The sequence below is a fragment of the Eucyclogobius newberryi genome, unplaced genomic scaffold (genome assembly GCF_026437365.1).
Source record: "Eucyclogobius newberryi isolate DKJ021-1_F unplaced genomic scaffold, fEucNew1.0.hap1 SCAF_1, whole genome shotgun sequence".
NCBI classification, from domain to species: Eukaryota; Metazoa; Chordata; class Actinopteri; order Gobiiformes; family Gobiidae; genus Eucyclogobius; species Eucyclogobius newberryi.
In genome coordinates, this window is record NW_027315723.1 from 15,121,169 (window position 1) to 15,265,347 (window position 144,179).

The window sequence follows — 144,179 nt, forward strand, 5'->3', positions numbered from 1 at the left end:
ACTTCACTCTACTCGCAAAAGAAAACTCATTATAATTTTTGAGAGTCTTGAAACAAAACTCCTCATTTTCAAATCAGCAGAATTGACTCTTCGATTGCTGGGCTGTCGTGTTCCTTTCGATCGATAGCCCCCAATCTCTGTCTGTGCAAGCTTCTCACTCCGCTAACCCTGCACGCTGCAAGCTAAGCAAAAAACACCCTTTTCTGAGTAGGTGGAAGTAGCCAAAAACTACTCAAGTAAATCCAAATTACTTAAGTAAGAGTGACATCTCATTTGAATCAAATATCTAATAATGCACAAAATCTGGCATTTTCAAAAGATACACAAACATGAAAATCAGAATTATATCTGAAGGACTGATGTAAGAAACCCAATGGTCCAATCATTATATTGTCAACATAAAGATGTTATTACCTGTAGACTTACAGTGGGAAGAGGAAGTAGGAAAACTGTTATACTGCCAAATATATTACTCATGTCGGAGTAAAAGTAAAATGTCTAGACTACTCTGAGAAGTACAATTTTAATGTAAAGTTGGTTGAGTAATTATATCTTTGCTTAAAACATAACAAAAATATGGTTATAACCATGTTTTTTTCCCCAGGATGATTTCTGCTCCTGAACACCTCCCTCTCTTCTAACAACTCAATCCATCGATCCTGTGCCCAAAGAGCTAAACAAATTAGCTTTTGACTCAAACCCGAAGTGACAGAGAGAGAATTGAAATCTTTAAGTGATCTGCAGTGACCGTGCTGAGCTGACGACTCCATAAGGCCGCATTTGGAAATAAACAGCTTTTCACACAAAAAAACAATGTGTATCTGGAATAGGATTCACATTTATAATTATAATTTTCCTCAATTGCAACAAATCTTGCAGCTCTGTTGCTGCATTATGTAACTTTTCCTTAGGAGGTTTTAGCAATACACGTGTAAATTGATTAAATATAAACTATATTATTGCCATACTCTTGAATATTACAGAACAAAGCAATAGCATCTTTGGACACAAGCAGGTAGTGGACCCTCTAACAGAAGTTACATGTCCCTGAAAAAACAAAACAACACAACACAAGAAATACAAAATGCCTTGAAAGATCTTGTGCATTAATTACAACTAGCCAAAAAAATGAATATCGTGAGTGTGAAGAAGCTAGGATGGGGATAAATTCCAAGCCAAGTTTTTGAGGAGAAAGGTGGAGACCTATTCAGGTGGGTGGAGTCCTTACCCCAAGTGGAGGAGCGTGAGATTGGCAGGCAGTTCGGTGGGGCATCTGCAGCGGCGCGATCACTTTATTTGACTGTTGTGGTTGTGTTGAGTCGAAAGGCAAAGCTCTCTTATCTACCGGTCAATCTACGTTTCTACTCTCAGCTGGTCCCTGGTTTAGTTTTGGATCCATCCTAATTAAGTACTAGTTTAGATTTGCGCCTTTCACCTAACTCCTCCCTCCTTTCAGTCATGGCCCAGGACATGCTGGAGGGACTATGTCTCCCCAAAGAGCAGCTGGAGGAAGTCTGTGAGAGTCTGTGAGTCCCTGCTAAGACTGCTGTCCCTGCTAAGACTGCTGTCCCTGCTAAGACTGCTGTGCCTGCTAAGACTGCTGTCCCCAAGGGGCTCTTTACACGGCCATGAGTTGTCATGGAATCAGAAAATGTCCTTGGGAGGAGACATACACCGATGCTATTCCGTAACACATAGAGAACACAATTCAACTTAGAATATGAAACGACACAGAAATATCAGACATTTGTATGGCAAGCTTGGGAGAAAACGCTGGGCTGTGTCAGCCAGGCCGTTGTAAGGAGCCTGGCTGACCCTCCTGCGTCTCACCTCGTTTTTTCCCATGCTGGTTGGTTTTATTAGATATTCTGGAATAGGCGGGTCACATTTCTCATTGGTCAGCTTCACATCAAGGCACTTGGTATTTTTCCGTAGAGATCAAGCCTTGGGTAAACATTACCCAAACTCCTCTGGGCTGTCACCCCCCTCGGGTAAACATCCTTTGGCCCATCATTACGACCCATTCACAAATGCAGTTTGTCACATACCCGTTCTTCTCTTAGACTAATGATGCAGATAAAATATCACTATCATGCAGATAAAATACATCACAGAAATATAATCATATATTCACATTTTATCACATGAGTTCACATAAATCCGCAGTGTTTTGAAATCAGATTGACCGCACTTTTACACAACAACAAGCTATAATTATGTTCATTGAATCAGTGAATTGCTGGAAGAGGTAGTTTCTCTGGGGACGGGAGGCGATTCTGAGCTCATAAATACTGGACACACCAGTTTTCTTATGGACAGAGGGTGCAGCCCTGATCTGTGCATTAATTGGTTGTCTACAGGCAATATGCAGACATAATCTCCAAGCTGTCAACAGGAGGTACAATTACTTCTGCTGTGTGGTGTACTGCATCAGTAAGGAGCACAGCGCTGCTTGCTGGACTAACGCATGTACTGCAGATTTTCACATAAATCGTTTCTCTACACACCTTATCGTTTATGCCTGAATGTAGATAGAATTAGGCATGAACGGTACATTTTCCACAGTTGTTATATAATCAGGGCCTAAGAATACCAAATCACTCATCACTCATTTCCTGTGTCCCAAATGTCCTGCAGAGGTGTTTGTCCTCCGTTTGGTTAGCATGTGGCTAATTTACATTAGCGTATCCTTCGCTGTCTTGCACTGATGAAATTACTCATAATGCGCCATGATAATTTTAGAAGAAAAATAAGAGCATGCATCTGTATTGCTTTCAAATCAAACTTCAAAATGTAAAAGTCCTTGCCTCATGTGGAGGAGTTCAAGTGTCTCGGGGTCTTGTTCACGAGTGAGGGAAGGATGGAGCGTGAGATCGACAGTTGTGGTAAAGAGGGAGCTGAGTCAAAAGACAAAGTTCTCGATTCACCGGTCATTCTACGTTCCTGCCCTCACCTATGGTCATGAGCTTTGGGTAATGACCGAAAGGACGAAATGAATTTCCTCCGTTCAGTAACACAGAAAGGAGCTCAGAGTAGAGCCGCTGCTCCTCCATGTCGAGAGGAGCCAGCTGAGGTGGCTCGGGCATCTGTTCCGGATGCCTCCTGGGGGAACTCTGGGAGTCCATGCTTAGATTGCTGCCCCCTTGACCTGGCCCTGGATATGCGGAATGGACGTGTAAAATATATTATTGTTTTAATAAAAATATATGCCTCCCCACCCCTAAAAAATAAGGCCGTGGCTGGAGAGCCGCGGCGCGGTCAAATGGCCGCGCAGTTTCAGGGACCGCGGCATTTCCCTTATAGCCCGTTATAGCCTAATGGCTAATTCTAACCCTAACCTTAACCTTAACCTTAACCCTAACCTTAACCCGGCGCGGTCCAAAACGACACTAAAACGCGGTGAAATAGTGGCGCAGTTTCAGGAGCCACGGCGCGGCCGGCACAAAAATAACATGGCAGTTTCGGCCGCGCGCCGCGGCTCTGCAGACACTATCAAAAAATAATTAACACAAATACATTTAATTAAATTAATTTAAATAATTTAACAATGATGGGGCCCTCAGAACATAGGTTTGTGCGTAAGTAACCCCCCAGTTACATGTGTATGTGACCCTCGTTTCAATTGTGTTTACACAATTTTTGTGTAAATCTGTGTAAATACTGAGACGAGTTTATTTTTTTACCTTATTTTATTAATACATTCTTGAAGCCATATTTGACTCTATAAACGTTGCTATTATTATTATTTTATCATTCATTGTTTTATTTAGTTGCAACTTAACGACGCTCCTATGATTGCGAACTGTGTTCAATGACAATAGCAACAAACCTTCGAAAGCCTGTTCCATTAGCCATCTTCTTGGCTGAGGCAGGACATTTGCCTTGGAAAGAACTGACTTTGGAGGAACGGGAACTCTCTTCAGAGGTAAGGCTCACTTCTTTTGAGAAACAGTCATTGGCTGTGACCCAGCATAGCAAGGATCCGCTGATCTGTGAATAGATTTATGAAACAAAGATTGGAGCTGAGAGAAAAAGCCTCCCTCAGACTGAGCACATGAATGAGGTTAAACACAGTACATCTGTCGTTATGCAACGCGCGCTTAGATCGTCTCAATTGATCCAACCTGACCAGGTCCAGAGCACTGTCAGAGCTGACTCAGAATATTCCCTTCATCATGTTGTAACACAGCGCTTTCTCTTCTCTGCCTGGGAGTAGGCGTGCTGAACGGGGGCAAAGGTTAGAAAGGGTCGATTGTAAGGGTCGAAGGCTGACCAGAGCCAAGAAAGTTCTGAACAATGTTCTGCAAATGAACCAATGGCAATAATAATTTTATTTTCAGAGTAATCACTACATCATATGGGGCATTTGTATGTTATATTTCCTTAGTTCATGTGGAACGCAGCGCATGTCAGAGAGACACAGGTTAAACAGACGGATCATTTGTAATCACTGTCAGCACCTCCAGAGCTACCCATCAGTCTTTATTTTTTACAAAAAACAATCTCATATTCACAGACAAATAATAACTAGAAAATCTGCAATGGCTGAAGCCATTGCTGGAGTGTCTGCGTCTCTCCCTCTCCCTCCCTCTCTCTCCCTCCCCCCCTCTCCCTCTCCCTCTCCCTCTCTCTCTCGCTCGACTGGCTCCGTCTCAAAAGCCTGAAGAATAAAGGCTAAAGAATTCCGCTGACACTCATAATGCCCAAATTCATTTAAATGGGCAAAAAGTACTAATACTTTTGAAGATTCTGCAAAAAGTACAAGTTGTTCAAATGTCAAAAGTAATAGCACAAGTACTACTGCAAAAGCGATCGTAATGAGGTATAACATGTTGAAATCGGTTAAAGCTTTAATGGTCCCATAACATGCAAAATCGACTTTTCAGAGCTTTGAACCTTCTTACATTTCTATTTGTGCTTCATATATGTACCCAGAGTGTTTTTTTTGATTGATTCCCGCAGTTTTTAGCTATATTACAGACTATCTCCTTTCCGCGAATCTCCAAACTGATGGGGGGTGTTCACAGGCACGCGTCATCATCCCCCCTCTCCACCCGCCTCCCCCTCCCGCCCCCTTCCCCCCGGCTCAGCGCTGCTGTCTCCTCATACAAGCCCCGGAGTTTTTCTGCTTCGATTTACGAGGAAACACGGCTCAAAGAGGCTCATTAATGATATCGCACTCTTTACTATTATCACAATGGTGAAGGTTTATGTGGCAGTTGATGCTGCAACCGGGAAAATAAACGGAGAGAAGTTCTATCCGATACCGAAAAACCCGGAAATAAGAGCGCGATGGACATAAGACTGTTATATATATATAGATATATAAATATATCTGTTCTGCGCACGCTGTAGAATAAACACCAGATTTATTTAGGCTCAAAGTAGTTCTATTGTTTCTCACTCAGTCGCGCGGCAGGAGCGGCGCAGCGCGGAGCAGACAGCTGTGGGGCTACGTCACGGGTGGGCGGGGCACACACACGCGCTCTGAGACTACGTCACGGGTGGGCGGGGCACACACGCGCTCTCTGAGACTACGTCACGGGTGGGCGGGGCACACACACGCTCTCTGAGACTACGTCACGGGTGGGCGGGGCACACACACGCTCTCTGAGACTACGTCACGGGTGGGCGGGGCACACACACGCTCTCTGAGACTACGTCACGGGTGGGCGGGGCACACACACGCTCTCTGAGACTACGTCACGGGTGGGCGGGGCACACACACGCTCTCTGAGACTACGTCACGGGTGGGCGGGGCACACACACGCTCTCTGAGACTACGTCACGGGTGGGCGGGGCACACACACGCTCTCTGAGACTACGTCACGGGTTGGGCGGGGGAGCCAGATCACTCTTCACAAGGGTGGGGGCGAATATCAAACCAAGCCGTCTGCATTTCCGGGTTGGTGAGGGGGTCCAAGGTCTGGGTGATATTTCTTAACTATTATGTTAAGGGTGTTGCACAACCCTTATTATTATCAATTATACACTTAGGATAGACTACGAAACGTGAAAAAAAGCATGTTATGGCACCTTTAAGGAGCTGAAACTGGCTAAATGGAGTACTAATACTTTTGCTAATTCTGTAAAAAGTACACGTTGTTCAAATGTCAAAAGTAATAGCACACGTACTACTTCAGAAGTGTTCAGAAGTGTTCAGACGTGTTCAGAAGTGGTCAGAAGTGGTCAGAAGTGTTCAAAAGTCTTCAGAAGTGTTCAGATGTGTTCAGATGTGTTCAGAAGTGTTCAGATGTGTTCAGAAGTGTTCAGAAGTGTTCAGAAGTGGTCAGAGGTGTTCAGAAGTGGTCAGAAGTGGTCAGACGTGTTCAGAAGTGGTCAGAAGTGTTCAGAAGTGTTCAGAAGTGTTCAGAAGTGGTCAGAGGTGTTCAGAAGTGGTCAGAAGTGTTCAGACGTGTTCAGAAGTGGTCAGAAGTGTTCAGAAGTGTTCAGAAGTGTTCAGAAGTGGTCAGAAGTGGTCAGAAGTGGTCAGAAGGGGCCACCCGTTTGTTAACAACATTAAAAGTTAGTTGATGGGCTAGCTGAATTTTTGTGATCCACTTAAGGAGTTTAAGAACTATGGAAGCACGTTTAAAATGCTTTCTGGAACCTATATTTGGAGCCCTTTGCGGTCAATAGTTTGTTAACCAGTTCAACCTAGTGTTTTTTTAAAAACTGTACATAAGTCAGAATTTGTTGCGAGAGTAAATGCAAAGCAGCGACAGTTCTTGAACCATGCACAACACGGCTGAATAAATGCTCCTATAAATGCTGTTTTGATGCTCTGTTGTTGTGATCATGAATAAAGCACTTTTAATTGAAGAGTCATGTTGTAAAGTCGATAACGTTCACAGTTCACCTTCGCTTGTGCAGAAAAAAAGATAGTTAGTTTTCCAGCTGACACAAAAAGCAATACAAAAGGCTGTTTTCATCACTTACGAGGAATCTGTGTTAAATAAACCATGTGTGATTAAGATTTAGTCCATAAATACTGCAGTGTCATGCAGTTTTGCTCAGCTTTTATGAAATAAATATGAGATAAATGTTTTGGAGTTTCAGATAACTTTTTTCACTCAAGAGTGAGACGTCTCAATCATATGAGCCATTTGTTAGTGCAAATGTGTAATTTTAAGTAGAAAGCAAGGCAAAATGAAACATGCTAGTTAACCGGGCAAAGTGTCTTCAAGCACTTAGTGACGGTTAATCATGAACATCCCTAATATAAGACCACTAAGAAGACTAATAATGGGATTCATTTTCAAAGCGGAGCAGTTTGTGTTTGCTAAGTTGTCCTAAACCACTCACACTAGCGAATCTAAACAAGGTTAATGCTGATAGCGGTGATGACTGGTGAGTGAGAGAGTGCAGTGTAATAACTGTGTAATGAGTGTTTACTGTGTTATTACATCTATGTGCAGTGGTTACAAAGATGAACCTAATGAGCAACAACATAAAAAACAACACATTGCAGTTGTGTGTTCAGTTGTTGACTGTGCTCGTTCTGACTCGGTGTTTGTGCTCCTGTGACTCATGTGGTTGTATCGATGTGGTGGAGACAAACTGCGGCCTACCTCCAGTGCCCCTCAGCAGGGTTGGGGGGCATTTTCAGGGGGGCCCAGTAAACCTGGCGGCACCTGGAAACTCAAGCGTTTGTCCTCCAGGTGCAGATCCACGTATCGCTCACCCTCGTATCTTTCGCTCTTTCTGGGAGTGCATTTGTGTCTCTCATGACACCCTCTTTTGACCATTCAGACCACAGGCCAATTAGGGCTGGTCTATAGCCCTCCATCAAATCCATGTGGCAGTGTGACACCTTCCGGATGCACATGGTCAATCAGAAAGCTTGTGGCTGTTGCCATGCCGTGGATGTGCTCCGACAGGTTGGTTTAAGGTTGGTTTACAGCATGCTCACAACAGCGACAAACCTGCCTTCCTGAGCCCTGTTCGCCCTGTGTCGCCAATGCTCTACAGGAAGTTATCAAAGCAAGCGTGTAAATAGGAACACAGTTAGAGCCTCAGCCAATTCCCTGCACGTGTCTGTCAAAAGGTGTTCACTGAGAAGCTGTCAGTTCTGCAATATTCTTTGAATTTGTATACATTTAGCTTAAGTTTAACTCTTTTGTGCTCTTTTTGCCTTGATTGTACAACTTTCTTTGTGACTTCCTCTAATCTCTTCCCTCTGCGAGCCCACTTCGCTCCGTGAGCCCGTCGCTGTTCAACTACTCCATCAAATCTACACGGACTTCCCCAATGCACACGGTGGTCAATTGCAAAGCTTGTGGCACGTTCATGGTGAGAGCTGAAAGCTTTGTAATTGGCTATCGTGTGTGTGGGGGATGTTTGTGTGGGTTGATGGAGAACTCTAAACCAGCCTTCACGTTCAAATGTACATGCTGCAAGCTCGCTTATTGGGCTCCCTGCATCTGGGTGGTCCGTGTAAACCAGCCTTAAACCAACCTGAAATATCATCTGTCAAGCTGGAGTCGGTCATATGCTCATGTCCTGACACAGATCTGAACCATTCGATCTTCTGTGGCGCAAATCAGGCTCCAGGTGCATTGTGTGGAGTCCTAAGCTGTATTTAAACATATATATATATATATATATATATATATATATATATATATATATATATATATATATATATATATATATATACACACCTTAGGTGTGCAGAGTCCAGATCTATATAAGGCAGGGGTGTCCAAACTTGGCCCTCAGGCTTCCTGCTATGCGATGTTATACCAACCTAATATTAGTGTTAATATTTAATGTTATCAAAGGTGTGGAGGTGCATCGAAACTATGTCAAATGCAAAATGACGATAGGCTCACTTCATTATCGGGTTGTCTGTGGCGCTCAGTTCTGTATAAGTTTCGAAATGCGGCCCTCAGTGAAAAAGGTTTGGACCCCCTGATATAAGGCAAAGATTGTGTGGTCACGAGCTCACGTGGAATACGCTTCTTGTGGCCAGTAGGAGTACACACTTGTTCAGCAAAATCGTACGCACAACTTTATAAATGAGGCCCTTGATCTATAAGCTGTCAAAAAAAACAACACACACACATATTTCTTCTTTTTTAGAAAATACTGTGATATTTTTTTTTTATTAAAAATGTTGCAGAAAAAGTTTTTACATGTGTCCAGCCAGAAATATCTTGTCTTACTTAAGGCAAAACCCGCAACAAATATATAAGACAAACTTCAGGACTTTAAATTTAAAATCCCTTTTTTGTAGCTTCGACTGGCTTCGGCCCAATGGCAAGAATAGATCTTTTTATTATAATTTACAAATGTATCTTAAAATGTTTTTCAGTCTAATTTTTCTTTTAGAATTGGATGCAAAATGGTTAATCTATATTTGATAATAATAAATTTATTATAATATTATTTACACTCATTCACACTTGCTTTTGAAACCCAAATTACCACAAGCCTGGCACGTCACTATACATATTGCTAGCATATGACAATTTTCAAATATTTAACAAAGAGGTTCTTTTTTTTTTTAACAACTTATATCTTTCCATCAAAATATAAAAAATTCCACTGCCTTAATATTTAAATAATACTGATAATATAGTTGCTGGTCATGTGGTAGCCGAGGCAGTGTTGAAATTGCAAGACAGGAAATAGCTCTTTCAAAAAAATAAAATAAAAAAAAGCATACACAAAGCAAGATGAATGTTTTAAAATTAAATCCAGTTTTCTTATTAGGTTTTGGTAAAGCTGGACATGCAAAGTCTAAAGACAGTGGAGGCTAGTAGCAGTGCCAAAATTCCCCAAAATGGTCAACAAAAATTAAAAAATAAAACTATATTAAGGAACAAAATGGTTTGTATATTTACAATGATTTGAAATATATCAAAGTCTTTAATATATCTTTGTATATAATTTTTCACACATATTTTTGTACAAAGTTTGGTAACGCTTCATCATATGGTGCACTAATGAGCTAACTTTATAAGCAAATGATCTATTATATTAACTTTATTAATATAATGTCGTTTTATATTTGATTACATTGTTAGATTATTTGTCAAGTTTATCCAATATCACCACTTCTTTTTGACAAAATGTCCTATCTGTATTAATAAATACATGTATTAAATTAAAAAAGATATAGATTGAATTCATATAAATATGTGTATTTTTTGAAACATGCAAATACAGAAGCAGAAATACGGATTTCAGTTACAATTTTTTGGTTTAATTTTTGGATGGCTAATGCATTTTTCTCTCAAGTAAAATTATGCAAGAGAATTATAATTCAATATGTAAATTAATTCTATTGAATAAAATGTTATCTTATTTAGTAGTTTTCTAATTGTTATTTTTGGGCTGCATATGAAAATATATTACATAAATCAAACATGAAAAGTAATTGTTCAGAAATGCCTTAAATAAATTTAAATGAGATCAAAGTCATAACAATTCATATACAATTTATCTAAAAAACAGGAAATCCAATATCCCAATTTTAGACATTTCATATTTAAACATTGTGCAATAACCTTTTGCAAATGAAGTAGTTCATTAGCACACCTTGTTCTGAAACTTTACATCTTTAATCTTTATAAATACATTTCAGGCTGGCGTGAAGAGTCGTGTGCTCAGTCTATTATGACGTTGCATGGAAACAAGTTCAAGAAATTGTTGCTTTCGTTTTCCCTTATACAATAGTTTATATTTATTTATTGATGTCAAAAAGCTTTAAAAAATAGTCAACGTCCTTCTTCGTCTTGACGGCCATTTTGATTTCCATTCATAGTAACATTCAAAAAGAAGGCATTGTCTTTTCAGAAGTCTTTAGCCTTTTTTTTTAAAAACAAATTTGAACTTTTTCAGAGCTATACCCGTGTAGTGGAGTGGCCGTGTGGTAAGTTGGTACTGTTTTGGCTTCCTCCGAATGTATTGAAATTGTGCAGAGGTTGGATGCTAGCTAGCGAGTTTGGAATCATGGTTATCGTGCTAGGCGTCATTAGCGGTATATCATCTGGCGAGCGGCGCAGAGTTAGCGTGTAATCCGGAGGGCACGTTAGCCTTAGCGTATCGTGGCTCTGTATGGATTCGCACTCGTGATGGTGTTCAAGCTCCAGCTGCTGCTGCTTCATCTGTAGCGACATTAGCTCTTCACTTTGCAGGTGTGCTACATCGTTAGCCGTCGTAGCTACTTGCGTGGCATTGCCAGCTTGGTTAGCGGAGTTGCATTGCGGAGTGGGGGCGCGCCGGTTGGTTTCGTGGCGTTGTTTGTCCTTTTTGTAGTATAAAGCTGCAAATGCCAAAATGTTTAAGAACAATAGAGACGCTCCGACCGCCACAGTGACGCTGAGTTCAGTCGAATAGTCGCTTTTTCGTACAATATACATGTCCGATTCCTCGCCGGTGTCCAAGTTGTCCCCGTTGCTTTTCCGCTGGTCCGTGGATTGTTTTGTGTTCGCAGACGGCACTCCAGGATGTCTCGTTGTTGAAGGCCAAGGATTTTTACCTGAAAATCTCTTTGTGTAAGAATAAGGAGTAGTTTCTTGCGGTGGTATTTTTGTTGTGGTTGAAACATATTGAAAGAATTCGTTGATGTTGTGTAAATGTGGGACAAGTTCGAGCCAGAATGCGACCTTGGTGGCCCGGTAGTGATCCCGGACTCGTGGTTTTAGTCCAATGTGCAGGTACAGCTGGTCTTTGGGGTTGTACTTTGTCCAGGCCACCTCCTCAAAGCGATTTGGTTTAGTGTGGATGAACTTGGTGTCCTGGGGCACTGGCTGGTTTGGATCTCTGCAACAAGAAAAAGAACAGAAGATACAAAAAATAAGTTTGACAATTGATTCTATATGAAGGTGCTATTATTAATCTGAAGGTTGTAGAGCAAGACACTTCATACCCACTGCACCTGTCCAAGTACACATTTTAATGACTTTGCTCATTGATTTCCACGGATATTTTAAAGTATATCTATGTTAAATCGTAGTTGCATGTAAATAGAACGTATTATGTTTATGTATGTAAAATGCAGCTTTAATTTAAAGAGGCAAGTTTATTTATAGAGCACTTACACGTTGAACATTGTAAGAGTAGAGGCCTGTCTCACATCTTTTTCTGATTTTAGCTCCATAAAACTGAAACGCAGATTCCCAATGCTTAGTCCTGACTCAGGAGGCCAGACTAACATGTAAGAGATGTACTTTGGTGCTTAGCAATGGAGGTGGTATTGCCACATATATATATATTATTTTGTATTTTTTAGTTGCATCCTCAAACTCAACTTTGCAACCTGATTTCTGAAAAATCACTGAATATATTAAACATTTGCAAAGTGGAATAAAACCAGTTTGAAATAATCAATGCCTTTTCTTACTATTTGAACAATACAAACAGCACAGCTGGACTACAACATCCAACTGTGAAAATAATCTTCAAAATAAAGACAACACAGTTTATTCCAAAGAAGAAAATACCAAATTACACCAATTAGCCCCACCTTAAGTTCTTACCTATTTTTTCTTTGAATCACACCTTATGCTTGAATTGAAAGGGATTATTTTGATTCTAAATCTGAATCGTGGCCCTCCTCTGGTGCCGCGGAAAGGAAACAGCACAAAGATGCAGCTCTAACTTAGACTAGACTGGATCATAGATAGAATACTGAACAGAACTGTTTTAATCTTGCTTGGACCAGTGGTTTCCAAACTGGGGGTCATTTTAAAATGATGATACTGTATAACATCTACTTTTTTTTTAACTGAAAAGGGGATGTAAAATACTGTATATATAAAAATAGACCTAATTTTAAAGGATTTACAACTAGAAATTATTAAAGGTACTAAGTCCTATATTTGGGCATAGTTGATAATAATAAGCGTTCTGCAACACCCATAACATAACAACTATAAAATATCACCCAGATCTTGGACACTACTTGCCTACGCGAAAATGCAGACGGCTTAGTTTGAGATTCGCCCCCACCCTCTGCCTCGCCCGCTCAACCCGTGACGTAGTCTCAGCGTGTGCGTGCGTTCCCAGCTCACCCTGTGACGTAGTCTAGAGTGGAGACGGTGAGGGTGTAAACAGGCGTGTACGCCGGTACACAGCGGTACATTGGAATAAACATTTTATACATCGCGGCGGTGTGTCGTACTGAGCCCTATGTCCTGGATGGTCCAGAGTCAGACCTAGAGTTTGAAGTGGCACTAGTGCTAGTAACTTGACAAATTCAGCAGGATGTTGCCATTTGGTAAATAATAAATTGTATAGCAATTTGATAAGTTGCATAGCAAAACACAAATATGACTAACAATCAATATTTTCCATTGATGTAACAAGCGCAGGTGGCTCCGTGCGCTCTCTCGTTTTCAGACGCGGCGATCAGCGGGACCTACTAAAGTCAACACAGCATCCTACATTGTGTCTTGGCGTTATTGACGATCGATTGACGAGTGATCAGTGCTTTTTTAGGCGCTTTGGTTATAGAATTGAACACAAATCGCAAAAGCTGCGATACAACAACACTTTTTTCTGACGAATGTATCGCATTTGAGAGAAATTTCGTCGCATTTTGCGATGCGATACCGCTTATTCTGAGCCCTGAAGCTAAGCGTGGCTAAAGCCGCGGGTCATCTCGAGTGTGGTCGGTTAGTGCTACGTCATCTTAGTTGCTTCAGTGTCATGTTATTGAGTAGTGAGGGGAAGGATAGAGACTGTTCTTTAGCTAAAACTGCAGGAATCAATCAAAAAAACACACACTGGAAACATATACAAGGTTTTACTCTGGAGGTTCAGACGTGGTTGTATGATTATTTTGGGGGTCCCGGCCTGAAAACGTTTGGGAACCCCTGGTTTGGACTAAGCAAATTTGGTCTTGTCCAAGATGACTCCAGGTTAAGTCTCAGGTCTAAAGACTAGCTGGAGACCTGGTTTAGTTATTGGTAGATCTACTTAAGTTGACCTTTGTTCGTTTGTCCTGGCAAGTCTTGGTAAGTCCTGGCTTCGTACTTGTATTGTCCTCGTTTGGTTTTTGCTTGTTCCTGGCTTTAAAATGTATTAACGTTACAGTAAGTAAGACGATTACTCCTGGTGTACTCCCTGATCTAGTCCTAGTTTTATTTCATAGTCTAGTAGCCTTTGGGTTGGACGTACCAGCTTTGTCCTGGTTTAGCATTTGTCTTCATGGTTTAGCAGAGTTTGGCCTTGGAATGTAGCTGTAGTTTAGTCCTGATCTAGTCCTGGTTTAATCCTAGTTCATCCCTGGTTTAGTCATAGTTTGGATCCGCTTTAGCCTTGGTTTATTTCTAGGTTTGGTTCTGATCCTGTGCTGGTTAAGACCTGTTTTAGCCCTGGTTTATTTCTAGTTTATCCTTGCTCGTTTCGTCCTAGTTTAGATCTGTTTTAGCTCTGATTTAGTCCTGGTTTAGTCTTGATTTGATGTGGTTATTAGTATGTCTTGGTACGTATAGATGCATTAAATACTGTACAGTCAAACTGTTTTTTCATTGCCTGCACAGAAAAACCTGCATCTTTTTCTGACCAGTGTTGTACCTGAACGCGTTCATTGAACTAAAGTTCATGAGCGCTTTCATAATTTTGGTGAACGTGAACTGAACGAACGGTATTACTGCTGACAAACAAAACCGTGAACGCGTTCTTTCTGGTGTCTGTGAACGGCAAAATTTGTTCTTTTTATTTTCGTTCAATAAAGTGTCAGATTTCTAGAGACTTCCAGGCGAAAAACACTGTTAAGTTTCCCAAAAAGAGCCTGTGTCTGGCAAGTGTGAGAGCTCCAGTTGTAGAGGCGATAGATCGCGTGTCGCACCGCACTGCGCATGCGCATCAAAACAAAAGCAGCACGGACGCGACCGCAACGTGAAGTCAACAGAACAGCAGGAGTCGCCCTGCTACGACCATTTACGTCAGTTTTATGATTAGGTCGGTGAGGATGGGAACAATCCAACATTTCTGTGCAAACTTTGCCCAGCAAGTTTTCCCTCATGTTTTTGAGAATGTATACTGTGGGGCTGAAAGCTGCAACTGCTGCTAGTGTGGTGCTGAATGGACAGCAACAAATGGGGAAGTCTGTCCCTTCAATGTGAATGTAAATCCTGGGTGAGGATTCAAAATTGGATATGAAGATGAAATTTGACACATATTTTCAGCAATAAACTAATAAAATAATTGCTGCCTGTGGTTGTATTTGGGCTGAGGAATAATTTAGAACAATTATTGCATAATATTGAAAAAAAGAACTGAACTAGTTCATTTTTTGGAGCTGTGAACTTAGTTAAAATTTTTGAATTATGAACTATGAACTGAACTAGTTCATTTTAGAATGTATGAACTATGAACTGAACTAGTTCATGTAGAAAGCGAACTTTTCCAACACTGGTTCTGACCACTCCAGGTTTAAGTCATGAGATTAATACATATGATTCAATACAAGCCACAGGTTCAAACTTGGCCAAAGTGAGCACAAAATATAAATATTAGGAGTATAATATATTCTTAATTTTTATTTATTGACCTTTATCTAACTAGGAAAGTGTTTCTGAGCGTCATTTTGTCTCCTCTCTCCTCTTCTCTGTCCACTTCAGTCCCTTTCTAAGTCCATCCATCATGAGGACAGAGGACATTTTTCACCCTGATGTCTGAAAAGGCCCTTCTGCTGAAGCAGTTTAAGATGGATGTGTTCACAGTGTAACAGAGGAGACGAGGATAAAGTGAAGTTTGAAACTATATCCAAACCTGCTGCACCTGCTTAGATTCCACTAACTTTGCCTTGTGAAAAATACAGTATAGAATACTTTATGTTCTCTTAAGTTAAAACTAGATAATAACATGTGTTAAATCAAATCAAAGGTTCACTATGTAACTATTTAGATGGTTTGCCTGGAATGCTGCACTGGGTCAGGGGCAACAGTGGTTAGTTAAAGCCTTCAGGTTAGAGGTGTCTTGTGCACCTGAGGATATATGTTTGACATACTGTGCAGGTAATGCAGGGACATCTCTATACAGAATGACCTTCCACAAGACAAGTTACATATTGCAACTTTAAATTGTACACATCATTGTAGAGTGATACAAATTAGCAATATACAATTTACAATAGTTAGGAAATTATTTTGTGTGGGACAGAAGCGTTTGTGCTTTACTATATTTACTGCAGCCCTCCTCAGAACGTTACATAATGTGATATGTCTTGCTGACATGGTTTTGTCAGACTGATAAGCTGCTACTGTCTGATGCCTTCTCCACGACTACATCCCATGTGTGATAAGATGAAGCCTCCCTCATCACGGTCTATGCTCCTTGACCTCGCTTGCAGATCTTGATGGCCTCTCTGACCCAGGGGTTGTATTTGCTTACACAATGTCCATGATGTCGTTTTGTCTCTTGCTGGTTCATTTCATTGCTCTGCAGCTGCTTCTACTGCTCGTATTTGTCTATTGGCCTTTTCACATTCTTTTTAATGTTTTTTTTATCTGTGTTTCAAAAGCGAGGTCAAAAGAGCAGGTGTTTCCCCAGGTTCACTGGTTTGGCCTCGTACGTACACCATATAACAATATAGGTTTATAGTTGTTAGTAATATTTTTAGGCCCGAGCCCCAGCAGGGCGGAGGGCCTATTGCTCCCGCAACGCTGCCCCGTCGCCCCTGGCAAGTACAGTGAATTAGTCCATGCCGAAGGCATGGATCATGCATACTTACTCCTGCTATGACAGAAATAGTCAACAATGAGTGAATGGGCGTAGCCCATTCACTCATTGTTGACAACAGCAGCGCGAAGCGCTGCATTCCTCCAAAAACCCTCCTGGCATCGTCCTGTACGCGAGAATCCATGCCGCAGGCATGGGCCATGCTTGTATCTGCTCAAATCAATGGAAGTCAATGGGGAGTGGGCAGGGCATCCCAACGGAATAGGGAGTGACGAGCGTGTAAGCGCTCGTAATGATGATTCCACCCCATGACGGCATGGGGAAGGCTTAGAGCTTTCAAACAATGTATAATTTGTTGTTATAGTGGAAACGGCTATATTGTTTTTGCTAAAAATATCATTATTAGGCCCGAGCGCCACAAGCTGGCGAAAGGCCTATTAATCTCGTAAGGCCGTGTGAAGCACGGCTGCCAAAGTGCGCACGTAGTGCGCACGAAATCGAGCGCGAAGCGCTCGCCCACTTCCAAACACTCACTAACACACTCCTTCACTCACGCACGCCCCGTGCATACTAATTAGTAGTAGGAAAATGGAACATTACCGTTGTAAACGGGCGAAGCCCGTCCAAAAGTGTGCACTAAACGAGCACTTTACATCGGTCGTCATCCCCTTATAAAGCACTCATTAGCGCTAAGTACCTCACGAATACGTTCCCCATCTCTTGCATGTTCCGTGCATATAAACATGTAATGCAAAAATTGAACATTATTACTGTATAGAGGGCCAAAAACACAAAGTGGGCGGAGCCCACTCAAAATCAACGAAAGTACCCGTCAGTGACCAGGGACCCACACCATGAGGTAGGAAAGCGCAAAATGTATAGTTTATGATATTTGAAAAATGGGAAACATTGTTTTCGCTTCTTCTTCTTCTTCTTCTTCTTCTTCTTCTTCTTCTTCTTCTTCTTCTTCTTCTTCTTCTTCTTCTTCTTCTTCTTCTTCTTCTTCTTCTCGGGACCAACCCCCCTATTTTTCACCCAGTGAACATTGACGAAAAGTCACAAAAATGTGCACACCTCTAAAAATCGTGCCTCTCTACATTCTGGCTATTTCCCTTTTCTAAAATAAAAAAAAATTGGCGCGTCAGCGCCCCCTACAGATTTTATATGGAGGTTAAATGTTTAGTTTTGCGAAATTATATGAAATTTGACACACAACTCAATTTTAGAATCCCCATCAAAAAAGTCAATGAGACCCATGTCATAATTGTTATGGCGTTGCCGTAACGATGACCGAAACCTTCCATGTTATTCCAATGGGGAAATCGCCAGAACATGTTTACACTTTAGACTTTCACAAACTCCTCTTAGGGCGTCAGCCCTATTAACCTGAAATTTGGTGAGACTCATCTTCAGGGGTGGACCATCAAAAGTTATCCACATTTTTATTCAAAGAGTCACGGTGTCGTGGGGCCGATCATTGCCGCTTGCGGCTATATTTAGGCCCGAGCCCCAGCAGGGCGGAGGGCCTTCGGCAGCGTTGCAACTGTCTGACCAAACATGCGGGCGCAGCCCGCATGTTTGCTACCCCGTCACCCCTGGCAAGTACAGTGAACTAGCCCATGCCGAAGGCATGGATCATGCATACTTACTCCTGCTATGACAGAAATAGTCAACAATGAGTGAATGGGCGTAGCCCATTCACTCATTGTTGACAACAGCAGCCCGAAGCGCTGCATTCCTCCAAAAACACTCCTGGCATCGTCCCGTACGCGAGAATCCATGCCGCAGGCATGGGCCATGCATGGTGGAGGGGTTTGAGCGCCCGAATGATCCCGGCAGCTATGTTGTCGAGGGCTTCAAGCCCCTGGTAGGGTCTCCCAAGGCAAACAGGTCCTAGGTGACGGGTCAGACAAAGATCGGTTCAGAAGCCTCTTATGATGACAACAAAAACAAGGCCGTTTACGTCGCCCGGATAGGCGTCACCGGGGCCCCATCCTGGAGCCAGGCCTGGGATGGGTGCTCGATGGCGAGCGCCTGGTGGCCGGGTCTTACCCCACGGGGCCCGGCCGGGTACAGCCCGAAGGAGCAACGTGGGGCCGCCCTCCCGTGGGCCCACCACCCGCAGGAGGATCCATAAGGGGCCGGTACGGAGAGATCTGGGCGGCAGTCGACAGCAGGGGCCTCGGCGACCAGATCTCCAGACACAGAGACTAACTCTGGGGACATGGAATGTCACCTCGCTGGGGGGGAAAGAGCCTGAGCTTGTGCGGGAGGTTGAGCGATACCGACTAGATATAGTCGGCCTCACCTCCACGCACAGTTTGGGCTCTGGAACCCATCTCCTCGAGAGGGGCTGGACGCTCCACTTCTCTGGTGTTGCCCGCGGGGAGAGGTGGCAGGCTGGTGTGGGCTTGCTTATAGCCCCACAGCTCAGCCGCCACGTGTTGGAGTTTACCCCAGTGAATGAGAGGGTCGCGTCCCTCCGTCTTCGGGTGGGGGACAGGTCTCTCACTGTTGTGGCGGCCTACGGGCCGAACAGCAGTGCAGAGTACCCGGCCTTCTTGGAGTCCTTGGGGGGGGGTACTGGACAGTGCACCGACCGAGGACTCCGTAGTTCTACTGGGGGACTTCAACGCCCACGTGGGCAATGACAGTGACACCTGGGGAGGGGTGATCGGGAAGAACGGCTTCCCCGATCTGAACCCGAGCGGTGTTCGGTTATTGGACTTCTGTGCTAGCCACGGATTGTCCATAACGAACACCATGTTCAAGCACAAGGGTGTTCATCAGTGCACATGGCACCAGGACACCCTAGGCCGGAGGTCAATGATTGACTTTGTTGTTGTGTCATCTGACCTCCGGCCGCGTGTCTTGGATACTCGGGTGAAGAGAGGGGCAGAGTTGGGGCGGATCACCCAAGCTGAAGTCACTGAGGTTGTTCGCAAACTCCTCGGTGGCAGGGCTCCGGGGTTGGATAATCCGCCCTGAGTACCTAAAGTATCTGGATGTTGTAGGACTGTCTTGGTTGACACGTCTCTGCAACATCGCATGGCGGTCGGGGACCGTGCCTCTGGACTGGCAGACCGGGGTGGTGGTCCCTCTGTTCAAGAAGGGGGACCGGAGGGTGTGTTCCAACTACAGAGGGATCACACTCCTCAGCCTCCCGGGTAAGGTCTATTCCAAGGTACTGGAGAGGAGAATCCGACCGATAGTCGAACCTCGGATTCAGGTCGTGGAACACTGGACAAGCTCTATACCCTCCATCGGGTGCTCGAGGGTTCATGGGAGTTTGCCCAACCAGTCCACATGTGCTTTGTGGATCTGGAGAAGGCTTTCGACCGTGTCCCTCAGGGTGTCCTTTGGGGGGTGCTCCGGGAGTACGGGGTCCGGGGCCCTTTGCTCAGGGCTGTCCGGTCCCTGTATGACCGGAGCAGGAGCTGTGTTCGCATTACCGGCAGTAAGTCAGACCTGTTCCCAGTGCATGTGCACTCCGCCAGGGCTGCCCTTTGTCACCGGTTCTGTTCATAATTTTTATGGACAGAATTTCTAGGCGCAGTCAGGGGTCGGAGGGTGTCCGGTTTGGGGACAACAGGATTTCATCTCTGCTGTTTGCAGACGATGTTGTCCTGATGGCTCCATCAAACCCGGACCCGCAACATGCACTGGGACGGTTTGCAGCCGAGTGTGAAGCGGCTGGGATGAGAATCAGCACCTCCAAATCCGAGGCCATGGTTCTCGACTGGAAAAAGGTGGCTTGCCCTCTTCAGGTGGGTGGGGTGTCCTTGCCCCAAGTGGAGGAGTTCAAGTATCTCGGGGTCTTGTTTCACGAGTGAGGGAAGGATGGAGCGTGAGATCGACAGGTGGATCGGTGCAGCGGCTGCAGTGATGCAGTCGCTGCATCGGACCGTTGTGGTAAAGAGGGAGCTGAGTCGAAAGGCAAAGCTCTCTATTTACTGGTCGGTCTACGTTCCTACCCTCACCTATGGTCATGAGCTTTGGGTAGTGACCGAAAGAACTAGATCGCGGATACAAGCGGTCGAAATGAGTTTCCTCCGCCGGGTGGCTGGGCGCTCCCTTAGAGATAAGGTGAGGAGCTCGGCCACACGGGGGGAGCTCGGAGTAGAGCCGCTGCTCCTCCACGTGGAGAGGAGCCAGCTGAGGTGGCTCGGGCATCTGTTCCGGAAGCCTCCTGGGCGCCTCCCTCGGGAGGTGTTTCAGGCATGTCCCACCGGGAAGAGGCCCCGGGGAAGACCCAGGACACGCTGGAGAGACTATGTCTCTCGGCTGGCCTGGGAACGCCTCGGGATCCCCCCGGAGGAGTTAGAGGAAGTGTCTGGGGAGAAGGAAGTCTGGGAGTCCCTGCTCAGACTGCTGCCCCCGCGACCTGGCCCCGGATAAGCGGCAGAAAATGGATGGATGGATGTATTAAAAAGCCCTATAAACATATGTTAGGGGTCTGCACATTTGTAAATACTTACAGTATTTCATATTTCATTCATATTTCATTTTATATTCAAGCCTTTTCTGCACTACTTATCTTCATATACACTGATGCAATAAAATGCATCAGCCACTTATGTTCTCATGTCAGAGCCACCGATCATTGAGTGGAAGTCATGGACTGGAGCAGGTGAAGCATCAGAGAAAATGAGGGCTGGATTTCTATGAAAACAGTAATTTCTTATGGAGTTGCAGATCAGATTTAGAGAAGACACTTGTTTTGGCGATCGGTCATTAGCGCTGCCTAATTTGATTGACAGTGCCCTCCACCATGTTAATCAGCATAAATTATGCTTATTGCATAATTAATACATTTATTGCATAAATCATTAAGCATAAATTGGGACAAAAGAGCCCACATCTTATCGCACACATGAAATGAAGTCCTGGAGATGCTGCTGTCAGACTGTAGGGGGCGTAAGCTTCCAGTATTTTCTGACAAAACCATGTAAGCAGCTAACTACCATCCCGTGATGATGGTTTCAGCTGAAGTAGCTAAAACATGTAAAGCAAGTGAACAAAAAAACTGATTCTACAACAGTTTAGAAAATGAAAGACAGAATTAACTTTACCACAGAACATATTGTATTGTTTGAACGGTCCCATGGAAGGGCATCTGGCACCCAGGGATATATAGGAAGATGGAGGGCATCTGAGGCATCGGATGAAACAAATTAATAATAAATGATTGAACACCAAATGAGCAGCTTTCTGTCCCCTTCTCCAGTTATCTACAGCTCTGTAATATATCTGCTAATATTATGACAAGATGCACTCAACCCACAGGAATTAGCCACGTAATTATAGTCATTTAAAACTGAACTCGCGAAACCAGACGCCTGGATTGTGAATGTGGCCAGAACATGCAATATAAAAAGCAAGTCCATTAAGCTAATCGAAGCATTTACGAATAGAATTATTTTAAAAGATGTTTAAAATGTTATTATCCTAATTTTGAAGGATTTCTTTCATGTTAATTGAGGTGTGAACTCATTTCACACTCATTTTAAGCGTCTATCTGTCCAGATTGAGATGGTTTGGAAATATATGGACGGAGAAGGAACGGTTAATTGACTAATTGACTAAATGACTAAATGACTACAGCCCTGCGAGCTGTTTGCCCTTTAACCCTTAACCCTTTCCATGCAATAATAAATAACAGCCCAGTACAAATAGAGGAACACAAAGTATTGCAGTAAACAGTGAGTGAATAGAGACTACAGTATTGAACAATTCAATACTAAATAGAGTTTAGTTGCATCATCAGCAGTAACAGTCCGCTAGCTTGTCTATGTGGGACGCCCCATATGGAAACACCAGCTGGAGGAGCATGTCCCACTGGAAACATGCTCAACCTGTCAGAAATATTACAACTCCATCCATGAAAGTCACCGCACAGAACTCGGGTGTTCATCATTATACAAGGGTGAGCTTTGAACCTGGGTCTCCTGTGTGAAGGGTGAACACCTATCCAACATCACACAAATTAGCGTTCTATGTTGTTAAATGACTGCCTGTATTTAAAACTAACGTCCAATCATTTGAAATATGAACAGAGCCTGAGCTACAAACACAGACTTGTCTCTAAAAGATAGTTTTTAAGTCCGTTAGTTGTTCACTTCTCCTCTGCACATGCTCAGTTCGGGCAAAACCTGCAAACATCCTTGATTCTCACACAGGTTTATTCAGCGTGGTTTGAGATCAGATCCATGGGTTTGAGGCTGTGTGGTCCTCAGAGCATGTGCAGAGCTCTAAAAGAAGCTGCTGTCTGCTCTGGTTCTGAAAGCTCATGTTGGAGAGCGGAGCATGAACAAGCCTCTGAACACGGCCACAGACTAAGACTCATGCTTCCCGCGCAGTAATGCTCAGCGGCCTCTAGAGGCCACTAAAAGACTGGGAAAGGGAAAAGGGGCTTATGGACATAATTATTTTAAAATAATTTAAATATTGTTGTGACACACAGTACTTTTAGATTCTATTGGCCAATCACTGATTGCCTTGATTGACCTGACCACACGCCACTGCTTTTAGGACAGAATTAGTTTATCCATAAATCATCCAATATTTTCGAGGCAGGAGTTAAAAGGTAAATAATGTTTTTGCATGTTCTCCCTGTGTCTGGTGCACTATGTGACTTTTCTAGTGGAGGGTCTGCCATCTGCTTGTCTCTGAGGAGATGTTATTGCTTCTTATTTAACAATGTTTCAGAAACAAACAGTGTCCAGATGACTCCAACTGAAGCTTTTTATACTATGTTTTGTCTAAGTTAAAAGAGGTGAGAAAAATAAGTATAATTTCCACTTTGGCCCAGATCTCAGTGTTTTTTAAACTTAAATATAGGTTAATAATAAAAAAAAATAAATAAATAAATAAAAAAAACACTTTTAGCCACTAATCTGGGAACTCTGTGCTGGTTTTGTTTCGGCATCTCTGAAATAAATTCAAACTAACTGGTATATTCCAGAATAATGTTCCACTATATTCCACTATGGCAACAAACTAATCTACCTTTCAGTTGTTAATTTACATTTGTTTTTTATTGTTAATCCATCGAAAACCTCAATCTGGGTTTTTCTTGGCTAACTGGTATAACAAACGGTTGTAGTGTTGGTCAATTTATATACGTAAAATCCACAGATCTGACCTGTACCTTGGCCTGGTGGTGTCCCCTGCTTGTCTCCATAGATCAGTTTTATACCACTCTGTTGAATATTCCAGGCAAAGCTATAACATCTCCATGGAGACAAGCAGGTGGCGGACACTTGCAAAACTAAAGCTAAAGTCAGAACAATACAAGGGCTGAGCTGAATTTTAACAGGACAGATATCCAAATGGACAAGTTACTGAAATAAAACTGAAACAAATAAACTCAAACTCCATTATGCTGTACAGACAGGACTTCTGGGTGAAATATTTCAGAAATGCCAGCCGTCTCCTTGTGTTTGTTTGATGTTAAATGGTCAGAAGACTCGTCTCTCTGAAAGGTAAAGTTTGTTTTTGTTCAGCGCGCTCAGACCAAAGGAATGTGTGGACTATATTTAGGATTAAATGTGGAACGGGTGTGGTCGACTGAGCAGAGGGAGACAGTGTGAGAGGGAGAGGCAGGCACACAAAATCAGCCCCTCGTGACAAATAATCTAATATTAGTCGATCTCAAACCTGGAATAAAGAGCCTGATATTTGACATGAGAGCCTGTTCCATTCAGTTTCACTTCACAAAGCTGTTCAAAATATTAACAATGTACCAAAGGGTTTGTGAGAGAGGAAGTGAGAGCAGCTGAAATGACCTTTACTTTATTTATTTACCTCCCTCCTTTCACGGTTTGAAAATCAAGTACCTTAACGTCACGATTCAACTACCGTATATTGTTGGCTAATTTATATAATCTGCCAAAAACTTAAGACATTTTTTTCAATTTGGTGAAAGTAATGCCAGTAGTAGTTGTCACAGTAGTTGTCACTGTTGACACAGTAAGATTTCAATTATTAGTAGTAGTAGTAATAGTAGTTGCAGATGTAGTACTTACAGCTGCAGTGTCAGTAGTAGGAAGAATCACAACAGTAGACTGGCAGAAGAGGCAGTATTAGTTGTAGTACTTCTTAATAGTACAGTATTTAAAAGTAAATAAAGGAATATCTTATCTTAGTATTTGCATTAGAGTAGTTGTAGTTGTAGTGGTAGTAGTGGTAGTGGTAGCAAAAGATGGAATATTGATGTCATCAGTATTTCTCCCTCTCAGTATTAGTAGTAGCAGTTGTAATAGAAGGATAGCAGTAGTTAAAGTTTGAACATCTTCATCTTTTAAATACTTCACACACTTGTCTTTGTCCCTGGTTTAAAACGTCACATTTCGGTCTGACCTCAGGACATTCTGACACAAACTTTGTCTCTCTCTCATCAAATATTTAATGCGTGAATTCACAACACTCAGAAATGTCAAGGAGGCCATTTAGAACAGACAGAGAATGCAACGTTTAATGAGTCCACAACTGGAATGATCGGGAACTTTGAGCATGGTTAAAATAAGATTATGATTATCAATTATGACTATATATTGTTGAAGGATTCTCTCTTCAACAAAACCAGTAGTAGGAGGGCATCTGAAACTAGGGCTGCGACTAAATATTATTTTAGTAATGGACATGCCCACAAGTATTGTTTTGCTTGGTTGTCTAGTCATATGATCATTTTTCTTTTATATTTTCAACCAAATGAAGGTCAAAATATAGTAACTGAAGGCTTCTACAAACGAAAGGAATTATTGAGGATTTTTTGTCACAGTTTGTATTATGAACACGGTCTTTTGGCATGTGCTTTAGAGTCTACAATTACAATTGTTTTAATAATCAAAAGCCGAACCTCTTTGGTCAGTCCTCATTCTCCTACAGAGCAATAACCCTCTGGAACTCCCTCCCACGTGAATCATATCATGTACAAATTATGAAATGTTTACCCGTCTGATAAAACAATGGCTTCTAACTAAACAAATATGTACACACTGAAGCAGCAGCATGACTAGTAAATATGTAAAAATTGTATGGATGCGTGTAAGATAGTGTTTTGGAGTGGGACTGGATTTATTAATGACTGGATGAGTGATTGTATGAATATACTTGAAATGCATACATTTAATGCATTTAATGCATTTCAATGGCATGAACGCCACAGGTGGAGATGCAAAGCTAATAGGTAATAACCTGCCACAAGCATCTTTCCTGTAGGTCAATGTTTTATGAGCATTGTCCCTGATAAATACATTTCATTTACAAACTAACCTAAGCTAACCTGAATGAATTGCTTTTGATCAACATAAGATAATGACATAGCAAAAGGTAATAATACATATACAATACAATATATAACATAAACTCAATATTTCATTTTTAGTTACTCTGGAGTGACCAGGGGTCCACAACCTTTTTAGGGCTGAGGACACTTAATGAGCATGGACTTGGTGGTGGACAACCTTTTCAATTCAAGTTGTAACCAAATGACATAACAATTAAACTGTGAGTAAATGTTTGATATACTGTGAGTGTATGTGTGGCATTTATGCACATTTATGATGCATTTTTTTCATTCAAAAACCCAATCTGAATTCACATTTTAAACCAATGAGTGATATTAACAAAATAAAGTTGAAAATAATATCAGAAAATCAGATAACTGTATTAAATCTAGCACTAACTCATTCAACGAGTGAATTAATGTAATTGTCAAAATACAAGTAAAGATGCAAAGCAAATATAAGAAAAATATAGTCTTCATTGGAATTTGAGGATTTAACCTTTCCAACTGTTCCTCCTCCTGTGGCTGTTTCAGACCTGGTTTAGTCCCGTGTTAGTCCTGGTTTAAACGTTAGCCCTGCACGAGTTAGACCTGGTTTAGTCCCGTGTGAGTCCTGGTTTAAACGTTAGCCCTGCACGAGTTAGACCTGGTTTAGTCCCGTGTGAGTCCTGGTTTAAACGTTAGGCCTGCACGAGTTAGACCTGGTTTAGTCCCGTGTTAGTCCTGGTTTAAACGTTAGCCCTGCACGAGTTAGACCTGGTTTAGTCCCGTGTGAGTCCTGGTTTAAACGTTAGCCCTGCACGAGTTAGACCTGGTTTAGTCCCGTGTGAGTCCTGGTTTAAACGTTAGCCCTGCACGAGTTAGACCTGGTTTAGTCCCGTGTGAGTCCTGGTTTAAACGTTAGCCCTGCACGAGTTAGACCTGGTTTAGTCCCGTGTGAGTCCTGGTTTAAACGTTAGGCCTGCACGAGTTAGACCTGGTTTAGTCCCGTGTGAGTCCTGGTTTAAACGTTAGCCCTGCACGAGTTAGACCTGGTTTAGTCCCGTGTTAGTCCTGGTTTAAACGTTAGCCCTGCACGAGTTAGACCTGGTTTAGTCCCGTGTGAGTCCTGGTTTAAACGTTAGGCCTGCACGAGTTAGACCTGGTTTAGTCCCGTGTGAGTCCTGGTTTAAACGTTAGCCCTGCACGAGTTAGACCTGGTTTAGTCCCGTGTGAGTCCTGGTTTAAACGTTAGCCCTGCACGAGTTAGACCTGGTTTAGTCCCGTGTGAGTCCTGGTTTAAACGTTAGCCCTGCACGAGTTAGACCTGGTTTAGTCCCGTGTTAGTCCTGGTTTAAACGTTAGCCCTGCACGAGTTAGACCTGGTTTAGTCCCGTGTGAGTCCTGGTTTAAACGTTAGCCCTGCACGAGTTAGACCTGGTTTAGTCCCGTGTGAGTCCTGGTTTAAACGTTAGCCCTGCACGAGTTAGACCTGGTTTAGTCCCGTGTGAGTCCTGGTTTAAACGTTAGCCCTGCACGAGTTAGACCTGGTTTAGTCCCGTGTTAGTCCTGGTTTAAACGTTAGCCCTGCACGAGTTAGACCTGGTTTAGTCCCGTGTTAGTCCTGGTTTAAACGTAAGCCCTGCACGAGTTAGACCTGGTTTAGTCCCGTGTTAGTCCTGGTTTAAACGTTAGCCCTGCACGAGTTAGACCTGGTTTAGTCCCGTGTTAGTCCTGGTTTAAACGTTAGCCCTGCACGAGTTAGACCTGGTTTAGTCCCGTGTTAGTCCTGGTTTAAACGTAAGCCCTGCACGAGTTAGACCTGGTTTAGTCCCGTGTTAGTCCTGGTTTAAACGTTAGCCCTGCACGAGTTAGACCTGGTTTAGTCCCGTGTTAGTCCTGGTTTAAACGTTAGCCCTGCACGAGTTAGACCTGGTTTAGTCTCGTGTTAGTCCTGGTTTAAACGTAAGCCCTGCACGAGTTAGACCTGGTTTAGTCCCGTGTTAGTCCTGGTTTAAACGTTAGCCCTGCACGAGTTAGACCTGGTTTAGTCCCGTGTTAGTCCTGGTTTAAACGTTAGCCCTGCACGAGTTAGACCTGGTTTAGTCCCGTGTTAGTCCTGGTTTAAACGTTAGCCCTGCATGTTAGGCCTGTCCTGCGCTGACAGCTCCACCTCTGCTTTCTGTAACAGCCGACTCCTGACATTGTCAAAGAAAATTAGCATTATTTGTCTCTTTTTTGCTTGTTTTTAAATTTAAATATTGCTGATGCGATTTAAACCCAGCCCCCTTTTTCACCGCAGATCTGCTGTCTACGTGCACATGGAGGATGCATCACTTTCAGTTTGGCGTCTTTAGTGGCTTGTAACTACATGATTACAGGGTGTATTTAAAAAGTGACATGGAGCTGGTTATCTCGTGTCCAGCTCTCATATAAACAGGCTGTTATAATTTAGAACAGGCGACAGAGAGAGGTTGGTGGCCCTTGGACTAGTCTATATGTTATGATCAAAGCCTAATCAAACAAAGGTGCATTATATACGTTTTCTGATAAAGGGGTTTACCAATGTATTTTTGAGTGATAAAGATACATCAATGGCATAGTGGAACATTCCAGGCAAAGCAATGAAGCAAGGGGAGAGCTTCAACTGAAAACGTTATTGTGCACCTTTAATTCAAGCCATGGTTGTTTCTTTTGCGTGGAACTTAAACACTCACCCAGTTTTGGCAAAGTTGGTCCAGTAGGTCATGACGACGGCACTGAGCATCACATCATTCTTGGAGAAGTTACAGTTGAACAGATCTGTGGGTCCAATCATGGGAATCCCGAAAACATACGGCACTTCGTCTCCGTGCGCCGCGTCCGCCCAGCTCGGCTTCATGTCGCTCTGACAGTGATGGTAAAAGGCGTAAAAGTATGTCGGAGATCCGTACTGAGCGTGTAAATCTGCCGTAGCAACCGCTGGTGCTACCCATTGGTGATCGGTGAACAACGCAACCAAAGTCTTTCTCCGTGTCTCTGGGTTTTCCTTGTCTGCCCAATCCGTGTACATGAATTTGATGGTTTCTCTGAGTGTATCTTTGCCCTCGGGATAACCATAAAGATGATCCACAAAATCGGACACCGCAAAATCAAAATCGTTTGCAGAGACGCCGTCTTCGCTGTCAACAATCCCATCCACAAACTTAAACCCTTCGCCCTGGTTGACTCCGAGCATGATATCGTAGTTCAAAAACTCTCCCTGCTCCATCAGGATTTGCGGATCGTCTGGAATCACGTCCCCGTCGATCACAGGTCCAAAGGCGATGTGGTACTTGGCGGGCGTCACGTACTGTTCAATGAGTTCTTTGTAGTTCTTGTTCTGCAGACACTCCACCAGGTCGATGGAGTCCAGCATGTTGCAGCCCACCTTCTCGGCCAGAGCGCGGGTGTACTTCGCTGGCTGGTAGTTCACCGCCCAACTGGACAACGCAGTGCCGCTCTGAATGATCGCCTTCTGAAACATATCTGCAAAGAGAGAAAATATAATTAAGTTTTTACAATTTAATGTATTATGTATTTCACACAAATTCACACAGATTGTGGATTTGATTGACAAGTTGCTGTATGTAACTTTTCTGGGGGTTTGGGGGTTTGCCACCTTATTGTTTTGCCTGAAATGTTCTATCTACATAGCAATGGTGGCTGCTCAATAGCACCGCACCCTCTATATGACCCAGATAAAAGTCATGGAAAGACATGGAATCATAATTTTGTGTTTAGGCTATGTTTCATATTTTGTTTTAATAACATTATTTTGTTCATTCATTGTCCCTTGCCCACAACTGCCACTTTGCATTTGTGGCTATGTTAGCAAATTTACATTTTTTAGAATATCTTTTTTCACATTCAAGTTAAGGTTAGGATTCGATTTATGAACACTTAATCTGGTAAAGTTTAGGGATTTGAGACTGGTTTGCTAACTGGGTTGCCGCAGAAAAAGACTGCTATGGGACAGCCTGAAGTTTTGAGAAAATGTAGCATCTGGTGCTTCTTCACATTAGTTTACATTGTGCGCAGGCACTTAACCAATGCCTCCGCTCTCATTATGCACATAACCCACAGTGTGTAGGGCATTAGGTGCGCCGAGGGGCACCACCAGCCTGACCAGGCAGTTTGGACTAAATGAAAGATCAGGCTATTTGTTCAGCAGCTGCACTGTTCCTTTTCAATTAAATATGGAGCATATATGGAAAGCCTACTTTAGTTGTTTATCATTAGAAACTAACTCTGGGACTCGGGTGATGTCGCATCTCTCCAAAGCGAGTTGGAGCAGCTCCACTGTACAAGCCACAGTTTAAACAGAAACAGACAGATCAGGAAAACAGCTTGGAGCAGTTTAAACTCCACATTCGCATTATTTATTCAACAAGGAGTAAAACGGTGTTTAGATTATGAAAATCGGTCTCATATTCAACTAGAAACAGTGAAAAAGAACAAATAAAACAAGACGTATGAAGCGTAGAGCTGGTGCGGCTCCGCCGAGCTGACACCGCAGCGTGCGCAAAGACAAAGTGTTCAACTTCTTACTAATGTCTAAATCATGTTTTCATAAATGAAACAGAAAGCATCAATAGTTTGCAGCCTCTAGTGTTTATAGAGCCTCGAGCTGATCTGCAGAAGAGCAGAAGGGCTTCGGGTGACGTTGGGGCAGGGGGGAGATACAGTAGTACAAACTATTTTACTTTTCGGACTTTAAGCCGCTACTTTTTTCCCACTATTTGAACCCTGCTGTCATTACAACGGTGCGTCTGATTTATAGATTTTACTGGCTAACGGCAACCAGGGGGCATTCTAGCAGGAAGAGCAAGCGTTTGACACACTGTAGAACAGCCTAGGGGTGTCAAACATGCGAACATCGATAGCTATATAGGTTTTTTTTAACGCTAGCACTACATGTCCCACAAGTAGCCTCTGCCCCTCCCCTGCACTGCTGTGGGCTCTGCCAGTGCAAGTGCTGAGGCCTGAGAAGAGCCAACGTGCGTTGTGCACTTTACAGACTTGAGCAGAGGTTTGAGCTGGGAAAGAGAGGTGTGGTTTGGGGAAACAAGTTAGAAGGAAAGGAGACGGTTTTGTAAATGTGAGAGCTGTGCTAACAGTGGTGCTAATGTGGAGCTAACAACAAGAAAAAAATCTGTGATGCTCTGTGAGGAAAACATCCAAACCAGTGCAAACCTGGACGGATCAGGAGCCACAGGTAAAACACAGCTCAGAGTGTAATAAAGTATGAACATGACAGAGTGAAGCTCATTTGATTCACTACGTGAATAATTTGTCATTAAAATAAGCTTAAACAATAAAAAAAAAAGTGAGCCCATATTGAGTTTGTGCAGCAACATGTCTGTGATGTTAACATTTCATATCAGAAATCATATCACAAGTCCATGTTCCTGTTCCTGCTGTGGCTAAATGAAAATGGACTCAGTGCTTTTCAACAGTGTCCTCAAATAACTAGTACTAGGTTATATAATGCTATTTATTTCTTATAGTTTTTATGGTTTCATTTTTCAGGTTATGTCCACGACCCAGCCTGAGCGTCGAAATTTGACCAGGGAGTTTGACACCCCTGATGTAGGAGAAGACGACAGTGGTCACTGTCCAGGGGACACATTGTGCTGTCTATATTTTAAGCTTCAAAACGCTGTGTATTTTATTACAATCCAACTCATCTTCACTGAGAAATTAGTCTAATTAGTCACACGGCGCAGCGGACCGCAGGTGCACCGCGAGACCCCGGTTCAAAAGACAACCAGCAATATATTTATGTGGAAATATCTCATGTTACGTGTAACGTGGTTATATGCGTTTTTTGACAAGCATATGTACAATTTCTATTTTGTTTTAAATTCCGTGTGCGCGGCTTTTGTTCAGGAGCGCTGTACAGCCCAAAACACACTGTAATGGCAAAAGCTATAGACTAAATATTGACAACCACCCAAAGTCTGTTTGTCCATCCACAAAGGTCACAGCATGCAACTGATATTATGTACCACCAGCCGCCACTGTTACATGAGGAACCTTTGAAAATATAATTTGATTAGATCATTTGATTGCAAAATGTAGACTTAGAATTAACAAACAAATTACACCCCATAAGCATTTGAAACCCACATTTTCTTCACCTTTTGCTACAACTCTGGCTTAGTCCCGATTTATTTCTGGTTTAGTCTTTGCTCTAGTTCTGTTTACTCCTTTACTCCTTGTTCTGGTCTAGTTTTATTCTTGGCTTAATTCTGATTTACTCCTTGTTCTAGTTATCATTGGCTTTAGTCCAGTGTCTTATTAACTTTGTTGGTTAATTGTCCTTTGTAAACATTAAGTTCCGTTCATTCATTGTTGACTAATGCAGTCGGCTGATCCAGTGGTGCGTTAAAAAAAAACAAAAAACACTTTTTTTCCTCAAACACAAGACAAAATGAGTACTTTACAAAGTATTTTCAATTATTCAGATATGTTTCCTGTGAAGCTTTTCTTAACTACACAAAGGGAGTAGTTAGTTTCTTTCTTCAGTCATTTTAGAGCGTCTCGACTTTCTGAAAACGAGTCGCCATGTTTGAAGTCTGTCTTTGTGACATGAAACCCTCTGATCCAATATTGAACAGAAAAATACAGAGAAGGAGCAGCAGAGGAGAGAGAGAGAGAGAGAGAGAGAGAGAGAGAGAGAGAGAGACTGGAAACCTGAGGCAATCTCCACATAAGTAACTCCATAGTGTCCTCAGCCAATCAGAAACCAGGACACTGCCCTCAGGGACACGCCTTACTTGATTATTTTATTTTTTATTTCAGCGCCAAAGACGAGATGAAAAGACTAGGACTAGTATAAGTTTAGGCTGTTTTCACACGTGACAACACGCTGTACATTGACTTTACTTCAGTTATGTCGGTCCTTGTTTACATACACCTTTCCCCAAATGCTGCACCAGGAGCTGACCAAAGAACTTATCTCCAAGACAACAGACTTCATATGAACAGAGACATTAATACGCAGACTCCGAAACACGTTGGACGTGTAATAGTACGTACCATCAGTTGGACTGATTTAAAAAGGAGTTGGACTCCGAAAACACGTTACCCTTTGTGGCTAGGTGTTTTTGTTTATTTATTTATTTTTTATTCAGTTAATTTTATCGTATTTCTGTTTCTGTAATTTCTTTGTGATTTGAATGCATTTTTCCTGCTGTGAAGCACTTTGAATTGCCTTGTGTATGAAATGTGCTCTACAAATAAACTTGCCTTGCCTTGCCTTGCCACTCACTTCCCTGTTGCTATGCAGTGGTCTTTTCTGTTACCGGTGGTAACTTAATATACTGCCCGGGTGATGTGTTGGTGAAGGACAAGTTCTGAAGTGTTCTGGCACACAGACAGTCCAAGTCGTTACTGTCAGAGGCAGAAGGGTCCTGCTTATATAAAGTTGATATAATTTGCCTTGTCAGACACAAACTCAATACTTTTCTGATCCAATGCCAAGCGCTTTTATGTTCATCGCAGACGCATCACAGGTGAAAGTGGGTCTTTCACACCACACACGTCACACTCCAGAGAACGAGAGCAGCGGCTCTAGCCAGACTGTCACACTGGCCCAAACACACCTTTGATCTTTTACGTCCACATAACAAGTGGCAGTGTGAAGTTTGAATCATGCACTAACAGTATACTATTACGGTGTTGTCAAGACACTTTATACCATTTGGAAGCAGGGTAAAAGATTAGCCCAAACATTCAGTCCTCACCTTCAGAGTAGTGGGACAGGGTGAGCAGACTGACACAGGAGGCACCTGCTCCAGACCCAAAGATGGTGACTCGTTTTGGGTCCCCGTTGAAGGCTTGGATGTTCTCCTTGATCCAGCGCAGGGCCTGGATCTGGTCCAACAGGCCATAGTTCCCCTTCGCTGCCTGGTCCCCAGTGCTCAGGAACCCTAAAGAGCCATAAAAGAAAGATGTTAAAAACAGTGTCATTTGTGCCTAAAAGAGTAAATAACTAATGTATGTTTACAAAACCAGGCCCAGTTCAAAGATCACATTTTAAAGCCAACAAGGAGCATAAACATTTGAGAGAAGACTGAAATCTGAACTGGAAAATCCATGCATTCCAGGACATGTTTGCAGAGGTCTAAACTACAGGGTTAGCGGCGTTTACACAGAATAACACCTCTTGGAGGCACAGGGAGGTTTTGTTCTCAAAGAGAATATTGGATAAACAAAAGAATGTACGTGCATATGTTCAACCCAATCCTAAACCACGTCTTAAGCAGTTCTGATAAGATTCTGATGATTGCAGACTGGGAAACACAAGAGCTACACTAAACCAGAAGTAAACCATGACTAAAACCAGGACTACCAGGGCCGCTGCTAACCATGTGGGCGCGCTAAGCAGAAATGCTCAGTGGTGCCCCCGTGCCCCCAACCCATTTTGAATGTGTACAAATAAATACAATTATATAAATAGTGCATAAATCAGGAGCCTAAATATTCTTCTGCATTTAAGATGGGCCCCCAACAGTCCCTAAGTGTCCTTGCTCCACCCCTTCTCCTGCTCTTCTACAGAACAGATCGAGCCTCTAGAAAACACGACGGGCTGAAATGTATTGATGCTTTCTGTTGAACCCTTTTGGTTTGGCACATGCCGCGGTGTCAGGTCGGCAGTTCGTCGCGCCAGCAGGAAGCATCACACGTCTTGTTTCATTCTCTCTTTTTTTTCACGGTTTCTACTGTGTCTTGTGTAGCTGCTCCTGTGCGTCCTGTGCTGTGGAGAGAGAGAGGCCACACTCAAGTCCTAGTTAGCTTTGAATTGATAAAGACCCTTGCAAACGGCAACAGTGCAGCTGCTGCACAAATAGCCTATTATGTCATACAATCCAAACAGCTTGGTCCGGTTGGTGCCCCTCGGATTACTTGATGCACTGTGCACTGTGTGTTATGTGAGCACTGGGAGCGGTGGAACTGAGGATTATACTAGCCCCCCCCAGGACCAAACCCGGACTAAACCAGATACATTGATCTAACTGAAGAAGAAAACCAGATCAAGCCAAATAAACAAGATTGTGTTGTTCTTATAGTAAATTTATATAGAGTTTTTCCTCCTTCAAGGCACTCAAAGCGCTTTACTAGGCAATGCGGGAGAAGTATCTTGCCTAAGAACACAACAGCATTTCCTCTAGCCCCCCACTGTGGCCCCTGGTGTCTCCATCATAGTCCAGGCCCTGTCCTGCTTAGCTTTCAAATGCTGACTTTGGAAAGCATTTATTGCCAATAGCTGCTTTCCAAAGTATTTAACCCAAGATCTAAACTAGGTCTAAACAAGGACTATACCAGGTCTTACAAATGCCTGAACCTGGACTAAACCAAGTAGGACTAAATGTATCGAAAACATTTTTGAAGAGTCATTTTGTATTAACTCTTCAATCATTAATCATTAACATTAACCATTTAAACAAAGCAATACAACATCACAACTTCTATCAAACCACTTCCACCACGTCACAAATGTATTCAGACATTCATATCAAATACAATCACACTGGGCTAAAAGGTGACGATGGAGCGTTTTGGTTGGTTTCCTGGATAGATCAGATTTAAATGCTAAACAGCTTAAAAACAAAAGTCTCTGGAGAAGACCGCTGGGCATTTTGAGTCCCGCTGAGTCGATCAAGCCCTCTCCTGTGCAATAACTGCCTCCGGAAAGATGTCAATAATTAAAAGTGAAAGAAAAAAAACATTCAAAACTGAAGAATCTGTTCATTAAAATGCTTGACAGGCCCCAGAACAAAAGCAGCGTCTGAGGGGGTTTAAATAAAGGATGAGTTTGGATCAAAGTGAGAGAAAAGCTCTAGGGGGCGCTACACTGAATCAGACAGGGGATTAAATGAACAACAGTAAATAAAACAAGTACAATAACATATACAAATGTAGGTGATGTGTGTGCGTGCGTGCGTGCGTGCGTGTGTGTGTGTGTGCTAATTCAAACTGTCCTAATCAAAAAACACTGTATGGTCCATTGAAGTACAAAAATGCTGACTTTGCTGACCGAATGCAAACATATTTTCTGTTTTACCGCCTGAAAAACAAAACTTCATTAGAAATCTCAACATTCTCCCACCTCTTTGTCTCTCCATTATCATTATATTTACTCAAATGTTTATCAAACATATCCAGGTGTAAATGTGTGTTTAGGTGAATTAGTGACAAGACTAAAGTTTTGGTTACTCTACAAGTGACAAAAGCTTTTTATCAACAATATTAAATGATTTGCACATTTGTGTTTCTTGCACCGTCAGATATGAGCTTCCTCATTGTTGTCTTTCCTTTGAACATACCAGATTTTATACATTATTTAATGTATAATCCCATTAACTTCAAATATAAATCCTTTGTTATGTCCAGGCAGTTACTTTTACTTGAGTAATTTTAAATGTCGTGTTTGTTTACACTCTGACACAGTCTCCATGGCGACAGAGTTACAAAACCATTTCTCCAAAGACACTTTCTTTAACCCAACTCCTGCGACACTGTGCTGCTAACACGTTTCATTTACAGACAGGACTTTCAAGAACCCTACCTTCTCCTGTCCTATCTCCGTGTTCTCTTCTCCTCCTTTAGTACGTCCTTTGGTTTCCTAGTGTCTATTCATAACCTCTCATGTTCTCGTACAGGATCGTTCACTGGTTTTCATCTCTCCTCGTCTACACATTATTCTCTCAGGGCTGGGTACGTATTGTAATCTGATCCTTGTGACTATCTGCTATATCATCTTATTAAGTCTCATTCCCTAAAGCCCGGTGTCCTCTGCTGAGATGTTTTAATGTCACACTACAAGATTTTAACTCCTAACTCAGCACACATGCTCACTGTGCTATGCTTCACACCATTAATCATGGCTACGGACCAAGTTTGTCAGAGTAAATATCAGGCTCCGCCCCGTGTGGTCAAGTCAAGTGCCGGTTAAATGTTTTTGCATTTGTGAAAGAGGAAATGGAGAGCTGGGTCCTGGTCAGGTCTGGGTCGTATCACTGCCCCAAAACACAAGAGAGAGACTACACGCTTCTCACATTAAAACTAACGCAACATCTAAAAGGTTTTCAACGTGATGCTGAGTGAAAGCACAGCCCTCATCAGCGCTGAACACACTTGACTTGAACACTACCCGGGTCGGACTGTGAGGATCGTCCAATAATCCAGGAGAGAAAATAGCTGTATTCATCTTGTATCATATCGCCCACCGCTGTAGCCCCTTTTCACATTCTCAGGTCACTTTTAATTCTCTTGGCCTCCACTCGTCCTCTCTCTCTCTCCCAGTGTCCTCTCAGATTCGGGACACGGGCCGTTGGATTTTAGGGGCAGAGGTGGGACACTGGGACGACAAGAGCAAGAACCAAAGAAAGTCAAACCATTTACGGAGAAAGGAGGGGAAAGACACAGCAGCGTAATTACATCAACATGTCAAGAAAAGAATAAACTATTATTGACTATTGATTTTTCCATCAACAATATGCATTCATTATTGACACAATCTTCATCTACAATCAGTCATCATATTAAATCTTTTTTGTGTTTTAAAAGTCTCTTCAATGTGCAATGGAAAGAAATAGAATAGAACAAATAATCACTGACTAGTCGACTACTAAATCATTAGTTAAAGCCCGATCCCACTTAATTATCAACTTGACAATATTGAGAAGAAACAAAAAGGGAAATTCAACAGGAATTTAAAACTGCAAAAAACAAATACAGAGATGATTCACATTTATTTTCTCGAAAGCCAAAAGGGCTCGAACAAACAAAGTTAGTCTTTTCTTGGGGTCAGTTATTGTTATGTGAAGCCTCATTCAGAGCCCCCAAAAATCTAAATACTCACTAAATAAGTTTGATGTGGTATTATTAGTAAGGAGATTGTTTTATATTTCAATAGAAATGGTCACAGTCCATTCTGTGGTTGTTGTTACTTGAATTAATGAATTATTGTGTCTATGTGTTATTATTAATGTAATTATTCTTTAAAACACATAAAAAGGTAAATTCTATGATATAAATATATTAATGTATTGGGAACAACAGCATTTTTACTTATGCATGATGAAACATTCTATAAATAAACAAAATAAACTGAACTGGATAGACATTAAACTTAACAAGACAAATTGCGTCAAAATGATGGTTTATTCAAAGTCTGAAGATTCTGCCTTGAAACATTTTGGTTTGAGTTGAAAGGCTGAGCAGATGTGGTCCGTTCTAATCACGGACGCAGGTAAACAAAAACATCTGCCACCACAAATGTAGAATCTCCTCCGCCGAAGTTTGAGACGAAAAACAACAAAGGTGAATACTACAAAAGGCAATGATGAGGTCAAATAACCATGTATATTCCAATATAAAGCTGAAATAAAGTTAGCAGAGCCTCTTTTGCCAAACTTAAACTTGACCTGAACTTCCTTGTTAGCCACAGCACAAACCACTACCTTGAGTCGCTGACTTTTACATGTTAAAATATGTAGTAGGTGGTTTGTGTCCTCCATTTTGGGTCAGAGCTGGTTCATCTTGTTAACATTTCTTTCCAGAATTGCTGTTTCTGTGCAAGACTTCAGATTGGCACAGATTTCTCCCATTTCACCGGCCTCTGTCTCCGAGTGACGAGCAATGACACGTCAACGGTGCATGAAAAATGGGGTGTCAAACCAAAACGTCTATCTGTCCCCAAACAGATTCAGAGGGCAAGGAAAGTTAGACATGGATTTTTAAAAAGGGAAAAATGTCTGACGTATGATAGGAACAACGAAGAGTTTTTTTTTTTTTAGATTTGCAAGAAGTTCAATTGTGAAGAAGTGAAGTTTAATTAACAATAACCACCAAAAAAAGTCAAAATTTTCCCTTAAACCTCTGGTCTTCCTCAACATCTAACATATCCACTGTCCCTCCTCTGCACATGTCCAAACCTTCTGAGGTCTTGAAATGTATTTTGCATGTCGTTCATATTTTATTTAGCTGAGTGGAATGTGAATGTCCTCCCTGTGTTACTGTGGCAGAGTGGTTACTGTCCCCTCCTCTCAGTAAGATCGAAGTGGGTTAAATATATAAACAGACGTGGGATTCAATACTAATGCTTGTGATCAATTTCCCTCAAGCAAGGAAGTTTTTAGAATTCTGCAGCCATTCCCCAGTATTTTTTCCTTTAGCCGTTTAAATTAGCTTGTAAAAATAGCTAATTATAAATGACGACAAGGGTTTCGGCTAGAGGTGGGAGATGTATCATATTAAAAAATATATATTATATTATACCGTATTTTCCGGATTATAAGTCACACTTTTTTACATAGTTTTGGCCGGGGTGCGATTTATATGTGATATTCGTTATTTTCACACTGGCAAACGCATTTCACATGACAAAGGCTCTAAGCGACGCAGAAGAAGAATCAGCACTTCCTCTCCCTCCAGAGTTTGGGGAGTTGTTTAGAAGTGACACTGAGGTTGTGATTAATTGTGCAGAGTAACACGTGCAGTAACGTATGTACAAGTCAGATAGTGAAATCAGAACTAGTCAAAACTACTCAAACAACGTTGAGGCTTTTGCAAACACTGCATCAAAATTGGGACTAAACCGAGACTAATCCTGGAACTAAACCTGGACTGGAGCAGGACTAAACCAGGACTAGAACAGGGTCCGGTGTGGGTAATGTGCCTCTGTTAACGCCTGTCTGTGCGTCATGTAGCTGAAGGTGTTACGTTAGCATACGCTCAGCTATTCACCATGTTGTTCGTTCTCTAATCTGTTGCTATTTTAAATTGCATTTCAAGATGTTCTTGGTCTTGGATTTTATCAAATACATTTCCCCCAAAATGCGACTTGACACTGGTTCACTTTTTGTGTGATACTTGAACCAAGACATTAAGGGGCACATTTTAGCACATTTCTGATATTCTCTCAATATTGTTATTAAGATATTCATTTTGTCAATCTTTCCCAGTCCTTTTGGCTGGTCCCAACCCACATGTAGGTGAGTAGCTAAGGCTAAGTGGCTGACTAAAGTATCCGAAGTATCGACACTGAAATAAATCAAATAAACAGGACATAATTGTTCCTGTTGTGGACAGCTTTAAAATGATCTTGTGCTTTATCAGAACGAGTAAGACCACATGGTAACAGAGAAAGCGCTATTAATTTGCGTTAAACATTCTCTAAACAGTCCATTGTCTATTGTCTTAAAAAGGGCATTTACTATCATCATGGTAACAAAATGGAGTATTGTAAGGGGATTGGCTTCACTTCATTTGTATGTGACAGAACATTAGATTAGACGTATCTTGTAGCATGGGCTAGCTAGGTATCAGCAACAGGAAATACAGAGAATTAATATGAATATCTATGAGTTGGACTCCTGATCTGTGAGTGGAGTGGAAATGTCCTGCCTGTGTTACCGTGGCAGAGTGGTTATCCTGCCCTCTGCTGAAGGGAGGAAAAGGGAGACTGGGTATTTTTGTAAAGAAAAGATTATAATTTTGTATTGGACAAAATGTATGAGTTTGATTCCATTCATTCACAATGGAGCAGTATAAACACTCTGTGGCAGTAACACAAGGAGGAGACGCACACTCTACTCACAGTTTGATTACATAAATAAAACATTTTGCACATGAAAAATACATTTCTTGAATAGCAAACCTTTGAGTCCGTGGGCGCCAGGGAAAATTAACTATACACTTCTTATATAACCAATTTTAAGAAGGATCTGGGACAGGCTTGGTATTTTTTTATGCAATTTTATGTAATAAAATCAATTATGTAGCTGCTGGTGGTGCAAGCCGCCTGCTTGTCTCCATGGAGCTGTTATATACGAGCAATTGCTGTTGTTGGTCTCTTCAGGTATTTTCACCACGGCCACTGGTGGGAAAAAAGGGAGTACAACACCTCAGCTCGAGTGTTGTGGATTTTACATTCGATTGGTCCAGTGATAATTAATGTCACAGACACTTTGTCACTGTAATTGTGCCACAAAAAAGACACAACGAAAAACCCTAAATAAATAGATAAACAGGCCACCTATGACTCGCAGCTCCACATGACTCTCCCTCCAGAGCAGAGCCACAGAAGTCATTATTGTTAGTGCACCCACAATTTAACGCTTTAACGCGTGGGCCCCGGAACTATGAGGAAAGTACAAAGCTCATCGGCATCGGATCAATATCGAGATACTTGACATAATATTACTTTGGTATTGGATCGAAACACAATTAAATCACTGCATTACCGATTATTACAGGTCAGATCTGCACCCCCACTCCCCCACAGAAACACAACAGTCATAGCAGCAGTTGAATAAATACATCATAGTTAATGCCAGATACGATTACCTGTCAAGAAGAGCTATCTGTTTATATGAAGTGTATTGTCTGGTGCACTGTAGTGACTGTGGATACATGCGCTGCTGACTACTTTGTTATACATGGAGGTCCACACAAGCTCGAGTAAACCACGAGCTACAGTCGGCGCATATACACTTGTATTTTTTTGCCCCTTCCCAATGAGTTTAGACGCAGCAGCGGAACCACACCGCTATCGCCCTGCTGGAGCGTGGCAGCTGCAGCATGAGCCGACAGCCCGAGCTGCAGAACTCGTGTGCTCGATAGAGGAGAGCAGAGTCAGGGTGAGGCGCAGGAGGAGGCGCAGGAGGAGGCAGGTAGCGCTATAGCCTAATCCTACCTGTTCTCGTCTTTCACAAAGCTGTTTGTTGTTGATGTGAGCCAAAGGAAAGCTGACTTTCTCAAAGTCTCAAGCACCTCCCCTGAGCGTTACCATGGAAATGGCCTTATATAATATATAAAAGAGCCCCAAGTGAGGTGCTGATAAGCATAAACCTCTTTTAGGCGACTTAATTGTTATAATAAACACATTTTCTTCTCACAGGTATAATTGCTTTCCTTTCTTTTTGCAGATATCTTCTTCTTCTTTGGTGTTTTATGGAGGTTGGTATCCATAAAGTGTTACATTACTGTAGCCTATTGTAGTTGTACGTCTTCAAACTATGTGTTTTATATATATATTGTAAAGAGAGAAAGAGAGAGAGAGAAAGATTTTTGGGGATACAATCGTGAATAACCATAAAATTACAATATTCTTTCACAATAATTGTTACTCTAAAATGTTATATTGTGACTTTTCATTACGTGTAATTGTCCATATAATCAAATGTAAGGTTGTGATGTGAACAGTTGTACGTGGCCAGACCAGCGTGCAGTAACAGAGCAGTGAATGCTTTGGACACAGAGGGGCTTAGATCTGGGTCAGTCCTCAAATCCTCTTGTTCAAGCGCACACACCTCTGGACCATCTGCACGGCCAACTGTCCATCTATACAGCGAGCGGGGGCAGGGAGTGCACGAGGAGGGAGTGGACACGTGAGGCCCCCCACCACCAGGTTCCACAAGTTAAGTAATAAGTGTGTAACAAATCTCACAGTACATCATTATTTATAAGAGGAAAGTTAAAGTTTCTGTGCTTTGACGAGACTTTGGCATAATCTTATCCAAAGAATGAAGTGCTCGATAACATTTGTTTCACTTGTTATCTGCACAGAATCTTGGTTTATGTAGTTGCTTCTGTTGCTACAAGTAAACACTGCATTTACGCAAAGAAGCTCATCATTTAATTTATTGTGACGTTATATGTTTCCCATAGACATATATTATGCTGCTCTGTGGGGCTTTTAAACTCATGACAGACTTTTTCGTATAGTCCATGCGGAAAATGAATTACCATATTTTCCGCACTATAAAGCGCACGTAAAAGTATGGTACTATGGAACACGTAAAAGTCTTTAACGTCCTCAAAAGCCGTCCGTGCGCTTAATAGTCTGGTGCGCATAATATATGGTTTATTTCTGGTTGTGCTTACTGACAGCGAAGATATTTTGTGTGGTACATGGTGTATAAAGAAGATTTGGGACACGAGACGCCGATGCGCGACTATATTTACAGTACTCCGGAACCGGAAGTCCCAACATGTTTGCAAAGCATTCTGGGAACAGTAGTCTACCTACACGAGGCACACGTGACACTTTGTCAAAACGTAAACAACATTTTCAGTCAGGCACAACGCAGACACCTACCGGTGATGGCCCAAGATTGCTGCTGCCAAGAGACTATTGGAACTCTTATATTATGCGCTTACGGGCTAAACTATCAGTCAACTGTGGGAAAGGCAGGAATCATCACTGAACTGCCGCGTGGGTCCGAGATGCGGGATCACATGACCAAAGAGATTTTAGCACGGAGCACTATCGTTGCTTTGGCTGCTTTTACCATTATGCGCCCCAGCAGACATTAAACCGGGACACGGACGTAAACAATCGGGGCTGTCCCAGGTAAATCGGGACGTCTGGTCATAGCTGTGCGGGATGTACTTCGGCGCATTTGAAGGATTTGATGACGAGGAATGAACTGAAAAAGTGAGTGTATTGTGTTGTATTTTACGTGTTTACAAGTGATCTTGACTGAGAATTGATTTGGATATGCTAACGTGTCTGTTAGCGATAGCAGAGTGTGTTTTGATGTTGAACAATGTTGATCTGAATGAGTTGAACGCGTTTCATAAAGCTCAACTGACTCTGACTTATCGTCTGTTTTGTTTATCTTATGCGCTTTATCATCCGGTGCGCTTTATGTATGGACCAGTACACATGGTACACAAATAGCTGATGGTGTGCTTAATAATCCTGTGCGCTTTTTCATGTGCAAAATACGGTACATTTCTGGAACCTCTGTGATCTTTGAAGTGGAAGTGAAGCTTGTTTGTTTGTTTGTTTGATTAAAAAAAAGGGAAAAAAAGAAATGCAAACAAATTGTTTTGTTTCTTTTTGGTAAATATATTAATGAATAAATAAACACACAAATAAATCATTATATTTTCTTACAGTTTGAATTGCTTCAAAAACATTGCTGAAACATGTGGCAGATAACAGTTTAATCAATTGTTGAAACAGCTTGCTTCATCTTGAAATCTTTTCATGATTTGCAGTCTCCAACAGAAATGCACTTTCTAAATCATCTTACTCTGAATATTTATGTTTTTTCTTGGCAATAATTCTCTCCTTTTATCTCCGCTCCTCTCCAGCCTGACCATGTTTGGAGAGAGGGCCCTATCGCTCGCACCGTGCCCATAAAAGCCTCTTGTTTTGGGCTTGGAGAGCGGATGCGCCTGGGTGTGTGGAGGAGGTTGCAGGTCCTCAGTCTACAGCTGTGTTTTTATGAGTCTGGGGGATTTAATCAGACGAAAAGAGATTGTAAACTTCAACAAGGACTCTAAGATCAAACCAGGACTAAATCAGGAGGAACTGGGGTTGAAACTTGAGTTATGGACATTCTCGTTTGAGCCCAGTTTTGTCTTGATGTTGACTTGGTTTGGTCCTGGATTCATGTTTAGTCAAGCAGTTAAGTCTCAGTTTTGATGTGTGTGCGCAAGTGTGTGTGTGCAAGTGTGTGTGCAAGTGTGTGTGTGCAAGTGTGTGTGCAAGTGTGTGTGTGTGTAAGTGTGTGTGCAAGTGTGTGTGTGCAAGTGTGTGTGTGCAAGTGTGTGTGTGTAAGTGTGTGTGCAAGTGTGTGCGCAAGTGTGTGTGTGCAAGTGTGTGTGCAAGTGTGTGTGTGCAAGTGTGTGTGCAAGTGTGTGTGTGTGTAAGTGTGTGTGCAAGTGTGTGTGTGCAAGTGTGTGTGTGCAAGTGTGTGTGTGTAAGTGTGTGTGCAAGTGTGTGTGCAAGTGTGTGCACAAGTGTGTGTGCAAGTGTGTGTGCAAGTGTGTGCACAAGTGTGTGTGCAAGTGTGTGTGTGCAAGTGTGTGTGCAAGTGTGTGTGTGCAAGTGTGTGTGCAAGTGTGTGTGTGCAAGTGTGTGTGTGTAAGTGTGTGTGCAAGTGTGTGTGCAAGTGTGTGCACAAGTGTGTGTGCAAGTGTGTGTGCAAGTGTGTGCACAAGTGTGTGTGCAAGTGTGTGTGCAAGTGTGTGTGTGCAAGTGTGTGTGTGCAAGTGTGTGCACAAGTGTGTGTGCAAGTGTGTGTGCAAGTGTGTGTGTGCGCAAGTGTGTGCACAAGTGTGTGTGCAAGTGTGTGTGTGCGCAAGTGTGTGCACAAGTGTGTGTGCAAGTGTGTGTGCAAGTGTGTGCACAAGTGTGTGTGCAAGTGTGTGTGCAAGTGTGTGTGCAAGTGTGTGTGCAAGTGTGTGTGTGCAAGTGTGTGTGCAAGTGTGTGTGTTCAAGTGTGTGCACAAGTGTGTGTGCAAGTGTGTGTGCAAGTGTGTGTGTGCAAGTGTGTGTGCAAGTGTGTGTGTGCGCAAGTGTGTGCACAAGTGTGTGTGCAAGTGTGTGTGTGCAAGTGTGTGTGCAAGTGTGTGTGCAAGTGTTTGTGCACAAGTGTGTGTGCAAGTGTGTGTGTGCAAGTGTGTGTGCAAGTGTGTGTGTGCACAAGTGTGTGTGCAAGTGTGTGTGTGCACAAGTGTGTGCACAAGTGTGTGTGTGTGTGTGTGTGTGTGCAAGTGTGCAAGTGTGTGTGCAAGTGTGTGTGCAAGAGTGTGTGTGTGCAAGTGTGTGTGTGTGTGTGTGTGTGTGCAAGTGTGTGTGGTAGTGTGTGTGTGCTAGTCTGTGTGCACAAGTGTGTGTGCAAGTGTGTGTGCAAGAGTGTGCACAAGTGTGTGTGTGTGTGTGTGTGTGTGTGCACAAGTGTGTGTGTGTGCACAAGTGTGTGTGCACAAGTGTGTGTGCACAAGTGTGTGTGCACCCCGAGCCTCCTAGGACCTGTCGTCCACCTACACTAAAGTGAAATACATATTTGAACACCCTGTGATTTTGTAAGTTCTCCCACTTAGAAATGATGCAGTGGTCTGAAATTGTCCTTTTAGGGGCAATTCCACTGTGAGGGACAAAATAAAATAAAAAAGCATCCAGAAATTACATTTTTAAAAATTGTTTATTTGTAGATTTGAAGGTTGCAAATAAGTATTTGAACACCGGCCAATCAGCAAGAATTCTGTCTCTCAAAGACCTGTTAGTCTGCCTTTAAAAAGTCCACCTCTACTCCAGTTATGAATTTACATTAGAAAATGAATACGTTTGAGCTTGTTAGTTTGAGTTTGTTAGCTGCCTAAAGACACCTGTCCATCAGTCAGACTCCAACTATTGCCATGGGCAGGACCAAAGAGCTGTCAAAAGACACCAGAGACAAAATTGTAGACCTCCACAAGATCTCACCTTGTGAGGTATCAGTGATGATAAGAAAGGAGAGGAATCAGCCCAGAACTACACGAAAGGAGCCAATGACCCGATGAGAGCTGGAACCACAGTTTCAAAGGTTACTAATGGTAATAGACTACGTCGTCATGGTAAAAATCATGAATTCCACGGAAGGTCCCCTGCTTAAGTCAGCTCATGTCCAGGCCCATCAGAAGTTTAAATATTTAAAAATCTTTTAAATATTTTGTCTCACTGGGGAAATGGTCCTATGATGACCATTTCAGACCCCTATGATTTCTACTGCATGTGTACAACATATTTTGGGTTGTCTAGACTACAATACTATTTTTTTCTCTACAAAGTTCTGGTGTCCACATTTGAGGTCATTATACTGTCGCTCAGAGGTTTAAGAGTTTAGAATGTTCTGAATGTTTTGTTGTACTTCGTTAAAGGCACGTCTTCCTGCACGTCAAATTAGCCACATTATTAGGCACAGTGTTTTTTTCCTCATGTTTTTTTCCACCAGAAAAACATTTGCTGTGTTCAGGCACTAAACTCTCGCCCTCAGAGGCAACTGTTGTTGGGAATTTGGGCGTTACAAAAATAAATGGAATTGAATTGAATTAAACAAATAGCTTTTGCAAATCATTCTTCAATGGTGACTTTATTGTGTTCTATCAACATTATTAAAACTAAAAAAGTGCACATATGTGCAAATAATTTTTCTAAACTATATAATTTAAAATGACAATTCTTTGTTTTCACACTCATTAGGTCCCAATCAGCCCAAATAACAAAGTTAAATTAATATAGTATACCATGCAACTCCAAGGAGGTAAAACAGGACAAAACCTAGTCTAAACCAGAACAAAACCTCAACAAAAGCAGGTCTCACTTAAACCTCAACCAGGTCTAACAAAAGACCAAGACTAAATAAGAAGTAAATCAGGTCTGAACCAGGTCTGAACCAAGATTAAAACAGGGTTTTACCAGGTCTAGGAAGGGAAGTGAAGGGAACACCACACAGGAACTTCACCAAACCAGGACTAAACCGAGCCTAAACCAGGTCTATAGTCCTATAAATGTCCTTTCCAATGTCCTCTGCTCTGTTAAACATCCGCCTGCAGGAGAATCCCTGTGGAGCACCATTCAAATCAACCTAACATCTCCATAAATCAGGTACTCAGTCCGGCTTTAGTTCACACCTGGTCTCTAGTCCCTCTGCAGACCTGGACCACAGTTAGAGCAGAACTCCCTCTAGACCTGGAGTCCAGTTTTAGCCCCAGAGTCCTAGAGGGATTCACCTGTCGCGGATTAAACCAGGCGTGATGATGAAGCCTGACAGGGCAAACTTAGGGAGGAAAACGCTAATCAAAAATGTACAAGCCTAAGAAACAAGAACATTGAAGAGGAGGGTCCACATTTAACCTCATTCTGATGAAATTGCCCATCTTTAAAATTATATTTAAAAAAAAAAAAAAATTGGGTACCTGCATAAATAACCCTATATATATATATATATATATATATATATATATATATATATATATATATATATATATATATATATATATATATATATATATATATATATACTCAAGTAAAAGTTTACTCAAGTAAAAGTACAAAGTGGTGATGGAAGAAATTATTCAAGTAAGAGTAAAAAAGTTAGGACGTAACATCTGATTTATAATTTGAAGTTTATGTATTGGAAGGATTATTAACTAATAAGGCCCAACCAGAATCAGAATCGATTATGAAGGATAAAACTTCCCACATAAGATAAGATAAGATAATCCTTTATTGTCCCACATGGGGAAATTTCATTGGTGCAACGCAGGAAGATACAGAGGTAGATACAGAAGAACAGAACAGATCACTTATAGGAAGTCTGAAAAACACTAACACATGTTTAGTGATTTAATAATAAATTGTTTTTAGGCAGCTGATTGTAAAATGTGTGTCAGACTTTATTCATTTTAAATTGGGTTTATAAAGGCAACATTCACAGTTATTCTGCCTTTTAACAATGAATTTGAAAGACAAACACATTTATAAGACTCATCTCTCAGAACACAATTGTTCACAAACAAGATCTTTTTTAGTCCTGATTATGAGAATATGAATTGTCTTGTGAAAATCTTCACCTGTGTGACAATGTGATTTTTCTTTTAAACTGCAACATGCAAACTCAAGCAAAGGACTTTTTGCAACTTTTCAAGTCTAAAACAATATTTTGGATCAAGGACAATCTTTAAATGAGCCTCATTGGTGGATCAGTGCCACAGAGTCAAGCGGACCTGACCCAGCGCTTCTTCAGTCCGACACTCTCAGAGCCAGCGTTGTGGACCGAGCAGCCCATGTCTTGCCCAGCGTCGGCTCCCTCAGACACACTGGCTCCTCTCGGCTGGATCACACAGTATGAACGCACATATTTCACAGTTTGGCTGATAAGATCATCTTAGAATCAACATTTACTCTAACACACAAGTGGATAGATCTAGAATAATCATGTCTAGTGTCTTCCTCCGTTATTAACTCATTTGCATATTCCATATTCATATTCTATGTTTAATTATTTAGTCAATAAATCTTCATAAACCAGATTTGGTAAAGTGTTCATTATTTTCCACTAACAATGTTACGGCTACGTTCTCATAACCTTCAGAATAACCAGTCATTTTCATAAATTAATTAATTTAGATATTTGATTTCAGAATTGTTAAAGGCTGGTGCCCCACATAACTCTTAAAATATGATAAATAGAAATACCCACACTCATGCAGTGTGGAAGGTTTGAAATCTTGATTAAATTCTTAAATCAATATCAACTTTGAATGTTACCCTCTATCATAAGTGGGAGGGCATGAATAACACTACAGAACTTGTACTAGTAGAACTACTGCAAATATAATCCTGCATGTTGTTGCTGGCCACAGCCGTGAGTGTGCACTGGTGACAATTCTTTCTCTTCTCCACACTGACATTTTGATTAAAAATAAACCTTATTTTGTTGCTGGTGTGATCTGTGCTGAAGTAAACTTGTATTCTTGAGTTTGTAGCTCACTTCAGAGTGCACACAAACAGGAGTGTCACTCTGGAGCTGCATTCAGCTGCACTACTGCGTCACAAACAAACTACTGCACCGATACATATTAGTTTCATTCATCTGAAAGTACATTTGTTGTATTCTAGAGAGTCTAATGGCCAGATCTTTCCCCCACACTTAATGTTAATGGTAGCTTTTTCCAGGGGCCAGTTCTAGATCGCTCTTTTGCTTCCTTCTATAAAGCCCTATAAAGTGCTAACCACTCTGCCACAGCTTCATTTTCCCAATAATGTGTGTTTGTTTTTCCGGGCCTATTAGTGTGTCTCCAGTCCCTATCTCTTCATAAAGCTCATATCTGGAGGTTAAAAAACAAACTGCTTTGCTGAATATTTTTTTGCCAGTGGGAATCATATCTTTGCTCTTGACTCTGCATCAAAGAAACTCAGGATTAAATTAAATTAAATTAAGAAAGATGGAGCAGGATCTGTTTTGATGCCTTCAGGTCAATTGGGAAATAATCCAGCATTTTTTATTCATTTTGTAAATCAATTTCTGATATTAAATTGCAAAGGAATGTAAAGTCAATGTGGTGTTGCAAAAGTATAAGTACAGTCCATGTGGAAGTTGTGTTGGCCATATTGTTCTTCGATCTTTTCAACACCATCCAGCCGCTGCTCCTGAGGGACAAGCTGGAGACGGCTGGTGTGGAGTGTGACCTGGCAGAGTGGATCCTGGACTACCTCACAGACCGACCCAGGTTTGTGAGACTGTGTGTCTGACACTCGGACCTGCAGTGTGGGGGCGCCCCAGGGCACTGTCCTTGCGCCCTTTCGCTTCACCTTCTCCACTGCAGACTTCAGACACGACACGGACAGCTGTGTCCTGCAGAAGTTCTCTGACGACTCTGCCGTCATCGGACTCATCACGGACGACGATGATGTGGAGTACAGAGGACTGGAGCAGGACTTTGTGGACTGGTGTCAGCGGAACCACCTCCTCATCAACGCGGGGAAGACCAAGGAGATGGTGGTGGACTTCCGTAGACGCCACCCCACTGCCCCCTCACCAGTGAACATCCAGGGACGGGACATTGAGAGAGTGGACTCATACAAGTACCTGGGTGTTCATCTGAACCACAAACTGGATTGGACTCATAACACAGACGCACTGTACAGGAAGAGCCAGAGTCGGCTCTACCTCCTGAGGAGACTCAGGTCTTTTGGAGTGACAGGGCCACTCCTGAAGACCTTCTACGACTCTGTGGTGGCATCAGCCCTCCTGTACCGTGTGGCCTGCTGGAGCAGCAGCATCACAGAGAGGGAGAGGAAGAGGCTGGACAAAGTCATCAAGAAGTCCAGCTCCGTCCTGGGCTGTGCTCTGGACTCGGTGCAGGAGGTGGGGGACAGAAGGGTCCTGGCTAGATTCACATCTATGCTGGACCATGAGTGTCGCCCCCTGCAGGACACTTTGTCCACTCTGGAGAGCAGCTTCAGTGACCGACTGATCCACCCTCGCTTGGTGAGTGAGAGGTTTCGCAGGTCTTTCCTTCTGCTGCTGTCAGACTTTATAACAAACACTGTTAGTCCTGAACACTCGCAATACTGACCTAACCATGTGCAATTCTGTCATATGTGCAATTACTGGAACACACCCTCCGGTCCCCCTTCTTGAACAGAGGGACCACCACCCCGGTCTGCCAGTCCAGAGGCACGGTCCCCGAACGCCACGCGATGTTGCAGAGACGTGTCAACCAAGACAGTCCTACAACATCCAGATACTTTAGGTACTCAGGGCGGATCTCATCCACCCCCGGAGCCCTGCCACCGAGGAGTTTGCGAACAACCTCAGTGACTTCAGCTTGGGTGATGGATGAGCCAGCCTTCGAGTCCCCGGTCTCTACTTCCTCTTCGGAAGACGTGACTGAGGGATTAAGGAGATCGTCCAAGTATTCCTTCCACCGTCCGACGACATCCCCAGTCGAGGTGTCATGTGCAATTACTGTGAAATTCATGTGCAATCCATGTGCCGTCGTGACACATATTCATGTGCAATTACTGTCGTAATCACATGCAATGGTATTTATGTATTTATTTATTTTTATCTTTATTATTTTTCCCCTCCATCCCTTGTTGGAAAATGGGAGGTTTTGTCTATAGGAGTTTTTGTTTATAGGAGATCTTCTATTGAGAGTGTTTTTAAAACTTCCTATAAGTGATCTGTTCTTTTCTTCTGTATCTGCCTCTGTATCTACCTGCGTTACAACAATGAAATTTCCCATGTGGGACAATAAAGGAATATCTTATCTTATCTTATTAACAGTGGTAGATCAGGCGTCCAAGAAAGAACCAGGTCCAAAATAGGTCCCAACCAGGTCTAAACCACAACTGGAGAAGGTAAACCAAGAACTAAACCAGAAGTAAACCAGGACTGAACTAATCAGGTCAAGAACTAAACTAGGACTAAACCAGGACTAAATGAACCAGGTCTAGGAGTAAACTAGGACTAAATAGGACTTAATTAACCAGGTCTAGGAGTAAACTAGGACTAAATAGGACTAAATTAACCAGCTCTAGGACTAAACTAGGACTAAATAGGACTTAATTAACCAGGTCTAAGACTAAACTAGGACTAAATAGGACTATATTAACCAGAGACTAAACTAGGACTAAATAGGACTATATTAACCAGGTCTAGGACTAAAATAGAACTAAATAGGATTATATTTATTAGGAAGAACCAGGAAGACATTAACCAGGTCTAGCATTAAACTAGGACTAAACCAGGACAAAATAATGGCTTCATCAGGTCTAAACCACTAAACAAGGCCTTCAGCAGGTTTGCAATGATTCTTTCTTCCTGAATCTTTGTTTGAGAATTGTCTTTACTCATTTTCCATCTCATTTGTCTTTTCTCCTCTCGCCCGTCCAAATGTCCAGATGATGTTGTGGTTCATGAATCTGCTCTGTGCGATGTGGCTCTGTGTCCTTTTTTCAGAATAAAAGTTATAAATCCTAAGGCTGTGGACGGACCAGGACCAGAGGAAAACCTGTTTGAACCAGAGGCACACATTCACTTTGAACTGACACCAAAGAGCAAGATCATCTGAGACAAGAAGGATCTGAGGGGAAGAGAAAGAGAGAGCGAGCGAGCGAGCGAGTGTGTGTGTGTGTTTGTGTGTGTGTGTGTGTGTGTGTGTGTGTGTGTGTGTGTGTGTGCGTGCGTGCATGCGTGCGTGTTTGTCGCCATTAGAAAGAAATAGATTCGGCTCAAACTGTTCAAGTCAAGGAGGCGCACAAACGGCTCGGTCATGAACGTCGCACTAACAGAAAGAGGACCGCTAACACAAAAATGAGTCCACTCCGAGAAACAACTTCAGATTAAAAGCATCAGCGCCATCTTTGTTTGTTTGTCCATTAAAAAGCTTTCAGACCCTCTTTCTCTCCATCTCTCTATCCTTCTTTCTCTCCCACGCTGCGCTCTCCTTTTAAAAACCCTGGTCTACACTCGTCCCCCGTAATCACAGTAAACTCACTATAACGTATAATTACAGCGCCTCTTGGTGGTTTTAAAAGGCTCGTGTCCACAGAGAAAGATGTCATCTGGATAATTGACTTGGATGTAGTGGTTCATGTGGAAAAGCTATATTTTAAAGGGTGGGTTTGAGTTGGACAAGCATTCTGCAGCATCTGAGCAGCTCGTGAGAGATGTTTTGGACACTACAGTTTGAGATTTTTTTGTGTCGTAAAAAAATTGCATATTTTTTGAAACAACTTAAATAGATAGTTTATACTTTACAGTTAGATTTGACAAGTTTGGTTACAAGGGCAAAGCATGTGGGTGTAATGCCTCATTCGTCCAGGAGTGTTCCACTGTAGAAAAAGGTTCAGTTGTATCATCTGGACACTGTTTTTTGATGACTCTGACAACTGAATCTTTTTCTACAGATACAAGGGCAAAATTATTTTATGGATTTTATTTTGTGGATGTCATGATATCAAATGTTACGAAAGACCATCATGACCATACAACAGTGAAATGCTTAATTAACTTTCATTCACTTTGTCTAATAGAGGCCCATTCCTCTAGTATAGTGACATAAACAATAATACATAAAAAACATATATTATTTAACCTTTTTTTTTAAGTCTATACGACAGGTTAGACTTAATATTTCACTCAAACATAGTGAACACAATTATATTTCCGATGTTAAACAATTTGCCTATTTGTCCCCAGTCTGACCATTTTATAATTGTACTTCCTGGTTTGATATGAGCAGAAAACATGACACAGGTAGAGCTTATTCCACAACAGTTACCTAGCAACCACATTGTTAAAAAAGAGGCAAAAGCCATATAAATTACACAACAGTTATGATTTGACAAACAATAATACCACACAACCGCTTTATTTTGTTGAATGATCCTTTTTCACTGGCACGTCACATATTGATGACATCACAGAGGGATTTTGTTTTAGAACTAACACTAAGTGTTTGTGTTTAACGGAGCTACAAGTCTACTGTAAACACAAATAACTACTTCAAAGTGGTTGTAATCGCGCTTTCTACGCACTCATCCATGACATTGAGCTAGACAAAATAGTCACCTGGCAACTTAATGATAATGACACACTGATGAACATGAAGGTCAGGTATTTGAGCCACGGAAAAAGGAGGAAAAACAAAAAATTACAAAAACAGAGGGTAGTTTAACAATGTTCAATACTTAAGTGTAAGTGAAAAATGTGTCAAACCATTGCCTGGTAAATAAATAAATAAGCTTTTAATTATAATTATAATGGCGCACAGGCGGATGCTCCAGCTGATTGGTCCTGTTTGGATTTCAACTCGTGACGTCAGAGCAAATCGGGGTAAAGTCAAACACAAAGGTCTCCGGGTACACCGGGTACACTGGGTACACCGAGTACACCGGGTACACCGGGTACACCGGGTACACCGAGTACACCGGGTGCACCGGGTACACCGGGTACACCGGGTACACCGAGTACACCGGGTACACCGGGTACACCGGGTACACCGGGTACACCGAGTACACCGGGTACACCGAGTACACCGGGTGCACCGGGTACACCGGGTACACCGGGTACACCGAGTACACCGGGTACACCGGGTACACCGGGTACACCGGATACACCGAGTACACCGGGTACACCGGGTACACCGGGTACAGACCAACACTGATCGACACAATCAAGAGCTTATCCAGAAAACACCTACTACTTCATGTCAATTTAAACTCTCTTTTGCCTATATTACGTCACAAACTGAAACTTAACAGAAGTAAAACTATGATCAATATTTACCACATTAAACTAAGTCGAACTAAGACAGGAGAAGCTGTCATATCGACTTTAAATTGTGATCTGAATAATCATTATTATTGATTAACCTGTCGACATTCCTTGTTCACAAATTATTCAACATGCAAAAGTTTGGCTGAGAGAAGAAATCAGACTGAAATAAGATCCTTATAGACGTTGCTCTTTAGCACTCTATAGGGACAGTCTGCTATGACTGGTCAATCAAAGTGATGAAGTTTTGGAACAGGGTTTAAAAAATATAAACCGTTTGTGCTGCCCTGTGGTGGAAGGGTTAAGGAGGCAGCACACATGCCACGCTCCATGTGCAGCGTCGTGAGCTCCAAACCTGGCTTCGATCTCACCGGTAAGATCTGTGAAGAAGCAAGCCTGCTCAAAGTTAAAATGCGTGTTTCTAAAGGTATTCTTGTGCGATAAAGCCAGCTTAAATAATACAAGATAAATTCAAGGTAGTTTTAATGCTGTACTGTGGAACATCGCAGGCTAAGTAACAACAGCTCTGTGTAGATAAGAAAGTGGCCCTCTCCATCTCAAGCTATTGAAAGTAGAGACAGTGGCGTTTATTTTGTTGCAGGGTTAGTTGTCATTCTCTCCCTCTCTCCCTTTTGTCATTTTCTCATTTCAAGCCCATTGCAATGTATTCGAGGTCCTTTACCTCCAAACGCCACAAAACGTTTTATATTCTGCCCTGCTCCCGTGGGCCTCTTTCAGCCGCGCCGCCGCCGATTCGTGCCGCTCCTGAACCTCTCCTCTGCTATTCACTCCCTGACCGGAATCCCAATGAAACGACAACGATGACCTTTACAATCTACCGCATACGAGTGGGGAAAAAGACAGAAAATGTGGTAAAAGACTGTAAAAAAACAAAACAAAAGTAATACATTTGGTGAGAGAATGACCTTTGACTAACACTCTGATCGGAACAAGAAAATAACCACAACCAAAGAGAGAAGGGAAGGTAGTAGTAGCAGCTGTAGTAGTAGTAGTAGTAGTAGTAGTAGTAGTAGTAGTAGTAGTAGTAGTAGTAGTAACAGTAATAGTAGTAGTAGTAGTAGCAGCTGTTGTAGTAGTAGTAGTAGTAGTAGCAGCTGTAGTAGTAGTAGTAGCAGCAGTAGTAGTAGTAGTAGTAGTAGTAGTAGTAGTAGTAGCAGCTGTAGTAGTAGCAGCTGTAGTAGTAGTAGTAGCAGTAGTAGTAGTAGTAGTAGTAGTAGTAGTAGTAGTAGTAGCAGCAGCAGCAGCAGCAGTAGTAGTAGTAGTAGTAGTAGTAGTAGTAGTAGTAGTAGTAGTAGTAGTAGTAGTAGTAGTAGTAGTAGTAGCAGCAGCAGCAGCAGTAGTAGTAGTAGTAGTAGTAGTAGTAGTAGTAGTAGTAGTAGTAGTAGTAGTAGTAGGCAAGGCAAGTTTATTTGTAGAGCACATTTCATACACACAGCAGGAAAAATGCTTTAAAATCACTAAGAAATTACAGAAACAGAAATACGATAAAATTAACTAAATTAAAAATTATCAATCCAACTGTCTAAACTAATAAAATCTCAAACAAAAGAGAAGAGTGCAAAGAAAAAATCCTTTCAGTCATATGCGCAGAGTAGAACCTGTCTCACATCTTCAGGAAGACTGTTCCAGATTTTAGCTGCATAAAACTGAAATGCAGATTCCCCATGTTTTGTCCTGACTCTGGGCACCAGCAGGAGGCCGGCCCATGTTTAGTCCTGACTCTGGGCCAGCAGGAGGCCGGTCCATGTTTAGTCCTGACTCTGGCACCAGCAGGAGGCCGGTCCATGTTTAGTCCTGACTCTGGCACCAGCAGGAGGCCGGTCCATGTTTAGTCCTGACTCTGGCACCAGCAGGAGGCCGGTCTATGTTTAGTCCTGACTCTGGCACCAGCAGGAGACCGGTCCATGTTTAGTCCTGACTCTGGCACCAGCAGGAGGCCGGTCTATGTTTAGTCCTGACTCTGGCACCAGCAGGAGACCGGTCCATGTTTAGTCCTGACTCTGGCACCAGCAGGAGGCCGGTCCATGTTTAGTCCTGACTCTGGGCACCAGCAGGAGGCCGGTCCATGTTTTGTCCTGACTCTGGGCACCAGCAGGAGGCCGGTCCATGTTTAGTCCTGACTCTGGCACCAGCAGGAGGCCGGTCCATGTTTAGTCCTGACTCTGGCACCAGCAGGAGGCCGGTCCATGTTTAGTCCTGACTCTGGCACAAGCAGGAGGCCGGTCCATGTTTAGTCCTGACTCTGGGCACCAGCAGGAGGCCGGTCCCTGAGGTCCTCAGAGTCCGAGATGGTTCATATGGCACTAACATATCCAAGATGTACTTTGGTGCTAGGCCAAGGAGAGACTTGTACACAAGCAGAGCTGCTTTAAAGTCTATTCTCTGAGCCACAGGGAGCCAGTGCAGAGACCTGAGAACAGGACTAATGTGGTCATACTTCCTGGTTCTGGTCAGGACCCGAGCAGCAGCGTTCTGGATGTACTACAGCTGTTTTACAACTCGTTTGGAGAGGCCAGTGAGCAGGCCGTTACAGTCTAATCTACTGGAGACAAACGCATGGATAAGTCTCTCTAAAACTGGTTTTGATACTATATTTTTGATTTTGGCAATGTTTTTTAGATGGTAAAAAGCTGCAGATGTTATTGATTTGACGTGGCTATTAAAGTTCAAGTCTGAGTCCATTATTACCCCCAGATTTCTAATTTGGTTTGTAGGTTTTAGAGCGAGACTCTGGAAGTGACCGCTAACACTTTCTCTTTGTTTCTGTGGGCCAAAAACGATTATTTCAGTCTTGTCTGAGTTCAGCTGGAGAAAGTTGTTTTGCATCCACAAACTGATCTGTTGGATGCAGTGACAGAGTGAATCTACTGGTCCATAGTCACCTGCCGATAGTGAAACATAGATCTGAGTGTCGTCTGCATAATTGTGATAGGACACATTTTCACTGCGTATCAACTGACCCAACGGCAACATGTAGAGGTTGAACAGAAGGGGACCCAGGACTGACCCTTGGGGCACTCCACAGGTCAGGGTCATGTGGTCTGAGACACAGCTACCAATTTCAACAAAGTAGTTCCTGTCTTCCAGATAGGACCTTAACCAGTTTAGGGCAGTGCCAGTGATGCCCACCCAGTCCTCTAGTCTCTGTAAGAGGATCCCATGATCGACAGTGTCAAAAGCAGCACTCAGATCTAACAGAATTAAGACTGAGGCTTTGCCTGTGTCAGTGTTCAGGCGGATGTCATTTGTCACCTTGACAAGAGCAGTCTCAGTGCTGTGATGAGGTCTAAAACCTGACTGAAAAACATCAAATGAGTTGTTTATTAAGAGTAGTAGTAGTAGTAGTAGTAGTAGTAGTAGTAGTAGTAGTAGTAGTAGCAGCTGTTGTAGTAGTAGTAGTAGTAGTAGTAGTAGCAGTAGTAGTAGTAGTAGTAGTAGTAGTAGTAGCAGCTGTTGTAGTAGTAGTAGTAGTAGTAGTAGTAGCAGTAGTAGTAGTAGTAGTAGTAGTAGTAGTAGCAGTAGTAGTAGTAGTAGCAGCTGTTGTAGTAGCAGCTGTTGTAGTAGTAGTAGTAGTAGCAGCTGTTGTAGTAGTAGTAGTAGTAGTAGCAGCTGTTGTAGTAGTAGTAGTAGTAGTAGCAGCTGTTGTAGTAGTAGTAGCAGCTGTTGTAGTAGTAGTAGTAGTAGTAGTAGTAGTAGTAGCAGCAGCTGTTGTAGTAGTAGTAGTAGTAGTAGTAGTAGCAGCAGCTGTTGTAGTAGTAGTAGTAGTAGCAGCAGCTGTTGTAGTAGTAGTAGTAGTAGTAGTAGTAGTAGTAGCAGCAGCTGTTGTAGTAGTAGTAGTAGTAGTAGTAGTAGCAGCTGTTGTAGTAGTAGTAGTAGTAGTAGTAGTAGTAGTAGTAGTAGTAGCAGCTGTTGTAGTAGTAGTAGTAGTAGTAGCAGCTGTTGTAGTAGTAGTAGTAGTAGTAGTAGCAGCTGTTGTAGTAGTAGTAATAGTAGTAGTAGTAGTAGTAGTAGTAGTAGTAGTAGTAGTAGCAGCAGCTGTTGTAGTAGTAGTAGTAGTAGTAGTAGTAGCTGTAGTAGTAGTAGTAGTAGCAGCTGTTGTAGTAGTAGTAGTAGTAGTAGTAGCAGCAGCTGTTGTAGTAGTAGTAGTAGTAGTAGTAGTAGTAGTAGTAGTAGTAGTAGTAGTAGCTGTAGTAGTAGTAGTAGTAGTAGCAGCTGTTGTAGTAGTAGTAGTAGTAGTAGTAGTAGTAGTAGTAGTAGTAGTAGTAGTAGTAGTAGCAGCTGTTGTAGTAGTAGTAGTAGTAGTAGTAGTAGTAGCAGCTGTTGTAGTAGTAGTAGTAGTAGTAGTAGTAGTAGTAGTAGCTGTAGTAGTAGTAGTAGCAGCTGTTGTAGTAGTAGTAGTAGTAGTAGTAGTAGTAGTAGTAGTAGTAGTAGTAGTAGTAGTAGTAGTAGTAGTAGTAGTAGCAGTAGTTATAGTAGTAGGTAGTACTTGTTGAGGGAATGTAATGCTCTCAATATGGCAGTAAGTAACAGGAGTACAATAACTGTAGTAGGTGTAGTAGGAATTACTGTGTAACAAACATTTCAAACTTGATTTTGATACTAAGTAATATGCTCTACTCTCAATAGTGATTTCAATACCACAACGATAATTAAAGTATATATTTCCCATGATAATACAACTATAAAATATATTATGTTAGCTAACGATTTTCCTCCTGCCAAGTGCTTGAGCATCAAACGTGGGTACATCCCAGCCATTCCCCCTCTGCTAAATCCACAGGCCTAAGGGAAATCTTCTATCTATAATGGAAAAACATAAAAAGTTGTAAAGGAGTTAATAAAAAAAGAACAACAGAAACTTTTAGTGTGATTTTAAAAAAAAACAGAATATAAAGTGACCTGCGTTTCATTTCCCAGTCCGTCCTTCTTGTACTTGAACCTGAGACAAACAGGTCTTTTCATCTGATATTATAATTTGAATAATTTAATGCTAGATATTCATTATTGTCAAGCATTTTGCATAAATGTTTACCAGTTCTCAGAATCTTTCATTAGGAATCAGATCTGCTGTTGGGATTTTTCTTGGCTTGTCCCTGCGGCTGGTACAATAACACAGCTGTCCCTCCCGCCTGTATAATGAGCCACGTCACCAAACATCTCTTTAACATTCACAAACTGGACACGACTTGACTCTGTAAACTCAAAGACAAAGAGCGAGAGAGAGGGCCAAAATACTTCAAAACATGCGTCATTTCTGATTCAGGACGAATACTGAATATATTTCCTGGTATCGCGTCCACTTGGATCACATCACAAAGGCTTAAAGGGATAGAGCAGGCAAATGGTCTTTTCGAAGCTTTAAATTGCGATATTCAGATAAACAGACTTTTACTTTGAACATTCAGCCCAGTTCTGGTGTAGTTTCCTCCACAAAAACACCTGGGGTTGTGTTTTGTTTCATTCACACATCTGAGTAATCCTATGCAATAAAGTTGTATGTTTCTTGTCTTGTCCGTACACTTTGGGCCAGATTTACTAAGCATCTGCACAGGTCCAAAACGGGTTGCATGTGCTAAACTGGAGCAAAAAGCGTGTGTGCAGATTTGCTTCTCAGGCCGCGGCGCAAAGCTATACGGGACCTTATGAATATGCAAAGCAGGGCCATTTCTCCCCAAGTCGCAAACATTTGAGGGGGAGAAAATGCAAATAACGTTTTGCGGGCGCTGTCTGATTTATTAAGACTATGAGGAACAAAACTACGTGAATATTTTGCATGTTCGAAAAGCAGGTTCAAACGCCTGTGCATGTCTCATTTACAAATATACAATAATCATAGGAGAGGTTCTAAAACACAGACTTTGAACTGAACTGGAGCTGTTGATAGAAGCTGTCTCTCGAGCGGGTTTCAGGAGTCTGCTCCACCGGCTTTTGAAGTCCTTTGTGAAGACTTGCAGAGTATTGATGACACAAGAGGAGGCGCTCTTCCTCTTCATCCCGGTGTCTCCAAAGCCACACTTGAGTCTGTGCTGTCCCGTTTCAGACTTTGCTTTTGAGAAGGCTGTAATAAAATCCTTGCAATCCTCTGTCTCAAATTCATCCTGTTCCACTCCCATTACGCTCATAACAGGCAGTGCGTTTGAAAGATAATGGCTTATTGTGCAACGGCTGCACATTAAAATTTAACATAGAGTCTATACTAGTTTAGCCTTTGTCTAATATGACGCTACTAAACGAGTAACTAGTGCTCTCTCTCTCTTCATAGCAGGTTTGAGATGTGCATGAGCCGCTCCACTGTACAAGAGAACACAGTTTAAACAGACACAGATCAGGGGCACAGTTGAGAGCAGTTTTGACTCAGCAGACAAGTTCTATAATCCACAAGGAGCAAAACAGTCTTTGGATGATGAAAATTGGCCTCATATTCAACTAGAAACAGTGGAAAAGAGTAAATGATACATGTGCGATAAGTCGAGCATATGCAAAGTTGACACGCGCGTGGCATATGCAAAGCCAAAGTGTTCAACTTCTTACAAACATCGAAATCATGTTTTCATAAATGCAACAGAAAGCGTGAATAGTTTGCAACCAGTAGTGTTTTCTAGATGGTTCTGCAGAAGAGCAAGAGAAGGGCTTTGGGTGAGACTGGAGCAGGGGTGGAGCGGAGACGTTTGGGGAATGTTGGGGGGCCCTCATAATGAACATAATGAGTTATGAGTTACACCAGAATACAGGGAATTACATGACCCCAGTTAGGGCTGCGATTTTAATATTTTAATTTAATATGTATATAAAAAAAACCTTCAGATATGGTCACCTTCAGGTTGTCAAACCCCTACATGTTTTTGACACGTTCACAGTGGGTTTTAGGCCTGGGGACACCACTGAGCATCACTGCTAAGGGCTCCCAGATGGCTCGCAGCAGCCCTGGATTCATCCCTTTGGCTGTGCTGGTTACAGGGAAGTACATGAGCTTTCCCAACAAGTCTCTCTGTCCGTGTTCATCAGCTGAACTCTGGAGAAAAGCAGGACACATTCTTCTGCCTATACGCTCACAATCAGCGCGCTGTCGGTTCAAAAAGACAGTTTTCCAAAAAAAGTCTTTCCCTGCAGACCAAGTAAGATTTAAATCTCATTAAAAACGTTGATGTGCTATATAATTGAAACAATCTATAGTTCAGTCTAAGTTGTTGGCCTAACTATGGGTCTAGTGAACATCTTCATTGTAATTTATTTTGTATATTTGACCCTTTTTCTTGAAATGCATAGTTCTTTTACTGCATTAGCACATTGAGTCTATGTTTACCAAATGTACTATATAAATAAACTATTATTATTATTAATATTATTAGGCCCGAGCGCCACAAGCTGGCGAGAGGCCTATTAGTCTCGTAAGGCCGTGCGAAGCACGGCTGCGAAAGTGCGCACATAGTGCGCACGAAATCGAGCGCGAAGCGCTCGCCCACTTCCAGAGAATAGACTTTAAAGCAGCTCTGCTTGTGTACAAGTCTCTCCATGGCCTAGCACCAAAGTACATCTTGGATATGTTAGTGCCATATGAACCATCTCGGACTCTGAGGACCTCAGGGACCGGCCTCCTGCTGGTGCCAGAGTCAGGACTAAACATGGGGAATCTGCGTTTCAGTTTTATGCAGCTAAAATCTGGAACAGTCTTCCTGAAGATGTGAGACAGGCTTCTACTCTGACAATGTTCAAATCTAAGCTAAAAACAGTTTTGTTTAGCTGCGCATATGACTGAAAGGATTTTTTCTTTGCACTCTTCTCTTTTGTTTGTGATTTTATTAGTTTAGAAAATCAGTTGGATTGATAATTTTTAATTTAGTTAATTTTATTGTATTTCTGTTTCTGTAATTTATTTGTGATTTGAATGCATTTTTCCTGCTGTGAAGCACTTTGAATTGCCTTGTGTATGAAATGTGCTCTACAAATAAACTTGCCTTGCCTTGCCTTGCATGTTCCGTGCATATAAGCATGTAATGCAAAAATTGAACATTATTACTGTATAGAGGGCCAAAAACACAAAGTGGGCGGAGCCCACTCAAAATTAACGAAAGTACCCGTCAGTGACCAGGGACCCACACCATGAGGTAGGAAAGCGCGAGTGCTTCCGAAAATGTATAGTTTATGATGTATAGTTTATTTTTGATGACCCAAAAAAAATCAGATCGTAGAATCATGAAATTTGGCGCAGAGGTAGATGGTGACAAGAGAAGTAAAAAATATTATTACGGCAACGCCGTCCGCCCAGCCAAATGTCGGCCATATTGCTTCAAAAATGGCTTAACATGACTCAGAGTTTTTCCAAACGTCGTACTTTTACGAACTCCTCCCAGGGCGTTGGCCCTAAAAAGCTGAAATTTGGTGAAAATGCTACTGAGGAGTGGGACATCAAAAGTTATTCAAATTACATTGATACCTCTCACGGTCTCTGTGCGGCGAAGCCGCAAACTTTAGCTAGAATTTCAGAAATCTCCCAAATTTAACATTTCTGCCGTTTGCGCAGATAAAGTCCGAATTGCGTCAAATTAGAATCAGTTGTTAAACTCTTTGCCCTAAACCTACTTGAAGTGAAATAAATTCATTTGGCGCCACAGCGCCCCCTACAGATTTTATATGGAGGTTAAATGTTTAGTTTTGCGAAATTATATGAAATTTGACACAAAACTCAATTTTGGCATCTTCATCAAAAAAGTCAATGAGACCCATGTCATAATTGTTATGGCGTTGCCGTAACGATGACCGAAACCTTCCATGTTATTCCAATGGGGAAATCGCCAGAACATGTTTACACTTTAGACTTTCACAAACTCCTCTTAGGGCGTTAGACATATTAACCTGAAATTTGGTGAGACTCATCTTCAGGACCATCAAAAGGTATCCACATTTTTATTCAAAAAGTCACAATCTCTGTGCGGCAAAGCTGCATATTTTACCAAGAATTCAAAATAAAATTGTTTTTTGATGGTAAAACAAAGGTGAGAAGATGTGACTCTGAATCTTCTCCCCTTTGTTTTACCATACACAGATTCAGCAGTAGGCGTAATAAAAGGACAATTGGGGCGCGTTAGCGCCCCCTCCTCTTGCGGCGTGGCGGCGGCGTGGCGGCGGCGTGGCGAGGACCAATCATTGCCGCTTGCGGCTATATTTATTATTATTACTACATTTGCACATACTTTGCTCATGCAGGAAAATGATTTACTCACCAACAATATATGCAATTTCTGAGGGTAAACCTCAGTAAATCTTGCCCTTTTGGTCAAATCTATGGTTTGGTCATAGAGAGACTTTTGAGAGCTACTTTGCTTTAATCGATACACAAGGGAAAGGAAAGTCCATTACAGCCCTGATCAGCTGTTAATCCAGAAGAGCTCATGTGTGTTTTTAAAGTCCATTCACCTCAAAGTGCTTTTACTACACTGTTTATTTAGAATCCCCAAGGCCATGGCTACTCCATGTGGACCCCAGGAAGAGTGAAACACAAAGACAACAAAGACAAATAATTGCATAGAATTAAAATATAATTAAAAACAATTCCACAGTATGATATTAAACTGAATTTGATCAATTACTAGTGCTTTTTATGGCATAAAAGGGTCATCTTTCCATAGATCTGACCTTAAACTTGTCCTGGTGGTGTCACCTGGATTTCTCTTTGGAGATAGATGCTTTTAATGCTGTATATATGCTGTATATATTATACTGTGGAACATTAAAGCAAATCAATAACATCACCAACAAGACTCCGAACTTAAAAAAAAGTTATTTAAAGGAATTGTATTGTTATTGCAACTTCTAGTGTGAAATGTAAGACTTTTAAAGATCTTTTTAGGACTTTGGCCAGCAAAATTTAAGACCACACGCACTGTTAAAAAAACAAACATATTCATGAAAATGTATTTAAATTATACACAACCCTGAGCTTGAGCACAGCGCGTACGTGTGGGTCTATGGCTACTGTAAGCGCCTGCCACATGATCACACCTCAGTCAGATCACACCTCATGTGCTCAACAGTCGCCCGTGAAGACCAAGACCAATGTTTTATATGAGATGAGTCACAGACACAACAATGTTCGCATTAGCGTTGCTGTAGCCTTCATAGTGGCGAGGGGTGATAAATCACATGCACATGCAATTGGTTTGAATTATTAGCTCAATGAGTTTACCTATCTTTAGAACTTGCGCGCCCTGATTAAGTTCTGATAAAATCCCAAATTTGCGAGGCAACCTTTACACTGCTAGCTGCCACTAACCGCAACCTAACCTGCTTTTCCACCCGAAACGGATCCAAGCGGCATTGAAAGCCGCGCGCCTTTGGTGGCCGAGCTGCCTCCCAAAGAGCGGAGTGATTATACAAAGAGAGTGAACAGAGAGAAGCAGCTGCAGCTGCTGTGTCTGTCTATCTTCATGCTGTCTAGAGCAGAGTGCAGCCCATAGAACTGGTCTACCTAAGCAAAGGTGGTCAAAATATGTTAATGATGAGGATTAATCATGTGATGCGCAGGTAGTTTTGCATCAAACATTGTCATCAACATGCTCAAATAAAATAATATATTCTGTGTATTTTGATTGAAAACCCTGCGGCTATTATAACGATGTGTCAAATTTAAAGATGTTACTGGCTAACGGCCATCGGGGGATCTCTAGCAGGAAGCGCAAGCGTTTGACACACTGTAGAAGAAGATGTCAGTGGACAATGGAAGCACTGTCCAGGGGACGCGTCGTGTTCTTTCTTTCCTTTTTTAAATTAAGATTATTTTGTCCAGAAAGCTTTATTAGACAGGAAAGGTGAGTGAGAAAAGGGGGAGAAGGGAGGACATGCAGTGTCTGAGTTGAGATTCGGTCGGCTGCACTTAGAGCCTGGCACACATGTGCTCATGCCTTAAGCACTTGTCCACTGGGCAGCACAGTGTTCTCTGTATTTTAAGCTGTGTGTTTTATTACAATCAGACTCATATTCACGGAGAAATAAGTCAAATAAGGAAGTGAATCTAGACGCAGCTGAACACAAAGAGACAACCTGACCAGCGGAAAACCCATGGATAACAACCGTGGAACAATCATTCTGTGTAAATATCTCATGTTACAACACTCACTCACTAAGCACAAGCTCAGGAGCAGATCAAACCAGATGTGAAGACACAGACACAGGTAAAGCTCACATAGAGTCATGAAGGACAGAGGAGACAGTAGGGACAGCTCAGAAGTGCTCTCTGTATGTTAAACTTCTAAATGCTGAGTGTTTTATTACTATCCAACTCATATTCATTGAGAAATTAGTCTAATTTGACCCACGGCCTGAGACCCCCAGTTCAGAAGACAACCATCACTTCCGTGTTTATTTGTGTGTAAATATCTCATGTTGTAACGTGGGCACCTGCGGCTTATGGACAGGTGCGGCCCGTTTATGTACAATTTATTTTTCTTTGTAAAGTTGGTGGCGCAGCTTTTATTCAGGAGCGCTGTATATCCCGAAAAGTACGGTACTAGTTACTTTTTCAAATCATTAACACATTTGTTTTTTTTTAGGGTCTCATGTCTCACCAATCCAAGAGGAAGGTTTTGTTTCCTAGTCGGAGAGAGAGAGAGAGAGAGAGAGAGAGAGAGAGAGAGAGAGAGAGAGAGAGAGAGAGAGAGAGAGAGAGAGAGAGGGAGACGTGGCAGCAAACACTTGTTTCGTCATGTTCTGAGCATGTGCATTGTGCCACATAGTGAGTCTTGCCCTCACGCTAAAGAGAAATAAACTTTCAGCTTGACTTTGCTTATTTATTTGATACATGATTATGTCACTATGGTTCAGTATGTTATGTGTTCAGCAACGCAAACGATATAGGTTTTACAATAATGTTATTTATTGGTAATGCAAAACTCATTACTTTCATAACAAAGTAGCACAGTAATGTAACAAGTTAGTTTTCCCAGTAACAACGTAAAAAGTGACTTTAAAAAGTAAGGCTGCCTGGGGCGCACAGGTGTGCCACGCCTCGGCGTGCTGTCTGCACACTCACACTCAGAAGGTGTATAAAATCAATGCGCCATGGGTCTGTGGAAAGAATCTATCTTTGACGAACACCGCAGTTGTTTAAGTCAGCTTCAGGGTAATCAGAGTGTGTTCTCACACAAAACCACATGAATCTGCACGATGTTCATCAAAACCACAGTGGAGAGTAGTGCCCGCGAGGGTCCCAACCGCACCAGAACTGGAGTCACAAGGCGTCAGATCTGCTGGAGTAGGAACTTTACATGACTGGCCTTCACAATAAGCAAAATATCTCTGGCACATTCTTTATTTAATTGATATTAATCTCTGTGGAAACAAGGTTTTAAGGTGCTTCAAATTTAAGACCGCCAATTTTCATCAAATTTAAGGCAAATTTAGATCTTAAATTTACAAAGATGAATCTGCTACAGAGGAGATGGGGCAGAGGAAGATTGTAAAATGTGTATAAACATGTATAAACAGGTTCTCTAGGTGTTTCAACTCTTTCTGGATTCACGACCTTGTGTTTGAAACTCGTGTGGCTCAATCTTGTCCTGTCATTTTTAATTTAGAGCTGAATGATGATGACTAATGCTCCATAATGCTCCAGACATCTCAGACTCAAGGTCGCACTGGAACCAAAGAAAGAGGGAGAGTGTGGAGGGAGAGAGGGGGAGAGGAACAGAAGGAGGAAGGGGGAGACAATTAAGGAAGGTGGATAGGTTAAACTAGAAGGAATAAGGAAATGGAGGAAGGAAAGAGAGGGAGGGAAAATACAGAGGGGGAAGAAGAGAACAAAGGAAGATGAGAGGGAAGAACACAGAGGAGAAAAACGAGGATGGAGCAGAAAGAGAGAGGAGTAGAAAGACAGTGAGAGAGGAAGAAAGAGGGCTGTGCATAAAGGAGGGAGGAAAAGAGAGGGGAAGTGTGAAAAAGAGGAGATGAGTGTTGGTAAAAGCAACCACAATAGTTCCCACTCCCAGCTGAGATTTTTGTTTCCCTTTTTTGTAATTAATTGTACAAATGGTTCAGAAAGTTTTGTTTTTGAATTTGTGTCAGGCTGACAACCAAGATTAAAAAACAAACTAGATTGATTGATTGATTGATCATTGTTGATCGAAAACAACTTAATAAAAGAAAGAAGTCTGCTGACTCATCACCACTCTGACATACATACTGACTGGACTGACAGCTGCAGTTCAGGATGGAAAAGGAAGAGGACAAAAATGACCTTACTTTTCAGACTTTAAGCCACTACTTTTTCCCCCACGCTTTGAACCCTGGCAGTCATTACAACGGTGTGTTTATTTTTGGGTACAATTATAATATGGTTAAAAGCTACTATTTAAAAAAAAAGTTCATTTTGCATAATATGTTCCCTCAAAGCTTTTAATATTGACATGTCAAATGATATTAATAATAATGTATAGTATTTGACTCACAATAGCCCACGAGGAGCTGAGCTGTCCTCTTTTTCAAGCATCGGTCAGGCTTGTTCCTTTAGCTTGTGCAAGAAGAGGGAGAGACGGAGGCTGTCCTGGTGTCACTGACATGAGCCTGTACGGTGTCCCCCGAGGTCCAAAAGTCCTCATCCATCCAATCATGCATCCCCCCCTCTCTCTCTCTCTCTCTCTCTGGACAGCTGTCAGGAGCAGACTCCAGCTCACTGCTCACTTCTGAAACCGGGCCAAGACTCAAGCTGAGCCTCACTAAAACAAGCTTATGTCTGCAAATACTTTTAACAACAGAGGGTTATACTCACTTACATTAACCTGATTATTTGAATCAAATTGTACTTCTCAGAGTTCCGATATCATACTTACATTTATATATATTTCACAGAGTAACAGTTTCTTCTTCCCACTGTGAGTAAGTCTACAAGTGATAAAAGCTTTATGTTTACAATATCAAATTATTTAAAGGACATATAGTATGCAAAGTGTACGTCTTTGATCTTTTAACTATGTTATAAAATTGTTCCCTAATCTAAAACATACCTTGAGTTGTATTTAGCTTCATTCACACAAGCTTGTTTTGTCTGCTCGTTCTCTCAAATGTTTCCTAAGACTGTGACATAGATTCAGGGGGTCTCCTGTGCTTTTATTAACCGTAAATCAAGACCAAACTCATTCTGGGCATTTCTGCAGTTCATTACAACTGTAATGCATGTTTGAAGACAATAACAAATAATGCATAATACGTGTCCTTTAAATACTTGAAAAGCTTTGTTCAGGTGATATATATTATTAGTATGATTTTGTCCTTAACTTTGTTATAAATCAGATATTATCTCAAGACAGTTACTCCTTAGTTATTTCTTGAACCTATAATTTGAACTTTTAGTTGAGTAACATTGTTTTAAACTTTCATGTCAATAGATCTAAACCAAGACTCAATGAGAAAGATCTTAGTACTAAACCTGATCATACTATTTTGAAACTAACGTATTTACCTTTCAGCAAGTTTTCTAATTCTTTGTCCCTTTGACTTTCTAACTCCGAGTCACATAATATCCAAATCCAATTCAAAGTAATGAGCGTAACATTATAGTCTGAATGTAATTTGACCTAATGTGTCATAAAGCTGTGGTCTGGTGTACAGCAGTGAAACAGAACCTCAGACCTGGACCAGGAATAAACCCGGACTAGTGGATCTTTAAAGCTTTATTTACACCGGCCTGATCCGGTTTCCCTATGTTTACTATGGGCCAGACACAACAGAGACACGGATCAGGTCACAACAAGGAAGTAATATAAACTTTAAGCTAAATACAGGAAATAGGTATATAAGCTATGTAAGGTTTACAGCGTCTCAAAAGGGGCTGGGTAAAATTTGCATAATATTTGACTATCAAAGCTATAATTTAAAGGACACATTTATGCAAAATGTTAGATCTATTAACCGTGTTATAACATTGTTTTAATTATATTTAGCTTAATTCCCGTTAGTGTCATTAATTCTATTTACAAGCTCATCTTCTGCTCCTTCTCTGGCCAAAAAAAAACAATTTGGGAATTGAAAGTAGGGCTGTGCAATCAATTGAATTTCGATAGCGCTAACAATTATTAAACCCAATAATTACAAAAATTGCATTATTGCGTGGGAAAAATGAATACTTAATGACGCTGTGCCACACAAGCTGTGTTGATGAGCGCCGCCAGCTTCTGTGTCTTTGTTTTCTCTTTCACACTCCTCCTCCTCAAATCTGGAGGTCTCCTGTGCTGTTTGTTAGTCCATAAATCAGTTTTTGCCGTCACATTGCATTCATTACAACTGCATGCTTACATTAACATGTTGTGGCAAGCTAGCTTTTGTCTGTTTCCTCATGGTAATTCCCTCTACTGCCAGTAGATAGAATGCTAACACTAGGGCCATTGCAAGGATGTCTTAGGGCCCCTCGCTTCAACAAGTTCAACAACTGCCAGTCTTGTCTATTGTGTAGCTACGCCTCTGGCCAACGTCAAATCCTGATGAGGGAATGCCTCACTTATACTGTAGAAAGTGTTTGTAAATTGATTATTTTAAGTTCTAAAACATAAGATGACACAAGATATGCAAGAGCATGTTTAAAGGCAAATATAACAATATGAATGTTATTTATAGAGATGGGTAAAAAAAATAATATCACAATCTTCTTATAGCTAAGATTACAATTCTGATGTGACCACAGGTTACTCAGTAAATAAGCTTCTTCTGAGAGTTCATACTTCACTGTAATTATCACATAGCCCTAAACAAACTGCACAAACAATGTAACTATAAACTGCCCTATGGCAATAGGTTTTTAATTGTGACTTTCTTGGCAAGCATTTCGATAAAAGGATTCTGCTCTAAGTTCACATTTTAGACCTGTCCACGAGCATTTACTCAAAAATCATACACATTTCCGAATGTTTGTAGATGTCTAATTGCTTAGTGTGACATTGACATTTCAATTACATTTCAATACATCTTGCAACTCTAGTTCTAAATATACTATACTGTACTGTAATTGTTTCTTTTTTGTCTGTAATTTAGGCCACATTTTTCTTACTGGTGCTTGTCAATTGCTGCTGCTTTTCTTGTTGTTTTTCCCGAGGACAAAATGTTTCCCTCTTTCCTCTGGTGGCAGCGTGTTATTTTGAGTCGCGTCAATTAGCGACAGCCACCCAAACTCTCTCGGTGCAAAATCAAATCTCTTCCAGTTTTCCAGAGGTTGTTTTGCGATTTTCAAATGCTCTAATGCAAATGTCTCTTTGCTGCAGAGAACTGTTCTGCATAGCTCCAAGTCCCAGAGGTGAACAGAGAACTAAATATAGGTGCCAGAGACAGGTGAGAGGAAAAAGAGAGGGAAAGGCGTAAAGTAAAAGATGGGTGAGATGTGAAGGGGGAAGGGGAGGAGAGAAAGAGAGAGAAAAGATGGAGGGGGGGAGTGTTGGAGAATCGGTTCGGGAACTAAATATAGGAGCAAGAGAAAGATCAGAGAGAGAAGTGGATGTGACTGTGAGGAGGTAGAGGAAGGAGAGAAAGAAGATAAAGAAGGAGAGAGAAGAGAGGTGAGGGTGAGAGACAAAGTTGTGGGAGTGAAAAAGAAAACGAGGGGGTAGAGAGAGCAAGAGAGAGCAAGAGAGAGAAGCGAGAAGGAGACTAACTGTAGGAACAAAAGAAAGGTGAGGAGGATTGTGAAGAAGAGAGAGTGAGAGGAGAGAAAAGGGAGCAAGTGTGGATGAAAGAGAGAGAAAGAGAAAGAAAGAAATAAAGAAAGAGAAGAGAAAACTAGAAGACAGAAAAGGAGAGAGGAGGTAGAGAGAAACTAAATACAGGCGCCAAAGGCAGGTGAAATGTGAAGAGAAGAGAAGAGAAGAGAAGAGAGAGATGAAGGTGGGAAAGAGGTGTCATCACTTTGAACGAGCACAGTGAGATCTGAACACGTGTGAAAGTGACGTTTTTCACAAGACTGAAATGTCAAACTTGATTTTGATACAAAGAAAAAGACAATAGAATGTAATTTTCAACACAAAAGCTGTAATATTCTCACACCAGTTCTGATATAGGTTCAGACTATTCTAAAACTGTTCAGGAAGGTTCCATTTGAACCGGTTTAAGCGTTTTATTTTTATTTGTTTTGCAGTGTCAATACTTGCTCAAATGAGTATTCCGTTTTGGAACTAGTTTTAGTATTGATACTATCTGGGTATTGATATTTTTGGATAACCTTAAAGACTATATAACTTCCTGCAGGTGAGGGACTGCAGTTCAAATGGTCGAACATGTCTTGAAATACACCGTCAGTCTATCATTTTTTTTCTAACAAAGTATGTTAATTATGTTAATAGCGCCCCATTGTGCCAGCAGCAGCAGCAGCAGTAGCAGTAGTAGTAGCAATTGGAGTAGTAATAATAATAATCTGCACTTACCCAGTACTCCGAGCCTGTAGTTGAGCGTGATGACGATGACGTTTCCATAGCTGGCTAAAATACTCCCGTCGATCATGTTCCCAGTGCCCTCGAGGTATGAGCCCCCGTGAATGTAGACCATCACTGGTTTGAGGCCGTTCTCGTCATGGATGTCTGACAGACAGGGAGGAAGAGGACACACCTTATATTTAAACTTCACTTTTCAGAGAAAGTACTGAATAATAAAACAACATAGTTCACATGATTTTACGATTTTATGGGTTTTACAGTTTTATCCAGGTTAAGTCCTGGTTTAAAACGGTTTTAGAGCCAGTCTTTTTTTTTTTTCCTTGCAGTTCAGGGCTCAGATTAAGGATTTTCACTTGTATAGCGGCGCTGCTAAACAATCCGTTAATTTTTCGAAATTTGTATAGCAATTTCATAATTGCATAGCAAAACACGAAAGTGACTAACAATCAATATTTTCCATTGATATAACACGATTATTTATTTAAATGTATTTGTAAACATTCTATTAAAGAAAACACTTTTTAAACATTTTTTCTTTAAATAAAACTTGCAAATAAAATTAATTGTTGAACAAATTAATCAACACAAAGTCAGATGGCCTTATTTACAACTTTCTTCCATATCATCATCAATCAGATGACTATTTGCAGAAGTCTCATTTACATATCAATTGTCATTACACTCGGAAAAATAAAGGTTGCTGTGGTGTTCATCATGGTGTATTTTATGTTTTATTCAAATTGTACCGCTCTATTTGACGTTCCATTCCATTTTTCGTTTTTCTACTTGATGACGGTCCCTAAGTACTCTCGTCACCGCTCCGGCTGCACATTTGATGACGGTCCCTAAGCACTCGTCTCGGGTCCGTCTGCACATTCGGCAATCTGTGGCCGTGTTCAGAGGCTCATTTATGCTCCTCTCTCCATGAGCTTTCAGAACCAGAGCAGACAGCAGCTTCTTTTAGAGCTCTGCACATGCTCTGAGGACCACACAGCCTCAAACCCATGGAACCCATGAAGCAACTACAGCGCCAATTTTCAACAAACTGACTTTTAATCAATTGGTCAGTTAATCAATCCATTTAACACATTGTTTTTTTTTCTTCTTTTTTCACTAAATATTTATGAACACCCCAGGTCTGCTTGCCCCTCCATAAAAAGTAACTGCATACCACTGGTATTTATTATCAACTTATCAATGGTTTAATTAAGGTTTATTTTCTTTATTTAATTTGGGTTAGTTCCGGTCTAGACCTGTTTGCACACTTTTGCACACTCCTCGCACATAGTGCGCGCACAAGAAAATCTATGGAGCGCAGAAAATAAAATTCACCACAAACGGCCACCGGGGCCAATCAAGCAGGAAGCGCAAGCGTTTGACACAATGTAGCCCTAGTGGACAGTAGAAGCACTGTCCAGGGGACACGTCGTGTCCTCTATATTTTTAGTTTCAAAACGCTGTGTGTTTTATTACAATCAAAATCATATTCACAGAGAACTTAGTCTAAATAGTCCCGCAGCGCATCGCGGACTGCAGGTGCGTTCAAAAGATGAGTCACTATTGTGTAAATTAAACTTTTTGGCCAGACCTGACGCATGAGTCAAAAGACAACATTTGCATCATTATCTGGTCCATATTTCGGTGTAAATATCTCATGTCAAAACGTTACACTCACTCGATAAGTACGAGCTCAGGAGCAGATGAGCCAGATGTGAAGACGCAGGTAAATCAGCTCACACAGAGTCATCAAGGACAGAAGGGACAGAGGGGACAGAGGGGACAGAGGGGACAGAAGGGACAGAAGGGACAGCTGTGATGTGTTCTAAAGTAGGGCTGAACGATTTGGAGAAATAATCTAATTATGATTTTTTTCCCCCAATATTGCGATTTAATGTGCGATATATATATATATATATATATATATATATATATATATATATATATATATATATATATATATATATATATATATATATATGTGTATATATATATATATATATATATATATATACATATATATATATTTTTTTTTATTGTATCCTCTTTTTTTCTTAAGAAAACGTAATGAATGACTCAAATAAGACCAACACATTAGATACATTTAGTAGTAATATTCTTTCCCACATTTTACATTTTTTATACATGCTGTCAGAAGAGATTCTCACTGAGACGAAAGCACGTGTACTGCTTCTGTGATTGGCCGAAACCCCATGTGGGTTGGGTTTGTTTTGGTCCTTCTTCCGGGTAGCGCTAGCTCCGCCGGCGCTAGCTCCGCGGCTAGCTCCGCTGGCGCTAGCAGCCACATTCTACATTCTATTCGCGTACGTTGCGATTAGCAAATCGCGTTTGATCACACTGCAATTTAATTGCAAATGCAATTAATCGTTCAACTCTATTCTAAAGCGGGACTAAAGCGGGTCTAAAGCAGGACTAAAGCGGACCGCGGGTGCGCCGCGGACCGCGGGTGCACCGTGAGACCACCGGTTCAGAAGACGCATTCACAACTGCGTTTATTTTTGTGTAAATATCTCATGTTACAATGTGGGCCCCTGCGGTTTATGACAGCATCAGAAATGATCTTGAAGTGGCACATTTGGAGCAGTTGATGAGCATAAAGTCAAAGCAAGAAGCAGACAAAGCCATCAACCTAGACAAAGTGTCCAAACATTGGAGAAGTGAGAAGGACAGACATGAAAAAAGGTCAAATTAAAGTCAAAATGTGTGCATATTCTAGGGACATTTATGAAGATTTTTATTTATGGATATTAACTTATATGCATTACATGCTGTTACTACTAGATCATTTATGGGTAGAAGAAATGCTGATAAAAAAAACTGTGTAATTAGATATTTTACGGACAAAGACACTGTATCACAAGCTACAGCAGATGAATGTTTTAATATGAACGTTGATGAATGTTACGTCTGAAAGGTGTATATGTCTCATTTGTTCCAGAACAGGACCACAGACAGGCCAAAGCATATAACTACTATACGTCTCATGAACAACATGATTTTTGTATTTTTAATTTTAAGTGGTCTAAATTGCTTGTAAACTAATGAAAATCGCTGCTGTAATTTGATTCTTTTAATGTAACTTGGTATGATGCAAGGTTTTGAACAGGCGTGATACTGGTGTGTGGCCACAGGGGGCACATCTGATGTTGCTCACAGTGGTCCTCAGTGTGCCCAAGGAGCTTGTGTGTTTGCCTAGACACATGAACAATTAAAGGGAACATTGGCTTTGTCTTCATGATCTGAACTTTGTTACACCTGAGGTTAGTCTAGTTTTAGTCCTGAATAAGTCCTTAGTTAGTCCTGGTTTAGCTTGAGTTTTCTTCCTTAACAATTGCCCATTTGAACCTCTCATAGTCCCAGAGGCAGCATTTGCTATGTAAAGTGCCTGTTTAAATGACTATGCATTATTATCCAGCTCAGTAATTAGACGGCTCCGAGCTCAGTGTTTAGACTCCTCCAGTGATTACACCGCACCATTAGAGGAGCCAGAGGTGCTGATTATGAATTAACATGGACGAGAGCAGATGCAAAATCCATATGCAATTCAATAGGGTCCCAGTAATTAGACGGCTCCCTGGGTGTGTAGACGAACAATGGGAGGAGAGGGCAATTTACCACATGCTGGAGCGGCCTATTTCGCCCTGTGCACAATAGCTGGACATACCCAAATGCCATTGCTTACTGAAAGAGGATCTTACAGCTCACATGCAAGTGTGATGCATCATTAGAAAGCTTAGGCCTTCTAGCTTCTGCAGATGTGCATATGAAATACATCCTTATTTTAGTCTCGCTTGAATATTGTCAATTTTTGAAGTCCTAAGCAAGACATACAAGACAATGTGTTATGAAAAGTTGAGACTTTATCACAAACTATTGGTAATTGCTTATTGGGGCATATTATTCAATGCAAATCAATGACATATTTGTTTGGTTGAGAAAATAATCTTTAAAATTATGTATAGCTTGCTGGTATTGACAATGAAAATAAGAGTGATGCAATAGAACATCTAAAGTCCGGTTTTTGTCCGTGGGCGGGCTGGTGCCTGGTAATTGTTATAAAAAGGGTTACTTTTTTAGGACCAAGGACAGCGCACACTACACTACACTACTACATGGTACTGAATAGGGATGTCACAATATACATTTTATCATGAGCAGAAACGTCACAATTTTACCATTATTCATGATTATCAGTAAAAAGAAAGTCATGGTAGCTCTTTAAAGCATTATGTCATTTATTAGTGAGATTAGCTTCAGGATGGGGCTTGAAACAACAAACAGATTTGAGAAGAATAAAAAACCATTTACAGGTAAGATTATTCTCTGGAACTACCTGTCTCCTCCTCTCTCTCTCTCTCCTCCTCTCTCTCTCTCTCTCTCTCTCTCTCTCTCTCTCTCTCCTCCTCCTCTCTCTCCTCCTCTCTCTCTCTCTCTCTCTCCTCCTCCTCTCTCTCTCCTCCTCTCTCTCTCTCTCTATCTCTCTCTCCTCCTCCTCTCTCTCTCCTCCTTAGAGCTTGTGCGTTCCGTGACTCCACTTTCGGCTGGCACTGAGCGGCCGCTTTGCTCCAGCGCCTTCAGCGGTGGGGCCCTTTGCTCTGCCCTGTGTAAACTCATGAAACAGCGGCATAAAAAAAAATACTCGTGCTGACTGTAGCATGCACTGTTCACTCGCACAAGTGTGGACCTCCGTGTGTAACGGAGCGGTAGTTCAGCGCGCCAGTGTCACGTGTACGACAGATAATCATTATAAACATATCAGGCACAGACATACACCCACGTGTGCCCACTCCGCCGTGACTTGCACACTCCGAGTCTAACGGAGCGGTCGTTCAGTGCGTATCCAGTCTTGTTGACACGCTGGGCTCTGACACAAAGACACGTGTGTGCGCACGCCGCCGTGACTCGCGTTTCACTTGGAGACATTTCTGCGTTTTCAGCAGATTCCAAAACCCCACAAATAGCCTAAAGTGACCATAAATAATCATGATGAAAAAGCGATTAATCTTGACATCCCTAGTATTGAAATTTCCTTCCTGACGTGTATCATAATAATGCATGTAAATGTTGGTTATGCTGAAATAATAGCAACAAAAATGACAACCAGAAACATGCATGTAAAAATGTAACTTCTGTTCACTCAATGTAGTTTTAGAGATGAGCTCCGATGTCAACGCTGTCCTCTGCTTTGCTAAACTCATGTTGGACTAAGTGTTTGTGTACTCTTGTCAGCACCGCAGGCAGCACGCAGGTTATCAAGTACTGGCCTAAACTTGACGAGGTTTTAGCACTGCCCAATGAGGGGATTTGCAAGTCTGCGGCTCATTTAGTAAGAAAAACATAAAGCCTGAACGTCCATGGTAAAACCTCGTCTGCTCAGGGTTCAAGCCCAGCTGTAGCTCCAACACAGAGAAAGGGCAACAACAACTACTTATCTTCATAGTTTGCAAGTCACTATTTCAGTCTTCAGCGTTGCAGAACCACATTTATGCATTTAATCAGGTGTGCACAAAATCCATATGTTTATAATTTATTCTGTAGCCATGACAAATCTCTATAATAATGGTAAAGTAAATGATTTACTTTGGGTGGGATGAAGACAAATAATTAGATTTGATGATTAGTTTTGATGTATTTCCTGCACAGCTCTTCTGTGTTTCAGAGTTTAATCAGACAGAAGAAATAAGACTGTTTATATTTAGTTTAAATACCCTGTTTACCACGGCAACAACAGGAGGCCTTTTTAATCAGGAAAAATGTTTTTTAAAGAAGGGGAAGCCACTGGGGAGAGAAATGAGGGGAGAGAGGAAGAGAGAGAGAAGAAAAAATAAACCAGACAATTGTGTGAAAAATCATACAGGCGTTTCACATTTGAAAGGACACCAAAGACAGCGGTAGACTCACCAGGACAGAAAAGAGAAAGCAAAACAGAGAATCTAAAGTCAACCATATCAGACCACGGTAAATAAAGAACAACATTATGGACTGGGATGGGGCTCAGGTCATTGGATCGGAAATTAAAATCAGAAAGCGAGGTACTAACGAGAGATGGAGCCTTCCACCTATCACACACCTGGGACACTGGTGACCGCTCTGAGGCTCGCAGCAGCAGCCAAAACATGTCATCTAGGTAACTAAATCTAATATTGACATGAGAATGTAAGACAAAATGAAAGTTTTTGGAGTAAAAATTAACCAAGACTAAACCGGGCCCAATCTTTCATCTCTAATATTGTTGAGTTCAAGACTTAAAGACTTATAATTTCTGTATTGTTTAGTAGGAACGAATCCTGGTTTTGTCGCCAGTTTGGTTCTGTCAAAGTCCTTGCTAAATTCCTGTTTAGTAAACTAGTTCAGATTTAAAAGCACTGTTTACTGCCTGGTTCAGACCTGGGTAATTATTTCAATGTTTTGTCCTGGTTCAGCTTTGGTTAAGTCCTGGTTTAGTCCTGGTTTAGTCCTGGTTTAGTCTTGGTTTATCCATGGTTCAGTCCTCATCTAGTCCCTGTCTTAGATGCTTGCTTGAGCGCGGTGCGTGGGAGACTTTCTTTGGTCTCGTCATGTCTCTGGATCCGACACAGAGATGTTTGAGTTTTCTGCTTCGTTTGGTTCTTCCCACACAGACTCCACACACCAGCTGCTCACTCCAAAAGACTTACAAGAGAGCTGGTCTAGTCCTGGTCCTGTGTGGCTTTATATATGAAGCCATCGTTAAATTCTGGTTTAATCTGCTTCAGTCTTCGTTCCGCTAACCCAACCAACCTGAATTTCAAAATTTAAAAAAACCCGACCTTAAACATTTTATCGCATATTTAAGTTTTGAGAATGTCAAATTGTGAGAGAGAATCCAAAAACTGCGGGAAAAAATAATCTGTGGGGATTGTAAAATATGAAAATCGCTGCACTTTTGATTTGGTTTCGTTTTACCTATGGGCGCATCTATGTTTTCACGAAAACCTGCGCAGATGCTCATATTTGGTCAGCGTGCAGACTGGCAGCCATGGCCGTGGCGACAGGACGTGGTAGCGCGGCACGGACCGGACCACGCGCAGAGAACGAGCGGACAACGGCAGGTCACGGAGAACGGCACACAGAACGCGCGAAGAACGAGTGCAGACAAAGTAAAGCAACGCCTGTTTAAACGTCTAGAGCCATGGCGTCATAATGATGGTAATATGAAGGTGGATTTATTCGGGTGGGACTGTGTATGACTTCACTGAAGGCCCAAGCCCCAGACCCACGGCCCGCCACTGGATTAAATGTGTTTTTATGTATTGGTTAATTTTATTGAATGTTTTATTTGTGTTTTAGTATCCTGTGTGTGAAAAAGAGAACCGTTCTCATTGGGTTTTCCTTGAATTTGGTCCTCATCTTGGCCTTGTTTAGTCCTGGATTAGTCCTGATCCATTCAGAATACATCCATTATCCTCTCCTTTGTGTAATATGATATTACACTAAATGCCCTGACCACAAAAAGCACATTGTACTGCTCATAATGAAGTATGAATTATCCTGAATATACATTGTGCTTCAGGGATCAGACCATTTTTCTGTAACAGCAAACATATGAAATAATAATACAGTAATGTCCTCAAGTCCTATAAATGTAATGAGAGGGCTCAGTCTTTTGTGTTTGTAACATTAACACAGGAGCTTTTAAGAAAAAGAAAAAAACATGAATACATCGAAAAACACTGGATTTAAAACATTATAAGTACAACACCAAAACAAGACGTTGGGTGGTTGAAGCAGCTGTGACTGCTTCAACCACCCAACGTTAAAGTAAATTTTTTTACTGAATTCAGATGTTTAAAGGGGCGCTGTAGAGCCTTGGTAAAATATAGCTATATATAGTGTATACCATTGCATTCAGCTTGCCACGCCCATATTTGAAATTGTATAAAAAAATCAAAAGAATTAACTCTAATTTCACATGGGTGTAGTTCATTTCGACACATTTTGAAGCCTTTCGACAGAAAATCTAAGGTGGAAAAAGTTGAAAAACTGGGTTCCGCCCACAATGGCTGACATGGCCTGACATGAGGTACGTTTGTACCAATATTAATTAGTCTAAGGTATTTTGAAATTTTAGGTGGCGCTAGCGAGTCATTTTGCATCATAACATTTTCTCTGACACAAAAAAAATTCACTGATCCTATAGTTTAGGTAGGGATAAAATTAGTTTTTGTCAATGTTCAGGGGTCAAAATTGGGGTGGTTTGTGGGAGAAAAAAATAAATGAAAAAATAGTGGAAACTCTTCTTCTGTCAAATTTTTCCACTATAAAACTCGAGCTAGAGTCACATGATTTTGTCGCATTGTCATCGCAAATGAACCCGACATAAATTTTTTCAGTTGTCTAAAACAAATAGATTGTGTTTTATAAATTTTTAAATATAACATTTGGACAAGGTGCTATAAAGCCATTCCATTAGCTAGCCGCTACATTTACATGGCATTGCATACAGCTTGGAAATATTCACAAACGCTCTAATAATTTTTATTTTTTTTTAAGTTTAAGAAATTTAAGAAAGTTTAATTCTCCAAAAATTGCTATTTGGTTTAAAATTCACAATGACCATACCCGAAGATGTCTCGGATTCAAATTTACAACATTTCATTGCTCATGAGTTTTGTGTCGTGATTTGAAGTGAAGGTGCACTTTTGTCAGTGCCGTGTTTGATCCAATATGGCCAACTTCCTGTATGATTTAGGGCGGGGTCATCATTTTTTACATGTCCTCACATGAACAATTTTTGGGAGTGACCGTCATATTTTTACTGCAACTCTTTTTAGCCTCAGCCTCTCCAATGGTCCAATGTTAATCGATTTTTGTGGTGGCTCTACGGAGCCGTCTTTCAATGTTTTTTCACAAAATCTTCACTCAAAATTAAAACTCACGGACTTCTAATTTTTTATACACTCACTAGTATATCCGTTGTAATTTACTACTACATTTTTACGTTTTTCCAGACCCCAGATACAATTTTAATAAGTCCCTTGCCAAACACAATTATTTATTTATTACAATATTAATATTGTGTTAGCTATTACAGTATCGATACTTTAGCAATATATTGTGTACTGGTAATTAAAATATTTTCAACAGAAATGTTCAATACTTTAGTTTTAGTATATCAATTATTACTTAAAGGTGGAATGGACGATTTTTTTCAGCAAATTTTTCATCATATTTCCTCGTGGCGTGGATAAATCAGTGTCCTGCCACGTATCAATCATAAAACGCACCTACCGCTCACCTGCAGCCGCGTGCGGTTCGTCCCCACGTTTCCGCGTGCCTAAGCGCATGGATCTATCATAATATAGTTCCCTCAGTGTACGGGGCAAAATGAAGACGGAGAAAGACAGTTCGAGCTGACGCAGAAGTGGACAGAAATCTACGGGAGACGAGAGATGTGATGCGCTCCGTTGCGCTAATAAACAAATGCACGTGTGTGTTGTATCAGTCCACACGGGGGAGTGCGCATGCGCACTTCCGCCTGAGTTCTCAAATCGCCGAAAAATCGTCCATACCGCCTTTAACTTGTTAAATGGTTATAAATGTCCCTGCATTGACAATAAAATAACTAACTACAGAAACTGAGGACAAACTCTTTTGTTTCATCTAGATATGCACGTTAAGGCAAAACCCGTTGTGTAGTGCCTTTATTAAAACAGTACAGTACAGTTTTTTACACAAAAATAGTCAAACTTCTTCCTCCTAAGTCTAAACTCTGCTACAAACTAGCCCTAACTGCACAGCCCTAATTCTCAGAGGGCAATTCATAGACCCCAAACAGCAGAAGTCTTGTGTACAAGGCAGTTTTCTATCAGGCTGACTCCAAAACAGCTCCGTCACTCGGCCAAATCCTGCTCCAGCCCCTCAACTATAAGTTATAGTAGTTGTACAGGTAGTAGCAGTACTAGCAATGGTGATATTAGCAACAGTCGTAAATAACAGTAGCAGTGAAAGCAATGGTAGTACAATCCAAAATTGTTGTAGCGCCAGTGGTAGAAGTCCTAGAACTACTATTATTATTATTTTTATTCATATTTTTGTCTATAAAATCACAAGCAAAGAGGACTAAACCAGGACTTTACCACATCTAAAGCAATACAAAAGATGACTAAACCAGGATACTCAAGCAAACAAGAACTTGATCATGTCTAAACCAGGGGTGTCAAACTCATTTTGGGCCGTGGGCCGAATTTCGACGCTCAGGCTGGGTCGCGGGCAGAACATAACATAAAACATAAAACTATTAAAAATATAAGAAATAAATAGCTTTATATAGCCTACGCTGTTTTTGAAGCAATTACTGGATCAATTAAAAGAAATTACAAACACGTTTGTTCTCATAAACTGAAATGTATTAAGAAAAACAAGTGTCATTTCACCAACACTTCAGTTCAGTTTGCTTCAGTTTATGTGCATCACAACTTGTTAAATATTGTTAAATAGGTATTTGGAACTGAAAAATATTGTATTTGACTTTATAACAAAATAAACTTCTCAAGATCTAAAAAACCTTTTAAATGTACTAACTAACATTTCCACGTCTCTGTAGTTCTCTGTAGTTATCTGTAGTTCTCTGTAGTTCTCTGTAGTTCTCTGTAGTTCTCTGTAGTTATCTGTAGTTCTCTGTAGTTCTCTGTAGTTCTCTGTAGTTCTCTCTTCACCTGAACTGACTCACCACTAAATACAAACACACGTGGAGCGTTTAAGGAGGTTAAGTTACGCCTCTTTCCTTGAAAATATAGAATAAGTGCATGAGCCACAGTGTTCCATCAAACCAAACTCTTTTGTCAAATCGTGGGCCAAATATTTTGTAAAAAATAAAACAATAACAAATTTAAGAAATAAATAGCTTTTTTACAGCCTAGTAATAGTTGTGGCGACTGCAACAGGTGAAAGACAGAGTCCATATTCATGCAGCAGCAGGAACAGGAACATGGACTTTTTTATGTGTTCTGATGTGAAATGTTGATATCACAGACATGTTTCTGCTCAAACTCAAATGAGGTCATTGTGTTTGTGTTCACAGTCACATTAGTGTGGACACAGTCATGTTCATACTTTATTACACTCTGACCTGTGTTTTTACCTGTGGCTCTTGATCTGTCCAGGTTTGTAGAGGATGTTTTCCTCACAGAGCATCATCACAGAAGTTAGTTTTCTTGTTAGCTCCACATTAGCTCCACTTTCAGCACAGCTCTAACATCCACATCCACGTGTTTCCCAAATGAGACGTCTCTGTTCTCGCTCAGACCTCTGCTCTGAGGTGCGTAAGTGCTGTAAAGTTCGCAAACGCGCGTCTTACTTCCCTCAGCACTTCTCCCTCGGCAGCACACGGCAATATGAATTCAAAATGTTCGGCGATCCGGCCCTCGGGCTGGATGTTTGACACCCCTGGTCTAAACAAATACTTACAAAGGACTAAACTAATAATAATGGAACCTGGACCACATTTTGAGACTCACCCCTCCAGAATTCCCCGAAGTGCTGAGTCCACCTCATAAATGACAGGAGCATCTGGACAGGTTCGGGCCGAGTGACAAGAACAAATAAAATCTGAGTTGGGAGCTTCGACAAGGCATTTTCTGACGCGTGTCCACGTTTTATTATCCACTCGTAAAAGACGTTTTTAATTTACAGAAATGAGGAGCGGGCAAGCAGAGGATAAATAAATCGAGCGAGCTGCCTTTTAGTCATTATTGTTTGCCAATAATAATAGGCCTAATAGTGACTTCATCTGTCAAATACAGCATCTGCAAATAAACTAGAGATATTTGACCAGCTCCATCTCAGTAAACCACTGCAGGGATATGGAACATGAGGAAGGGAGGTCAGCTCTGAAATAGTTCTAATCTTCGGTTGATGGACATTTGAACGTGAACTGTAGATTTATTGATTTTAAACGCGGCTTTTACCTCGGCCCCACGGGGACTATTACTCTGCTGAGGACGTCATCTGAGAACAGGCTTTTAATTTGAATGGGTCAAGTTACAAATAAGACTTGGAGGATTTATGGTTCAAGGCGTGAGAAGAGAGAAAATCAATTACAGAAAATAACAAAGCTATAAACACTTTGCTAATCAATTTAGAGTTTAGTCCTGGTTCAGTCCTCTTTGTGTCTCGACTTAGTCATGGTTTAAGAAAAATAAATGTAGGTTTTGCCTGGCTCCGTGCTGACAACTGTTTTACTCTTGGTTTAGTCCAGGTTTAGTCTTGGTTTAGTCCGGGTTTAAGTCTTTTTATAGCCCTGGTTTGGTCTCTGGCTTAATTCACAAATTAGTTCTGTCTAGAAAAGTGCTGGTTTACTCTTCATTTAGTCCCAGTTTACTTCCAAGTTCAGACTCGATTTAGTCCAGGTTTAGTCATGGCTTTAGTCCCCGTCCAATTTGATTAGTTCCGGGTTCCTGGTCTTTTTTTGTTCCAGCTGTATACACATATTGCTATTATAATCCATGTTTAATCCTATTTTTAAATCCTAACCTGAACCACCCACACAACTCTTAAATCCACTATTTCTCCGTCACCGTAAAACATTTAACAAAAATAAATTCTCGTCACTTACATCTGAATCCAAAGCCTTTAATTTGAGGATTTTATATTTTACCAAAAGCTTAGATCGTCTAAATTTAGCTCAGAGGTGTTAGGGATTTTTCACCCTCTTATCACCTGCAATAGTGTGGCGGCCATTATGGAAAGGTCAAAAGTCAAAGCTGAGAATTGGGACAAAACAACACCTCAATTATTGATCGAACAAGGGCCAATTCTCAAGGCGGATGAAAAATTGTGTATTTGGTATAAGAACTGAACAACAACTAAACCAGGACTGAATAAAAAACAAACAAGGTCTAAAAATCAACTGACTAAAAGTTTAATGTTAGACTCTGGATCTAACCAAGACAAGACCAAGACTTAACAAATAGTAAAGCAGCACAAACTCAGATAACAGTCCAAACAAAAAGAAAAGGGATAAAACCAGAACAAAACCAAGACTATACAAGGGTTGAACTAAGGTTAACCAGGACTACACCAAGACCAAAACATTACTGTGACTAAACTAAGACTAAATTGACACTATACCAGGACTAAATCAAGAATAAACCAGGAAAAAATCAAGAATAAACCAGGACAAAATCAAGAATAAACCAGGACTAAAATGAGACTAAACCGGGACTAAATTGGGACTACCAAGGCTAAACCGAGACCAAAACAGTTCTAAAACAATAACTAAATGGGACTCAACCAGGGCTAAACCAGGGCTAAATCAGGAGTATCCCATACTAAACCCAAATATAACTGAGGCTAAACCAGGACTAAACCTGCACTAAATCAAACAACTGGGTCTAAACTAAACCCGCACTAAATCAAACAACTGGGTCTAAACTAAACCCGCACTAAATCAAACAACTGGGTCTAAACTAAACCCGCACTAAATCAAACAACTGGGTCTAAACTAAACCCGCACTAAATCAAACAACTGGGTCTAAACTAAACCTGCACTAAATCAAACAACTGGGTCTAAACTAAACCTGCACTAAATCAAACAACTGGGTCCAAACTAAACCTGCACTAAATCAAACAACTGGGTCCAAACTAAACCTGCACTAAATCAAACAACTGGGTCTAAACTAAACCTGCACTAAATCAAACAACTGGGTCTAAACTAAACCTGCACTAAATCAAACAACTGGGTCTAAACTAAACCTGCACTAAATCAAACAACTGGGTCCAAACTAAACCTGCACTAAATCAAACAACTGGGTCTAAACTAAACCTGCACTAAATCAAACAACTGGGTCTAAACTAAACCTGCACTAAATCAAACAACTTGGTCCAAACTAAACCTGCACTAAATCAAACAACTGGGTCCAAACTAAACCTGCACTAAATCAAACAACTGGGTCTAAACTAAACCTGCACTAAATCAAACAACTGGGTCCAAACTAAACCTGCACTAAATCAAACAACTGGGTCTAAACTAAACCTGCACTAAATCAAACAACTGGGTCCAAACTAAACCTGCACTAAATCAAACAACTGGGTCTAAACTAAACCTGCACTAAATCAAACAACTGGGTCCAAACTAAACCTGCACTAAATCAAACAACTGGGTCTAAACTAAACCTGCACTAAATCAAACAACTGGGTCCAAACTAAACCTGCACTAAATCAAACAACTGGGTCTAAACTAAACCTGCACTAAATCAAACAACTGGGTCTAAACTAAACCTGCACTAAATCAAACAACTGGGTCTAAACTAAACCTGCACTAAATCAAACAACTGGGTCCAAACTAAACCTGCACTAAATCAAACAACTGGGTCTAAACTAAACCTGCACTAAATCAAACAACTGGGTCTAAACTAAACCTGCACTAAATCAAACAACTGGGTCTAAACTAAACCTGCACTAAATCAAACAACTGGGTCTAAACTAAACCTGCACTAAATCAAACAACTGGGTCTAAACTAAACCTGCACTAAATCAAACAACTGGGTCTAAACTAAACCTGCACTAAATCAAACAACTTGGTCCAAACTAAACCTGCACTAAATCAAACAACTGGGTCTAAACTAAACCCGCACTAAATCAAACAACTGGGTCTAAACTAAACCTGCACTAAATCAAACAACTGGATCTAAACTAAACCTGCACTAAATCAAACAACTGGGTCTAAACTAAACCTGCACTAAATCAAACAACTTGGTCCAAACTAAACCTGCACTAAATCAAACAACTGGGTCTAAACTAAACCTGCACTAAATCAAACAACTGGGTCCAAACTAAACCTGCACTAAATCAAACAACTGGGTCTAAACTAAACCTGCACTAAATCAAACAACTTGGTCCAAACTAAACCTGCACTAAATCAAACAACTGGGTCTAAACTAAACCTGCACTAAATCAAACAACTGGGTCCAAACTAAACCTGCACTAAATCAAACAACTGGGTCTAAACTAAACCTGCACTAAATCAAACAACTTGGTCCAAACTAAACCTGCACTAAATCAAACAACTGGGTCTAAACTAAACCTGCACTAAATCAAACAACTGGGTCCAAACTAAACCTGCACTAAATCAAACAACTTGGTCCAAACTAAACCTGCACTAAATCAAACAACTGGGTCTAAACTAAACCTGCACTAAATCAAACAACTGGATCTAAACTAAACCTGCACTAAATCAAACAACTGGGTCTAAACTAAACCTGCACTAAATCAAACAACTGGGTCTAAACTAAACCTGCACTAAATCAAACAACTGGGTCTAAACTAAACCTGCACTAAATCAAACAACTGGGTCCAAACTAAACCTGCACTAAATCAAACAACTGGGTCTAAACTAAACCTGCACTAAATCAAACAACTGGGTCTAAACTAAACCTGCACTAAATCAAACAACTGGGTCTAAACTAAACCTGCACTAAATCAAACAACTTGGTCCAAACTAAACCTGCACTAAATCAAACAACTGGGTCTAAACTAAACCTGCACTAAATCAAACAACTGGGTCTAAACTAAACCTGCACTAAATCAAACAACTGGGTCTAAACTAAACCTGCACTAAATCAAACAACTGGGTCTAAACTAAACCTGCACTAAATCAAACAACTGGGTCTAAACTAAACCTGCACTAAATCAAACAACTGGGACTAAGCCCATAATAAACCAAACATAACTGGGAACAAACCAGAACTAACCCATTCTTATCCTGACTCTATTTTTAACCACTGCTCTGGTTTGTTGATGCTTTCAGAGGTCAAAGGTCACTCAGAGAGGCTCTGTTAAAACCGATCCGGCAGCTCAGTGTTAGCAGGTTATCGCTAACACCCTCTCCTGCTGCAACCTTAACCCGGCACGCTCAATGCATTACAGTCCATTATGGCCAAGGCAACGGCACAAAGTTTCCATAATAACAAAGAGTAAAAAGTAATTCAAAATCATAAGAATATTTAAGACATTTGAACATTTGTACAACTTGCCAGACTTGCCATATCTGATTTGATTAGAAAGGTTAGAAAGAGTAGGCATACTGTTACTTCAAAATTAATATTACTCAATTAAAAGTAATGGTCCATGAACTGACTCAAGTGAAGACATTGGCCGCACTGTCAAACCTTTGAGAATAGTTTGTGAACATTGATTATTGATTGTTTGTTGACTAAGTACATTTTGAGCGGGCTGGAGAAGAATGATGAGTTCATATATAAGGCTCCACCCCCTAACCCCTCATTCATAGCGCTATCTATCAGACTCGAAAGGCATCATTCAGGTTGAGTTATTGGGGAAACTACAACTCAAGACTAATTGAGACAGCAAATGAATGAGACAATAAATGAAATAATTGGACTTACCATCCTCTGTGGGCACATAAACGTTCAGATATAGACAATCTTCGCTCTGGTCTTGCACATATTGAACCACTGTATCCAGATTGGCCGTGAACCAAACGGGCATCATATCGTTCAGCAGAAACCGATCCTCTAAAAACTGCGGGCAAACCGGGGCAAACTGCGTGGCATTTCTGATCCCGGGCCACGACATTGGGGGTTCGGGCGGCTGGAACCTTCTCTCTGCCACGGGCGGCAACGCGTAAGGAATCCCCAAATACTGCTCCACCGGCCCTAAAATCTCATTTGGTAACGTGACTTTGACCCCGCGTAGTTTTCCGTAGTTTGTTGTGACGATGGGCTGTGCTTGGAGACAATTTGACAAAGGTAGAACGACAAAAAGGCAAAAAATGTAGGATTTGGCCATGTTGATGCAATTCCACAGAGGACCACTAGGAGGGTGCATGATGGCGAAGAGTTAGGTATTCCAAAAGTTAAGATTCAGATCCAAATTTGAGGATTACAAGAAGGTGCCCCATAACAAGAGGATAACAGGTTCCATATGTTACACAGGGCCATCCATCAAGCACCACACCCATAGGTTTGAGTGTCCTGCAAAGAGAGAAGAGGAAACAATTAGTACAACTGCATTTAAATGATATGAGTGTTCAAATGTAATGTTTAGTATTTAAAGGTAGAATATTTAGCCTGTACTCTTGCTCCTCACATGCTCATGTTGGACACTACTGCACATGTTCGATGGATTGACTGCCACCGGATGTAGCTTAGGCGCTAAAGGCTAAAGGCGACACGGGCTAATGAGCGCTTGTGTGAGACTCTGCTTTCTGATTGGATAAACACCAAATGACATCATAAACAACCTGGCCATCATGTCAAATGTTTTGGTAATAAGAATAAATGATCACACAAATGTAGTCATAACCTGCAGAAAATAACTGAAGAAAATGTAATATCAAACTTAAAGCGTCAACAAGCTCAATCCGTGAAATAACCACCTTTCATTTTAGCTTTATTTTGTCCCAGACCCCTAAATTCCTATTGTCCACACTGCATTTAAATCTACTTTTAATGTAGCGTATCATCACGGCTTTGTTCATGTCATCTTTGCATCTATTTTTCATAAATGCAAGAATCCGGCTCAAGATTTGAAAAATGGATGTGACTTTTGAGCGACATGCTGCTTTATTCGGGGGAGAGGGTTATTAATCAATGCTGAAATAAATATTAAAATGTGAAATCGTCGCGGGGCTTTTGGGGAATTAAATTAAATCAGCTGTAATTCTCAAAGAGGTTTTGACAAGGCGGCCGTTCTGTCGGCTATTCTTCAACCGGTGTCAGGGCGAGACGCAAACAGGACTTGATATAAAAGAACACATTTATTCAAGCTCAAGAAAAATGTCTTTTTAGTGAGTCCTCTTAAGTTTCTCACAAGATTACATGCAGAATGCAAATTAAAATAAGTAGTGAATTCTAGAATGACAGAAAATTCAGCATAAAATATATAAAATGCAACTTTTCTGGTAGAGTGAGATTTGCTCCAGAGAAAGGTTATACAGAACTCTATCTCAAATACTGACTAACTGCATGTACTTTACGTGTCAGGTTAGAAATTACAGAGCTCGTTTGTCTTCATTTATGAAACACAGTCATTGAAAAATATGTCACATTGACCTGGACTTTTCAAAATTATGTGAAAAGAAGTGAATTAATTTCTTCAAATCTATGAACTAGTCCATTTTGAACCATTTTTGCTGCTGTTTCCAAGGCAACAATCCAAAGAACCTGTCAACAACAGTTAGCAAAAATTAAAAATTAAAAAAATAAATGTGTTTTTGTTGTTGTTTTTTTAAGAAACAAAAACATTAAATTAAGTTAACTATAAAAAGCATAAATAATTCAAATAGACCAAAACAATTAAGTGAATAGTACATAAATAAACATATAACAGTCCAGACAAAGGTGCAAAATTATCTTCCTCTACACGCTGTTGGTCAGACTGAAATTATAAGATCAGAAATCTCATTGTAAAGTCACAACCTTTAGGTCGAATGCCAGTTTTACATAGTAATTATCATTTAAATTAAAATATAAAAATATTGACATACTCAACAATGACTTTTAACGAGGCTTTGACCTCACCTAAATGTGCTGGATGGGTTGGTACCGGTTGACACGCTCTGGATTATTCGTAATTTGCATTTTGTTTGCAGGCTAATGCCAACGGCTATAGGAAAAAAATACAATCTTACAATAGTCGCGAAGGCCGCAGTTATTTTATTACTTGGTTTACGGATTTTTAAATGAAATATAATGGACAGGCGGGCAAAATATAATTTCAATTTCAAATGATTTTTTCTTTCCTTGTTTACCCAAACGCACCACGGGAGGAGGAGGGGGAGATGCGACGCGCAGGTGAGTGTAACAGTAGATTTAGCGTGTTTTGCATAAGTGTGCACCCTTAGTCACGGCAAAACGCGCTGGAGAAAATGTGGCAAAGGGGTTTTAAATGTATATTTGCGATATAAAGGAGTTAGCGCTGCGCCTTGCAGACAAGGAAATGGGCGAGCGTGTCTTCTCATGCTCTCCCGGGGCCGCGCACAGGGACGCCCCAGACTCACACAGGATTTTGATGAAAAATTGCTTCACGCGCTCTTATCTTTTGACTTAATACCGCTTTTTATATTTCATTTAATGCTATTTTGCCTTGTCGGCGGTACTTTATAAAAAAAATATATATAATAATTTATTTTATTTATATTGTAGAAATCAATAATCTAAGTGCGGCGGATCCGTAAACCAAGCAATAAAATAACTGTGGCCTAAGTGAGGGCTAGCATGAGCATCAAACACAGCGTCTACTCATTTATATGTCTATCATGTTTAAAATGACTTCTACTGCCACATTTACAGTCAAACTCTAAATGACTTTGGAAATAAGTTGTTAAATTAGGTCCTCAGAACAGACTCATATCCCACTGGAGATTATTATAACTAATGGAGACATTTCTTTTGAACCTGTTTTGATATTATCATAATGGAAACAAGATTACAGCGCTCTCTATGGGTGTGACCGGTAATTATTAGATGGAAATTTCAACGAAGGAATTAGTTTAATGAAATAGAGATGCTGCATGTAAATTAACGACAAAATGATATGTTAAATTCTGATATTACAGTAGATTGACACCATTGACCACAACATTCTACTGCAGAGGTTAGAATGTGATGTAGGTGTTGGAGGAACAGCCCTCAGCTGGTTTAAATCCTATCTATCTGATAGGTTCCAATTTGTTAATGTAAACCAGAGCTCCTCACCAAGCTCTAAAGTAATTTACGGTGTGCCACAGGGTTCGGTACTCGGTCCAATTCTGTTTACTCTTTATATGCTGCCATTAGGCAACATTATCAGAAAGCAAGGCATTAACTTCCACTGCTATGCAGATGACACTCAGCTGTATTTATCAATGAAACCTGATCAGAGCGATCAAGTAGACAGACTTAGTGCTTGTGTGAAGGAGATAAAAACCTGGATGACACTAAACTACCTGCTTCTTAACCCTGAAAAAAACGAGGTCATTGTGCTTGGCCCTAAGCATCTACGAGACGCTCTATCTGAGCAGATAGTCACACTGGACAATGTCAGTGTAGCCTCCAGTTCTACTGTAAGAAACCTTGGAGTCTTATTTGACCAGGAGCTCTCATTTAAAGCTCATATAAATCAAGTCTGTAAAACAGCCTATTTCCATTTGCGCAACATCGCCAAAATCAGAAGAATCCTGCCTAAAAGTGATGCCGAAAAACTTATCCATGCATTTGTAACGACTAGATTAGACTACTGTAACTCCCTGCTTGCAGCGTGTCCTAAAAGCTCCATAAAAAGCTTTCAACTGGTTCAAAATGCAGCAGCAAGATTACTAACAGGAACAAAAAGAAGAGAGCACATTACGCCAGTGCTGAAGTCTCTTCACTGGCTCCCCGTCGAGTCTAGAATCAAATTCAAAATTCTACTCTTGACCTACAAAGCCATAAATGACATGGCCCCATCCTACCTCAAAGATGCTATAGAACCATATCATCCAAACAGAGCTCTTCGCTCTCAGAATGCCGGCCTTCTGGTGGTCCCAAGAGTCTCTAAAAGTACTGTAGGAGGTAGAGCGTTTAGCTACCAAGCTCCTGTGTTATGGAATCAGCTCCCGACCCATGTTAAATATGCTGACACAGTCTCTTCATTTAAGTCCAGGCTTAAAACGTTCCTCTTCGAAATCGCTTATGGTCAGAGTAGTTAGGAACAGAAAGATAAACCCACAGCTTCAGCTACGCTGCCCTAGGAGTAACTATGCTGGGGGAAGTATGACAGCTTGAGCACTATCCTCTTCTTCTTCTGACTACTTATGCTATCAAACAATATTTATTTTTTGATTCCACTTGCAAACTGTTCACCGCCTTCTTTTTCTTTCTCTCACTCCTGAGGACCTGTGGACCCAGATGCCCCTCCCCTGGTGAAGTGGTCCCTGCCCTGTGTGGACGGTCCCTCATCTGCCTGAAGAGTGGGTCCAGCTCGCCTCCGACGGTCCCTCATCTGCCTGAAGAGTGGGTCCAGCTCGCCTCCGACGGTCCCTCTTCTGCCTGAAGAGTGGGTCCAGCTCGACTCAGACGGTCCCTCTTCTGCCTGAAGAGTGGGTCCAGCTCGACTCAGACGGTCCCTCTTCTGCCTGAAGAGTGGGTCCAGCTCGACTCAGACGGTCCCTCTTCTGCCTGAAGAGTGGGTCCAGCTCGACTCAGACGGTCCCTCTTCTGCCTGAAGAGTGGGTCCAGCTCGACTCAGACGGTCCCTCATCTGCCTGAAGAGTGGGTCCAGCTCGACTCAGACGGTCCCTCTTCTGCCTGAAGAGTGGGTCCAGCTCCAGTCTCCTTGTGTCCGTCTGTCCGTCTGTGAGAGTCGGATCTCTCCTTCACTGGAACTCCTCCAGGTTTCTACGCTTTTTTCCCAAAGAGGTTTTTTTGTAGTTTTTCCTGGCCGAGAAGGAGAGTCTAAGGACAGAGGACCCTGGGACATCGTCCCTCGCCACCACAGACATTGTCTGACTTCATCGCCACCACAGACATTGTCTGACTTCATCGCCACCACAGACATTGTTGATTAATTTCTCCCTGTGGCCCTCAGAGGCAACTGTTGTTGTGATTTTGGGCCTTACAAAAATAAATTGATTTGATTTGATTTGATTTAGATGAGGTTGTGATAAAATGTGAATATATGATTATATTTCTGTGATGTATTTTATCTGCATAATAGTGATATTTTATCTGCATCATTAGTCTAAGAGAAGAACGGGTGTGTGACAAACTGCATTTGTGATGAGTTGCACCCCCCATTGCAGGCTTTATCTCTACGGAAAAATACCAAGTGCCTTGATGTGAAGCTGACCAATGAGAAATGTGACCCGCCTATTCCAGAATATCTAATAAAACCAACCAGCATGGGAAAAAACGGGGTGAGACGCAGGAGGATCACGCAGGCTGCGTACAACAGCCTGCGTGATCAGTCCCCGCGTTTTCTCCCAAGCTTGCCACACAAATGTCTGATATTTCTGTGTCGTTTCATATTCTAAGTTGAATTGTGTTCTCAATGTGTTACGGAATAGCATCGGTGTATGTCTCCTCCCAAGGACATGTCTCAATTCCATGACAGAGGGAAAACCATGTGTACCACCTATAAAACAGTTTCAAGTGCATGCAGACTTGGCACATAGGTGTAGGACTCTATAATAATACAAATAAATTCATCAATCAATAATTGTACTACCGCCAAAACCACTACTACTATTACTAAAAGGCCTACTTCACTCCACAGTTCTGGTTTATATTACAGTTCACTTGGCAATCAGACACCAGCTTCATTGATCCCCTGTAAATTCTGAAACAGTCTCTATTATTGTGTTCACAGTCCAATAATATTTCACAAAAGTGGATGGGGATTTAGTCTCCACAGGACGAAAAGCCGAAGTAGAAATCATATTTTAAATCATCACCAACACGGGACAATGGGGTTGTAAAAGTAGATCATTGAAATGGAATGCAGTTATGGTTTGCAATTGGGGAAAACAGCGTAATGTTTAGCAAGAGAGTTTGAAATAAACAAACCCGCAGACAAATATGTGTGTTTCCTTTCAATACTGCTTTCTATACCATGGGCATTTTAAGTATCGCCCTGAATAATGTGTAGAACAAGTATAAGCAATTACTGAGCACCTGCATGTTTTTTAAAGGTGCACTATGTCACTTTTCTGGGAGGGGTGCTAGTGCTTTGCCTGTCAATAAACTTAGAGATCTTGCATTTAGTTTTTACTGCTCAAAAATACAACATAAAACATTAATTATTCTTATGAATGAGTGGATTTTGACAAGAAATTGTTTAATGTTAAAAATACTTATTTAAAAAGAGTTATTTCAAAAGTAATTTAAATGTCATGTTTTCTTCCAAATACAACAGTTCTTCTGAAAATCTTTCATTTCATCATCAAAAATGTCACTGAATGTTTGTGAAGATCAAATTGTGGACGTAAACACTAACCAAAAATCAGATCTAATTATTGGCTTATTTCATTATTATATTTGTTTGATTATTACGCCTGCTTAAACATTTCTGATGGATGGTCCAATACTTTCTTGTCTTTATGGAGATATTAGTCAGTGTGGAGTTATTGCTTTGTTTTGAATGGTCCCCAGTTTGGCATTCAACTTGTACTTTGTCTTTATGAATAAGAAGAAGAATATGAATAATGCATGTTCTAATATTTACAATAACACAAAGTCGCTTAACATTGCACAGCTTTAATTAAACACATATGTAATCAACGTTTTTTTTTATTCGTTGAGCAAAAATACCCTCAATGAATTCCTTGTCACCAGAATGCCAGTGTTACGTAAAAAACACAGTCTAAATACGTCTTATTATTCCCGTCTCTATAAACAGATGGGTTTCTTGGCCCGTGTTTTTATTTACATTTGTTTAACTGAAATATGTTTACAATATGCTCCATGCGTCTGTGAGGGCTGCAGATGGACCAGACCCAAGAGGGGAGGAGGGGAGGAGGGTGAGAGAGGGAGGAGGGGAGGAGAGGAGGAGGGGAGGAGGTGTGAGAGAGGGAGGAGGGGAGGTGAGGAGGAGGGGAGGAGGTGTGAAAGAGGGAGGAGAGGAGGAGGGAAGGAGGTGTGAGAGAGGGAGGAGGTGTGAGAGAGGGAGGAGAGGAGGAGGGGAGGAGGTGTGAGAGAGGGAGGAGGGGAGGAGGGAAGGAGGTGTGAGAGAGGGAGGAGGGGAGGAGGTATGAGAGAGGGAGGAGGGGAGGAGGGGAGGAGGTGTGAGAGAGGGAGGAAGGGAGGAGGGGAAGAGGGAGGAGAGGAGGAGGGGAGGAGGTGTGAGAGAGGGAGGAGGGGAGGAGAGGAGGAGGGGAGGAGGTGTGAGAGAGGGAGGAGAGGAGCAGGGAAGGAGGTGTGAGAGAGGGAGGAGGGGAGGAGAGGAGGAGGGAAGGAGGTGTGAGAGAGGGAGGAGGGGAGGAGGTGTGAGAGAGGGAGGAGGGGAAGAGGGAGGTGAGGAGGAGGGGAGGAGGTGTGAGAGAGGGAGGAGGGGAGGAAGGGAGGAGGTGTGAGAGAGGGAGGAGAGGAGGAGGGAAGGAGGTGTGAGAGAGGGAGGAGGGGAGGAGAGGAGGAGGGAAGGAGGTGTGAGAGAGGGAGGAGGGGAAGAGGGGAGGAGGGGAGGAGGTGTGAGAGAGGGAGGAGAGGAGGAAAGGAGGAGGGAAGGAGGTGTTAGAGAGGGAGGAGGGGAGGAGAGGAGGAGGTGTGAGAGAGGGAGGAGGGGAGGAGGTGTGAGAGAGGGAGGAGGGGAGGAGAGGAGGAGGTGTGAGAGAGGGGGGAGAGGAGGAGGGAAGGAGGTGTGAGAGAGGGAGGAGAGGAGGAGGGAAGGAGGTGTGAGAGAGGGAGGAGGGGAGGAAGTGTGAGAGAGGGAGGAGAGGAGGAGGTGTGAGAGAGGGAGGAGAGGAGGAGGTGTGAGAGAGGGAGGAGGGGGGAGGAGGGTGAGAGAGGGAGAGTGAGGGTGGGAGCCGGGGTGACAGAGGAGGGGGGAAAGAGGTGATAAACGACAGAGGAGAAAGAAAGGGAGGAGCAAGAGAGAGAGAAGAGAAGAAGAAAGAAAGATATAGAGAGAAGAGGAAAGAAAAGGGAGAGAGGAAAGAAGCAAATGTCTAGATTCTAAACTGGTTTTAAGCAACATATTTTTAAGTCAATTACTTGAAAGTAGATGTAAAAATGTATACCTTATAAGCAAAGCAAAAAATAAAGTACTAATTTAAAAAAAAAAAAATTAAAAACAAGTCATGTCATTCACAAGCACGTTTGAACACATTTCTGATGGATTGTCAAAATGTCATTATTATTATTATCATGAGGATTTACAATAATTATACTAAATATAGCCGCAAGCGGCAATGATCGGCCCTCGCTACGCCGCCGCCACGCCGCAAGAGGAGGGGGCGCTAACGCGCCCCAATTGTCCTTTTATTACGCCTACTGCTGAATCTGTGACGCTGTCACATCTTCTCCCCTTTGTTTTACCATCAAAAAGCCATTTTATTTTGAATTCTTGGCAAAATGTGCGGCTTTGCCGCACAGACACCGTGACTCTTTGAATAAAAATGTGGATAACTTTTGATGGTCCACCCCTGAAGATGAGTCTCACCAAATTTCAGGTTAATAGGGCTGACGCCCTAAGAGGAGTTTGTGAAAGTCTAAAGTGTAAACATGTTCTGGCGATTTCCCCATTGGAATAACATAGAAGGTTTCGGTCATTGTTACGGCAACGCCATAACAATTATGACATGGGTCTCATTGACTTTTTTGATGGGGATGCCAAAATTGAGTTGTGTGTCAAATTTCATATAATTTCGCAAAACTAAATATTTAACCTTCATATAAAATCTGTAGGGGGCGCTGTGGCTCCAAATTAATTAATTTCACTTCAAGTAGGTTTAAGGCAAAGAGTTTAACAACTGATTCTAATTTGACGCAATTCGGACTTTATCTGCGCAAACGGCAGAAATGTTAAATTTGGGAGATTTCTGAAATTCTTGCTACAGTTTGCGGCTTTGCCGCACAGAGACCGTGACAGGTATCAATGTAATTTGCATAACTTTTGATGTCCCACTCCTCAGTAGCATTTTCACCAAATTTCAGCTTTTTAGGGCCAACGCCCTGGGAGGAGTTCGTAAAAGTACGACGTTTGGAAAAACTCTGAAGTCATGTTTAGCCATTTTTGAAGCAATATGGCCGACATTTGGTTGGGCGGACGGCGTTGCCGTAATAATATTTTTTACTTCTCTTGTCACCATCTACCTCTGCGCCAAATTTCATGATTCTACGATCAGATTTTTTTTGGGTCATTTCCCATCTCTCAATGCATTTTTGGTACATTTGGGGGCGCTGACGCGCCAATTTTTTTTATTTTAGAAAAGGGAAATAGCCAGAATGTAGAGAGGCACGATTTTTAGAGGTGTGCAAATTTTTGTGACTTTTCGTCAATGTTCACTGGGTGAAAAATAGGGGGGTTGGTCCCGAGAAGAAGAAAGAAAGAAAGAAAGAATAATATTCCGATACGAAAACAATGTTTCCCATTTTCCAAATATCATAAACTATACATTTTCGGAAAGCGCTCGCGCTTTCCTACCTCATGGTGTGGGTCCCTGGTCACTGACGGGTACTTTCGTTAATTTTGAGTGGGCTCCGCCCACTTTGTGTTTTTGGCCCTCTATACAGTAATAATGTTCATTTTTTGCATTACATGCTTATATGCACGGAACATGCAAGAGATGGGGAACGTATTCGTGAGGTACTTAGCGCAAATGAGTGCTTTATATGGGGATCATCTCAATGTAAAGTGCTCGTTTAGTGCGCACTTTTGCACGGGCTTCGCCCGTTTACAACGGTAATGTTCCATTTTCCTACTACTAATTGGTATGCACGGGGCGTGCATGAGTGAAGGAGTGCGTTAGTGAGTGTTTGGAAGTGGGCGAGCGCTTCGCGCTCGATTTCGTGCGCACTACGTGCGCACTTTCGCAGCCGTGCTTCGCACGGCCTTACGAGATTAATAGGCCTCTCGCCAGCTTGTGGCGCTCGGGCCTAATTAGATGCTGCTTACTCTAAAGACTTCAGGATAAAAGTGGCTGAGCCTGTAGTTCACACTTGGCTCGGTTCAGCAGTTCATATTTTGAAGTGCTCAGTTCTGTTTGGTCCAGTGCTCAGCTAGTGTAGCGTTAGCCTGTTAGCCTGTTAGTCCGTTAGTCCGTTAGCCTGTTAGCCCGTTAGTCTGTTAGCCCGTTAGCCTGTTAGCCCGTTAGCCTGTTAGTCTGTTAGCCTGTTAGCCCGTTAGCCCATTAGTCCGTTAGCCCGTTAGCCCGTTAGCCTGTTAGCCCGTTAGTCTGTTAGCCCGTTAGCCTGTTAGCCCGTTAGCCTGTTAGTCTGTTAGCCCGTTAGCCTGTTAGCCCGTTAGCCCGTTAGTCTGTTAGCCCGTAAGCCCGTTAGCCTGTTAGCCTGTTAGCCCGTTAGCCTGTTAGCCCGTTAGCCTGTTAGAGAAAGACTGTGAACGCTGTCGGAAATATCAACAAGAAATTAATGAGCTGAAAACACGGATATTTGTTTTGGAATCTGAAAAAGTTCTTCACGATACCATTCCTGTGTCAACCGACGGTAAGAAGAGCACACTTTTTACAAGAAAAACTGCTACTTTCAACCTAAACCGCAGTGACTCTGTGTCGTTTCCAAAACTGTCTAAAAACCAGAAAGACCAGGCTGTTTCTTGGAACAAACTTGGAGCAAAGCCTAAACGATACAAAGATAACGTGAAGTCGCCTAAAATACAGCTCACCAACAGATTTTTACCACTTTCAGAGATGGAATTAAATGAAAAAAGGAAAGATGACGTGGCCAAAATACAGCGAGGAGGATCTGTGCCAGGAGCCAAGGTCACGCAGATTGTTTTAGTTGGGGACGGCGCGATAAGTCACATGACGCATGAAAAGATAAACACACATTCTTTTCCAAGCGCCACTGTTTCTGAGATAACGTCACTCCTTCCAAATATTATGGCTAAGCATGGAGGAGCTAAACAGCTGATTGTGCACGTGGGTGCAGTGGACATGCGGCGGGAACAGACTGAAGTTTTGAAAAAAGACTTCTTGAAGTTATTCGACGTGCTTGATAAAATGGAAATCAAAACATTCATAAGTGGACCTCTTCCAAACATCGACAGGAGGATAAACAAGTTTAGCCGGCTTCTTCAGCTGAACACATGGCTGTCCAAAGAGTGTTCCACGAGAGGACTCCACTACATTGAGAACTTCTATCTATTCTGGAAACGAGAGGACCTGTTTAAGAGAAATGGCCCCCACCTATGCAGAGGTGGAGTGAGGGTGCTGACAGAGAACCTGCTCCACGCTCTGAGGCATTGGACTGGGCCTGGACAGGGTCCTGAGCAGATAGTTAGAGAAGAGAGGAATGCGAGAAGAATTCCTGCTCCATCAGCCAGAGACCGAGCCAATGTTTCAACATCAAAAGCACCACAACCTCAGCCTCCACCAAAGGATTCATCAGCAGCTGCTCCACCACCACCAGCAAAGGATTCAGCTCCAGCTGCTCCACATTCACCTCCAGCAAAGGAACAATCTTCAAAGGCCTTGGACCCATCTATGACAAGCCCAACAACATCCCTGTCATCGCCCCTGCCTTCACACCAGCCCTGGGTTCCCCTTGCAACATCTACTCCCACTAAAGATTCATCATTCTCCTTCTCATCTCCACTCTCACCCATGGGCCTTCCCAGCCATTTTGAAAGTCTGATCAAATCAGGCATTAAGATGGCTCCACTCACGCCCAATATAGCAAGGGCTATGTCAGTACCGACTACACCAACAAAAGCCCCACCACCCATCCCCCCTCGCCTCTCACCTGGTCCCAAACTCTCCTTGGCTACAAAAGCCCCACCACCCATCCAACCTCGCCTTTCACCTGGTATCTCCCATAGCTAGGATGGACTGGGTCTCAGCGTTGCTGGGACTTATTGTCACATTAAAAATCAATCCAACCCGGGGCCCTATGTAAAAAGAGCCCCCCCTAGTGCTATTTCTGTAGTCACATCATCACACAGATGGAAAAACAAAATGCGAGTCAGGCCCAATCTGAGAAATGTGATTCATATTCCCTGTGAAAAGATAAAGCCCAGTCTCACTGAAACTAGTCTGAAACTTGCTGTGCTAAATGTCAGATCCTTATGTAACAAATCTCTCTTAATTAATAATTTTATTTCTTCTTATAATCTTGATTTTATGTTTTTAACTGAAACATGGCTTGACAAAAACACAGGAAATGTAGTTCTGATAGAATCTGCTCCACCCAACTTTAAGTTTGAATCTGAAACACGAGAAAACAAAAAAGGGGGTGGAGTCTGTGCTGTCTTTAGAGATGAAATAATTACCCGCAGGTTGTCTTTTGGGGTGTTTTCATCATTTGAGTATGTATCCTTTAAAATGGAGCTAAAACGGTCTCCATCCATTCTCTTCATTGTTTTATACAAGCCTCCCCAGCACTGCCAAAGTTTTATTGATGATTTTACTGAGATGCTTTCAGTCATATGCACAGACTTTGATGGTTTGGTCATTACAGGTGATTTCAATGTGCATATTGATAATATTTGTGACAGAAACGCTAAAGAGCTTGATGCTGTCCTTGAAACCTTCAGTCTTACTCAGCATGTGAGAGGCCCCACCCACAGCAAAGGACACACTCAAGATCTCATAATTACAAAGGGGGTAAATATTTCAAATGTTAATGTGATCGATGTTGCTCTGTCTGATCATTTCTGTGTCTTCTTTGACCTGTCTGTTTCTCCCAAACCTCCGGTTGGTCCTGCAGTTGTTCAGAGGAGACACATAAGTGATGGCACAGGTGCACTGTTTATGGAAATGATAAACTTTGAAAATGTCTCATGTTCTAATGTAAATGATTTGTTGAACTCTGTTACATCTAGTATTTTGAATGTTCTGGACACCATCGCCCCTATAAAGGCTAAAATGGTTAAAAATAAGCAGAAGGCGCCGTGGAGAAATTATGATTCGGTCAGGGCACAGAAAAGGGAGTGCCGCAGGGCCGAACGGAAATGGCGCAAGTCAAAGCTCCAGGTTCAAAAAGAGATTTACAAAGAAAAGCTGAACATGTACAACCTAATCTTATGTAGAACTAGGGAAAGATATTTTTCTGAAATAATTGGAAGCTGCAGTAACAACTCGCGTGTCCTGTTTGCCACAGTAAACAGATTAACAAACCCTCCAGCTCAGCTGCCGTTAGAACTCATTTCCACATCCAAGTGTAATGAGTTTGCATTATTCTTTAATGACAAAGTTCAGGCCATTAAAAATGCTATAAATCCCACAATGCAAAAAATTACCCTAAAACCACCAAGACACTTAGAGCTAACTCACTTTGCACCAGTAACTGACAAAACTGTCCATGAGATCATCACCAGTCTGAGTTCATCTACATGCTGCCTTGATGTGTTACCCACCAAATTTCTAAAGTCTGTGCTGAACAGTTTGTTAGCACCATTCACTCACATAGTTAACATGTCGCTTCAATCTGGAACATTCCCAATGTCTTTGAAAACTGCGGTCATAAAGCCTCTCCTAAAGAAGAGCAGTTTTGATGCCGCAGTACTGAGTCATTACCGGCCCATCTCTAATCTGCCATTTTGGGGCAAAGTCCTTGAAAAGGTTGTTTACCAACAGCTCACAGATTTCCTCTTAATAAACAACTCATTTGATGTTTTTCAGTCAGGTTTTAGACCTCATCACAGCACTGAGACTGCTCTTGTCAAGGTGACAAATGACATCCGCCTGAACACTGACACGGGCAAAGCCTCAGTCTTAATTCTGTTAGATCTGAGTGCTGCTTTTGACACTGTCGATCATGGGATCCTCTTACAGAGACTAGAGGACTGGGTGGGCATCACTGGCACTGCCCTAAACTGGTTAAGGTCCTATCTGGAAGACATGAAGTACTTTGTTGAAATTGGTAGCTGTGTCTCAGACCACATGACCCTGACCTGTGGAGTGCCCCAAGGGTCAGTCCTGGGTCCCCTTCTGTTCAACCTCTACATGCTGCCGTTGGGTCAGTTGATACGCAGTGAAAATGTGTCCTATCACAATTATGCAGACGACACTCAGATCTATGTTTCACTATCGGCAGGTGACTATGGACCAGTAGATTCACTCTGTCACTGCATCCAACTGATCAGTTTGTGGATGCAAAACAACTTTCTCCAGCTGAACTCAGACAAGACTGAAATAATCGTTTTTGGCCCACAGAAACAAAGAGAAAGTGTTAGCGGTCACCTCCAGAGTCTCGCTCTAAAACCTACAAACCAAATTAGAAATCTGGGGGTAATAATGGACTCAGACTTGAACTTTAATAGCCACGTCAAATCAATAACATCAGCAGCTTTTTACCATCTAAAAAACATTGCCAAAATCAAAAATATAGTGTCAAAACCAGATTTAGAGAGACTTATCCACGCGTTTGTCTCCAGTAGATTAGACTACTGTAACGGCCTGCTCACTGGTCTCTCCAAACGAGCTGTAAAACAGCTGCAGTACATCCAGAACGCTGCTGCTCGGGTCCTGACCAGAACCAGGAAGTATGATCACATTAGTCCTGTTCTCAGGTCTCTGCACTGGCTCCTGTGGCTCAGAGAATAGACTTTAAAGCAGGTCTGCTTGTGTACAAGTCTCTCCATGGCCTAGCACCAAAGTACATCTTGGATATGTTAGTGCCATATGAACCATCTCGGACTCTGAGGACCTCAGGGACCGGCCTCCTGCTGGTGCCAGAGTCAGGACAAAACATGGGGAATCTGCGTTTCAGTTTTATGCAGCTAAAATCTGGAACAGTCTTCCTGAAGATGTGAGACAGGCTTCTACTCTGACAATGTTCAAATCTAAGCTAAAAACAGTTTTGTTTAGCTGCGCATATGACTGAAAGGATTTTTTCTTTGCACTCTTCTCTTTTGTTTGTGATTTTATTAGTTTAGAAAATCAGTTGGATTGATAATTTTTAATTTAGTTAATTTCATTGTAGTTAATTTTTATCTTTGCACTCTTCTCTTTTGTTTGTGATTTTATTAGTTTAGAAAATCAGTTGGATTGATATTTTTTAATTTAGTTAATTTTATTGTATTTCTGTAATTTCTTTGTGATTTGAATGCATTTTTCCTGCTGTGTGAAGCACTTTGAATTGCCTTGTGTATGAAATGTGCTCTACAAATAAACTTGCCTTGCCTTGCCTTAGTCTGTTAGCCTGTTAGTCTGTTAGTCTGTTAGCCTGTTAGCCTGTTACCCTGTTAGTCTGTTAGCCTGTTAGCCCGTTAGCCCGTTAGCCCGTTAGCCCGTTAGTCCGTTAGCCTGTTAGTCTGTTAGTCTGTTAGCCTGTTAGCCCGTTAGCCCGTTAGCCCGTTAGCCCGTTAGTCTGTTAGCCTGTTAGTCTGTTAGCCCGTTAGCCCGTTAGCCCGTTAGCCCGTTAGCCCGTTAGTCTGTTAGCCTGTTAGTCTGTTAGTCTGTTAGCCCGTTAGCCCGTTAGCCCGTTAGTCTGTTAGCCCGTTAGTCTGTTAGCCTGTTAGTCTGTTAGTCTGTTAGCCTGTTAGCCCGTTAGCCCGTTAGCCCGTTAGCCCGTTAGCCCGTTAGCCCGTTAGCCCGTTAGCCCGTTAGCCCGTTAGTCTGTTAGCCTGTTAGTCTGTTAGTCTGTTAGCCTGTTAGCCTCTCTCTATGGCTCCCTATCGATTACACATGGAGCCATTGTCCGCTCCAGTCATGGTGTCCGCTCATTGTGCTGGTGTTTATCCACATTTGGCCCGTGCTGAGCGGCCGAGCGAGAGAAGGAGGCGAGAGCGATCTATTTTGAAAGAGTTGACTGGATTATAAAATCTATACAGCTGATGTGTTGTTTGGTGCAACCGACTGTTGAGTTTGGAGAGAGACAGGATCATGAAGAGATCCAGGTTATGAATCATGTCTGAACCTGAGCTAAGCTTGAGCTAAACCAGGGACTAAACCAGGGACTAAACCAGGACTAAAACAGGACTAAACCAGGACTAAACCAGGACTAAAAGGGGCTAAAACAGGGATTAAAACAGGACTAAACCAGGGACTAAACCAAGACTAAACCAGGACTAAACCAAGACTAAACCAGGGACTAAACCAGGACTAAACCAGGACTAAACCAGGATTAAAAGGGGCTAAAACAGGGATTAAAACAGGACTAAACCAGGGACTAAACCAAGACTAAACCAGGACTAAACCAAGACTGAACCAGGGACTAAACCAGGACTAAACCAAGACTAAAACAGGGACTAAACCAAGACTAAACCAGGGACTAAACCAGGGACTAAACCAGGGACTAAACCAAGACTAAAGCAGGACTAAACCAGGGACTAAACCAAGACTAAAACAGGGACTAAAACAGGGACTAAACCAGGACTAAAACAAGATTATACAAGGACTAAAACAGGGACTAAAACAGGACTAAACCAAGACTAAAACCAGGGACTAACCCAGGGACTAAACCAAGACTAAACCAGGGACTAAACCAGGGACTAAACCAAGACTAAACCAGGACTAAACCAGGACTAAACAGGACTAAAACAGGGACTAAAACAGGGACCAAAACGGGACTAAACCAGGACTATACCAGAGATTAAACCAGGACTAAACCAGGGACTAAACCAAGACTAAACCAAGACTAAACCAGGACTAAACCAGAACTAAACCAGGACTAAACTAGGACTAAACCAGGGAATAAACCAGGATTAAACCAGGACTAAACCAGGGACTAAACTAGGGACTAAACCAGGGACTAAACCAGGACTAAACCAGAGACTAAACCAGGGACTAAACAGGACTAAACCAAGGACTAAAACATGAAGGACTAAGCCAGGGACTAAACTAGGACTAAACCAGAGACTAAACCAATGACTAAACCAGGACTAAACCAGGGACTAAACTTTGTCTAAAACAGGTCTAAAACAGAGCTAAACCAGTACAAAACAAGGTCCAAACCAGGACTAAACTAAAATCAAACCAAAGTTTTTGCAATATTGTGCCCATTTGAAACCTATTTCTTCTCCCTTTTTGCTGTTCATCTTAACAGTTTTCTCTTTTCTCCACGTCGCCTCTCTTTCCCTCTCTCTCTCCTCCGTCCCTTTGTATCTCTCTCTCTCTCTCTCCCTTTCTCCCCCTCTTCCATCCCCCTCTCTCTCCTCTCTCTTTCCTTTCCTGGAGTAATATAAATGTAAATGTGTCTAATTGTGACGATGCTTTTCAAAGTGCCTATGACAGCGGCACTTTACACTGACAGAAATGTAAATGACACAGACAGCACTCATCAGTATGCAGCAAGGACGGAGCGAGCGAGCGAGGGAGCGAGCGAGGGAGTAAGGGAGAGAAGGAGGGAAAGAGGGAAGGGAGGGGCGAAGGGGGAAAAGAGGGAGAGATGGAGGCAGAGAAGGGGAGTAATACAGAGAGGAGAGGGGACATGGGGGTACACAGGTCCATCAGATTCTTGTAAGTGGATTTATTACAAATGACGTGGTAGTGGCTCAGTGGTTAGAGTTTTCGCCCACCCAACCCAGTGGTCTGCAGTTTGATTCCCTCTTAGATGTGTCCTTGGGCGAAGACACTTCATCTCTCTTTCCAATGGACTCTGTGTTGTTCCCTCAGCAACAGGTCGTTTGTAAGTCCATAAACCATCCCCACATTTGTTCTGTGCATTTCTGCAGCCAAATTGTGTTCAGGATCATTGATATATGACAGCCCTGTAGGTAAAAGGCCTTTTTCATTCTTTTTTTTATAGTTGGTTCTCACTTATGCTGTAGGATCACCAGACAGGCCAGCAGAATAACGTAAAATACAAGTGTAAGAGGATTCAAAAGCATATTTGAAAGGCAACAACAACAACACAAATAATTAAAACTTTCAGAGACACATTCTATGCAAAATTTATTTTGTGGAGCTTTTACACATTATTGTTGTTAAATGATTTTTTTTTTTCTTGTAAAAGACTTGTACACATGTAGTTTTTAATAAAAACCTAGAAAGTTTCTCCATTGACCAGTTTGTTTTATTCAATACATCTATGTGTACTTTTACTCCACTAGTAATATTGTATAATTGGCCACTATTTTTGACTGATGTGGATTATTCCATCATGTGATCACTGAATGTCATTTTAATTATACATAATCATCATTAGTTGTCACTGAGATGTCCTTTTTGGGTACTGACATGTTTTTTAATGATATGTTTGATGATGTTTTTTAAGATGTATTCTGAGCATCTGCGTTAGTGTCTTTAAGTGGCCCCTTCTATTCTTGAGGAGGAGCGCAACGGAGCGCATCGCATCGCTCGTCTCCCGTAGATTTCTGTCCACTTCTGCGTCAGCTCGAAATGTCTTTCTCCGTCTTCATTTTGCCCCGTACACTGAGGGAACTATATTATGATAGATCCATGCGCTTAGGCACGCGGAAACGTGGGGACGAGCCTGACGCGGCTGCAGGTGAGCGATAGGTGCGTTTTATGATTGATACGTGGCAGGACACTGATTTATCCACGCCACGAGGAAATATGATAAAAGATTTGCTGAAAAAAATCGTCCATACCACCTTTAAGTGTTCATTTTGTCCTGGTTTAGCCATTGTTGTCAGTTGTAGGGCTGTAAGATAGATCGCAATCAAATAAAATTTAAAAATCTATTTTAATGGTCACAATTAAATCGAGATAACTGCAATTATTCTTGGATGAGTTCAAATATGAATGTGACGTATGACGGAATTGTACAAATAAAACATGAATCAAAATCTTTGGTTTGTTGCTTTAGAGTTGGTTTAGTCACGGTTTAAAACAAAATTAGCTATTTAGAGATATAGAGATATATATAGACCTTTATGAGAAAAAAACAACAACTGTATTTCTATATTCCGTGATTAATCTTTGTTATAATTCTCTCTCCTTCCTTCTCACATGAGCCGACAGCTCCTGTGGCTCTGCTGAAAATGACTCTCTGATTATTTCGTCAGGAGTGAGAATTAAAACCCTCCACGGGCTCCAAATCAAATCATCCCAAACTCAAACTATAATTCACTTTCACGGGTTTAAAAACAAAATCAGGCCATGCTGCAGCCAGATCACCGCGGCATGTGAACATTCAGAATCCAGAGCTGGTTAATAAAGGGACTTAGACGACATTTTAATATAATCGGGATACAATTGTTTTGAGACGTCAATGATCAGCTTGAGTCTTTTTAAAGCAGCGGTCAGTAAAAGCATGTGGTTTGTGAGTTACTTTGCAGGAAGATGTTGCAGCTACTTTTTGTGTGAGATGGCACTGATTCAACTGTTGTCTTTGTTTATGTTCATTAACCTTCATTTTATATGTTACAAAACCTTTGAAATAACATTGAATTAAAGGTTGTGATTGATCTATATAAGGACAATTTTGTGTTATTTTTAAATTCTGATTTAGAGCTGTTTTTGACCTGGTTTATATATATGTGCATAATGATAATAATATTTAGTGATGTTCACGTGACAACAAAACATTCTAAAACGCCTATAGTTTAAACTTGGTGAGAGACAGGTCAGAATCCTCAGGCAGAATTAGCTGTTTAACTGTCAGACTTGTTGACTTAGTTACTGGTTCATATCTCTGTACCTACTGGGCCTATCCACATGAAACAAAAACTGGCACAAAGTTGAACGTCTTCTCTGTCAGCAGAAATAAACACAACTGATGTTTTCCCCTTCCCAAAAGCTTCAGAAAGAAATGCCATTATTCACCTCCAAAGGCGAGATTGTAAGGACCATAAGTTTGTGAGTTAACTCCAAATAAATAATGACAAGAGACAACACTTATGGCGCTGTATCTTTTTAACACATATATTTCTTTACAGAACAGTGAATCTCCCTCAGAGTTACACTGGTCCTTGTCCACCATTGGAGACATAATCAAATTCTAGAACGTGAACATAACCTATTACCTGACAACCGCTCAAGACCGCCGGGGTGTCTGGGGAGAACAGACTCCAATCCTGCACATCCTCCGGACCCTCGCAGGGCCCCCAGGCCTGTGTAACAACAAGAATTGATGACTTTGGAATACTTATGAGGCCCGTGAAGGTCCCAACTCAACTCACGTCTGATATAAACCTGGTGTTAGTTTTGAAATGACTTGGTTTGATCCTATTCTCGTAGCTCATTCTATAGCTAACTCTAAAATTTTCAATATTTCAAACATGATAAAATACTCCACATACAAGTGTCATACTGTTTTATATTTACAACAGCTTTACAGAAAGCCAATCCCAGGTCACAATTCCACATTTCAGATTAATTTAAACTGTCCGCGCCTTGTCCAAGCCCGTAATCATTTCTGAACACGCGTTTCAAGGGGATTACTCAAGAGACTCGTCCACGTTTGCTTTTCATTTATTTTATTTTGTATTTCTGAGCAAAACCAGTGTACAAGGGAGAGATTGAGGTCCCAAAAACGGCAGAAAATCGCATGGTACAATCAACAAGACTGAGATTGTTCGAGTTCTACAGCAGGAAGTTGGACTCAGATTAAAGGGAATGACAAGGTACAGCTACAAAGAGCATTTGGATTGGTTTATAGTTGCCCTGTGTAACCTCTCCGGTGCTTGTATCCATGTTATAGCTTTACCTGGAATTTTCCATAGTATAGCATTAAACTTATTTGTCTTGAATTTATTTAGTTAAACGTGTTAATGTTACTAAAAATACTTTTATTAGTTGATTCAAACAATTATTTCTGCAGAACAAAAAAATACAAATAAAACTAGAAAATACAAAAAAACATGTGTCATGCTCAATCAAATCAAATTCTATTTAGTCCAAAGTTGGTCAAATTTGCCCATTTCCAAATGAAGTCTGAATGTTTCCATTTGTCTGAAGTCTGTTACAATGTCAGTCCAGTCCTTAATCGTAGGTCAGGTTTGTGTCAGCCATTTCTTTTTTCTGCTGCCAATAGTATAGTCCAAAGGTATCCATCTATTATATCAGACAATTGTCCTTGAATCTTTGATCCTTTAAGGTTCAAATCACTAACCTAATTTCCTTCTCGGCTCCTTATATTTTATCTGCATCCCGTGAATTTAAAATGATGAGGATGTTTGTGGTTTTGCGACACCTCCTCTGTCAGCTCCGTCACACCTGTTTGACTCTGACAACTACAGATAGAGCTCCTTTCTCTCACTGAAGCGTGGGCGGCTGAGGAGGAAACTTCACTGCATTATATAACCATCTTTTAAAAATACATTTTCTAAGGTGTCTCTGGTTTTGTAAGATTGAAGTAGGGACGCAAAAGTCATCGCAATTGAAATGTAAATGTTTGTACTTAAAATCCTTATGATGAAAGTTAATTGGGTGAAATGTCCCTGATCTTATTCTGTGTGAAAACTGCTGTAAAAACCTTGTAGTTTAGCCTTTTCTGAAATACCTTCTTCTTGTGTTAGTTTAGCGGTTCAGATTTCACTCTTCATCCAAATATTAATGCGCCTGGACGGGTTTAAAATGTGACCTGTGGACTGAACCTCGATTTGAGAACATAAATTAGAAATGTAGTCGCAATTGGAGGTTATGGGTAAGACTCCTGATCCGTCTGAGTTACAGCATGATAATGTGAATAAACGGTTGGATGATGTTTTTCTACAGTCTTCATTTTGACAAAGTACCTCACAGCGCAGTCACAGCTGTCTGCACAAGTGTCTCTAAATATAATTAAGAATGTGCCAAGATGCCTGCCTGTTATATGAAGGGAGAGCTTAGGGCTAAACAAGGACTAAATCAGGACTAAACCAGGTCAAAACCAGTAGAGCTAAATCAGAACTAGAACAGGTGATAACTAGTCTTAAATATGTATTTCAAGAGTCTAATCTAATCTTTCCAGGATCTAATCTCTAATCTTAAACAGATCTAAAACAGAACCAGGTGGTTGAACAGGTAAACCAGGGACCTAAACCAGGAACTCTAAACGAGGACTAGTGCAGGACGATGAGAGCACTAGTTAAACAGCCAGGTATTCTTTTATTACACCTGGGTCTCAAGCAGGACTATACCATAATATACTATATAGTTGAAACGTGGACTAAACCAGGGACTGAAACTAGACTAAAAGCGTCCTTAACCAGGCTAAGAATCAGGACAAAATATGAAGGTTAAATCAGGGCTAAAGTAGAGACAAAAAATAGGTTGGTCTAAAGCAGGACTAAACCAGGAATAACCAGGACTGAGCCAGGTCCACACCTAAGACTAAAGCAGGACTAAATCAGGACTAAACCAGGAATAACCAGGACTGAGCCAGGTCCACACCTAAGACTAAAGCAGGACTAAAGCAGGACTAAACCAGGTATAACCAGGACTGAGCCAGGTCCACACCTAAGACTAAAACAGGACTAAACCGGCTCTATCCGGGACTAAACCAAACCTAAACTTAGACTAAACCAGTGTCTAAAGTCTGGCCGAACCTGGTCTAAACCAGGTTAGAATCTGGACTGCAAACCCAGCCCTCAAAATGATATAAATCTGTACATCGGACCTACAAAAGACCTGTGTGTTCATGGACATTTTGGACCATTTCCTGCTTTAGAAACTGACTACTTGGCTGGAAAAAAATAAAAATGGAAAAATGGGCCAAACGCTTGAGAAGTTTTGCACCTTTCAGAGCAGCAGCCCTGAGTAGTTCTCGCCTCTCACTTTGACAAATCACCTTGCGCCAGCAGCAGCAGCAGCAGCAGCAGCAGCAGCATCACCACCGCACTCTCTCCCTCTCTCTCCTCCGCTAAAGATTACTGACGCGAAACGAGCCATTATCCAAAGACGCGATGCCGTGACGTGCCAAACCCGCGTGCCAAACTTTTCCATCCACAATTACGACACACATGAGCCCGTTTCCAGCAGACATCACGCGCTACGCAGGCTGCAAATCTATCACAAGACTATTATTATTATTCCAAGGCGAAGTGTCCACCTTGTTGCATCGATTGTCAAGTTTGTGCTTCTCCAAATCATCTACGTGCTGCATAAAAAAAAAGAAAAAAGCTTCGCGCAAACCAAGGTCAATCGTTAATCTCCGCCGCTTGTGCCGCTTCCTCCGGAACGCAACCTCTAATCGCGCCGCGACATCAAAATTCGCAGCAGTGCAGATGTTTTTGGGAGCGCGGACCTAAATCACAACCCCGCCTGCTCACTTTCTCTTTTTTCTTTTCCCTCCACAAGTCTAAAAATGAACAGAGAAAAGCAGAAACGCGCACGGGGATAGCCACACCACCATCTTGTGGCGGCACCGGACGCGTCAAAAAGCGGAGAGGACGCTGCGTTTCGCCCGCGCCGCGCTCCGGACGCGCGTCTGAACTAAAGGCGGCGCTGCGTTGTTGGGGGAACATGCTTTTTTTTTTGCGTGCACGGACAAGGATTTTGGCCGAGGTGACGTTTCAAAGTTAACGACATGTTGCGTGTGAGTTGAACGCTGCATGGCAACAAAACGAACATGTACAAAATAAATAATACGTCTCGGTTAACGCAAAAGAGACGTCGCGATGGACTCGAGGGGGGGATGCGTATAAATGTGTCTTTGCAAGTTACGGCTCTACTTGCCTTACAATGTCTGGATTTATTACCACAGGCGGTTAACACAAAAAAGAAGCAGGAATAGCGTGTCTAAAATATCCAAGGCGACTTACCTCACAGGTCCAGCCGCGCCGGGTCCAGTTTTAAGTCCAGACCTCCTCACGGACACGGCGCAACCGATGAAAACGCGTAAATCCCAACGACTGAGAGGAGGAAGAAGCGATGTATAGTCCCGATGTTACTGCGGCTCATCCAGCGCCCTGCTCTCTCCTCTCTGTGGCGTCTGTGCGCGCGCGGCGGGTGAGGGCGCGCGTGAGAGAGGGGAGGGAGGGGAGGGGAGGCTGTTCTAATGTGTTTGTCATGACGGACTGAACCCGGATTAGAACCACAACAAACCTATATAGTCTATTATAGGGATTATGGAACAAATGGACTAAAAATAAGGACTAAACAAGAAATGCACAAGGTTTAAAGCAGCATTAACACAGAGATCAATTAAAGGGCTGAACCAGGGCTGGACCAGGACTGGACCAGGACTGGACTAGGGCTGGACCAGGGCTGGACCAGGGATGAACCAGGGCTGAACCAGGACTGGACCAGGACTGGACCAGGGCTGAACCAGGACTGGACCAGGACTGGACCAGGACTGGACCAGGCATGAACCAGGGCTGAACCAGGACTAGACCAGGACTGGACTAGGGCTGGACCAGGGATGAACCAGGGCTGAACCAGGACTGGACCAGGACTGGACCAGGGCTGAACCAGGGCTGAACCAGGGCTGGACTAGGGCCGGACCAGGGCCGGACTACGGCCGGACCAGGGCCAAACCAGGGTTGGACCAGCGCTGAACCAGGACTAGACCAGGACTGGACTAGGGCTGGACCAGGGCTGGACCAGGGATGAACCAGGACTGGACTAGGGCTGGACGAGGGCTGGACCAGGGCTGGACCAGGGATGGACCAGGGATGAACCAGGGCTGAACCAGGACTGGACTAGGGCTGAACCAGGGCTGGACCAGGGCTGAACCAGGGCTGAACCAGGGCTGAACCAGGGCCGGACTACGGCCGGACCAGGGCCGAACCAGGGAAGAACCAGGACTGAACCAGGACTGGACCAGGACAGGACTAGGGCTGGACCAGGGATGAACCAGGGCTGAACCAGGACTGGATTAGGGCTGGACTAGGGCTGGACCAGGGATGAACCAGGGCTGAACCAGGACTGGATTAGGGCTGAACCAGGACTGGACTAGGGCTGAACCAGGACTGGACTAGGGCTGGACCAGGGATGAACCAGGGCTGAACCAGGACTGGATTAGGGCTGAACCAAGACTGGACTAGGGCTGGACCAGGGATGAACCAGGACTGAACCAGGGACGAACCAGGACTGAACCAGGGTTGGACCAGGACTGAACCAGGGTTGGACCAGGACTGAACCAGGGTTGGACCAGGGCTGGACCTGTATATTTGTCTATTTTCATGAAAACTGACTCGGAGATGAGAAGGAGAAGAGAATGAAGGTTCGAGTGAGTGAGAGAAAGAGGAAAAAGGGAGCGAGAGGAAGGGGAGATGAGAGGAGGGATAGAGTGAGAAAGAGAAGGAGAGAGAAAACAGGGTGATACAGCGAGGAAGAAATAGGCAAAAGGGAGAAAAGGTGAGAGAGAATGAAAGAGGGGGGAAAGAGGGATGAAGAAAGAGGAGAAGGGGAGAGGGGAGATAGCATGAGAAAGATTAAATAAAGAATAGACTGAAAGAGGAGATAAAGAAAAAAGGAAAAAAGAAGAGTGAGAAAGGAAGGAGAGGGATAGAGTGAAAGAGAAGTAGAGAAAGAATAGAGTGTGAACAAGTTGGGGGAGCAGGAACTGCTCAAGAAAAGAGAGAGAGAGAAGAAGGATAATGATAAAGAGATGGGAGAAGAGAGATAAGAGAGAGAAGGGAAGAAGAAGGGAGGGGGAAGATGAGAGAGAGGAAGAAAGGAGACAGAGAGAGGAAGGAGAGAAAAGGGATAGAGTGAGTTAGAAGAGAGGGAGATGTGGAAGAGAGAGGGAGAAAGAAGGAGAGAAAGAGTAGAGGGAGAAAGAGAAGGAGGATGGCGGCTGCGGCTCTATCAGCAGAAGATGTTTGAGTGACTCATTGCGGAGGCAGCGCTGAACCTAATTGCTCTCACGGCGCGCGACAAGAGTGAGCTGCGAAGACGGGATGATGAGCTCCGCGCGACGACAGGGAGAGAGAAGAAAGACAGCGAGAGATGGAGACGAAACAGGACGGGAGGGAGAGAGGCGAGAGCAGGGGAAAGGGAATGAGAGAGAAAGAGGGAGAGGAGGAGTGAGAGAAAATGAGAAAAAAGAGAGGGGGAGAGAAGGGGAGAGGGAGAAGAGTATACACAGTCTCTCTCTCCTCCCGTCTGCTCCTCCTGGCTGAAACGTAACCACGCTTTGTCCTGTATTTGAGCCAAAGTTCATTCATTTTTGAAACCCTAAAATCTTTGACAAACCCAAACACATACATAATGCATTCCAAATGTTTTTCTCTTTCTGAGAAAATGAGCTCAACAGTCAAAGGGGAAGCCATTCATTTTTCCCATAAAGATTTATAAAATTAAATATTTTAAAGGTTGCTTAAGCTATGTGGTAAATTATGAGCACAATCCTTTTGTAGAGTTAAAGTTAAAGCATCCATGTGACTGAAAACAACCACTTCTTGAACATGACTTACCACACAGCTGTGCCTTGGAAGTCTTAATATTTGAATTTTCTAAATCCCGATGGCAAAAAAGAATGAGATGTTACTTCCAGAATCACAGCAAACTTCGAAGTCGGCGGGACTGATGAGCTCCACAGCTCAGCCGCCACATGTTGCAGTTCACCCCAGTGAAAGAGAGGGTCGCGTCCCTATGTCTACGGGTTTGGGACAGGTCTTAGGCCAAAACAGCAGTGCAGAGTACCCGACCTTCTTGGAGTCCCTGGGAGAGGTACTGGACAGTGCACCAACAGGGGACCCCGTTCTTCTATTGGGGGACTTCTACTGGGGGACTTCTACTGGGGGACCTCTACTGGGGGACCTCTACTGGGGGACTTCTCGGATTAAGAGAGGGGCGGAGCTGTCAACTGATCACCACCTGGTGGTGAGTTGGATCCGCTGGCGGTTGGTAGGCACAAGCACATTGTGAGGGTCTGTTGGGAACGTCTGTTGGAGCCCTCTGTCCGTCTTCAATTGACACCTCCGGGAGAGCTTCTCCCAGATCCAGGGGGAGACCAGGGACATTGAGTCCAAGTGGACTGAGTTCTCGACCTCCATTGTCAATGCTGCAGAATGCACTGGGACGGTTTGCAGCTGAGTGTGAAGTAGCTGGAATGAGGATCAACCCCTCCAAATCAGAGGCCATGGTTCTAAACTATGATGGCTTGCCCTCTTCAGGTGGGTGGGGAGTCCTTGCCCCAAGTGGAGGAGTTCAAATATATCCGGGTCTTGTTCACGAGTGAGGAAAGGATGGAACGTGAGATCGACAGGAGGATCAGCTCTCGATTTAGCGGTCGGTCTACGTTCCTACCCTCACCTATGGTCATGAGGTTTGGGTAGTGACCGAAAGAACAAGATCGCGGATACAAGCGGCTGAAAGGAGTTTCCTCTGCCGTGTGGCTGGGCGCTCCCTTAGAGATAAGGTGAGGAGCTGAAAAAAAACTGAATGGACTGTAAAATGAACCACAAAAACTAAACTTAAAAGATGCTCTTACTTTTCCAAATATGTGATTGATTTGCCTGGAATGTGCCACAGAACGGTATTAATATTATTGATCTAATTATTTGCAGGATATAGGATATATATTATGTGAGCCTCTCCACAGAGACAGATTATTTCAATGACATAACAATACTGCTGTATCTCCATGGAGACAAACCAAAACAGATGGTTTAAAGTTTTTAGTTAATCAATCAGTCCTTTTTGCATAATTTTTATAATCTATACTTCCCAATTGTGCATCTCTAAAACAACTATTAATATTTCCATTTTTCCATTTTTTCCATTTCTAAATATACCTCTCATTTGTATTCATCTTGGCTTCAGACCTGGGTAAGTCCTTATCTGAACCTATTTATTTAAGACTGCCAACTTGTTCTCAACTCACGGTAAAAAGTTTGAAACATAAAATCCACTCACAACAACTACAATTTAAAACAGCGAAGAACTACACCTCTGCGTTTATTAAGAATTCAGCGGCGCGTACAGTGGAGGAATGGGAGATTGTCCACAAAGCAGAAATGACAGAGAGAGAATATGTGTGGAATTAATAAAAGATTTAGAGATACTGCCTTGAGCGAAAACAAGGATTAAACCAGGCCAAAAAACTTCTCCAATACAACAAAAGGTGAGCTCCAAGCAGGTTAAAAACGGACAAAAAACAAAGACCACATGGATACGATTGTGCTCAAGTGAGAGTACTTTTGCTTGATAATACTATTACTCAAGCAGAAGTACAAAGTAGTGGTGGAAGAAATGACTCGTTTTGAACGTTAACAGATGAAAAGATAAAAAAATAATAATAATAATAATTGTCTGTAAACTCTTTAATATTTCAATTTTACAAAAAGGTACAAGAAAATGTAATTCTGGAACCTTGGACTTCACAGAGAGTAGGACTGTTGCTCTCCATCTAGTGGTGCAAAACACAAGAAAAATATGACATATCTTTGCTTTGCTTTTCTATTCATGCTCAGAATAATGTGTGAGGTTCAGAGGCAGATTTCTGTAGCACTTCTGCTGTTTCTTCTTCAGCTCCTCCTCTATTGCTTTTTTGCTTTTCACATTCTCTCCAGCAGGGTGCGCTCTTCCTCTGCCCCCCTCAGCTCTTGCTCTAGTGCACTTCCAGCAGGTGGTGCTCTTCTGCACCACCTGTTTCAAAATGGCTTCTGCTCAGCTCTCACTCGTTTGTCAGCAATCTGTTTTGTCAAACCATATCTTTTGACAGAATCTCCTTCAACAGATTCTCTTCCCTAGTTTGAGCCTCTGAAGCTTTAGGGTTCCAGTAATGACATAACTAGTGTCATGCCCCGCTCGTCCTCTTCGTTGGCCTTCTGACCCCTTCATCTCATGCTCGTGGAGTTTCTTGAGTTCTTCAGAGTTGTTTCAGAAGATTGTCTTGTCTCCTGCTTTCTGCTGAAGCTGGGGTTCACTGACACACTGTTGTCTGAGGTGCTTCACAGTCAAGCCCAGCTGCTGAAACTCTCCTTCTCCAACTGCTCTACAGTTAAGGTTTCAGAGGTTTGGTCCACCTCTTCAGGCTTTATTCCAAGCACCTCCGTGAGGTCGAAGTCCTCGGTGTAAAGTGTTTTGACATCTTTAAGAGGGTCTTCTCCCACTTTTTCAAAATTTTTGTTCAGTGCTCTCGGGTTTGGTCGCTGCTTGTCTGATCGATTGTAGAACTAAAATTAAGTTGAAATAACTCTGACTTGGACTTAAGAGTTGAGAATAAAAATGAATGCTGTGGATACACAATGAATGCCAAATGATCAGACATCCTGGCTTTGTCCCAACACTCGTACTACACACTGGACTGAAGTGTGCATTTTCTGAAAGTGCAACAAATATCATCAGTTTAAGACATTCCTTTCCATTGTTTCCTGTAAGTGCTCGCAGTTAAGTCAGAGGCGATGCGCCATATGAAAACATTACAGTGAAATGCATTGTGGGGAATGTTACATACATGCCTGAAGTCCGCATCACTCCACACGTGCTGGCAGTGCGGCGAACTGTGGACTGAAACGTTCTAAGAACCTTGCACACTTCAGCGGCTCGTCATGAACACGCATTTGAAGTGCTCATGTGGAGCTATTGGGACAGAAGCACTATATTATCAATTGAATCCAAATGTAATCTGAAACTGGGTAAGGATTATTACTCTATTAACAGTCTTCCTAGTGTGCCATCACAAATGGTTCTAAAATAATTTAAAAGGTCACAATTATTAATGCAAGTTACTTTTCTTTTTCTTTTCCTTTTTACTCTTCATATTTGAACGTCCCTGTGTTTCCACATGTCTCGTGTTCTGTGTAAAACCCTGTAGTATAGACTTCATCTTCTACATGATTCATGGTCACGCTTCTAGAGTCAAAAGTGTGAAAACTCAAATCTAAGCATATGCCACTATTAAGCTTTTTCAGCTTGTTATTGCTTTTAGATTGTCTATTGTCATTGGAAGTAAATGTCTTTGTGAAACTGTGAGTCTGAATGTAATATCTGACTTTGAATTGGAAAGACAAAACATTCCAAACAGCACCGACCAAAGGTTTGGGTGTGGAATGCAAAAGGTATTTAAAAGTGTATTTCCAGATAATAAAGAAAATCTAATTAAAAGCTTAGATTATTTTCAAATATAGCAGCATTATAACCCCATGACTGAATAAATATTCAAATCAATAATATTTAAATTATATAAATGCATTTTTTAAAATAAAAACGGAAACCTGATGTTAACCCCGCCACTAGCCGGCCCTTATGCAGGGTGTGGCCCACCTAAGGCCCAAAGTCACTGGGATAGGCTCCAGTCAGCTGCGACCCCTGACAAACCATTGACACAATCTAGTAGTTTTGAAGGATGGATGGAGAGATAAAAGATGCAAACAAAATATTGTTTGCAAAAAACCCACATGTTAAAATGATCAACAGCTTGTATCACTTTTGTAGCCTTAGTGACAGTGGGAAGAGGAACCACCACTTCTTCTGAAGAAAGAGGAAATGCCAAAAATGGTGACATTTATACAGCGCTTTTCTACCTTCAAGGCACTCAAAGCACTTCACGTCAAAGAACCACTCACCCATTCACACACCAGTTGTACACAGACACTGGCAGGTGTGTCTTGCACAAGAACACAATGGCAGTATTTACCTGCAATCGCACCGCCAACATGTGGGTCAGTGAATCTGACCGCTCTGCTAGGATGTTAATGTCGAGGGCCCAGTACTGTTACACTCTCAAATATATGACCCTAGGAGTGAAGTTATGGAGACTGAAAACATGTCCAAAGAGTGAGGCAGCACTGTCCAGGCTTGAGCCCATGTAAGTCCTTTAGTTCCTGCTTTAGTCTCAGTTTAGTCCCAATTTTGGCAAAAAACAAGTATGATGTCAACTAAACCCTGTTTTAACTAAGACCACCAAGCAGGTTTTAAAGCTTGATCCAAATGAAGACTATAAACTAGAGATATTAATATTATCTAAACACAAATGAGATCTGATCTAGAACTAAACTTGGTCCAATCAAGAACATACCAGGACTAAAGCAGGTCTATTAAACCAGTATTCTAAACTAAAATCAAACCAGCAAAATGTGAAATTAATCCAGACCAAGACTAATAACTAAACTAGGATACAAACCACGTACAAAACTTGGTCCAACCAGGTCTAATGTAGGTCCAACCCTTGTTAACTTTAAACACTCGTTTCTCTCTGGGTGGCGTTCACTGACCTTTCCTCTTCCGTTCATGTCAGAGTGCATTAATCCTGACTGTCTTTACTGTACTCAAACTCACCAGCACCAGCCTGTTTTTACCCACAAGCCCCTGCAGCCGTAAAACAAGGCCGTGGTGGGTTTAATGTCCCTCGTAAAATCTGATTAAATTAGCGTATCTTTTAGCGTTGTAGAATTGTGCTGCGTTCAGGGAAAATGCAACGTTTATAACCTCTTACAAATAAGGAACAATGAGCGACTGGGCCTGGAGTCAACACGCATGTCAGCTGTAAAAATAAAAGCTTTATTTTTGAAAGGAATAAAGATTTATTGGATTTGATCAAATGGAGTTATTATTTACAGTAGGTGGTTATAGGTGGAAGTAGTCATTCTTGATTCGGGGCAAAAGCAAGACTATAACCCAGTGAAAAAACAGGTCTCTAAACTGTGTCTACTTGGACTAAACCAAATCCAATTCTAAAACAAAGCACACTCACACTGAGGAAAACATGCAGACTCCACACAGTTGAACCTGGAACCTTCTCACTGTGAGGCAAGACTGCTTTTGCCGTGCTGCCATGCCATCCCCTTTAAAACATATGAAATGGACCAAAGGAGAGAGACAGTGAAGCGGCTGTGAACACAAACTGTCAAAGCTGTTGTCATGGTAGCAGACTATAATCATAAAATACTAGCATTTTCTGAATATAGCACGTAAAAAGATGCACCGTTAGCCTTTAGAGAAGTAGTAATTTCTTGATACGCTCGTGTGTCATTAGCAAAGCCATAACCATAGATTTAAAGTGCGTGTAATGTGATAGGAGCCGACTGTGTACAGGAACACTCCCCACAGGCTGAATGTACACGCTTATGTCCCAACCCATACGTTTAAATATACTGCTGTTTTAACTGCAGATGTCATTCAAATGATGAAAAAGAGCCCATTTAAAACAGACCAGGACCCACAGGCAAAACGTCAGGGCCATGGTTTATCTCTGAGCTGGAGCAGGACTTTGACCGTAGAATAAGCTGGTGATAATGTTTTTCCAGGTTTATGGTTCATATCTCTGTAATTACTGGACCTATCCACATGAAACTGAAACTGGCACAAAGTTCAACATCTTCTCTTCATAAAAGCTTCAAAATTGATGCTTGTGAGTTGAAAGCACTTCCTCTAACTAATCCAGCTTGCATTTATCTACTGCATATTCATTGCTCAAAAATATTTTGAAAAAGAAGAATTCTTAATGGCTTTCCACAGATGTGACATCTTGGCCTGATGGTATCTCCATGGATACAAAGACTTAATTTAATTTGACCGGTTGGGATTATAAATTGCGCCGCTCAAGCTACTCGTTGCTTTTGTTACAAGGACTAAGAACGTATTTCCAAGACCCAGAATAGGAATGTTTTATTTCACTTGGCAAGTGATAGAAATTCTTCTTTGACTCAACATCAATTCATTGTAGTGACCTGCAGATGACCTCTGACTGTTGCTGAGTGAACCCTGGAGGCGACATGGACACACAGGCTCTTGGACTCCACACAGGCCACATCTCCTCACAGCTTCTGGTTCCGCTCCTATAATGCTCTTCAAAGGCTGGCTGATAATATCATCACACAACTAGACTCATTTGCATTTTCCAAATTCATATATCTGTTTCATTATTTGGTCGATAAAGTGTTTATTAATTTCCAGAAAAGGGGTCAATGTCACGCTTTAATAAATAAATACATTTTCATATTTGATTATAGAGTTGTTAAATGCCTAATCTCTCTCTGGCTGGTGCCCCAACTTACCCACACTTATGCAGTGTGTCATGTTTGAAATCTTGAACTATTCTTTAATCAATATCAACTTTGAATGCCCCCTTCTTTCATAAGTGCCTCTTTCATAAGTAACCTTACATTACTTGTACTACCGTAGTAAGAATCCCCTACATTATTTAGCTAAATTCATTTAATACAGTGATTTTTAACCATTACAATCAGTCGAGTGTAATGTGTATAAGGGTTACTTTATGCAGAAAAAAAATCTTTAGCTTTTTTAGCATTAATACATGCTAATAACTACAATAGTGTTATTGCTTTCATTAACAAATCAGGATCCTTCTTCTTCTTCTTCTTCTTCTTCTTCTTCTTCTTCTTCTTCTTCTTCTTCTTCTTCTTCTTCTTCTTCTTCTTCTTCTTCTTCTTCTTCTTCTTCTTCTTCTTCTTCTTCTTCTTCTTCTTCTTCTTCTTCTTCTTCTTCTTCTTCTTCTTCTTCTTCTTCTTCTTCTTCTTCTTCTTCTTCTTCTTCTTCTTCTTCTTCTTCTTCTTCTTCTTCTTCTTCTTCTTCTTCTTCTTCTTCTTCTTCTTCTTCTTCTTCTTCTTCTTCTTCTTCTTCTTCTTCTTCTTCTTCTTCTTCTTCTTCTTCTTCTTCTTCTTCTTCTTCTTCTTCTTCTTCTTCTTCTTCTTCTTCTTCTTCTTCTTCTTCTTCTTCTTCTTCTTCTTCTTCTTCTTCTTCTTCTTCTATTGTAGCGGAAAATTGGTGTTACACTTCTGTGGAACATTCCAGGCAAATAAAGAGACAAACAGGTGGCAAACCCTCCACCAGGAAGTTACAGAGTGCATCTTTAAACCATAAGAACTAGTATTGAACTATAAGATACGATTGAACTATAAGATACGTAGGTTGTAGTTTTACATTTTGATGATTTTAATCATTTATATGTAATGTAATATGTAAACAGTTCAATGCAACATACATCTGAAACAGCATGGAAATAGAAACATGTCCATTTCCTGCTCAAACCTGTTGAAATGATTGCTGTTGGCCCCGCCTCTTCATTGTGACATTTCAACATAGCAATTCAGTGGATTTTCATTTATGTGTTTTTGTTTTTGAAAAGTGGCTTTGTGACATTTTTGAATCCTGCATGTATCACTCAGAGTTTTCCTTTTTCCAACATTGAGCACTCAAGCATCATATGCAGGACAAAACAGGCATGAATCAGTCCAAATACAACTCCATTTTACACATGGTTAAAAGCTTGTGAAAGTTCTACTCATCATTCACTTTAAAATAACCAGAAGAAAATAAGTCAAAGTCCTGAATAAAACTTAAAGTCTTGGGTTTGGGCCCTGAATTCAACTCTCTGCTGCATCTGTCCTGAATATTGAATATCCGCTCTTCTCCTCCTTCTCTATATCCTCTTGTCTCTCCTTCACCTTCTCTCTCTCTCTCTCTCTCTCTCTTGCTCTCTCTCTCTCTCTCTCTCTCTCTCTCTCTCTCTCTCTCTCTCTCTCTCTCTCTCTCTCTCTCTCTCTCTCTCTCTCTCTCTCTCTCTCTCTCTCTCTCTCTCTCTTGCTCTCTCTCTCTCTCTCTCTCTCTCTCTCTCTCTCTCGCCTCACCCCTGCCCCAATCTTCTTCTCTCACCTCTTTTGTCTCCCATCTTCTACCCTCTTCTTTTTCCTCTTCTCCTCTTGCCTTCCTTGTTTGTTTGCCCTTTCTCTTTCTCCTTGTCTCCTCTCTCATTTCCCCTCCCTCCTTGTCTCCTTGCTGATTGTCAAACCGCCCCAGCACTTACTCGTCTGGCTCTTCTTGCGTCCACTGAATCTGGATGGTTGTCCCCCCCGTTCCCTCTCGTCATTCTCCTCCAGCCCACAGACTCTTCACCGTTCTGGGCTTGTGATCGCAACGTGGCCCTGGCTCCGGCTCCACAGATGGCAGTCACACATGAGTCATACAGAATCATGTTACATCAGATTTTATTCAGATGTTAATATGCGTCAGATCTGGTCTAAACCAGGACTGAATGAACTAGGGTTTTACAGGGGTCAAACCAGGACTAAACCAGGACTAAACCAGGACTAGCCCAGGTCTAAAATAATAAGTTCTATGGCTTTTCTTGGAATATTCCATAGTATAGCTTTATGTCTTTCTTGCTTATTGCTTGCTTATTGCTTATTCTCGCCTCCCCACAGACCTGACCTGTAACTTGGCCTGGTGCCATCACTTGCTTGTCTCCATTGAGATGGATTAGTTTAATGCCATACTGTGGAACAGTCCAAGCAACGCAATAACATCTCCATGGAGACAAGCAGGAGGCAGACCCTCAAAATGGACCTTTAAAAAAGAACTAAAGGCGGTGGGATATCAGCAGGTTGTGGAGGGAACACAGTCAGCTCCCTTCAGACCATAGTCGCTTTAGGTGATGTTCTTGGCCAAATTCTGGTCCAGATCTATCCGTCCTCCTTGTCACATTTGGAGTTAGTTTAGACTAGTTTTTGTTCGGAATAACAAACAAGGGCTTGCTTCTATTCAGCAAATGTGAAGCAGACAAGAACAATTTGATGCGAGGAGTGAGGAGGAGAAAAAAAGAGAGACGCAGCAGTGCTGTCGTATTAAAACAAGTGTTGGGACGCATGAACAGGAAAGGAGTTTGTTTCACTTACGCAGGGATGAGATGTGATCTGAGGGAGGAGAAGTGGAGAGCACGCATCAGTGTAGAGACAAAGTGTAGTTTGCTGCTGTAGCAAACGCGGGTGCACACACATCCATCTATGTCCATTACCAATAACAGACACAAGTGATCGTTGATTTTGCAGAGGGCGTAGTGGTGCAGTGGAACCCTGCACAGCCACATGCAGGGCTTATCACTCAAAATAGTGTGTTATTAGTTGGAAGGCCCGCTGATCAGAACAAAATGTTAATAGGGCCAGGTGTAGCTCGCAAGCCTTACTTTGCCCACTTTCGTCTTAAGAAGTAAACCTCTACCACTACTACAACATTTAAATGTACTACTTCTACTTTTTACTGTGAGAAATAAATGCAGCATTCAAACAAATGTCAAAACTATAAATGAAAATTTATGTGACAACATTTTCTGGTACATTTCTCACAGCTCCTTTTACCTGAGGAAGTTTCAGACTTGGAGTTTTTATGTGTTCACCTTTTGACGGGAGTATAGTTCATAAACAGACAGAGTGTAGCATCAAGGGAAACTATAACTTTAGTTAAACATTTCAATTCAATGCAGAATAGTGCTAGTGGATGTACACTTTCATTTATACTGAGCTGGAATGTTGACTAATCTTAACCACATAGGAGTTGGCCCAAAAGGTCCTCGCTAGCACACACATCAATCTAAATTGATCTCTAAACTTGGACTAAACCAGGATTTTAATATGAACAAGATCAGGACTGAACCGGGATCAAACCAGAATGTGTGAACACAGCCTAAATCAAGACTTATGTAGAACTAAGATCTAAACCAGATCTAAAGCCCAATGAATCAACAAAAACAGTGAGGGGAGCTGTCCATGGTTCTAAAATTGTAAATACGCCATTTTACAAAACTGGCTTCTGACAAAAGCTTCTCAGTTTGAAAATAATCATATTTTATGTGATTATTCTGCATAGTCTATGCTGCTCTGTTCCGATCATTTCTGTGTCTTCTTTGACCTGTCTGTCTTTCCCAAACCACCGGCTGGTCCTGCAGTTGTTCAGAGGAAACATATAAATGATGGCACAGGTTCATTTATGTAAATGAAAAACTTTTAAAATGTCTCATGTTCTAATGTAAATGAATAGTGTTTTGAATGTTCTAGATGCCATCGCCCCTATGAAGGCTAAAATTGTTAAAAAATAAGCAGAAGGCGCCGTGGAAAAATTATGATTCGGTCAGGGCACAGAAAAGGGAGTGCCGCAGGGCCGAAGGGAAATGAAGCAAGTCAAAGCTCCAGGTTCAAAAAGAGATTTACAGAGAGAAGTTGTTCATGTACTACCTCATTTTATGTAGAACATTTTTCTGAAATTATTGGAAGCAGCAGTAACAACTCGCGTGTCCTGTTTGCCACAGTAAACAGATTAACAAACCCTCCAGCTCAGCTGCCATTAGAACTAATTCCCACATCTAAGTGTAATGAGTTTGCATTATTCTTTAATGACAAAGTTCAGGGCATTAAAAAATGTTATAAATTCCATAATGCAAAAAATTACCCTAAAACCACCTGAGCCTACTCACTTTGTTCCTGTAACTGACTAAACTGTCCAGGAGATCATCACCAGTCTGAGTTCATCTACATGCTGCCTCGATGTGTTACCCGTCTGATTTATAAAGCCTGTGCTGAACAGTTTGTTACTCACATACCGTATTTTCCGGACTATAAGTCGCACCGGAGTATACATCACACCAGCCCAAAAATGCATAATAAAGAAGAAAAAAACACCCTAACCCACAGCACTGGAGTATGAAATGCGGTGAAAATATCAAATAATATCACATAAGTCGCACAGGAGTATAAGTATAAATATATAAGTATAAATATAAGTATAAGTCGCACCCCGGCCAAAACTATGAAAAAAGGTACGATTTCTAGTTCGGAAAATACGGTAGTTAACATGTCGGATTTCAGATTTCCTCTTAATAAACAACTCATTTGATGTTTTTCAGTCAGGTTTTAGACCTCATCACAGCACTGAGACTGCTCTTGTCAAGGTGACAAATGACATCCGCCTGAACACTGACACGGGCAAAGTCTTAATTCTGTTAGATCTGCGTTTTGCTTTTCTGAGTGCTGCTTTTCAGTCTGGGTGGGCATCACTGGCACTGCTCTAAATTAGTTAAGGTCCTATCTAGAAGACAGGAAGTAGTTGAAATTGTGTTCTAGACCACATTCCCCTGACCTGTGGGGTGTATTAAATATGGGGAAGAGTGTCTGGCAGTGTGGTCTGATAGATTTGGTTGTCCATCACGGAAAAAATGTAGCAAAATTGTTGAATTAAAAGAAATTGATGAAAAGGTTTTGTGATTTCTGTCATGTTTTTGTGATTTTAATGTATTTTTTTCCTGTTGCCTTGTGTACGAATTGTGCTCTACAAATAAACTTGCCGTGGCTTGTCTATGATTGAACCAGTTGGTTATTCATACTGTATATGAACATAGCTTTGCCCATAGAAAGTCTAAAGCAGGGGTGGCCAATACGTCGATCGCGATCGACCGGTCAATCGCAGAGGCAGTGAGGGTCAATCGCGCCGAAGCACGCCGGAAAGCGCTGGAAATCGCCGAAGTGTGCGCTGTGTAACGTAGAGGAAGGGGGAGAGAGAAAGTTCTGGTTAAGCTCAACCTTCTATCATTTAGCGTAGATAAATCTAAATAAAGAGACCATGGATCTGTTATATGATCTCAAGAAATGCGCTTACGACGCAGACTTTAAACTCTGGGCTAAATTATCAATCAACTGTGGTCAGAGGCCGGAAGGCACGAAGGCTGAAATCATCACTGAACTGCCGCATGGATTCGAGATGCAGGATCACACTGACCAAAGAGATCAGGTTTTAGCACGGAGCACCATCGGCGCTTTGGCTGCTTCTCTTTACCATTTGCGCCCCAGCAGACATTAAAACGGGACACACAGGAAGAAGCCTGTGCAAAACCAGGACAAATGGGAGAAATGCACCGGGACACGGGACGTAAAAAATAGGGACTATGCCTGGTAAATCGGGACGTCTGGTCGCCCTATGCGGGATGTACACGGCGGCATTTGTGGACGAGGAATGAACTGAAAAAGTCAGTGTATTGTGTTGTATTTTATGTGTTGCAGCTGAATGAGGCTGGGAGTTGTTGTGAATACGCTAACGTGTCTTTTTGCGGTAGCAGAGTGTGTTCTGTGTTTGTATTTTACGTGTTTACAAGTGATCTTGACTGAGAATTGATTTGGATATGCTAACGTGTCTGTTAGCGATACCAGAGTGTGTTTTGATGTTGAACAATGTTGATCTGAATGAGTTGAACATGTTTCATAAAGCTCAACTGACTCTGACTTATCCGTCTGTTTTGTTCATCTTATGCGCTTTATCATCCGGTGCGCTTTATGTATGGACCAGTACACATGGTACACAGATAGCTGATGGTGAGCTCAATAATCTGGTGCGCCTTTTCATGTGCAAAATACGGTAGGCTATTAGTGAAAGCCTACATTGTGTTTCTATAGCCTAATTATGGTTAAACAAAAAATAAAAACCTATTTAATACTGACAATAAAAATAATACAAAATTATACAATATTTAGATCTATAGGTAGATCTTCGGGCTTTGTCGAATATAAAAGTAGCTTGTGAGCCAGAAATGTCTGATCTAAAGCAATAATTTAATTACGAAAAGCACAACATAAAAGTCAAATTGTATGTAATCTAATAGTAGCTATATTTTCTAATAGAATAGTAAAAATTATTATGAAACATATATTTAAGCTTCACACAAAGATCCAATTACAGTTAAAACCCCAATGGTAAGCTCCAGTCATACATTATTGCATGTACTGCAGGTCTGCAAAGTCTTCATTAAAGGGTTTCCAGCAACAGATTTTGGATCCGGAGCTTGTTAGTCAAAAGTCCTGCTCCAGCGCACTAACAAACGCATATATTATTCTTCTACAGGCTTGTTAAAATAAAGAACTTACAAGAAAACACAAAACACAATGTAGCTTTAAAGCTAGATATTACTGTTTATGTCACACTTGGACCTGGTTTAGTTCTGATACAGCCCCGATTTAGCCCCTGTTTATTCTGGTTAAGTCCAATTTTGTCAACAGAGCAAAACCACATTGTCTCTAAATCTGATAATCACACCCTGGGGAGCATTTTTCAGCCAATCAGCATTTACCAAACCAGGACAGTTCAGTTCAGCACCACGGAAACTCCCAAAAGTGGAAATCAATTTCTTGTCAATTCAGGCTTGGTTGAATCTGCAGTTTAGTCTTGGTTTAGTCCTAATTGTATTTTGAGTGGATTTAATTTGGATAATTATTATTTGGTTTAGTCCTGGTTTTCATCCAATATTTCAGTACTTACAGTTACTTTATAGTTACAGTTATTTTACTTGCTGTAAAATTATTTTTTCTAACATTTGTCTAAATCCACCAAACAGACCCTGGGGAGTATTTTCCAGCCAATCAGGATTTAGCTTGGATTACATATGTCTTTACAAAACCAATATTGTATAATAAGACGTGGTCTACCAATTCAGCACCACGGAGAGCTCCCCAAAGTGAAAATCAGTTGGTGTCATTTAATTATTGGTGTAAATTCTGGTCTTGCACTGGTTTAGTTCTGGTCTTGGTCCTAATTTTAGTATTCAGAGTTTAGAACTACATGGCTTAACTTTATAAATAGAGTTGGTTCAGACCTGAATTGTTCCTTGTTTAGTAATGCTTTTAAATAGATTTAGTCCTGGGCCTGGTTTTGTTCATATATTAGTCATTATTTTAGTGCATTTTTTACCTTGGTTTGGATCTGCTTTAGACCTGGTTTTGTCCTGCATTGGTCTGGATTTAGTCTTGTTTTTGTCCTTATAACCATGATATGTGTTCCTGATTGGCACTTTGTTTAACTTTAATATTCCTACTTCAGTCTTGCTTTAGTCCTCTTTTAGTTATGGTTTGGTTCTCATTTTACACCAGGTTTTGTTCTTATTATAGTCCTAGTCTATACTAGACTTTGTTTAGTCTTAAATTAGTCCTGGTTTAGTCCTAGTTTAGCCCTGCCTTAATCCAGCCTTAGTCCTCATTTAAACCTACTTTAGTCCTCCTTTAGTCCTGCTTTTGTCGCTTTAGTCCTGCTTTCATCCTATTTTGGTCCTACTTTAGTCATAATTTAATCTTGCCTTAGTCCTGATTTAGTCCTGATTTAGTCCTTATTTAGTCCTGCTTTAGTCCTACTTCAGTCCTGCCTTAGTCCTGATATAGTCCTTATTTAGTCCTGCTTTAGTCCTGACTTAGTCCTGATTTAGTCCTGCGTTAGTCCTATTTTTGTCCTATTTTAGTCCTGCTTTAGTTCTGATTTAGTCCTTACCCAACATTTGAAATACTGTCTTACTGTAAACTAAATCATGTTTTGAACATTTGAGTCCACATTTGTCTAAATCCCCCAATCAGACCCTAGGGAATGTTTTCCAGCCAATCAGCATTTAGCTTGGATTACATGTGTCTTTACCAAACCAATAATCCACCGTAATCCCAGTGTTCTCTGAGCAGATGACCCAGCTCTGTGCTGCGTCACCCTGAGCGACCCTGCACTGCCCACGAGCAAAATACTGACAATCTGTGTGGATATAAAGACGTATTCTACAGATTCAACACCCGGGCAGTTACTAAAGGACAATTAAACAGAGATTTACTGTTGGTTTAGTTTATGGTCTTGCCCTGGTTTAGTCCTGGTTTAGGTCCTAATTTTAGTATTTTAGTCTTATATGCTCAAACTGCATGGTTTAAATCTAGAAATAGGCCAGTGTTGGTATAGTTCTGCTTTTAGTCCTACTTTGACCCTGGTTTCGGTCCTTATTTAGTTCTGGTTTAGTTGGACATTCAAATACCGTATTTTCCGCACTATAAAGCGCACGTAAAAGTCTTTAACGTCCTCAAAAGCCGTCCGTGCGCTTAATAGTCCGGTGCGCTTAATATATGGTTTATTTCTGGTTGTGCTTACTGAATGAGTTGAACGCGTTTAATAAAGCTCAACTGACTCTGACTTATCCGTCTGTTTTGTTTATCTTATGCACTTTATATTCCGGAGCTCTTTATGTACGGACCAGTACACATGGTACACAGATAACTGATAGTGCGCTCAATAATCCGGTGCGCCTTTTCATGTGCAAAATACGGTAGTTTTAATTCTCTTTTAGACATGATTTAGTCTTGGTTATTATAGTCCTGGTTTTAGTCTTGGTTCAGTCCTGGTCTATCCCTGGATTTACATTTGGTAGCCATAGCAGTAAGAATAGTAGAAATAATAGAAGTATTAGTGGAAGTAAAAATTGTACAAGTAGTAGAAATAACTCTTGATTTTCTTATGTAAGCAAAGTTGCAATAGTGTTTCTAACATGCTTCCTGGAACGGTGCCATATGATGCCTTTAAGAGCTAAAAATACAGTAGTTAAATAATCATAGTATCTAAATAGTTTTAGTGTCAGTCTTGCCCATTCTGAGTGATTAAACCCATTCCCTGATGCTAACGGCGCTAATGTGGTGGTAGGAGCCAGAATGCTAACGGCACTGTGTTTTTTATGGGCCAAGGTCAGAGGATCAGAGCGGTCCCCGAGGAAGCTTCACAGTCCTGGCTCTGTTACAGCATGAAAACTCTACACTCGCCATTATAAAGCTGGACTCATAATAAAGGCAATGACTTTGTCTTTTTACTTTTATTGCTTACCCAAACCCAATCTTGCTGCCTATGACTGAATAATAGTGGACAATAAGGCCGCAAGATTTGTCGAGACTGAATCGAAATTGCAATTAGAAAGGCGATTATCAAGTCACAAAACTGCTATTATTTGAGTACCTCTCTAAAAGCTTCCAATTTTGTAGTTGAAACCTCTAAAAACAGGAAATGCAAGGGTTTAGTTTCGTAAACTAAGCACAGGGTGAACAACATTTGAAATCAAGGTCTGCACAGACAAAGCGGAGCCCGATTGAAGACCTTCGCTCAGGCTCAGAACTGTAGAGAGACACACTATATAATAATAATGTTATAATTACTTACATGGCCTTACATTCATTACTAAATATATATCAGTCATTGGGTAATACACAACTATTCAAAAACACATTGATTAAATATGTGTTGCTTGTGTGAAAAGGAAAAGGCCAGCAGCAGAGAATCAGCTGTGCAGTTTTAACAGGAAACTAATAACTGTTTGTCAGTTGTTTTAGATCAATATTTAGATCAATAATTTGTTAATAATATACAAATTGCAGCATAATGATTTACATGATTTTACTACTAAACACCAGGATGGTTTACATGAGTTTCCCCTTTTAACATTTCCCACATTTTAACCATTATTAATATTAACCATCATTTGCTCCTTTTATATTTTCATCTTTTAGTGTTATGTTTCTCTCATTTGGTCCATTTTATGGTCAATACGCCTTCATTTAGTTCTATCTAGAGTAGTGTTAAGTGTTGTGGTTCAGGAATGCATAGCATTCCTCTTATTAACATGACGGATGTGGAATTACTCTGGTCTGGACTCTCCCTGAATCATTCTCCTTCTCTGCTCCTCCAACACGTTTTACAAGGTTTTTAAAAGAAGAGGCTCAACTGGAACAAATCTGAAAATGAACGAGAGGAAAAGAGGGACAACATATTAGAGAATTAACTCTGGAGACTGAGGAAAGAACTATTATTTTTTTAAAAGCAGAACAAACTAGGACTACTGCACAAAATGGCAAATGAATATTAGTTAGAAGTTACAATTTGAGAATGGCAATGTTGACAAAAAAAAGTATATACAAACATTTAAAACAAGCTTGTAAATGTCTTTATGTTCCACGAGGGTCTGAGGGTCAGACCTTAATCCAGAGTCCCCGACACCGCAGACCTGAACCAGGAGGAACCTTCACCGACAAGAACTATATGTAAATGAAATCAAAATACACAATTATGTATACGGTATGTATCTAGAGACAGAGAAAAATTATGTTTGTGTGTTGTTGTTGTTTTACATTGCGTGATCATTTATTAAATACAATTAATAATAATAATAATAATAATAATAATAATAATAATAATAATAATAAAGTTTTAGTTACTTGATAGAAAGATGAAGGTTTTTTACATTCTCCTCGTTCACACTTAACGTGATACACACACACTTCAAAAGGTCAGAAAAATAGAAAAATATATGTGGTGATGTATTACTACCTAAATGCCCCGCCCTCCACAACACGGTACAAACTCTCATCACGTCATTACATACTGTTCAGAGCAATCAGCGAATGGCCGAACATATAATCGATGTCAGAGTTATAAATGATCTAAAAGAGGAATGTTACACGCTGTCGAGGAAAACTTGCTGTGCGTGTTGATGCCATCTTCTTTTCATCTTCTCGTGGTGTTGATACTTTGACACATCCGGGCCTCGACTTCTGGATGGAGGTAAATCATGTGAGGTTCCGTCTGGTTAAGGTCTGCGGGGGGGACTCGGGATTAAGGTCTGCAGCCAGACGCCGCTCTTATGTCATTAATAACTAAACCCGTCCTTGTTTAATGCATGTCTTTTCACTGCATTTTTTTATATTTCTGATCAAAGAAAATACAATTGATATTCTTATTTTGCATATTTCCAAAATAGCAATTTTTTATCTGTCTTGATTAAGCAAAAAAAAAGTTGTATTATGAACAACAACAACAACAACAACAACAACAGTTTATTAAGTAAGAGGAGCGCGTGCGTGTCACTTCTGTGACTCGCTCTTCTTACTTTTTTCGTGTTTTTGTGTAACACAAACATCAAACATTTTAAAAAACAAAGAGGTTTTTTGTAGATTTTCCTGGCTGAGAAGGGAGTCTGAGGACGGGGGACTCTGTAACATGCTTTATCTGTTTTCACTGTCGCCCTCAGAATCAAAAACAACTGTTTAATTGAAAACAAGACGTTCTAAAATTGTGTTTTCTACAATGGAAAAGTCCTGGAAGAATGACGGCGAGTGCATTGAAATAAATATGAGAAAAATAAAGCTCTTGACACTTTTATATAATGATAATAATGATTCCATAATAATTACTTTACTTCCCGCTTTTTGTTTTGGAAAATGACTCTACTCAGCAGAAAACCAAATTTAAAAATCAAACTTAATTGTGACAAATTATCTGAGTGTGCTGGGCAGTGTGGGGTTACAACACAATTATGAGGTTGTATTTTTACTATTAAGCAACTTTTTATTATTATTCTGGTATTAAAATAGGTACGAAGCCTTTTCCTTCATATCAAAGTGGAGTTTGAGTTTTAGTATGTCAGGCCACTGTTTGTATCATTGACATGTTTCTGTTTTAAATAGCACTGAACTTGTTGCCTGAGCAACCATTCCCAACACGTTTAGACAGACTATTTTACAAAACCTGAGGGTCTGAGGCTCGACCGCTGCGTTTCAATTTCTAGGGCGGAGTTTAGAGAGACAGAACCAATCACATAAACCCAGAAGTGACGCAAAAAACGTGACACGCTTAACCGGATATTACGTAGCCCATGTCAACAAGGCGTGTTCTGCGTTATCCGTCCCCGAACGCAGAAAATGTCTCCTGAATCGCGATGACGGCCTTCGTATAACCGCATCTAACGCACGTTCATCACGGCGAGTAGAGCTGACTTTCCTGATTGTTCAAACCGAAGCGAGAACAGAAGTAAACACTCGGTCACGAGCCGGATCACGAGCCGGGTCACGAGCCGGATTACGAGCCGGGTCACGAGCCGGATCACGAGCCGGGTCACGAGCCGGGTCCGCCATCTTGAATGTTTTGGAACAGGGGTGAAGAGCTACTTCCGTATCTCAGTGTGACGCGTTAAAATCTCCGACTGGGATTGGATAGGTAAATGGATGAGCGACGATTTCATTGGCTCTGACTCCGATTCCAGACCCTTACGCATTCGAACAGAATGTGGGCGGGGCTGGCGGGTCGAACAGAATGTGGGCGGGGCTGGCGGGTCGAACAGAATGTGGGCGGGGCTGGCGGGTCAGGCAACTAAACTTGAGCGAGGGACTGAACTGTAAGAGCCCTCGCGTTAAGCTCCTGCTCCTTCTGAAGCCCCCTCTTAACTACAGCATTATTGCATTAGGTTATTTTTTGCATTTGATTCATTGCTGTTTTCTGCTCCACCTGCTCCAGATGTAAAGTTGACTAATCACACAGAACCAGAGGAGAGAGACATCTGTTTACGCTTTGAAAAGGCTGAAAATGCACAGCTGTGTTTGGGGCAGTAAAGAGGAGAGGAGGAGAATACTGAAGTGTGTTGTTTGTGCAGAACTGAACTTCAAAACTGATCAACCGTGGACCAGTGTCAGTTTAAAGAACTTTAAGCCATAAGATTTATACGTCAAGTTTACTGAGGCAACCCAACAAATAATAATAAGGTTGAATGTTTGTGGAAAGTTTTGATATTTCTTTTAAAAATTGTGAATGAAGTGAGTTATGTATATAGACCCCTGCCCTCCATCTGAGGTTATGACATCATCAAATGACAAAACATCTGATCCACATTAACTGGTGAATGAGTTTGAATTTTTGTAAATCTGTAATTCACAAAAACCACTCCATTCCATGTTGTTGTGAATAATATGTGTTGTTCTGCCTTACAGACATGAATCCTTCACCGCTCTGTGGCGGAGTGGAGAGCACATGTGCATTTGGCCGCAGTGTCACGAGTTCAAATCCGACCGACAATTTGCTGCATGTCCTTCCTTAGTCTCTTCCCCATTTCACACTACACTGGCCTGTCCAATAAACCTCAAGCCAAATTTAAAACAAAATCACAAATAATTGTTTTGTTTATTCTGTCTATTGTAAGTATGAAGGTTATCTTGTTTTTCTTCTTCTGCTTCTTCTTTGTTGTTACACTGCATCAAGCAGTGAAGAAGTAGTTTCAAGTTTTATATTTTTGTTTAATATCACGCAAACCCTCTATGACATAAAATAAAAGCCTTAAACTCCACAAGGCTACAGTTGAGCAATAATAAAATAATAACGATAATAATAAATACTAAATAATGTTTTTTAATGAATTGTCTCTCAGTTTTTGTCCAAAGAAAATTACATTTTATCATGAAAATGAATCATGTTGAATCATATAGTATTGCATTGTGCATTGAACCAAATTGTGAGATTTCTGAACTGTTTCCCCCAATACTAAGTTTAATACTTTAGTGTGGCAGGCCCAGCCCAACAACAGAAGTTACAAATATAACATTACTCAAACTGTGTGAATGAAAGAAATATAACTCCCCATTTTTAATAAAGAATCGTGGATAAAAGCTAAAATAACAAACATAATATGGTCCATTTACTGTAGTATTCGGGTGTTAACTTGTAGATATTGCTTTTCAGGCACAAGAAACCAAACTCCAACTGTTTTCTCTGTATTTGTGACTATAAAGATGTTATTGGAATCCAGTCTGGACTCATCCCTTCGCAGCTTCAGCGCGGACATGTTTATTTTGTCGAGAAATCCCATGATCCTTTGGGACAGGCATTTAATTTAAACCTGCTTCACCGAGCCGCTCCTGACCTTCACAAGATGGCCGCCGTCGCCGCTGCTCGGACTACAAATGAGTCCAGCACGTATCGCTCTATGTACGGCCTTTAAGAGAGACAAAGCAAGCAGATTGTATGTTTAAATGTATCTAGATTTAATTTTAATTTTAAATGACAACAGTACAGCTTCATAATGACTGCATTTGAGTGAGTCTTAATAATAAAACATTCTTCCTCGCTCTTGCATCTGGTCTTAAATCAGCTCCTGTTCGATCACATGACCCTCGGCTGACGAGTTTCTGTGGATCAATACAACTGCTCCTATATCTGTATATCACAGAACCTGGTTCAGTCCTGGTTGAGACCTAGTGTAGCCCTGGTTCAGTGCTGGTTTAGTCCTGTATTCATTTGTTTTAGTCCAAGTTTAGTCCTGGTTTTGAAATGTTGAGGAAGATTTCATGCGTTTAAAAAAAAAAAACCTTCCATTTGAAACCCTGAATTCTTTATTATATTGAACTGCTCAGAGGCTCAATCCAATTACACTCCACACATTTCTATAATTATTGAATTCCTTTTTTTTATATTTTACAGACAAAATAACCACCGCGTCCCAAAATATAATGATTTTGTTTTCCTCGCTGAGCAGAAAAGAGCTCCACTCCAGTTTGATTCACTGCAGTTGAGAAATAATCAACCTCATGTCAGGAATTAGTACAAAAAAAAACAAGAATTTGCACAGAAAAGAGAAATGAATAGAACTATGTTTGGATGGAATTTTAGACAAGATTATAATGGACTTCAAAAATCTGAAGGAAACAAAAAACGCAGGCAATTACATTTGGTGGATGAAGGATTTCGTTTTCTTTTCTTTCATTTTGAAGATGTTAAATATGCAACGTTGAAAACATTCAGGGCTGATTTTACTTCTGGTTGAGCAATTTCAAATAAGTGGCCTCCCGTTGTTAAATGTGCATTATTAAAGATGTACTGTCTAACTTTTCTGGTTGGAGGGAGCCATGTGTTTTGCCTTGAATGTTTCACAGTATGACCTCACATTTTGCATTTATTAAATTACAGGTATTATTATAGTGCAAAAACACCTTGAAAAACATGAATTCTTACTGCGAGGGGACTTGCCTCTCCACAGATTTGGGGTCACATCACATTTAATAAACATTACATGGAATTCTGACTGAAAGAGTACGTACAAAACCCAAACTTCATGTGTGTAGAAAAATATTCAGAAGTTTTAAATCCTCTGTATGCACTCCAACAGGTCATTTCCTCCTCACAGATCCCTCCTGGAGCAGAGATTTGCCCAGATGATCCCGCCTCACGTTACACCTCCTCCACTGCTTCACCACATACAATGCAGAGTGAGATTGGGCAGGGTTTACCCAGCCGGAGTAGGATATACATCTGAATTCTCATACTAGGTCCGCAGATTGAAAAAGTTTGTGGATGAAAGTCGAAACGTCTTTTTTTTTTTCAAAAACAGTATCCAGGTGACTACAACTGAATCTTTTACAATGAAAGCCCGCTTCACAACTACTTCTTCTATTTGTACTGCAAACAACTATCCTAATACAACACACAATACTGTTAATAATATTACTGCTATTACTGCTACAATAGCTGATATTCTTTAGCCCTCAATAGGGGTGAAATGTAGTGGTATTTGCACCACGCTGTGAGACTGAGGGTTAATGAATGAGAGAACCACAGAAAGAAAACGATGTAAAGAAAACCAGCAGACGCAGCTGTTTCCTCACGGCATTTTTTGCATCCTTTTCCCAGGATGGCACTTCATTAGCACATGTATGAGAAAGCATGCCGAGTCCGCTTCTTTATACACTTTTGAATAAACCGGTGTATCAAAAGAAAGAAATCAAAGAAATTCTGGCAAACCGTCCGGGGCTTCAGGAGGGAGAACCGGTGCTTCATTAACACAGTTTACAGTGCGGGTGGAGAGCTGCTGACCTCGACTGGGGCTGTCGTCGGACGGTGGGAGGAATACTTTGAGGACCTAAATCCCGCTGTCACGTCTCCCACGGAGGAAGCAGAGACTGAGGACTCATCCATCACCCAAGTTCAGGTCACTGAGGTTGTTGGCAAACTCCTCGGTGGCAGGGCTCCGGGGGTGGGAGAGATCCGCCCTGAGTACCTAAAGTCTATGAATGCTGTAGGACTGTCTTGGTTGACACGTCTCTGCAACATCGCATGGGAGTTGGGGCCAGTGCCTCTGGACTGGCAGACCCGGGTGGTGGTCCCTCTGTTCAAGAAGGGGGAACGGAGGGTGTGTTCCAACTACAGAGAGAACACACTTCTCAGCCTCCCCGGTAAAGTCTATTCCAGGGTACTGGAGCGGAGAAGCCGCTTTTGAGTCTGTTTTATGATAATAGACCCAATAATTACTGAAATACCACCATTTAACAGCTAATTAACATTTTAAAGCCATTGTTGATGTTAAATATGCTGTTAAAATATGACTTGCACCTCACAACATTATCTAAAACATTTAAATTGACTGGTTGCTTGTTGCACCACTCTTCCCACTAGAAGCCCATCCTCCTGATCCTTTGATCTATGTCTTATAATGCTATGCTAGTCTCAGTTTTGGGGGCGCATGGACTGGGGAGCCTCACTGACCACCTTACACTTCTTTCTGTATCCTAACTCTCAATTTTCAACATCATAAGCAAATAGTACATTTTGGAAATGTAGTATTTTCCTTCATAATGCAGATTTTTATCAAAACATTTATACAATTATGAAAATATTTTATTCACTTAGGCTAATAATTGTCTGATAGCCTATTGATGGGACTCAAGCTATGGCAATGGGCGCTTCATTTTTGAATGAGGAAAAGGCTTCACAAAATCCTTCAAATCAGGAAGGAAACCTTTTCCAGAAACCCACGGCCCTCTCGCTCCCTAAAGCCGGGCAGTGGTACATTTCACAGATTGGGAGTGATTGTGGTGAGCTTTGATTGCAAGTCCCAGCTGGACCGCGGCCTCAGCTTGAACCTCTCTGATGAGCAGACAGCGGGTGGTGGACATTTTGACTCCGATACAAGAACAAGAAGGAGAGAGAGGACAGAGGGCTGGGTTACATTTAAATTAGGATTTAAGGGGAGGAAATTGTTTAGATATGTCATGGTTTAGTCATAGATTGGACTAGTTTGGTCCCTGGTTAAGTTCTGGATTAGACCTGGTAGGTTCTGATATAGCAGTGCCTTGTATGTGGTAATCAATAAGTCTTTCTTTGAGGCAAAATTTTGTCCTGGTTTAGCCACAGTTCAAATCTGTTTATGTCCTGATTGGGTTCTGATTTAGGTCTTCTGGTTTAGTCTGAGAATCTGGCTTAGCCTTGTTTAGCCTTGGTCCTGGTTTGATCGAGATCTGGTTTAGTCCTGTTATAATCCTGAATCATTTCCTAAGCCTCATTTCCCAATAAGTCCAAGTCAAGTTGATTGGTCCTGTACCATATACTTAATAATAAAAGTACAGTTAAATTGAACTGCAGATCTATTGCAGTGTAACAATTGTATTTTGTATGAAAAATGAAATTCTAAATTAAAAAGAGGGATTATTTGAGATGGGATGATAATATAGCATTAAAGACATATTGAATAATGTATGGTGTTTTTAACCTTATAAATGTGTACGTAAAAAAAAAAAAAGAGTAACGTCTAATAATATGTAGTAGTAACGCTTATGCCTGCCATAATGACGATGATAATTCCAGTGAACACTTTTCTAAAGGTACAATATAATTACAAACGTAAGTATGAAGTTACGTAACACCACAGGACAGACAAAAAGTGTTACCTTAAACATCATGTGCTCGGATATCTTTGCATCTATTGTAATAATCTTCAAGTTGTTCTATTACCATACTGTATATTCAGAAGGAGAAGTGCACTGGTACAATCCTGTTTGATGGATTTGTTCTGGTACCGTACATTTGTGAGTAAAGGTGCACTCACATTAGCCGTATGATGGATGGGCATTAGCAGGAGCAGACTGGGAGGTTAAATGAGGAATCGAGCGGCCCGCGGCTCAAACCATCCATCGTTTATGATCACATATGACTTCATCAGACACATCAGCTGCAAATTCACCACACTGAAGTATGGGATTTATCAAAGTGCTGTTTTAACTGCAGCTGCACAATATGCTGTGAAAATAATGTTATTGTGATGTCACAATGTACTAACCACATCCCAAGAGACTAAGGGCTGTATTTTGCCCCTGAACGGGGCAGTTCCAATGGTTTGTTTTAATCTTGTTGATATGGGAATAGTAATATGACTCCAGGGAATGTCTTGGGCATGTTACCCATGTTCAGTTTATTAGTTATGATTCAAGTTTGCTTCACTCACCTCGAGGTGCGACGGCACCATCACACTCTTACGTAGAGTTCCAGGGCCTGCGCTGTCAGCTGTGGTGCCGGACTAAACCAAGATCAAAGCAGGACTAAACCAAGACTTAACCAGGACAAAAGCAGGACTAAATCAAGACTAAATCAGAAATGTACAACTGAAACAGGACTAAATTAGGACTAAACTACAGGACTAAACCAGGACCAAAGCAAGGCTAAACCCAAAACATAATCAGGACTACAACTAGGACTAAATCAAAAATTAATCCCGGACTAAAACAGGTCTAAACCAGGACTCAAACCAGGATTCAAACCAGGACTAAACCAAGACTAAATCAGAACTATACGAACACTAAATCAGGACTAAACATAAGACCTAACCAATACTATACTAGGACTATGCAAAGACTAAAACAGGACTAAATAATAATTAAACTAGGGCTAAACCAGAACAAAACTAGAACTTGAACCAGGAGAGCCAGGACTAAACCGAGACTAAATCAAGACTAAACAAAGACTTAATTAAGACTATGAAGACTAAAACAGGACTAAAGACTGAATCAGAACTAAAACCATGAATAAATCAGAACTAAACTAGGGCTAAACCAGAATTCAAAACAGGACCAAACTGGCACTAGACGTTGGACTAAACCACATATATTACATTTGATCAGTGGTTTGAGACATTCTTGTACAGACTACATATTGAAACCAAATTACTGTAGCAAAGATTATGCTCAGATCAATATTTTTTGAGCTGAACTAGCCAAAGTGAAATAGTTATTTTGCCAAAAGCAGAGTCACATCCGTCCTCATCATGCACGTCCGTCCGCCCTGGGGCAGCTTGATCGATTAGATAATTATTTGGATAGTTCTTCCATTAGGACATTGATTCATTAATGATATGATGCTATTGATCAGTGCAGAGGAGCCTTGTGAATAAAGATGAGATGGACACAGTGAAAAGAAGACGGAGAGGAGCAAAGGGGAAATCATTTTAAAGTTTTTACATAAAGGAAATTACTCCAGACTTTGGGGTCTTAAAATGAATGGATTATAATGGACTTTTGGGAGTAATATCAGAGATGGCAAAGTTCAATGTTGTAAATTTAACATGATAATGAATGGCACGGAAAGAAGTTAGTGTGTAGCGCCTCAAATTAGAGATTTAGAATTTAGAACCTAATTTTAACCTGATTAGGCTTGAATTGGTTTGAACCTAGTTTATTTGCGGCGTAGTCCTGGTTTGGTTTTGAGCAGGTTTAGTTTTTGTGTCATCCTGGTTCACTCCTGGTTTACACTTGATTGGTGAAGGTTTGATTCTAGTAAAGTCCTTGTTCAGTCATGGCTTAGTTCTGATTTGATTTAGTTCTGGTTTACTGTTGGTTTGGGTCATACCCAATACAGTATTTCATTTCATGAATATATTTGTATATTTTGATCTTGAAACACCAGAATAGGATCAAACAATGACTAAAATTGGCTTAATCATTATAAGTGGAGATATTTCCAAGACCAAACCAGGAGTAGAATTAAGATAAACTGTAGGACTAGACAAAGACTAAACCCAGATTGAACCAGAACTAAAAGTATTCTGGAAGCAACTATTTGTACAGTTGGGCACTCTTTTTATGTAGCAAAGCAGAAGTAATCCAGATCTAATCCAAGACTAAGCAAAGATTTAACCTAAACTCAAAACACTGTGAAAAGAGGACGATGTTATGACAAGACTACATCAGGACTAAACCAACTAGACCTAAACTTCAATAGACCTCAATGGAAGGGCAATGGCATAAATATATGTTGTATTGTAAACCAAAGTCAAAATGTTTTAATTATTTGGAATGTTTAAAACCCTGGAGCTCTGAGTTGTGCCCATCAGTGACTTTCCCCGTCCTCACGTCTCTGTGTGATTGACACGTCCAAAAGCAGAGACAAATTAGCATCAGACGATTGGCCCCGGATCAAAGTGACCTGTGTCTGTTGAACACATTCAAAGAGAGAATAAGGAGGGAGAGAAGAGAAGATGGTGAGAGAGAGAGAGAGAGAGAGAGAGAGAGAGAGAGAGAGAGAGAGAGAGAGAGAGAGAGAGAGAGAGACATGTAACTTATCATATTCTGTTGTGACTGTGACTCTATGAATTGAAAGCTTGTCAACATAAAGATTAGTTTAACATCAGGACATTGAACAGTGACAGTGCTATTTCCAGAACTATACCATAATGACCTGCTGTTAAAGTTAAGACTGAAACGTCACTGTAGGTAAATGTATTCTTTGCATTTGACTCAGGACCGTTACTAGCCATTTGGGTGCTCTACGCAGAGAATCTCAGTGGTGCCTCCATGCCCGTAACTCTAAACGTGTAAAAATTACGTAGGGGTTTGATGCCTGTAATATAACCTTAAAGTGACTATTTTTGAAGTTATTTGTTTTTATAAATTAAATTTAGCTTATACTGCATAAATAACAATCCTATGTGGGATCCGGGGGGCCCTCAAACAAGACATATCTAACTAAAAATATTACATTTTCTGTATTCAAGTGCATTTTAGATGCAATATTATTAGCAACTCATTACTCACACACAGTTTATTATGAGGGCCCCCCACAATCCCTAAATTTCCCTGATCCAGCCCTGCTCCAACGTCACCCGATGTTTCAGTTTTTTCATTTACATCTTTTAAGTCTTCTGTCATGCATCTCCATTACTGCTCTCATTACAGCACAGATGTTGTCCTCCAAAAATATGGCAAACATGTCCCGAAATGTCACTCGAAAGTCTTGGAAATCCTGGTTCACCTTGTCCCTAAATGTTTGTGAGTAAATTTGTGCAAAGTGAAAAGCATTAGCGGAGTAATGAATATTGTTCCAAAGGCAGAAGACACTCATTTGGCGATGGTACTGTGATACACCAGCTGTGAAAGATTAGACAGACAAAAACAGATAGAAATTTACAAAATAAAACACGTTTAAATGGGAAAAGAACGTACTATGACATCCTAAACTTTCACTGGCATTTATTCATGTTATTATGCATTGTTGTCCTTGGAAAAACACTTTGTGTTCCTGCATGTTTAGTCTCCCGCTCCAGAGCCAAAAAAACCTTAGCTTTAGGTGCTCCCTGTGATTTGAGTCAGCTGAACTCCTTGAGGCCTGAAGCCTGAGCACAGTATGAGTGTCTTTGGCTGCTGTAAGTGCCTGTCACATGATCACACCTTGGCGCACCCATCCCTCCCCACATCAGCCATGATGTCCACTTTTTATGAGACGGGTCATAGCACACGGTAACATGGCCCCGCTACATATACTGTATATATATACACTATATATACTCTTGTGTGGCCTTGTTACTGAGCTGTATCTTCTCTATGTAAATACAAACTGAAGAGCCTTATGAAAAATGCATGTTCCTGTCCCATGACTCTAATGAGATCATCATACGAGAGCCTGCAGATATGGTCTGGAGAGTCACCACGATGTCTCACTCCTCAGCCTTCTTCACAGTCATAATGAACTGTGCTAACCGCTTCAATAGAATATATACCGACAATCTAATGACATGTTGACTAGATTTGACTAGACTCTGACTGGTTTGAAGAAGGCGCTAAATGCTAAATAAGTAAAACATTTTGTAAACCCAATCTAAAGCAGAAATAAACCAGGTTGTAAAAGGGGAAAAACTAGGGACTAAACTAGAGACAAAAACTGAAAAATATAAGCGCGACGGAATCAGGACAAAGTCAGAATAGTAGAATATATTTCAGGGGATGTTTCCTAAATAAGACCATGGAGGTTCTGGAGAGGCCACATGCTGTTATGAGTTTAATTGTAATTAGTTACACAAAAAAGGACTTATTTATTTTCTGTTTAACCAAAATCATTGGTTTCACAGTTTGAAATGAAATAAAATAAAAGTAACGCAATGTTCAAAAGGAGTAGGCAGAAGCTTATCAGAGTCTACCCCCTACTCAACTGTGGCTGTTCAACACATTTAATTATTACATTGTAGTATAAATACCCATATAAAAAACATCCCGTGCCCTAGTTAGATGTCCAGCAGGTATGTATAGTCATGGGTTACAAGTAGGAAGATTTTGGCGGCAATTCATCCCCAACCGAAAGGCCATGGTTTAGTCCTGGTTCAGTGTCCAGGAATGAGACATACACCAATGCTATTCCTTAACACACAGAGTACACATTTCAACTTAGAATAGGAAACGACACAGAAACGTCAAGACTTTTGTGTGGCATGCATGGGAGAAACCGCCGGGCTGGGTCACCCGGCTGTTGTAAGCAGCCTGGCGACCCTCCTTCGT

The 144,179-nt window shown here is 41.5% G+C and overlaps 1 protein-coding gene across 1 annotated transcript; it reads right to left on the minus strand.

The window, feature by feature from the left end:
* Positions 1-10,494: 10,494 nt before the first annotated feature.
* On the minus strand, positions 10,495-112,318 carry nlgn4xa (neuroligin 4 X-linked a). The gene is made up of 6 exons (XM_072434013.1): positions 112,146-112,318; positions 88,310-88,897; positions 71,919-72,071; positions 33,676-33,861; positions 28,624-29,413; positions 10,495-11,772 (listed from the first exon to the last, which is right to left on the minus strand). Exons 2-6 carry the CDS (start codon positions 88,749-88,751, stop codon positions 10,851-10,853), a joined length of 2,493 nt encoding a protein of 830 aa, XP_072290114.1. The 5' UTR covers positions 88,752-88,897; positions 112,146-112,318; the 3' UTR covers positions 10,495-10,850.
* Between the last annotated feature and the right edge of the window lie 31,861 nt (positions 112,319-144,179).

Coding starts and splice junctions, on each gene's coding strand:
- nlgn4xa (XM_072434013.1), bottom strand. CDS start 88,751: ATGCACCCTCCTAGTGGTCCTCTGTGGAATTGCATCAACATGGCCAAA. Junction 72,072..88,309: donor TTATGTGCCCACAGAGGATG/GTAAGTCCAATT, acceptor CCTGTCTGTCAG/ACATCCATGACGAGAACGGC. Junction 11,773..28,623: donor ACCAACTTTGCCAAAACTGG/GTGAGTGTTTAA, acceptor TTCTTGTTGCAG/AGATCCAAACCAGCCAGTGC.